This window comes from Meriones unguiculatus, chromosome 14, assembly GCF_030254825.1.
Source record: "Meriones unguiculatus strain TT.TT164.6M chromosome 14, Bangor_MerUng_6.1, whole genome shotgun sequence".
In the NCBI taxonomy this organism is placed as follows: Eukaryota; Metazoa; Chordata; class Mammalia; order Rodentia; family Muridae; genus Meriones; species Meriones unguiculatus.
The window spans coordinates 592,050-734,650 of record NC_083361.1 but is presented as its reverse complement, the minus strand read 5'-3'; the positions used below and the strand labels follow the sequence as shown (position 1 = coordinate 734,650).

The following is a 142,601-nucleotide window of genomic DNA, read 5'->3' as shown; positions in this document are numbered from 1 at the left end:
GGCAAGTGCTTTAAGTTCTAAAAAGCTGATTGTGTAATTACACATTTTGTGGAAGTTATGACAATGGGAATACCTTAACCAATTAAAACTGAAGATGCTTTCACATATGTCACTAGTAAAAAGAATTTTTTGCATATCATAATACAAAGCATATTACAAATATTTTGCACAATCCTGCAGGAAAAAGTTATAGACAGAGAAATCTAATTGCTTAACAAACAGAAAATGGTAACAAAGACTCCCAGAGATGGATTATGTAATGCCTTATTACCTTTAAAATTTTTAAGTGCTAATGATCAGCAACAACAGCAATTGAGAGACATTGGATTGTAGGGGGAAAAAAAACCTACTGAACTAGCTCAGCTATTTATATTAAGGATGTCCAACTTTCAGATTTGAAGACAGGAAATGTGTTGCGCTGGGGAAGAGGTTTTGTATTTGTTTCAACAGAAAAAAAAACCTGTAGATTGCATCCAAATTTATAAAAATCACATTTAACATTCAGGGGAGACCCCTGAAGATCTTAGCTGCAGACATGAGGAAAGAAATTAAGAAAACCAACAACAGTAACACCCTCTGCAAGGGTATAGCTCTGACACTACCTGAGACATGAAAATATCTCCAGCCAGAACATCAGCTATGCCTAGCCAATAAATCTTGTTGGCTAATAAATCCTCAGACTCATCATGACATCTTTTCTTATGGCATGGACTAATTTATTAGAGTTTGGTTATTGTGGTGGTTTGAATAGCTTTGGCCCCCAAAGACTCAAGTGTTTGAATGTTTGGCCCATGGGAATTGGCACAATTAGCAGGGGTGGCCAAGTTGGAAGAACTGTGTCACTGTGGGGATGGGCTTTAAGGCCTATGCTCAGCCTCCATCCTGTGTGGATGAGAGCCTTGTCCTGGCTGCCTGCACATGACAGCGGCCTTATGCTGCCTTTGGGATCAAGATGCAGAACTCTCAACTCCTACAGTGCCATGTCTCCCTACAGGCTGCCACACTTCCTGTCATGATAATAATATACTAAATCTCTGGAGCTGTGAGCCAGCTCCAATTAAATATTTTCTTTATAAGAATTGCCTTAGTCGTGGTGTGTCTTCACAGCAATAAAAATCAAAATAAGATAGTTGTACAGCCCAAAGTAACCTATGAAGATAGATGCCTTTCACCTGCTCACATAAAGAGCAGAGAATCATATTTAGCTGATCTGTGTACATTGCATATTCCATACCCTTATTTATACAGAAGTATATATTACCTTTGAATGTATATTTATATGTTTACAGAAGAAAAGGACCGATCACTAGTGAGGTTGGAACAGCACAGACAGGATTTGTTTTGGAGGATGCTAACAAAGATGTTGAGACATATTTATTCCAGCATCCTACTTGATCCAACCTCAGACTGCCTGCCTTAATAGCTGTTTTATCAAAACTTGCTTTCAGGACAGCTTTGAAAAAAGCTGCTGACACTGAGAGACCAAAAGATTAAAAATCAGCAGATATTACTAATATTTAAGGCCTGAACTAGGTGGGTGAGGTCCAGCAATGCCCTGAGGGGAAGAACCAGCCTTACTGCATTCTCTCCCCACTCACTAGAGATACAGTTGCTAGGAAACTGGCCCAACCCCCTAGGGAGGGACACCAGATCATTGATGGTTTGGGGTCCTTCCTATAGCCAATCAATTCATATTGTAGCATTTTGACCAATAGATGCTTGCCAGGCAGGAATCGCCCCTGCCGAGGGCATGCTGGGAGGGACTAGAATGTTTAAATCACCCAACTAACGTGAGCACAGGGCTCTTGGTTCTCACTGCTTCGGCGGTGGGGCGGGGGGGGGTGAGCCCAAGCTGCAGCTTGTAATGATTTATAATAAAAAGATCCGCATGTGGTTTGCAACAGACTCAGCTCCTGGTGATGGTCTTTTGGGGTATCGCGATTCGAGCACAATACCAGATGACCCCAATTGTTCAAGCCTGTTATGGCATAGTTTGGCACTTTGTATTCAGATGTCAATTGTTTGCTCTCCAAGATTCTTACTGTTCTATGAGCAATCCCTCACATATTCCAAAATGACATTATATAACTTTCCCTCCAAATTCTCCCTGATTGGGCAAATAAAGTTGTCTTCATACCTGGGCAGGTCAGATGTGTGGTAGGTGGAGCTAAGGTTCCTGGGCTTGGAGGACAGAGGGTCATGGGAGGAAAGAGGAGGAAGGAGAAGGAAAGTCGACATGAGTCATGGATAGAAGCGTGTGGCCAGGAGGAGCCTACTCTGAGGTTAGGCTGGAGAGAAGCACCCCAGACAGAAAGCACATGCAGGTGTTTATGGGATTATGGACGGGAAGTAGCCCAGACAGGAATGAGCAGAGCAGATGACATGGGATGTGGGAATGGATGATAAATGGTAGTTTAGGAGGTTGGTTTCTGCCCAGTTCCAGTGTGTAGGCATACTAAAAATCTATCAGGTGTCTAGGTCTTTTATTGATATGATACTGGTTGAATAATAACTGCTGCAGTAATTCTATGATTAATAGTAAGCATTAATAGCCATTTTTTTTTTCTACAGCATAATGGTATCCAACTTAACAGTAACTAAAACCCAAGTTTAAAGCATAAAAACTCCTGGGTCAAAAGCAGTCCCCTAGGCATCTCGTTAAGAGAGACTCTTGGGCATGTCCACAGGCAAAAAGGCAGCCTGCTGTGGGCAGTTCCAGGACAAATGACTGAGCAGAGCCAGGGCAGGAGTGCAGCAGTCGCTGCCTCTAGTTGGGCTGGTCCAGGATCTGCCCAGGAAACACAGGCCACTTTTCAAACATTAGCTGCTGGGAGGGGAAGCATGATTCCTTAGCAATGATGGTTTTTCTCCCCATACCATGTACAGTTTGGAACATACACATGCTAGCTTGGCACAGGTGCTTTCACCAAGTCATTTCACAGATGTGGTGGCTACTAACCTCAGGCTCTCACAGAACAGCAATACCCATGGAGGGATGGTAAAACAGCGGATAAACACAGAGCCAGTGGTAACAATTAATTCTTGCTCAGCTCACACAAGGTTTCCTGGAAGAAAAAACTTCACAGAGACAACAGCCTAGTTTGTGTCCATGAGCAGGAGGGAGCATAGGGAGCTCAGACTGCCGCAAAAATAAGTAATTGATTGACTGATGCTCTGAGCAACCTATAGATCTCCTTGGTGTGGAGCTTCCATGGGTACTGAAAGGTACTATAATTCGCACACACACACAAACAACAACAACAACAACAACAAAAAACTAGTACAAAATAATTATCTAATGCCCAGAGCTACCTACAACTTCCTTAGGTGTGAGGCTCTCATGTGAACTGATAAGAACTCTAACTAGTGCAACATAAATGTTTAATTAAAATAATGTAATTAATTAAATACTTGCCTTTGATACCAATGCTTGGGAAAAAAAAAAGACAACAGGTAGGTTCCTTATGACCTCAAGGCCAGCCTAATACATAAAAGAAGTCCAAAGCAGCCCAGGCCACATGTGGAAATCTTATCTCAATGAAATTAATAAGTGTATTTCTGTAAAACAGTAAGTTTAAATTCCATACAATCTTGTCTTAACTTGTCAACATGAAAATGTTTATATATTCAATAATGATATTGTTCATCCTCTTTGAGGGAAGTCATTCTATACTTGCAATGACTGAAAGGGAAAGCCAATGCTATATTATTTTGGGAGGGAAGCCTTACATTTGGGTCAACAAGAAAGAAATAAAAGCTTTGTATTCTATCCTAACTGATGGAGGTCAGATTTGACAGAGGAAGACCTCCTAGACATCTTGGCTGCAGAGAGAAGGAAAGAAATCAAGAAGACCAAACAAGACAGGAAATGCAATTTGCTGATCCCTCATATGGAAACAGCTCTGAGACAAACTGAAACATGGTTCTCCAGCCAAAATTTCAGCTACGCATAGCCAATAAATTTTTTTGCTCTTCTACTTTGCTTGTTTCCGTTTTCAGCTTCAGAAGTTGTTTGGTTCATCTTTCTTGTCTCCCTTCCTTATAGCTTGTTTCTGGGTCATTTTTAGGTGTCCATAGGGGACCTATAAAATACTGTTGTAACCTTTGTTATTCCATCAGGACACCTGCTCTTTCGGTTGGCAGCTGGGATCTACCTTGGCTTTTGAGCCCCTTCCCTCTGCTCCTCTGTGAGCCTGGCCAACTCAGGTTGAAGAGCAGGCATTTGAAGGACACCCAATTGCTCCTGCCCTTACATTCTGCCTTCTTCCTAGAAAAGCAGGTGTTTTTTTGAGTCTGGCTATCTAAACACCAGCTGCTTCTTGTAGTTTCCAAGTGAGCTTGTGTGCTGAAGTTATTCCCATGTCCTCCTACACGCATGTGCTCTCAAACAATGTGACTTCCTGGAGCTGGACATTGGCTTCTGGGCCTGGGCTGTTCCCTCCAATCCCTGTACACCTGGTCTGTTCCCCTCAGCCTCCAAAGCTCCCTGTGACTTTGCATTACACTCTCGTACCTTAGCTCAGACCAAATCGGGTTTCATATCATCCGCAGGCTGGTTAAGACCAGGCAGGTCTGGTTTTCTCTGTTTCCTCCATTCTGGCAGGAGTCAGACTCCCTGAGTTTATCAGGCCACACCATACCTCGAGTAAAAAGCCTAGATGCTGAAAGGTGCTTTCTTCCTATTATCTGTCTGCACAGCTACACATGAGCACATCAAGGCAGGTAGGTGCTCGGAAGAGGCTGAAGGTGTCCTTGAACTTTTGACCCTTGGCTCACCCCAGACTTCCCACCATGTGGGAAGACAAATGTGCCTTGCTCTTGAGGGTGCACTCTCTTTGTTGTAGCTGTTGGATATTCATTTTTAATTCTGGTCTCTAGTTAACATTTCCAGAAAGAAATGAGGACTCAGACCTTTGATGTCTTCTTTCTTGCTGATACCACCTTCTATTCTCTATTCTTTCAGGAGCTCAGAGTCTAAACAAGATGGAGACTCTTAACAAAACAGAATTAAGGTGCCTTTCAGTGGTACAGCTTCTAAGCTGGCAAATGACAAGCTATGTCAACAAACTGGCCAGAACTCCAGAAGCTATAATAAACACACAAGGAAAGGGTTCTCACTTTCTGGAGTAATGCCACTCCTTAAGCCCCAGTGGTGGAGAACAGCCTCCCTGGGCTCTGAGGATGAAGGCTGTCTTAAAAGTCTCACAAGCGACCATTCCAGCCTTACTGAAAGTCGAGAATTTCTGTCTGAGAAGCTCAGAGTTCTTGGAAAAAAAACAAAAACATCACAGCAAGAGAGGCAACCATCAGAAACACTGTCCATAGACCTAGTGAAAAAGAAGCCATCTGTTGGCTCCAGGTCTTGACATTTTGAGTTACATTTTCCACCAAGATAACAATGTACTGCAATGTACTGTGGAACAAAACCCACAGCAGTGATGACTGTGGTAAAGTCATCCTTTCCATGTCACCCCTCACCCAGCATCATGTATACACAGAACGGAAGGCCTACCCGTGCAGCAAGGGCCAAGAAACCATATCGACAGCCCCATTCTGGAACTCCATCAGCAGGTCCTCCTATGAAAGAAGTCCCCTGTATGTTCACATGAGGACACCATGTATGACTCCACTGTCCCCATTCAACAGAGTGTTCATCCATGAAAAAAGAGTTACTGATGACGTGAGTATTGCCAGTGTTTCAGTCAGAGCTCAAGCCTTTAGACTACCAGAGTGTTCACACCAGGAAAAAGCCCTACACCTGCCCTGAGGGGGAAAGAACGGTAGCCAGCACTCACACTTGTATGGGTGAGGGAGGTTTGCTGTACTTTTAAGGGGTTGGTTATTAAAATAAAAAGTCAAAGGGTATATTATTGAATTTGCTTTTAGAATAAAGACCATTCATAAACCAAACATCTTACATTCGAATAGAGAGTTGCATCTTCATAAATATATAACACTACATTTTGCTACAACATGCTCAGGCATTGTGCCTATGCAGTTTTAAAAATGTGATGTTAAGTTCTAGCCCTTTTGAAAGCTGCTATTATGAACTGTTTAGGGTAATTGAGATATGCAAATTAGCAGTCAGACAAACTCATGGTCATGTTAGATACTAGTTTAGTTAATTAAAAGAATACGGTTCCTAGGTGAACAGATAATAAATAGCTAGAAACAAACAACTCAAATATAAATACAGATAGATGGTCCTCGAAAACCTCAGTGATCTAATGCAGCATTTAAGCATATTTGATTAAATTGAGGCTCTTTTGACGGTGAGGTAAGTCTGCTGCTGTCAGCTTCCCCATTTCTCTTCAAAGATGCCGAGGAGCCTCCATGTGGAGGTTGCTTCAAAAGCGGCACGCTAGCCACTGGGCAAGGAGCTTCCCCTTCTCAAACTACAGACAGAATGCTGTCCAAACTGGACAAACTGGACACAGGGATGCAGACTACTGAGCTTTGCCAGGACAAGGTGTGCAAGTCCTTCATAATTCCTACTTTATAAAAAATCTGTCATATACTGGGCCAGGTGGCTGAAGATGGATGTTCCAATGTTATAGAAAAATGTTGGGTCGCTGTCCAGGCCACCACCTGTCTCTGTGAACTCTATAGTTTTGGAAGCTGCTTTCTCTCAGTTCTTGAATACTCAGGTAATATTTCTTTAATCTCAAGTCTCTGATGGGGTTAAAGACTAGATAGTTATAGTCTCAAAATTAAGCTTAAGTTGCTTAGGATTTATGAAAATGTTTTAAAAGTTATTTTTAGGTCTAAGTAGATTTTTTTAGGTTGATAATTACAAGCTACGACAGAAAATGATTTAAGTACAGAACTCTAAACTCACTAAGATAGGATAGATATTAGAGCACTTTCTCCAAAGTTCCCAGGTACAATTGTACTCGACATGATGAATGTAATTCTTACCAGATAGTTTTAATATGTGTTCATAATTTATATGGATTATTGTTATAAAAATAGCCGTGTTACTGAACTAAATGGGGGAGATGTTGGAGAAGGGGCTTGTGCACTATGTATTCAGCATTACACAGTCCTAAAACTATAAATGTATGAGATGTGCAGGATGAAGCTAAACTGTAAACCAATTTTATCTATGTCAATTAAAAGAATGGCATAAAAAATTTTGAGGATATTGTAGCCAAGGATTTATTGGCCATCTATTGTTGAAGTTCTGACTGGAGAGGAGATATTTTTATGTCTCAGTCAGTTTCAGAGTTGTTCCCAAGTAAAGGGCTCATCAATTTATATTACCTGTTCTGTTTACTCTTCTTGATTTCTCTCTTCTCGTGTGTAGCCAAGATCGTCAGGTGGTCTTCCTCTGTCATTTCTGATTTTTGTTAGTTTTGATGGAACCCATAATTTCTCTTCTCCTATATGAACATATGAAAAACTTCTTCCCCAGCTTAACACATTCCCTGTTTTCCATTTTGGAATTAGGACCTTTATATGCTGCTCTAATTCTGCAGTCCTTTCTAAATTCCACTGTGTCTTAGTAGGTGTGCTACTTCTCTCATTTAAACATTTTAAAATTGATACATCATTATTTAATCTACTTTGGGGAGATATTATATGTTTCCCTTCTGTTTTATGACCATCTTTTTAAAATTACTGTTAGATATTTTCATAATTTTTTTTACTTGTAGGATTATAAATTATATCTGTAACAGTTTTCATGTCATAATGTCTAAAAATATTATTGAATTCCAATGGATATACATGCTGAAGTACCATCATTCCCAATTTGCAAGGGCATCTCCAAAACATTCACCATCTCTAACAAATGTGTAACCTTAGGATCATGCTCTCCAGAATTTAAGGCAAAAGCCCACTGGATTTCTGAATATGAATCTATGGCCTGGTGCATGTATTTCAGTTCTCCAAACTCTGTAAAATAAAGTACACCAGTCACTGTATGGCCTTGTTCCAAGACAACACTAAGCAGGATCAGCATTTCTACTTTAGCATATAGACCTTCATCCAGTAATTGAACCTTGACAATACACACACAATATCCAGTCTGTCCAAGCTGGCCTATAGCTGAACACTTTCTCTCCAGCATCTCAATGGGCTGCCATTTTGCAATATCTTTGAGCTTCTGTGGAATTTTCTCATCTGGAACCACCTCTTTTGGTGTTATTGTAAGTACCAGCGTGGATTGCTCTGAAGGCCTCTCTTTTGATTCAAAGATTCCCCCAACCTCTGTTCTATGGCCTTAATTTAGTATCTATTTTCTCAGTCTCTTCTTTCTCCAAGTCTGTCTTATCCTGATCTTTCCTGAAGAGGATACACAAAACTGAAATCATCAGTGAAAAAATTATGTGTATGCTAAGAGAAACAAACTTAAATGGTACCCAGAAGCACTGTGTCATCATGTCTTCCTCTATTTTCAACATAGAAAATTATCTCTTTTAATCTCAAAACCTTTTCCTACGGACTTTACTTTCTTAGACTCAGGTTCCCTTCTAGACATTACCAGTAGATGCTTGAGGCTTCTCTGTCTGTCTCTGGCTCCTGCTTCCAGGGAGAGGCATTTTTTTCTACCTCCCTTACTGGATCCTGACCACTTCTTCACTCTGGGAAGTTATTGGGTCCACAAATGTTTGCTCCTCAGACAGGCAAGAACCCCTTCTCAAAAGGATTTTACTTTCTACCTTGGTTACTAAAGCCTGGCTTTGAGAAGCTTCCTTGTTAAAGAGCCACTTTTTTTTCTCTACCTAAAGAAACTGCCTTGTCTGGGATTTGTATGTATCAATTTTTGTTTTTCTGCAGCTGGCTGGAGGCCTTACTGTTCAGATGGCCTCTGTCTAATCAAGAATCTGTGAGCTCCTAATTTAGAAACTGCCTTTGCTTGCTTTGTTTTTAAGGAACAGAACTAAAAAAATTGCTCTATAGTTTTACTTTCTATGTAAGTTCTTGCTATATTACTGTAAATTCGACCCCATGCTGGTGAGCCATTTGTTGTTGACAATTAATATCTAATATTGGTGTATCTTTTAGTTAAACAGTGGGTATTTCTTAACCAGCTGTATACCCAATCACCACACAGAGACTGTGATTTATTTAATTAACCTAGAGCACAATGCTGGGCAATAGTTACTCCATCCTAAACCTCTAAGCCCGCATAGTTTCCTACCATCCAGATTTTCCACATTATACTTGCTTTAAGTCATATCTTAGGTCTGGTTCATCTCTCCTCGTGGTTCCAAGTCCTCTCCTGCCAATTTCTACCCTCCAACTCTCCCATTCCCTTCCTTCTCTTCCCCTCCAGACCAGGATATCCTACCCTATTTTCTCCATTGCTCAACATTGGCTGGTTGTTTTATTGACAATACAGAGAACAAATGGTGGCATGTTTACACAAACTTGAGACAGCTGATGTACAGAATGAACATCATAATGCAATGTCCTGATTGAAACCAGACAGTGGGGGAGAGAAATCAGCATTTGAGTGAACAAGGGTAAATTGTATACATTCCACAAGAACATTATACCAACAGGAGAATGAGACTTTATTGGGTCAACTATAGTTAAGGAGGCAATGGCTGCAGGTTCACTAGTCTACAGCACAACAGGGCAGGGCCTCCTGCTCCCTGCCTATAGGGCTCCCTGGAAGGTGTCAGGTCCAAATCCATGGCCTGTACAAGGAATTTCCCACCTCAGGTCCTCTGGCAAAGGACTCAGAGAGGCACAGCTTCGCTCTCTGGAGTCTTCTCTCCATTGTGTCCATCTGTGAGAGCATCTTCAGGCACATGTTGGGAGAAGCTCTGAGTTTTCAGGGGCTCATGCAGGGCCCTTCCTCTCAAGAGCTCTTCCTGGGCTCCTTTGCCAATACTTTATTTTATTTTACTTTTTTTTTTGCCAATGTATTTCCCTTTTTGTTTCAGATGTCTGCACCATGCCAGAGGTAGAGCTTATTTTTACTGCTGGAGTGGTTTCTAAATGAGGTTTTATCTATTACTGATCTCACCGGGGCTGTTTTCGTTCTGATGGTTCTGTTTGTCTCACTGTGCAGCCTTTTGTCCACTTGTTATGTAGACAAGGCTGACTTACAATCACAGATCCACCTTATTAGGATACAGGCATTCCCAGTAGCCTGTCTTTTAGGGGCCTAGCAACCTTTGACGTCATTACCTGCCAGATAAAAAGGACCTGCCAGCCTCCCTAGCTCTCTCAGTTTCTCTCCCTCTGTGTCTCTCTGTGTTTTCTTCTCTGTCATGGGCGCCCTCCTCTTTTCCCACAATAAATCTCCTTCATACCAGATCTGCTGCGTGGCATCTTAATCATTATTATAACACATCTGCTTCTGCCTTATGAATGTTGGGATCAGAGACATGCGCCAACATGGCTGGTCCACTGGATTTGTTTTTATTTCAAGGGTGGAGCTCACAATTTAAGGAACGCATCCCTGAGCAGGGTGAAGGGCTCAGCAGTAGAGTCCTTACTTAGAATCCACCAGGGATGGGCTGGGGCTGTACCTCAGCAGAAAAGCATGTGTGAAACATTTTAAAGACCTTGGGTTTAATGCCAACATCATCTCTAGAAGAAAATCCTTGGAACTGGACAGAAGGCTCAGTGGCTAAGAGCTCTTGCTGCTCTGGCAGAGGGCCCAGGTTGGGTTCTCTGTGCCCTCACTGAGTGGCTCACAACAGCCTGTTAGTCCAGTTCCAGGACTTTATGCCTCTTCTGGACTCTGGAACCACTGCATGAAAAGTAAATCTTACCCCCTTGACTTCTACTGGCTTAGTAGGCAGGTTGGAATTTAAAGTCGGAGTTTTAGAAAGAGAATAACTCTCTGTAACTGTGGATGGAAAGTCAATATCTTTCAATAGAAATTACAGAGCTAAACAACACATATATAATTTTTTGAACACTAATTAAATTAGTATATATTGACGGCAGAAGAGAAAACGAATGAACTGACAGTCAGCATGATAGAAATTACTCAATTCAAACCACAGACAAACTATAGACTAAAAAAAATTTACCACGCCTTTAATCCCAGTACTCGGGAGGGAGAGGAAGATGGATGTTTGTGACCAGGGCAGCCTGGTCTGCAGAGTTCCAGGACAGCCAAGGCTACAGGGAGAAACTGTCTCGGAAAAACCTAAAATGGAAAGAACAAAGTATCCATTGTTGTCTTTCATAGCATTTCAAAAAAGGGGAACAAACCGAAAAGCAATCCAAGAGAGCGACCTCCTGAAAAGCGATTTCCCAGGACCTCACTCTAGTTAATAAACAGCTTGGAACTTAACTACGCTGGTGTTTAGGGAATGTAGTTCAGAAAAATCAACAGAAGCTCGGGCTTCAGCTGAGGCATTCTGGGAATTGTAGTTTCTGTATCTGAGGCCGCCAAGGTCGCTTCCGCTCAAGCAAGGATCTGCTTCCTGCCAGAGCTCCTGGTGAGGCGAGGTCCGGGGCGTCCCGGGCCCTTCGTGAGCGTTCGCGCGCCCGCTGTCTCCCCTCGGGGACCGAGGCCGCGGCCCGGGGAGGAGCGGGCGGCGGGGGCCGGGTCGTCTGTCGCTGCGCTCTGCCTGGGGCGGCGCTGCCCGGGTGCCCTGGACCCTCTCAGCTGCTGCCGGAGCCCCCGGGAGAGTCCAGCTTCCCACGGAGCCCGGCGGAGGAGCTGTGAGGACCGCGGGCCGGTGCGCCGAAGCCCCCAGTGGTGTGCAACTGCGATTTTAAATATGATTTTCCATGTGTCTGTGTATTTACTTCCTTCCTTAGAGAGGGAGCGTGCCACAGCTTGTGCGTGGAGGAGGTCAGAAGACAACCTGTGGGATTCGGGTCTCTCCTTCCACCGTGTGCTGTGCAGAGACTGGAACTCAGGCGGTCGGGCTGGGCGCAGTCACCTTTGCCCGCTGAGCCACCTCGATCAAGTGGTGGCTTCTTCATGAACGCGGGAAAAGAGACATTGTAGAGGCTCTTGCAGAGGAGCAAGGTTTACTAGTATTTAAACCTTGTAGAGAGAGGGGCGGGGGTTTCACTCCTCTGTATGGAAACAGTTGTATGTAAGATAAACATCACAGTTACCAGACCCTTCTGAGAGGGTGATCAGTCATGACACAGCGTTCCTTGGAGAGTTAGGAGCTTCTTAAAGATTGCTTTCCTGGGAAGCCCATCACCAAGGCAGCTTTGTGAAGGTAAGAGTGCCCACCACCCTTGAATCTGCTGGAAAAAAAGAGCATGTCCTTTCCTAACTATATGCCATGAGTGAGCTGAGGCATGGATGGCTTGGTAACCTGGATGCTTACTCTGCCAGTTAATAGGAAGTAGGTAGAAAGTCCAGGTCTGTGTGCACAGACTTGGAATGCCAGCACTTGGGGCTGATGGGAAAGCTGAGGAAGCCATGTGGTTGACCGTCCCAGCACAGCTCTCATGAAAGCCTTTCCTCCCCCAGCTTGCTTGCCAGAGCCCTGCCTTGTCTCAAAGAGAAGAAGAGAAAGAACCATGACCAAGTTACAGGTAAGTCGCCTTGCTTCCCCTCTCCCCCCAGTGCCAGGGAATGAAAACAGGACCCCTGCATGCTGGACAAGCACTGTGCAGCGCAGCCACACTGAACTGCATGAAAGCATGAGGGGGTGTGGCTGAGAAGAAAGGTTTGGTTGGAGGAGGGAAAAGAGGATAGTGGGGACATGTGCTCAGAGGACATTGCACATGTGAACGTGTAAAAAGGTAAATAAATTTTGATGTCAAGAAAGTGGGCTTTAGAGGTTACCCAGTAGTTAGGCGCACTGGCTCATTTGGGTACCCATTACCCACACCTGATAGCCTGTATCTCTAACTCCAGGGAATCCAGCACTCTATTCTGGCCTCACAGGGCGCTGCACACATATACACTCAGACACAGGGCATTTACAGTCATTATTTGAAACTTTATGTTCACTTAAAACTTCAAAGTGACATAATTTTCAGGTTTACCTAATTTTATTTTACAAGTAAAATGTTCTCCGTACTCATGTAGTTTATGAATTTTTTTATTTTAAAAATTTGGACTATCATTACTGTATGAGGAGGTTGGTTGTGAACATTCCAAGGCATGCATATAGACAGAGGACAGGTGTGCCAGAGCCCGCCAGCAGAGGCGAACGGTTCTTGAGTTGGGAGTGAAGATTAAAATTAATAAAATAACAGACAGGAGATTTTTTAAGAGGTTCCAGACTCAATCAGCCACAGCAGCCATAGCAGCAGCCTGACTTTTTTTTATTGCAGAGAGCTTTTAAGCCAGAGTAAAAATAGCTCAGAACAATGGGTTAAATTCACAAGGAGGTGAAGCAAGAGTTGTGATCTTCACAAGCTATCCTACCTGCTGTCACAAACAAAAGGAAATGGACTTGGAAATTCTTCCCTGACTTCAGTGAAGCCCTGTTAAAAGCAGTCTCTCCGCTGAGATTTAAATATCAAAGCAGCTGCCAGAGGCGCGGCTCCCGACATATTTGTTTTACATTTATTTTATTGTGTGTATATGGATGGTGTATTATTTACATATATATGTGGCACATTATATTTTATATGCAATATATAATGTATATATTGCTGCCTTCATGGAACACTATGTAGCCATGAATGGCATAATACAGACAATGATGATAGTGTTGCTGGACATATATTGGCTGCATAATGCATATTAAACATTGTCCTGTGTTTTCTGTGGTCTCGTTTAGTCCCTTCAGGGACATTGTGATGTAGATAACTGGTATACAGATAGAGACCCAAGCTCATCAGGCCAGAGCCTTGAAGTTAAACTGAGGTCCTTAAGGTTTGCAGAGCCTGTGCTTGCACTCATTATGCAGAACTCCACTACCATGTGTTTAGGTATGTTCCTGAGGACACAGAATCGTCTCGACCCACATGACTGTCAGCGTGGAACCTGGAGGGGGGTGTGGGAATGGGGTGGAACAGGAGACACTAAGAATGGAGACAAGACAGAATTCTGATCAAGTCTCAGTTTATTGTTCCTTAAGGCTAGAGCTTATAAAGAGTGAGAATGGGCAGTATTATGGGAGGAACTAGTCTCAGTGAAAATCGCAAAGCAGGATATTCTCAAGAATTCTAAAAGTGGGAGGACAGTTCTCAGGTAAGTGGGAGGCGAGTTCTCATGCCAAATACCTGCCAAATCTAAACAGTTGAACAAACTTCTACAAAGCTCAAAGCAGCACCTGCGGTCCAGGGATGGGAAATCATGGTACCATGCAAGGCACAATGTGCATCATAGATTCTAAGCAGGCAAGAGTCAAACAGCCATTCTATGGCTCCACACACAGAATGAGCCTCATGTCTGTGCCAGAAGGTTCCCAAAGGCCTTCATCTTATTTAGGATATTTTTTTTCTTTTTTCTACCTCCACCCCCAAGACATAGTTTTTCTGTGTAGTTTGGCTATCCTGGAACTCACTCTGTAGATCAGGCTAGCCTTCAACTCAGAGTGGCCTCAGCATCAGCTCTTGCTTGAGTTCTTGTCCTGCCTTTCTTCAATAATGAACAGGAATATGGAAATGTAAGCCAAATAAACCTTTTCCACCCCAACTTGCCTTTTGGTCATGGTGTTTCTTCCCAGCAATAGCAACTCTACCTAAGATAATAGGCACTGTGTAAACAGTTGCTCAGGTTGTAGTGACATTGCATATGTGGCATATGTCTGTTGTCACAGGAGGCCGTGACATTCAGGGATGTGGCCGTGGTCTTCAGTGAGGAGGAGATAGGTCTGCTGGATGCTGCCCAGAGGAAGCTGTACCATGATGTGATGATGGAGAACTTCAGGAACCTTCTGTCAGTGGGTAAGGATGGTGCCCTGTGTCCCTAGGCAGTGTCAGAAGTTCACATTCATTGTCTTGATTACACTCCACTGCTTTCATTTTAGGTGTAACAATGTCCTTTTCACTGCAGCAATGTCCATCTCCAAAAAGCCTTCTGTGTTCCTTGTAAGAGCATCCTTCTCCCAACCCACAGCCTAGTCCCACTTCTTTTTCCCACTGAAATTAACCATTCTCAGTGTGTCATGCAAGCCACCCAGCTGTGTCTTAGGACCATTAGATCTGTTTTCAGCTTCAGAAGTTGTTCATGTCACCATCATTGTTTCGCATCCTGATAGTTTATGCTCAGGTCATTTTCTTGTTTACTTGGGAGACCTGTCAAATAGTGTTGCAACCTTTCTTAATCCTTCAGGACATCTCCAGGTTTAGATTGGCAGGTGAGATCTACCTTGTTTTTTTGAGGACCTCCCCCCTGCTCTTGGACATTCTTTTTTGTTGTTGTTGTTGTTATTGTTGTCTCTTTAATGTTTCCAGAGAGAAATGGGGACGTGGTTCTTCAATGTCCACATCCTTGCTGATATCACCATCTATTCTCTATTCTTTCAGGAGGTCAGAGTCCAAACAAGATGGAGAATCTTGATGCAACAAGTTTAAAGTGCCTTTCACTGGGACAACCTCCATGCTGGCCAGTGATAAGCCATGATGTCAACAAACTTGCCAGAACTCCAGAACCTGTAATAAACACTCAAGAAAACGATTCTCACTTCCTGGAGCAATGCTACTTCTCCTGCCATTGGAGAGTACAAGAGCCCCCCTGGGCCTCCTAGGATGATGGCTGTTTTCAGGGTCTCACAAATGACCATACTAGCATTACTGAAAATCAGAAATTTCTGTCTGGGAGAGCTCAGAGTTCTTGGAGTAAAACATATCTTAAGAAGATGCAGAACCATTGGAAACACTATCCACAGACTCTGGTGAAGAACAATCCATGGCTGTTGGCTCTGGGTGTTGACCTTCTGAGTTGCATTTCCCACAGTGATAACAATATACTGCATCAAAGAAACAGAACCCACTGCAGCGATGACTGTGATAAAGTCATCTGTCCCATGTCAACCCTCCCCCAGCATGGTGTTTACACAGAACGGAAAACCTACCATTGCAGCAAGGGCCGAGAAGTCACCATTGATAGCCCTCGTTTAGAACTCCATCAACAGTTCTTGTTGGGAAAGAAGTTTTCTGCACCTGGTACACTCGAGGACACTAGGCATAGCTCCAGTGTCCCCATTCAACAAAATGTTCATCGAGGAAAAAAGCACTTCCAGTGTCTAGAGTGTGGCAAGGATTTCAGTAAAAGCACGAACCTTCAGATTCACCAGAGAGTGCACATGGGGAAGAAGCCCTACCGGTGCAACAGCTGTGGGAAAGGCTTCAGCCGCAGCTCAGCTCTCAACATCCACCGCCGAGTGCACACAGGAGAGAAACCTTACAAGTGTGAGGTGTGTGGGAAGGGCTTTACACAGTGGTCACACCTCCCATTCCACAAGAAAATTCACACAGGAGAGAAGCCCTACCAGTGCGACAGCTGTGGGAAAGGGTTCAGGAGCAGTTTGGATCTCAGGATCCACTGCCGAGTGCACACAGGAGAGAAACCTTACAAGTGTGAGGAGTGTGGGAAGGGCTTCGCACAGTGGGCACACCTCCAGATCCACAGCAGAATACATACAGGTGAGAAGCCATTTAAGTGTGGAGATTGTGGCAAATGCTTCAATTATAGCTCGAGCCTTAACAAGCACCAGAGATCCCATCTTGAGAAGAAATGAGTGCAATGTATGTGGGAAGGGCTTCTGCTCAAATTCCAGCCTTCGATGCCATCAGCGGGTCCACGTAGGAGAGAAGCCATATAAATGTGAAGTGTGCGGGAAAGGTTTCAGTTCAGGTTCACACTTCCGAAGCCATAAGCGCGACCATACAAGAGAGGAACCATTTCGCTGCAGTGTGTGTGGGAACACCTTCAGTTGGAGAACAACTTTTAAAGCCCACCAGAGAGTTCACATGGGAGAAAAACCATGCAGGTGTGATGTGTGTGGGACACACTTCACCTCAAGCTTGAGCCTTCAGAGTCACCTGAGTGTCCACATGGGAAAGAAACCCTATGAATGTGAGGAGTGTGGAAAGGGCTTCATGCAGTGGGCATACCTACAAATCCACAAGAGAATTCACACAGGAGGGAAGCCATATAAGTGTGGAGACTGTGGCAGATGCTTCAATCATAGCTCAAACCTTAACAGGCACCTGAGAGTCCACCCTGGGAAGAAACAATATGAGTGCAATGAATGTGGGAAGGGCTTTCGCTCAAATTTCAGCTTTCAAAGACATCAGCGGGTCCACAAAGGAGAGAAGCCATATAAATGTGAAGAGTGTGGGAAGAGTTTCAGTTCGGGCTCACAATTCCGAAGCCACCAGCCAGTCCATACAGGAGAGAAACCATTTTGCTGCAGTGTGTGTGGGAAGGCCTTCAGTTGGAGATCAACGTTTAAAGCCCACCAGAGAGTTCACACCAGAGAAAAACCATGCAGGTGTGATGTGTGTGGGAAGCACTTCATCTCAAGCTTGAGCTTCCAGAGTCACCTGAGTGTCCACACGGGAGAGAAACCCTATGAATGCGAGGATTGTGGGAAGGGCTTCAGTCATGCCTCGCACCTCCAGGCCCACCAGAGGGTACACACGGGAGAGAAGCCCTACAAATGTGACACATGTGGGAAAGCCTTCAGACAGAGGTCCTATCTCCAAATCCATCAGATAATTCACACTGGGGAGAAGCCTTTCAAGTGTGAGGAGTGTGGGGAGGAATTCAGATGAAACACTACACTTATTGCTCACAGGAGGGTCCACACAGGACAGAAACCCTTCACATGTCAGCAGTGTGGAAAGGGTTTCAGTCGGGTCTCATACTTACACAAGCACCAGAGGGTCCATACTGGGGAGTAGCCCTAAATTTGCAAAATCTGCTCTAAGGACTTCATCGGTCACATTGTGTCTACGGCCAGAGGGTCCACACTGCAGGATTCTCTAGGTTTGTTCTGCTCTCAGCTGGGCTCCATGCTGCTGATTGTTGAAAGCTCCCCCTAAAACCACAGAATTCGGAAGCCTTTGCAGGGGACTGTATTTTGGTTTTTGCCCTGATTTCATTCTACTACGCTCATTATGCAAAGGGAATATAGTATTTTATAATGGATCTTCTTAGCATACAAAGTAAAAATTTAAAACATATCTAGAAAAAGTTTCTGATTTAATTCTAAAAGGAAGAAATGTCAGGTCTCAGGAACAGACCCAACAGAAATTGTAGTGCTTCATACTAATGCTGAGATTATATCATCTTGGTTAATCAATGTGTTGAGGCTTGCTCATTGTAGCATAGCTGAAGCCATTTCATATTCAGTATCGATTTTTGTTCATAAGGTGAAATTAAGTTGAATTTTAACTTCTTTGAAGTAGTTATTCATAGCTGATGCTACCAAACCCTGCCATAGAGTCAAGTTAACCTATTTTACTATGACTCAGTGGTGTCATCACTCATGCTCTGTTATCTCCACACTTGGCTACACTCTTTATTTGGTTACACTGTATGCTGGCTCTACCCTTGTATTCTGGAATACCTTAACCACCACCTCACTTATGTCACTTGGGACCAGCTTAAAGATTAGTTGATAATACTTTGTCTAGTTGGCCAAAATGTATTGCAATGTATCATTGCCCTCCTCTTTTGCACTTGGTTTTCCTGTAAATACACTTCCCTAAGAACAGTTCAGTGTCACATTTTAGCTCCCGAGTCCACAGTCTTGTGTGTGTTCAGTAAACCATATCTGACCAAAACCAGAGTCTGAGTGGTTTGTGCAGCTATTCTGGGGCTATTACAAATGAAGATTGGCAAAGAGCTTATAGCAACTAATCTGGGAGAAATTAACAAGAAATACCCTAAAACCAGGCCACTTCATTTTATAAAAAGAATTAATTGGATTCTCCCTACTATAGTAAAAAGAACAATTCTTGAACTGCTTACATTTTATACTGATGCAAGTAATTTGGGAATGTCTGGTTATATGTTAGAAAAAAATAAAAGTAATTCAAAGCCTATATGCCTCAGTTCAAAACTGAGTTGTATGCCACTCATATTACTATATTTTCCTGAATCTCTTAATATAGTTACTGACTCAATATGCAGAATGAGTTGTATGTAGAAATTGCTAAACTTATGCAGGATGGTTCAAAGTTAACTTCATTGTTTTTTCAACTACAAGTGGTCAGAGATAAAAATCATCCATTGCAATAATACCTATCAGATCTTGTACAGGTGTACCAGGCCTTCTAGCACAAGGTAATGATGAAATTGATGAGCTATTGATAGGAAATGTGCTAGAACCTTCAGAAATTCATAAGAAATGCCGTATTAACAGAAAAGATTTAAAAAGCAATTTTTCTGTCATGTGGAAACAAGCCAAGGAATTTATAAGAAAATATGCTACTGGTTCTTTATGTAACCAAACTCCATTACCTGCAGGGAATAACCCAAAACGTACCCAAACAAATGAAATTTGGCAAATGGATGGTTTCATTTTGGAGAGTTTAGAAAACTAAATATGTGCACCATACCATAGACACATATTCAGGATTTCAATGGGCAAGTGCTTTAAGTTTTAAAAATCTGATTCTGTAATTAAAAACTTCTTGGAAGTCATTGCAATTATGGGAATACATGTGCAGATTAAAACTGACAATGTTCTAGCATATGTCTCTAGTAAAAAGCAATTTTTTGCATATCATAATGTAAAGCATATTACAGGTATACCACACAATCCTGCAGTACAAGCAGTTGTAGAGAGATCTAATCATACTTTAAAAGGTATGCTTAACCAACAGTGTTGGTATAATGTCCTTGTGGAATGTATACAGTTTACCCTTGCTCATTCAAATGCTGATTTCTCTACCCCACTATCTGGTTTCAATCTGGATATTGCATTGTGATGCTAATTCTAAGCATCACCTGTCTCAAGTTTGTATAAACATGCGACCAGTTGATCTCTGTATTGTCAATAAAACAGCCAGCCAGTGCTGAGCAATGGAGATAATAGGGTGGGACATTCTGGTCTGGAGAGGAGGAGAAAGAAGTGAGTGGGAGGGAGTCAGGGAGGAGAGATCTGAGAGGAGAGGACTTGAAAGCACTTGGAGAGATGAACTGGACCTAACATGACTAAAAAGCAAGTATAATGTGGGAGATAAGAATGGGATTAAGCTTTGCAGGCCTGGAGGTTTAGGATGGAGTAATTATTGCCCATTATTGTGCTCTAGGTTAAATAAATTGTAGTCTCTGTGTGGTAATGTGGATATGCAGCTTGTTTAGGAATAACTGCTGTTTAACTAAAAGATAAATCAATAATAAATATTAATAATCAGCAACACAACTGAAAGGTATCAAAGACTCAGAGATAGATTACATAATGCTTTATTAACTTTAAATTTTTTAAATGCTAATAATAAAAAAAAACAATACCTACTGAGAGACATTATGTAGCACTAGTCTTTAAACTATTTGAGTTTCCTTAAAGCTTTTCCCTCCCTTCCTACCTACATAGGAGAGAGAAGATTAGTAGAGAGAGGGGCCACAGACTCCTTTACTTCTCCCAGCTGTTTCAGGTCAAGGGTTCTTTTAGGGCTATATCAATCTCCGTCAACAGCAAACACAGTCAACACTGCATGCAATACTTCTTACTGGGCTCTCAAATTTATATTTCCCAGAGTCCTATACCATGCTCCTCTCTAGGTCAGATGAGGTACGAGAAAGACCGTTAGTGGCTGGCAAAATCCATATCCTGCATGAGACAATTAACAGCTGTGGAAAAACTAAAGCTCAAACTAAAATCCCACACTTGGGATTAAAACAAAAACATTTACATAACATAACAGTTTACAAAGAACCCAAAAATTCCATTACGTATCCTTTTTGTTTAAAAAAAAAATTTTCCCCTTTAACATTAACAAACTATACAATAAGTATAATTATGAGAATTATCAGGTAAAAATTACATTTGCAATGTCCAGGCCATTCGTATTTGGAATCCTTAAAAGTACTTGATTATCTATCCTATCCTGGTGAGTCCAAAATTCTGTAGCTAAATCACTTTCTTATCACATCTTGTATCTATCAACCTAAAAACATCTATCTAGACCTTAAAATATCTTTTTAGACCTAAAACTTTGTCTTAGTTCCTAACAACTAAGCTAATTGTAGTAGGATTATGACTATCTAGTCTTCAACCCCATCAGAGATCTTAGAAGAAAATAATATTATCTAAGTGTTAGTTTACCCTTCTTGTGGAATGTATACAATTTACCCTTGTTCATTCAAATGCTAATTTCTCTACCCCACTACTAGGTTTCAATCCAGACATTGCATTGTGATGTTTATTCTAAACACCTGTTTCCAGTTTCTGAAAACAGGCCACTGTGTTCTCTCTGTTGCCAATAAAAACAACCAGCCAATGCTGAGCAATGGAGAGGATGGGGGGTACATCTTGGTCCTAAGGGGAGGAAAAAGATGGAGTGGGAGGAGAGATCGAAGAAGAGAAGACCTGTAGACATCAGAAGAAAAGAAATGGATCTGAGATATCACTAAAAAGCAAGTATAATGTGGGAAATCTGGATGGAAGGAAGTTATGCAGGCTTGGAAGTGTAAGATGGAGTAATTATTGCTCAGCATTGTACTCTAGGTTAATTAAATTAATCCTAGTCTCTGTGTGGTGATTTGGGTATACAGCTGGTTTAGGAATAATGGTTGTTTAACTAAAAGATAAATCAATATTAAATATTAATAATCATCAGCACCTGCTGGAGTCCACTGGCAGAGTTGAACAGTTCTTGAGTGGGGAGTAAGAATTGAAAGAAAATTTAATAAACTAACACACATGGGATCTGTTCGAGAGGGTAGCCAGTAGAACTGCCACACGGTTTATTCCAATAATCCCTTTTTATAGAGCAAAGAACCTTGATACAATGAAGGGGTTCATGCAGAAGTCAAATTTGCTTACTTCAACCACCTGTCCGTGTGATCTACACACAAACAAAAGAAAATGAACTTCGAAAAAACTTCCTGCCTACTCCTGTCTCCAGGTGAAGGCCAGGTTGAAAACATGTTTTTGACAAACAAGCAGCTCTCAACAGGTCTCCTATATATATATATTTTTTTTAATTGACCACAACTTCAGAGCTATGGAGCAGAAGATTGTGCCTGTCTTAGGTTGTCTCTCTTAAAAGCTACATTCTTACCCATCATTGGTACACGGATTCCTTCATTCATGCCCTGTCTTAGGTTGAATATTCTTCAGAGAGTTGTTACAGCCAACCTCCCCTGGGATAGATACTGGAGTTTAATCTTATGCAGATCAGCTTTAACATTAATAAGCCAAGTTCTATAACACTCTATAAAAGTGACTTAAAAGATGACCCCTTATCAGAATACAAAGCCTGAGAAACATTTACAGGGAACATAATAAAAGGCTGTTGAACAACCAGAACCTGTTGTTCATTTGAAAGCTTAGAAATAACAGTTTGTTAGCTTACACTGATGGTAAGAAACATTAAAGTTTGAATCTTGTATAACATTTCCAAACAACAAGGCATGGCAAGCTTCCAAATATAGGTCTGTTGTGTTATGCCGGGATCACAGGACCCTCAGAGACCACCAGGAGCTGACTCGATGCAAGAGCAAGAGCGTTTTATTACGAGAGTGATCAAACTCGGGATCCAAGTCTCACACAGCAGTAGAGAAGTGGGACCCTGAGCCCTGAGTGAGCAGGGTTTTTAAAGGGAAAGACTGCAAGCAGGGGATTTCCATGACATAAAACAGAGGGCCACATGCCTTGCAACTACAGGACTGGGTAAAAGTCAGAGGGTGAGGTGACCTTCTCTGAGGAACATAATCACAAATGCTATTCTTCTAAACTGTATCTGGAACATTGGAAAGAATTTTCCCAGCCGATTCCCACTGGTTGCTTCCAGGGGAGATTGTCTCTATTTCTTACTAAGTATTTATTCTGTGATATTTCCTGGAGGCCATTTCTAGGAGAGTTAACTTTGTTTCCTGCCAAGTGTACATTCTGTGATATTTCCTGGTACCTGAGTTCAGCTCCCAGTCAAGATGGCTCATTTCAAAATGGAGTTATACCCAGACTAACTTATACTCTTCAGTTGAAAACTAGAATCAGACCAAATCTCATAGTCAGTCCTCTTTTTCATTCTTCCTGATTTTGCTGAGAATTGTCCTGATTACCAGATCAATCAAGTCCAGTCACATTGCATAAAAGGTTTCTCTGCTGTGGAGAGCTGCTTGTTTGTCAAGCTGCTTTGTTATGTTTTCACCCTGGCCTTCACCTTGAGACAGAGAAAAGAGGAAGTTTTGCCAAGTTCCTTAGAACTTGTTCCAAGTTCCTTAAAGCTTGTCTGTGTCACCTTGGACCATATCTGCTATAGGGAAGTAGTTTTAGAAAAGTTTGGTTTTCTTTTTGTATTGATGTGACTTGTTTCTGCTTGGCCTATAAAAAATGAATTCTGGAATAATCCCATGCTGCAGTCATTACTGACAGCCCTCTCAAGTTGATCCCTTGTGTATTGTAATTTTTTTTTAATTATTTGAATCCTCACTCCCCACTCAGGTACTATTCAACTGTGCTGGCGGGCTCTGGCACTCTGCATAACATCTTCTCCCAGAAGCCAAATGAAACAAAGGTGGGCCAGGAGCATAAGCCCAATACAGGTCTCCATTCACCATCAGGACTGAATTTCAGCAGCAGGAACATCCTCCTTCTGGGGAACATCTCCTAGAAATCATACCAGCCTTTCTGGGATCTACCTGGCTCCTTCTGCATCCTGCAGAAAAACATAAACAGGGTTGGGGCCCTGCCATATTCCAGTAGTTGGACCTTTCCATTTTACTTGGGCATAATTATCTTTGGTATCTAGTCTTCAACCCCATCAGAGGCCTTAGAAGAAAATAATATTACCTAAGTGTTGGTTTAATGTCCTTGTGAAATGTATACAATTTACCCTTGTTCATTCAAATGTTAATTTCTCTACCCCACTATTGGGTTTCAATCCACACAGGATCAAGACACAATGGATCAGTCACAGAATGGCCTTGTATATTCACATCAAAAAATTTAAAATAAAGAGAGCATGATTAAGATAATTCTGTGGTGTTTGGGGATATAACTCGCCCTTTTTTATTTTTTACAATTGGTTCTTAAGAGATCCATGAACACACGCCACAATTCCTTGACCTTGAAGATTATATGGAATACCTGTTTTATGACTTATATTCATTTGTGTACATAAACGCTGGAAAGCTTGACTAATATATGCAGTACCATTATCAGTCTTTATAGTGGAAGGAATACTAATTGTAGCAAAACACTTTAAGCAATGACTTATAGTGTGTTTGGAGGTTTTTGATAAGGGAGTTGCCATGATAAATCCAACATACATTTTGTCTTATTTGAGATAGTTTGCCAATTCCTATAAACTGTGTATAAACCTTCTGAAGTGGCCGTTCTTGTTTCCAAGACTTTGGGCAAATTATACTGACATCAACTCCCGTATCACACCAAACCTATTTCAACACCATTCATTTATACCATTAATTTGCGTCTTTGATAATTAACCATTGTTTGCCGGAACACATGTTTTTCAGTACTTCCAAATGTTCCTGTTCTTTCTTCTAGAGTGGCTTTGCCATTAATGTAAGAAAATAGTATCAGCTGAGCAGTTCTGTCCCTGTATTAATTTGAATGTCCTTATTTACATATGCCATGATTTTAATTTCTTCCTTGTAATCTCCATCTACAGTACCTGGATACACAATAAATTCATGAGAAGTTAACACATTTCTTCCCAAGATCATCTCTATTGTCCCTGAAGGCAAAGGACTCTAAACACCAGTGGATATAGTTTGTAACATTTAACTTTCGTGGATAGTGTAAGAGACATATTTGTAGTGAGATCCAAAGCTCTGCTGCCTTTAGTAGTGTAGGTGAGATCAGTAATATGTAGTCTTGATAGTCCCGACTGTTTGTTACCTCCTGGCTGACCAGAAGAGTATGGCTCATATTTTTCTCTGCAGGGCCTCGAGCTGACATGTCTGTCCGTTTGTTTAACAGTGGCAAGAGGCTACCTTCTAAATTCCATTTAGATATATACTTGTCACTCCAATGCTTTCCCTTTGTACAATGCCTACATACTCCAGGGGATCTGGGCAATCCATTGTGGGTAGAAGCTGCTTATTCACGGGTAAGAGTGAACTTACCATATTTCACTGAGTTAGCATTCCCACAATTTTGAGCTTTGAAGCCTTTTAGCTTACAATTTCTTTGGAAATGCCAAATTCACCACAATTAAAGCAAGGACCATTTTGATTTCTGAGACTCCTACCTATGATATTGGCATGATGCTCCTGAGAGCCAAAATCAGTTGTATCTGTTATCTGTTCATCTATTGGGGTTGCTTATGCTTTCAGTGGTCTAAGTGCTCTCTTACATTCTGTATTTGCATTCTCATACACCATAATCTCTGTCAATGCCTGCCTGGTCTCAGGATCTGGTATGGTTCTATTTAGAGCTGAATCCAATCTCTGTAAGAAGTTGGTGATGGCTTCTCCAGGGCCTTGAATTACCTTAGTAAATGAGGCGGTTGTTTTACCAGGCTCCTTAACCATACCTCAAACTCTTAAGGTTGCAGCATGACATTGTTCAATTACTGCATGGTCAGATGTATTTGTTATAGTAAGTCAGCATGATGTCCTTCACCAAGCAGTTGATCTTAAACATTTATTCCCCTTGTTGTATTTTGTTGTTTTATTTTTATAGCTTTGTTCCTCCACCATGGTAGCCATTGTAACTGTTGACCAGCTCCTAGCACAGCTGACACCAGCTGTTTCCAGTCTTGGGGAATAAGTCTATTTAGGGTAGTGCAGTTCCTTAACATTTGTGCATTCCATAACATACAATAGACTCTTCAAAATGCTTTATATCCAGCATTTCTACTGGACACCACGTCATCTCATTGTAAGCTTCATCACCATCATTTGTAGGCCTATGTTGCAAAAAGACTGGAAAAGCTGATGGTGCCTACATAGCCTCAGGTAATTCCTCTAGCTCTTTTGGCTTCCTGCTCTTTCCAGACCCCTGCTGTATACAGGTGCTCTGAACACCTGAGGCATGGAGCAGGACAGGGTGGCGAGAGCAGGAAAACTCCCATTTTTAATTACCACCATGTCTGAACACTCGTTTTCTCCCTTTATCAGTGAGTGGCTTTGCTTCCCAAGTGCTTTAACTTCTACCCATAAACTTTCCTGCTTTACTGCCAAATCTGCAATCCTTTCCAAAATAATAAAATAGATTGACATTTCTGGTTTTCATATCTCATCAGTCATTCTTCCAATCTTTTTAAAACTTAGTACAGGAAGAAGACAAAGCAAAAACAAAAATTTTCCTCTAGGAGCAACTAGAGAGAGAATGCAGAGGCAGCCACCATTATAAACCCTTTGTTGACATCTTGAAACAGTACATTCATTCATTCATAACCTGCCATCTCCTGTAGGGCATTAGAAACCAAATTCCCATTATTTCTAAGCCACACCTGGATGCCACTTTTTAGCCATTTTTAATCTTACCAACCACATTGAGCACCATCTATAGCACTCATTTTTAAACTCTGTTTGGGGTATTTATACCTCTACCTCCCTTCCACCAGCCCCCAACCCTAGGGAGAAGAGAGAAGGTTAATGGGGAGAGGGGGCACAGACCCCTTTACTTCCATTAGCTGTCTAGGGTCAAGGGGTTCTTTTAGGGCTCTATACCAATCTCTGTCAAGAGCAAAGGCAGCCAGTAGTCTCTAAGCCACTGCATCCTGAAGCATTTCTCTCCAAACCACCCTCCATCTCTCTGGTCTCTCCAAACTGCTATATGCCACACAGTGACACCAAATGCCTCATCTTCTCTTTCTGGGCTCTCAAATTTATATCCCCAGAGTCCTAGACCACGCCCCTCTCCATGCTTCCTGAGGCACGAGGTAGGCTGTTGCCAGCTGGCAAAAGCCACATCCTGCATGAGACAATTATCAGCTGTGGGCAAACTAAAGCTCAAACTGAAATCTCATACTTGGTATTAAAACAAAAACATATTTACATAACATAACTGAGTTTACAAAGAAACCAAAACTTTCATTACTTTTTTTATGGGAAAAAAAAACCCTGTTGAACTAAATCAGCCTGTTATACTAAGAACGTCCTAACTTCAAAATGGAAGACAGAAAACATGTTACATTGGGGGGGGGGTCATATTTTTATCAACAGGAGAAAATAGACTGGATTCCATCCAAATTTATGAACTCAGCTTGTACCAGGAGAGAGCTCCTGAACATCTTGGCTGCTGACATGAAGAAAGAAATCCAGAGGGCGAACAATAGCAACACGTATTGCTGATCTCTCTGCAAGGGAACAGCTCTGGGATTGGTTTAGACATGAAACTGTCTGCATCTAGAATTTCAGCTATGTATAGCCAATAAATATTGTTGGGTACTAAATCCACACTCTCCGTGCCATCCTTTCATATGGTATAGATGAACATTTATTACAGTTTGCTTACTGTAGTGGTTTGAATAAGTTTGGCCCACATAGACTCGTGTGTCTGAATACTTGGCCATATGGAGTGGCACTATTAGGAAATGTAGCTTTGTTAGAGTGTGACCTACTTGTAGGAAGTGTGTCACTATTGAGGTGGACTTGAGATCTCCTCCTATTCCCAGGCACTTTCTGGTGCGAATAAGCCTCCTCTTGGTTGCCTGAAGATGACAGTGCCCTTCCCTTGCCCAAAGATCAAGATGTAGTCTTAGCTCTTTCTCCGGCACCATGTTTGCCTGCATGCTGCTATGCCTTCTGCAGTGTTGATGACGGACCGAATCTCTGAAACTGTAAGCCAGTACCAATTAAATGTTTATAAGAGTTGCCTTGGTCATGACGTCTCTTCACAGAAAAAAAACAAAAACAATAACAACTAAGAAAGAAGTTGGTACCAGGGACTGGGGTATTGCTGTGATAGGCCTGACCATGTTTTGTTTGTGTGTTTGTTTTGAGAAATGTGGATGTAGGGACTTTGAAAAGCAGAGGAATGCTTTAAATGGGGCCTAATGCAACATACTAGTAAAAGGATGGAAGACAGTGGTGCTGAGGCTGATTTGAATTGTGGGGGTCTGGCTCAAAAGATTTCAGACAAGCACAAAAAGGAGCCACATGCCTTGCCAAAATATTACAAGAACTATCTCTAGACCACATACTAAAATTCTCCTCTGAAATCTTTTGAGCCAGCACCATGCCTGCCTTCAGGCTGCCATACTTCCTGCCCTATGATAACAGACTGAACCTCTGAAACTGTAAGCCAGCCCCAATAGAATGTTTTTGTTATAAAAGTTGCCTTGATCATGGTTGTTGGGATCTGTAAGCAGGCGTCTCTACAGTCAGCCCCAAGGGACCTGACAAACTGGGTATCAGGCATCTGTGAAGCCACCTATGAACCACATGGAACCACCTGCACATGCTCTGGGTCCCCTTATAAAAGAACTCGAAGCTCCACCTTTCTCTCTCTCTTTCTCTCCTGCCTCGTCCAGAGATGCTCTCTGTGATCCCTTCCCCATTTCCCTCCCCTTCTCTTCCCTCTTCCCTTTCCCATTTCCTCCCCTTCCCCTTCCCCTAATAAACCTCCCACATGGAACTGGTCACGTGGCGTGATTTGTGAACCTGCTGTGTAACTCTCATCCTGCATGATTTCTAATGATTTCTAACAATGGTGCATTCAGCCAGGAATAGGTTCACTCCAGTGAGCATACTGCATGGGGAGTGATGGCACCCCACTGGGGCTGCTGGAGACCTATTTTGTTCCAAATCTTCCCATGACCCCCACTTTCCAGCAACCAGATCACTACAGTGACATCCAACACTGGCTAAATTGGTGAGTTCCCCTATTGGTCAGCATAAACGTTTCTCTGGGTAAGGGAAGATTGACCGTTGAGAGTGGCACCTTCCCTCTACCTTTTGGGACCCCTTCAATCACAGTCTTTACTGGCCATGGTTGACCCCCTTTGCTGCACCTCCATCTCCATTAGGGCCCCACTTTCCCTTGGGAGAGTCTCCCACTCACACACAGTCTATTCTCCCCCTCTCTCTCCTGTGGGAAGTCCTAGCACTAGGTGGACTGTCGTGCTCTCGAGCCATGCTCTTGGGCATCTGGGCCCCGGTTTCTGGCCAAAAGCTGATGAGCTATTGGATCAGGTAGAACCTCTCATTTGAGTCACACCTTGCCTCTGGGACGCCTCTGCAAGGTCACTGACTTCTCTGCCTCCCAGTGGGAACTGCCCAGACGTTCGTCCCTCCAGCGTCCCCACTGGGATGTCTTCTGGAGAATTTTAAAACATTACACATGGAGCCTGAATTAAAGGCTTCTAAACTCATACTCCTCTGTAATAAGACTTGGCCTACTTATTCTTTAGGTAAGGGTTCAAATTGGCCGATAATGGCACATTAAATCCCAGTATTTTACAGGATCTTCTTAAGTACTGCCAGCTCTCTGGTAAATGGAAGGAAGTACCCTATGTTCCAGCTTTCTCTCTTCTCCACTCTAAACCTCCTCTCTGCTCTTCCTGTCCTCCTACCCAACTTCTATAAAGTCTCAACCCCAGGAGTTCTCTACCTTTGACCCTGCAGATGAACCTCCACCCCACCACTCTCAACCTCCAGCTTCTCCGGAATCCCGACAACCTCTGGTGCCTTCTCCCTCCTCTCCTACCCTAGCCTCTTCCTCTTCAGCTTCTCCAGAATCCTTACAACCTCTGGTGTCTTCCCCCTCCTCTTCTACCCTCTCTTCTTCTCCTTCGGCCTTTCCAAAATCCTCACCCTCTTCCCTAGCAATAGACTAATAACCTATTACCTGAGGGACGCAGGTGAGTTTGGGAACAGGCTAAAACACATGCAGATGAGGTACACCAAACAAATGCTTCACACCCAGTTGGGGCTGAGGTGATACCCGACCAGGATCCACAACGGAAATTATAGTGCTCTGCAAGGCATTTTAACCAGAGATCAGTTCATGACCTGCCTCCTGGCTGGTCTCCACAAGGCCAGTTAATTATAAAAAGCTCCAGGAGGTCATTCAGGACAGAAAGGAAAACCCGTCCCAATTCCTAGAGCACCTTACAAAGGCCCTTTTACAATACACTAAGCTAGACCCTGAAAGTACAGAGGGCAGACAACTCCTAATGACCTATTTTTTTTATCCCAAAGTTGCCCCAACATCAGGGATAAGCTTAAATCTTTGGAGAAGGGACCTCTGACTCCCCAGGCAGAAGTCTTAGCACTGGCCTTTAAGGTGTACCATGGGAGAGATGAAAAAGCCCACGAGCAAAAATACCAAAGCTGGCTGAGGCCATCCAACTAGCCTCAGCCACTACCCAGGCTCCCTTGCCTTCTAAGGCACGAGGACCACTGGACTACTGCCATCACTAACAGGGAGCCATGGGTAATCATCATGGTATCAAGGAGGGCCATCTCCTTGTGGACACCAGAGCCACTTACTCAGTCCTAACGGAGTACTGGGGACCAACCCCTCCTTGTAGTTCCTCTATTGTCAGGGTAGGGGGACAGCCTCGCCAGCCTTGCCAGACTCCACCACTTAATTGTGTTTTCAGGGGTGTTCCCTTGACTCATTCCTTTTTAGTAATGCCAACCTGTCCAGTTCCCTTAGTCCCTTAGCCAAAGTGAGAGCCTCATTCTCCTTTACTCCACCCACTCCCCTGACCCCAAGCTCACCAGCGTCCTCTCTCCTCCTCCTCCTAGCTACCCTACCTACCATTTGTGACACATTGGTTCCTTCACCAGCCTCTCAAGTGGACCCCCAAGTCTAGGATGTCCAAAATCCCTCTGTTGCTAGGCACCATTCCCCTGTGGTCATTCAGGTACAGGGTCCCACCTGGTATAACACCCAATCCCTGGGGATGGGAGAGGTAGAGAAGGTGATTAAACACTCCTCTAAGTGTGGAGAGCTGCCTGTTTATCTAGCTGCTTTGTTATTTATAGAAAAACATGTTTTCACCCTGAGACAGAAAAGAGAAAGTTCCTTAAAACTTGTTTGTGTGACTTGTTTTTGCTTTGCCTATAAAAATAAGTCATGAAATAAGCCCATGCTGGGGTCCAGCAGTATCATGTCAGGACAGAAAGGATTTTGATGGGAGTTTTTATGTTGTCTGAAAAGCAAGAGAGAGCAAGATACCGGGATATTAAAGAATAGCTCGTCTAAAGTAAGGACGTCTGGTTAAACCAGAAGAATGGAGCTGGAAAGCTAACCTGAAGGTACATAGAAAGCTATGGAAGGTCAGTGTGTGTGGAAAGCCAGAGGCATATGAAGTGTATGTGCTTTGGTTCTTTATACCTGCTACAGGGAAGCAGTTTTAGAAAACAAGTTTGGCAGTTCCAGGAACAACTTTCTTGTATTAATGTGACTTGCTTTAATTATTTCAATCCTCACTCCCCACCCAGGAACTATTTGACTCTGCTGGCGGGCTATGGCATCTAAGGTCATTGCCTCTCTGATACCCTCCTCCTAAATAATACAAACCTGTCATTTCATCTCCTACTTTAGACCCTGACTTCGGCCTACAAGCTCCTTAATGTGACCCAACTGGGCCATTTTAAAGCTTCCTGGCTGTGTGTACCACCTGGGACCAACTCAGAAGTACTGCTGACAGCTTCTGCAGTGACTCTGTCAAGTAACCTCACTTCACCACTTACTAACTGCCCTGACTCTGATGTTGCCACAACCCCCTACCTTTTTCATATCACCCTCTTTGTCGTGGCAAGTGGGACACACTCTGTAGGAATGCTAAGTTCCTTAGAATGTAATGAAACTGTAATCCTTGATACCTCATCCCAATGCCCTACTGCTAATAATTCTCGATTCTTTGTGGCACTCAGGTCTACCATCGTCTGCCTGCTCATTGGTCAGGATTTGCACTCTGGTACTCCTCTTCCCTGAGCTGGGGGTGATAAACAAAAAGGAGCCCCTACCAATCCCAGTTGTGGACTCAAAATTTAAGCCCAGCGGGATAAAAGGACAATTCAAATCCTGCCCCTGCTGGCTGTTGCAGCTCTTGGGACAGGGACAGCGGGACTAGCCACTTCCCTAACTTTGTGTCATCAGCTTTCTTCTCAGTTCATCCAGGACCTTCAGCAAGTGGCTCAGACAATACTAACCCTCCAAGGACAGACTGACTCACTGGCAGTAGTAGCACTTCAAAACCAGTGTGGACTGGATCTCCTCACAGCTAAAGAAGATGGTCTTTGCATCTTCTTCCAGGAGGAATGCTGTTTCTATGTTCACCAGTCGGGTATAGTAAAAGACAAAATCCAACAACTCCAGACAGATTTACAAAAACAAAGAGAACAGCTTAAGGCCTATAGCTTTTGGGCCTTTGAGAGTCCCATATGGAAATAGATTCTGCCCCTTGTCACACCTCTCCTGCTCATCTTTCTGCTTTTGCTTTTTGCACCCTGCTTAATTAACTTCCTCTCTACATTCTTCCAACAACAAATGCAAAAAATCTTTAACCAAACCATTAATCAGTTACTCCTACAGGATTATTAACCTCTGCCCACAGAACCAGATGACAATGACCCTGATGGTGGGGATCAGCTGTACCCGAGAATGACAATGCCCCTAATCAGCAGGAAGTAGTTTGAAGAGCAAAAGTCATCCTATGCCTCTCCCCACCATCACCCCTTCCTATCTCCTCACTTTTTAATAAAACAAAAAGGGAGGAATGTTGGGATCCATAAGCAGGCATCTCTACGGCCAGCCCCAAGGGACCTGACAAACCGGATATCAGGCATCTGTGAAGCCACCTATGGAGCACCTGGAACCACCTGCACATGCTCTGGGTCCCCTTATAAGAGAACTCGAAGCTCCTCCTCTGTCTTTCCTGCTTCATCCAGAGACGGTCTCTACGACTCCTTCCCTTTCCCTGATAAACGTTCCATGTGGAACCAGTCACGTGGCTTGATTTGTGAACTCATCGTGTAACTCTCATCCCACACAATTTCTAACAATGGTGTGTCTTCAGAGCAAAAAAAACTGAGACTAAGACAGTTGTACTGTCCAAGCTAAAGTATAACTTGTTTCCCGGACAGCCTCAAAGAACACTTCTGACCCCAGGTGACCTCAATTGGTCCAGCCTCTCAGACTGTACCAGTCAAGACTTCATTTAAGCCTGCACTTTCACAGCTGTCCTGTTCACCTGTTCCTGCTCTCCATAGAATGGACAGCAAATACTATAGCCTGCTTTCTTAAGACTGAACACTATCCCAATGTTTTTGCCCCCCCACAAAAGGGGAAAAATGCCCCAAGACAGCAGGAGGGAATTTTAAGAGAATGATGCTCCATGTCCTGTGGGGGTCGATGGTTTTGGTCATTTGTTGAGTAATAATCCTTGTTAATAGGGGTTTGTTTGGTTATATGCTATTAATGCTCTTGATCAGGGAGCAAACATGGTATAGGATATTAGACTCAGGGATTTCTCTATTTTTCTTTCCTCTATCTTTCTTATCTAATACTAAGGGAGAAAAGAAAGGAGAAGGGTTAAAAATTAAAAAGGGGAATATAGGAATACTATAGAAATAATAGAATTAAGGGTAGATTATTGAATCTGCTCTTAAACTAAAAAGTTACTCCTAGCCAAAATCTTACATTGGTATAGATCTTTGTGTATTGATAGAAAATTAAGGTTATATTTTGTTATAACAAACTATGTATACATGTTTCAACTCTTATTTAAGGTATCAAATCAATGCAATTAATTTAAAAATACAATGTGAAGTTCTAAACCTTGAAAGCTGCTCTTACAAACTGTTTAGCATAATTAAGAAAGGCAAGCTAACAGTGAAACTCACAGTGCTCTTAGATACTAGCCTAGTTAATTACAGAAAGGTGTTTTCAAAGTTGAACAGATAGTAAATACTATAAACAATGGATATATTTCATACTAAAATATACTATGAATATATATATTCAGGTATAGATAGATAGTTGGTCTTCAAAACCCTCAGAGAGCCACAGAATATGACATTTAAATATCTGTTATTAATAAGGGGCTTTTTTGGCAGTGACATGTCAGTTCCTGGCAGCACTCCCATTCTACTTCAAAGAATATTTTGAGCATCAAAAAACCTCCATGTGGAGTTTGCTTCAAAGGAGGAAAAGCTTCAAGACAAGAAACTATCTTGCTTCTACTGCAGACAAAATGCTGTCCAAACTGGACACAGGGAATTTGCCTCCTGAGCAAATTCCATGACAAGATAGGCAAGTCCTTCATAACTTCTGCTTCAGAAATTACCTGTCATGGGCCGGGCCAGAAGGCTGAAGATGGATGCTCCAATGTCATAGAGAAATTTGTGGTAGCTGTTCAGGCAGCCGCTGTCTCTGTCATTTCTATAGTTTTGGAAGCTGCTTTCTCTGCACTTTCTGTACACTCAGGCAATACTCATTCCTTCTCAAGTCTCTGATGAGGTTGAAGGCTAGATAGTTATTGTCTTACAAGCTTAAGTTGTTTAGGATTTATGAAAATGTTTTTAAAAGACATTTTTAGGTCTGGGTAGATATTTTTAGGTTTATAAATGCAGCTATAATAGAAAATGATTTAAATACAGAACTCTGAACTCACCAAGAGAGGATAGAGTACTCTCTCTAAAGTTGTCAAATACAAATGGACTGAACATTATGAATGTAATTCTTACCTGATAGTTTTCATAGTTGTTTCATAATTGTCCTTATTATAAAAAGATTATTGTTATAAGAAAAAAGGAAGAGCTTTTATTAGACTAAAGGGAGGAGATGGTGAATAGGGTCTTGTACACTATATATTTAGATGATGGTTTCTGTACCCCAAGATCCGGTTACAGTCCAGACACAGGCACTATCATGAATGCTAAACTATCTTCTGTATCAAGGTGGTGTAAATAATTCTCCCCATTATCCCTGATTGGTTAATAAAAAGCTGAACAGCCAATGACTGTGCAGAGGAGATAGGAAGATTGGACTTCCAATCTGAGTCAGGAGTCTAAGAACAAGGAGGAGGAAGTGGGCCACGAGGCACGTGAAGAAGGTTGTCAAGAGGTCGGGCATGATGAGCAGTCTCCAAGAGAATCATCCGTGAGGACAGACAGCTACAGCAGAGTGAGCCAGGCAAAACTAAATGCAAGTAACTTAGAGCGTGCAGCTGGAAAGTAACTGAGCCAGCATGATCTCAGAATCAATTATTTGAGAGATAGCTAGGTTAGAAAAAACTGCCACTTTTAAACTTCATCCTCCTAACAGGCCTCTGTTTGGGAGATCAATTGTTTGGTTGGTTTGATTTTTTGAGACAGGGTTTCTCTGTGTAGCCCTGGATGACCTGGAACTAGCTCTATTGACCAGGCTGGCTTCAGACTCAGAGATCCACCTGCCTGTGCCTCTCCAGTGCCGGAAATAAAGGAGTACACCACCACTGCTCAGCTGGGAGAGCAATTCTTAACAAATGTTTGAAATCACAGATGAGAGGAAAGTTGCTGTATAAATGTATGGTCACCATGTACAAAGGACGCCGGGCTGTCTCCCCTGGGATATGACCTGGCAGAGAAATCTCACCATCCATCCAGGTCTATGGTCACCATGTACAAAGGACGCCGGGCTGTCTCCCCTGGGATATGACCTGGCAGAGAAATCTCACCATCCATCCAGGTCTATGCAGAGAGGCAGCAGAAGGGCTTTAACCAAAGTGGGTGATGGGCAGAGTTGGTGTTGACTGAAGTGTCACCCCCTCATAGGAAGCGCGCCTCTGTGTCTGCAGGGCAGAGCTGCAGGCAGTTCAGGGTCCATCCATCCCTGGAGCAATTGGGGAAGGGCCCTTTAAGTAAGACTCCGATTTGGAAAAGCTTGTCGGTCCCCAGCCCTGCACTGATATTGATTCAGGGTCCACAGTAATCCAGGAAGGGGCCTTCAGTCAGCTTCCTGGAGGCACGGGGCTTCCCACTCACATCTGTAGTGTGTGCCTGCCCTACTAGCCCAGTTGCTTTGCACAGCATAGCAACTCTGTAAAGAGTGATTTTAATATTTGTACTTAATAGACTGAAACAATGTTTTTTAATCCTGTATATATCAGCCTAATAAAGTGAACCGAAACATACACATGTTGGAGCCTGCTGTTTGAGACAAGACTGCATCCATCTTTGTTCTCAGCTTTCATTTTGTTTCTAAGGTGAAATTAAGTTCAAAATTTTAAGCTTTTCAACTCTGCTTCCTGGAAAGGGTTATTCATAGCTGGCCTTATGATTCCATAGCGCCATAACTGCTACTTGGTCATCTGTTCACTTGGCTACACTCTGGTTGCCTCCTTCTTATCGACACACGTGGCTACACTTTGATGTGCTCCAGAGGACCCTGAGCCCTGCCTCACTTACCTCACTTACGACCAATAAGCTTAAAGGTTAGGTGTGTCTAGTTAGCCAAACTAGACACATGTGTTATTGCTCTGTAAGGTAAGCCAAAATGTGTTCCTGTGCTCCGTGTTTTATATTCTGGGAAAAAGGCCAGACTTCACCTGCTGGTTTAGCTTTAACTCATTTCAAGAATTTTCAGAAAAATAAGGCAGCTGAACTGATAAACTGGCTCTGCCCTTGGAGCCTAGCAGAAACTGGCACCAGTCCCGGGGCTGATCTGCGCATGCTCTCAAAGGGGCAGCGGCTGCTTCTCAGTTTCTCCGGTAAGGAGATGGCTGGTCCTGCTGCAAAGCCTCTGTGGCCATGAGAATTGGATTCAGCAGATAGCAAGGTGTCCCTCCCTTGAAATTACAGCTAAAAAAAAGTAAGAAAAGTTTTGTCTGCTTTAAATATATAAATGTATATACCCACTACATGTTTGTTTCTGACTGTTCTTAAAAATATAAATTTAGTCAGTGTCCAAGTGGGTTCCATAGTAGTGGGAAGAGGGACTGCCTCTGATATAAACTGATTGGCCTGCTCTTTGCTCACCTCCCCCTGAGGGGGGAGCAGCCTTACCAGGCCACAGATGATGACAATGCAGCCACTTCTGATGAGATCTGATAGACTAAGATCAGAAGGAAGGAGAGGGGGACCTCCCCTATCAGTGGACTTGGGGAGGGGCATGCGTGAAGAAGGGGGAAGGAAGTTGGGACTAGGAGGGGAGGAGGGAGGGGCTTATGGGGGGATACAAAGTGAATAAAGTGTAATTAATAAAAAAAGAAAATAAATTTAGAATGTTTAGTATTTTGGTTATAGATTATTGACTTATAATTTTTTGGATATTGTTTAAAAACACGCATCTGTAACAAAAAGTTAATTTATACTTGTAACTTAGGCTTGGAGCCATTCTAAACAACAAATAGCACGAGCCAACTAAAGAAACAGGTCTCTAAAGTTACTCCTGAGTTGAGACAGGGTCTCAGAAGTTCTGACACCTGCCACTCTCCCGTCCTGACTATGATCTCGTACCCTAACTGGATAAGCTGAAGACAACAGCTCCAGGGTGGGGAGGTGGGCCTCTCCACCTAAAACCAAGCTTATGACTGTGCAAATGAAATGCACATATTGATATTTAAAATGCATGATTAAGAGAAACTTTTGATGTTATGTTTTTCTTACTGAAGCCACTGGTGTTGGCAACATTTGGTTTTCTATTTTAACTCTGAAGGAGTAAAAATATTTCTGAATTTAATGCTCAAATCTCGGCAAAAAGAAAAAACTATCTGTTGGTGCAAACTGTTGAGCAAACGTGCTTTTACTCTCCTGTCTCATAGTTGGGCACCAAGTGTATACCCTCAGTAGCTTAAAGAAACGTCACTATTTTGAGACAAAGTTTGAGGCTGTGCTTGATTAATGAGGCACTAACTGAGGCACCTTTATGTGTTCATATACAAGAGCTTTTCTTGCTGCCAGCCAAACTTTATAACATCAAAGTAATGCACTTAATGTCGATTTTAGAAATCATTTACACTGTTAAAATTTGATTTTGTCTAATGAAAATTATGGTTATGTTCTGTGACTTCAAAAGGTACTTTGTTTTGATATTGCAAAAGCAGCTTTAAAATATTTAAATGTATGAGACTATGGAACATTTTAAAGTTTATCAGGTATTTTATTATAATGTCTTTACTAAACTAAAAATTTCCTATCTTATGATACGATAAGACATGACCTTGAACAGTCTGACATAGAACCTGAAACAGTTTTTCAACCCTTTATGAGGAGACAAAAGACCTTTCTGCAGAGATAGCCTCGGGTTGCCAGCAAATCATATGGTTAATTTATTATTGACGGTACTACCACCACAACAGATATATGTAGATTAAAAAGTTACAATATTTAAAAGGTAATCACTAGCGGAGACAGATTTAAGGGTGTGTGTGTGTTTGGCCTCCTTGTTTTCACTAGCATTCTTAGGAGAGCTGTCTCTTAACACATCAACTGGGCCATACAGGGAGCTCCTGTGTGCCCTGATGAGGTGCCATGTGGGGATCAGGAAGTTCCCGGTCTCTGTGTTAGGGGATCATGGTGCTGAAAGAGCTTCAGTTCAGCAATTGTCATTTTGCTATGGACGGTTAGAAATGATTGGGACACGAAGGTTGAGTGCTTATTGCTGCATTCTTTAAAATATCCATGACTGTGTTTATGGGCATAATTGATTGCCAGCGTGGGCTTTATTTGTCCTCCTATATATATTTTTTTCAAAATTAAACAAAAGTAAATAACTAAATTATCACAGACTGTTGAGTAAAACTAGGAGATGCAAGCTGATGGTCAGCCATATCAGACAGTCAGGTGCCTGATGGTTAATGAAGAGGCAGAAACAATTATTTTTAAACAACTAAAAATATTAACGCTACATGTCAGAATGCCACCTGTCCCTCTCAATAGAAATTAATGGCAACATTAAAGATTGCATCTGCTTCTGTGCTGATATTGGGTCTTCATATACTCAGGCTGCACCTGAGAGGGGAGAATTAAAAAGAGAACAGGGACTTGGGGTCTTTGAAAGAATCTTCCTTTAAGGGTGAAGCTTATGCAATCTCGGGGAAAGCTGTGACTACAAAATTGCTGATCCTTGCCATTTTTATCTCTGTTAAATGCGTCTGTTACCGATGAAATATATTGGGCCTCTGTGCCTGATCTTCTGCTTCACGTTGTTAACTGAAAATAGAATAATATCCCTGTTTATATCAACACATTTTAGGACTTGGATGCCGCTGGTTATGGTTATATTAGGCAAAGATGGTTACCTACCAATGGCTATTGATGTTCAGGCCATGTTTGATAAAATAGTAACCATTTAACATTCAAAGATAGATGAATCATCCTTCATCATTGCTTAAAACCTGACAAAAATAATTTTCATTATTATTTTTCTGTTTGTAATTGGGACTTCTAAACTGTGGTTCATAGAAATGCCTCTGAGAGGCATTGTTATTGGCTGTACTGTCAGCATAACAGCCTTGAGAATAATTTGCTACTCTATGTATGCTTTAAAGATTGACTTGTATCCACTAAAAAAATTACTGCAATGAATCATGGAATTGGCCTGATCTAGCTGCTTTGCAAAATATATGTCATAGGTTTTTTTTTTTTTTTTTCAGGTTAAAATCAATGGCTTCTGGGACACAGAGAACCTTTCAGTTCCTGAGAACCCAAGGCACTCCCTCAGGCATTAGAGTAATCTGGCTGCTTTAAAACCTTCTACCCCTACTTGGTTAAGATTCATTTCTCATCAGCCAAATCAGGTAACCTTGGCCCATTGTAAGTAAGTGCTGGCACCTACACTTAGCACTAAGGAGTCTTGTTACATTGTGAATGAAATAATGCAAAAATGTGTAATTTATACATTTTTAAAAGATTAATATTGTTCACCAGATAAGTCAGGTTCTTTAATGTGTTCAGAAATATATTTATAATAAAATCATTCTAAGACCTGATATGGTAAATGTCAAGACTGAGCTTTATCCAGCTTCTTGCTTTATGTTTTCATGGTTAGCCTGGAATGGGTAACTAATAGGTGAATGGTCCTCTGACACTTCAGAGAGCTGCTGAGTATAGCATCTAAATGTTTAATGAAAGAGCTTACTATGACAGAGACCCCAGCTCCTAATGGTGACCCTAAGGTCTCCAAGAAGATATTCAATGAAAAAGGACTGCACTTGAATTGTGGTGTAATAACCAGTGGGCAAGACTGCCCCATTGCCTCACCTACTGCTAAGGCCTGGCTTACATTAAGGACAAAAAGGACACCTGGAGTTACGTGTCCCACATTGCCTATGACAAGGTGAGGTCAGTCTTTCCCATGTTCCCCTTCCAGAAAAGGGCTCTCAGATTTGCTGGGCCTGGCAGCCAAATAGCGATATTGCCCTGGACCTGTGCTCCCAATAAAGCTCCCAATCAACACTATAGGAGCCTAATGGAATGGCCGTCTGGGTAATGGATAAACCTCTGCCATTTTAACTGATACATAGGATATTTAGATTATATTTCCTGCTATAATTTATCCTTCTCAGATCTCTGGTGCATTTGAGGACTAGACTAATAAAAGAGTAACTCTTTATTTATTGTTCCTCTGTCTGAAAGAAACTCACTATACCACACCTGGAAATCAACCACCTGTATCTCATAACAAATAATTAAAATTTTTAAATGTTTAAGGAAAGACCAAAGGATATAAAAAATCCAATGATGATAAGTGATTTAAAATACTATGGTATTGTATTGTTCTAATATTTAACATTAATCAGATTTAAAATTGTTTCCTGAGTCAGTTTGTCTCCTTTTGTAAACTTAAAAAGATTATTATAAGCTTCAGAAAATAACTTGGACCCACTTGCTACAAGTCAGGTGGACTCCAGATAAGTATACCCACCTGTTTCTGAAAATGAGAGTTTCCCTTGGTCTTGGGATTCTTCACCTTCCCCAATTACTAGAAAAAATTGATTCCACCTTTAATCTATATTAGTCTCAGCAGATTTTCACCTGGCTGACAGACCCCATTCAGGGATCACCTGCGGACTGCAAGCAGCTAAGCTCTGAGCTTCCTGAAAACTGATGTAAACCCATCCGGGTGATGTGATTCCTCCATGTCTTTCAACTGGATCAACTGATCAGATGCTTCTTTGCCCCATTGTCCAGCCATTGACTGGCATTCCAGCCTTCCCGGACCCCTGATGATAAGATCCTAATGTCAGCCAGAAGCAATTACAGAAGAGAACAACGTCATCCATTTTCTCGCCTAATAGGCTGAAAATCCCTGGCATAAGGGACAAGTGGGTTTCTGTACTGCAGCAGAGGTACTACCCTCATCACGAATCTGATGAGGCCCCTTAACCCGGTTCCCCCTGGTTATGCATTATGCCCTTTGCATGATTATATATGATACCCTATTAACACTGAGGTGATAAAGTTGTCTAATTCCCTAGGGATGAAAAAGACTAACCTGGAAACTCATAAAGGCACATGGTTTGCACGCACCACAGGTCTCTCCCTGTCTCTCTGTGAGCCATTTCACAAACAAACAAAAGCCCGAGCTATGCGCACTTGTTCACATTGTACACAGCTCACCTACCATGAAGGACCGGCAGGCAGAGCTCACGTGGGCCTCTATTCCTGCTCAGTGTTAACTGGGGTGGCACAGCAGGTTCAGCAGCCACAGGGACCACTGCTCTGCTCACAAGGCAGACAAGCCTTCACCAACTAGGTGAACAAGTCGATAAAGATTTGGCTCAGTTATATTCAGCCACCTCACTCCTGGGATAACAAATGGACTCCCTGGCTGAAATGGTCTTGAAAAACTGATGGGCATTAGACTTACTGTTCCTCAAGAAAGGAGGATTATGTACGGCCCTAGAAGAACAATGTTGCTTTTATGCTAATCATTCTGGAATAATTAAAAACTTTGACTAAAGTCAAACCTGACATGAATAGAGATCAAGAAAGACAGCAAGGTATAAACTGGTTTGAAAAATTATTCAATTGTCCCCTTGGTTAATGTCCCTAATTACTGCCAACATCTGTGTATACTGCTGTTAGCCCTGACCTGCTGGCCATGCATTTCCAATGCCCTTATGTCCTTCACCCACAGGAGAATCTCAACAATTAGGCTATGGTCTTAAAGACTCAATGTAACTCCCTGGATGTAAAGGATGAATCAGTGTCAACGATTTGACACTAGGCCCAAACTCAAAAGGGGGGAAATGTTGGAGCCTGCTGTTTGAGACAAGGCTGCATCCATCTTTGTACTCAGCTTCCATTTTGTTTCTAAGGCAAAATTAAGTTCAACATTTTAAGCTTTTCAACTCTGCTTCCTGGAAAGGGTTATTCATAGCTGGCCTTATGATTCCATAGCGCCATAACTGCTACTTGGTCATCTGTTCACTTGGCTACACTCTGGTTGCCTCCTTCTTATCTAAACAGGTGGCTACACTTTGATGTGCTCCAGAGGACCCTGAGCCCTGGCTCACTTACCTCACTTAGGACCAATCAGCTTAAAGGGTTGCTGATAATACTTCGTCTAGTTAGCCAAACATGTAATATTGCTCTGTAAGGTAAGCCAAAATGTGTTCCTGGCCTCTCCATGTCTTTCGCATTTGGTTCTTTCTATAAAAACTACTGTAAGAACGTGTAGATGTCACAGTTATTTTCCCGATTGCTTGCTGTGGCCCTGATCGATCAGCTTGCAATAGGTATTCCAATAAACCATACATATCTGAGACCAGAAATCTGGGTAGTTTGTGTGGCTATTCTTATATTAGAACAATGCAATTGGAATTTTATGCTCTGAATTCCTTGGGGACAGGGTTTTTACTGTAACCAATACTGCAAATGTTTGTACAAAGTATTTGCTGGTGACAAAAAGGTTCTTAGTAAACTTGATTGTTAATTAGTTGCTTCTCCTCCTTTTCCTCTAGTCTAAGATCAGATTGTCCTCTGTAAGTTTCTGCCCTGGATTTTACAACAACTTGTGCTGCTCCAACAGATTCTCCAACGTTGTATGTCAGATAATGATCAGAGGTTTTAGTTAGAGCTCCAGAGTTCTGGAGCTGAAGTCCTGTGTCATCCGATAATGGGGGTTGTGCAAGAATGATATGGTGGGGGAAGGCTGGAGATGCTGGCATCCACATGGCAGCTCACGTCTGTAATGACAGTTCCAGGGGATCTGATGCCCTCTTCTGACCTCGGGGCCCAACACACACACACACACACAGTGTCTCTACATACAATCATTCAAGCACATAAATAAACCTCAGGACAAATGTTTAAGGTTAGGGAGCAGGACCGCCCACGGTGACAGCCTGTGCTCCCTCATGAAGCAGTGCCCTCCTGACAGTCTCTGCTCCAAGTCCTGCCTCATATATCTCAGTGCTGACTTAATTTGCTTCCTGTTGCTGTGACAAACGCTATTTCCATGAAGCTCCGTGACTCTTCCATGTCACAGTCCATCCCTGAGTGAAGTCAGGTCAGGAATCTGGAGGCAGGAACTCAAGCAGAGGCCATGGAGAGATGCTGCTTACTGGCCTGCTCCCATGTCTTCCTTAGCCTACTTTCTAATAGTGCCCAGGATCCATGCCCAGGGCTGCTACCAACCACAGGGAGCTAGGACTTCACACATCAGTCTTTAATCGAGAAAATGTCCCACAGACTTGCCTATAGGTTAATAAGACTTGCCTATAGGTTGATAAGATGGAAGCATTCTCTAGTGAGGTTTTCTCTCCCCTCATGACACCATGGCAGGAAGATTGCAGGAGCCTCAGGTTTTGTCTCCCGACCCCTATTGCAGCTTGGAAAGGAGAGGCAGGAAGATCCGAAGTGGAAGGTCATCTTCAGCTAAGAAGCAAGTTTGAGGCCAGTCATGGCTGCATAAGATTGGATTTTAAAAGGGGGAGGAGGAAGAAAAAAAAAGGAGGGAGGGAGGGAGAGAGAGAGAGAGAGAGAGAGAGAGAGAGAGAGAGAAGCCAAGTGCGGACATTTAGACTTGAAACCCCAGTGACAGGGAAGCTAAAGCAGGAGGGTGTAGGGTCTGCCTCAGAAAACAACAGGAGAATGAGACTTTATTGGGTCAACTATAGTTAAGGAGGCAATGGCTGCAGGTTCACTAGTCTACAGCACAACAGGGCAGGGCCTCCTGCTCCCTGCCTATAGGGCTCCCTGGAAGGTGTCAGGTCCAAATCCATGGCCTGTACAAGGAATTTCCCACCTCAGGTCCTCTGGCAAAGGACTCAGAGAGGCACAGCTTCGCTCTCTGGAGTCTTCTCTCCATTGTGTCCATCTGTGAGAGCATCTTCAGGCACATGTTGGGAGAAGCTCTGAGTTTTCAGGGGCTCATGCAGGGCCCTTCCTTTCAAGAGTTCTTCCTGGGATCTTTTGCTAATACATTTTTAATTTATTCTTTATTATTTTCCAATGTATTTTCTTTTTTGTTTTTTTAATAATAATTTTTATTTTTTATATTAATCACAGGTTATTTACTTTGTATCCCAGCCATAGCCCCATTCCTCATTCCCTCCCAATCCCACCATCATTCCCTCATCTCCTCCCTGCCCCTTTCCAAGTCCACTGATAGGGGAGGTCCTCCTCCCCTTCCATCTGACCCTAGCTTATCAGGTCTCTTCAGGACTGGCTGCAATGTCCTCTTCTGTGGCCTAGCAAGGCTGCTCCTCCCTCGGGGGGGGGGGTGTCAAAGAGCCCACCATTGAGTTCATGTCAGAAATAGTTCCTGTGTAAGACCTGGGGTCTCACAGCTCAGGAGTTCAATCGCGCCCTTCCCAGAAACTCCCCCAGACCAAGACTCATTGCAAAAGCAAGAGGTTTATTAACCATTGTACAACAGGGTCACCCCTGCTGGTCAGCAAAGAGTGGCACCGGGAGACAAAGGCCTTTAGGTTTTTAAAAGAAAAATTGAGGGAAATTTGAAGTTGCAGTTTTGGCAACTTAGGATTGGATGAGGAAGCTATAAAGTAAGATAATTGGTTAGTCTTAGGTGCTCAAGCTTGGCTAGTCCTGCCAAGTGTGGATGCAGCTGCAATTTAAGGTGGGGGTGGTTAGCTCATCCTTGAAGATTAGGGGCTACAGACTTTTGGCTGGAGATCAAAAGCTACTCAGAAGAAGTCTAGATTCGTTGCTAAGAAACGCTATCTCAAGGACAAGGGTCTGGTCCTTCTTTTGCTGAGTGAAGGTCATTGCTTGCTTGCCCTTTTTTTATATCTGTCCTCACATTCCTTCACTCTCTGGAAAGTACTAAGAGGCTTTAGCTTAACCTGGACCTAAAACTCAAAACTATAGGCTTTAGAAGACATATAGGTTACAAAGTTAGACTAATCCTTTCACCTGTTCCCCTTACTAGAGAACGCACTGGATACTGAACTACCATGGGCTATATCCGAGCAGGGGTTCTAGGTTATTTCCATACATGGTCCTTGGTTGGAGAAACAGTTCCAATGTATTTTCAAAGCCCCTTCCTGTTTCAGATGTCTGCCCCATGTCAGAAGTACAGAGCTCATTTCACTGCAGGAGTCGTTTCTGGATGAGGTTTGTCTATTTCTGATTTCACTGGGGCTGTTTTCTTTTTGTTTGTTGAAACCGGATCTCACTGTGCAGCCTTCTGTCCTAGAACTTGCTATGTAGACAAGGCTGATTGAAAATCACAGATCCACCTGCCTCTGCCTCCTCACTGCTGGCATCAAAGGCATGCGCCATCATGGCTGGAGCACTGGATTTATCTTCATTTCATAGATGAAATGACAGCCTACAAGCGTTGGAACCCATCCTTGATAACAGCAAAGGGCTCGATGGTAGAGTCCTGTTTTAGAATCCACCAGTGATGGGCTGGGGGCGTGCCCCAACAGTAGAGTCTGTCTGTAAAATTTAAAGGCCCTGGGTTCAATGCCAGCATCATCTCAATAAGAAGATTCTTGGGACTGGAGAGAGAATCAGCGGCTAAGAGCTCCTGATGCTCTTGCAGAGGACCCAGGACGGGTTCCCAGTGCCCACACTGAGAGGCTCACAACCGCCTGTTAGTTCAGTTCCAGGATCTAACCCCCTTTTCTGGCCTCTGAAGACGCTGCACGAAAAGTAAATCTAAAAGGTAAAAATAAATTCTTCCTCGATTGTAACTTAAGCCCTGAGATTTAGGAACAGAATAACTCTCCGTGGCTTTGCATAGGAAGTCAGTATATTTTGATGGAAATTGCAAAGTTAAACATTAAAATATTCAAAATATTAAGTGTGCTCAATAATATACTGGCGATGCATGAATTGACAGACAGCACGATAGAAATTACTCAGTACAAACCACAGAAAAGGATAGACTGAAAAACGCCTTTAATATCAGCACTCAGGAGGCAGAGGCAGGTGGATGTCAAATCCTGTTCTACAGAGAGAGTTCCAGGGCTACACGTCGAAACTGTATGAGAAAAACCCAAAACAACAACAAAGTATCCATGGTTGTCTTTCATGGCATTCAGAAATGAACAAACGAAAAAGCAGCCCAGGAGAGCGAGCTCCCCAAATCCGACCTTTACTGACGTCACATCGAGCACCAGAGCCAGGCGCTTCCGCTGAGGCATTCTGGGAATTGTAGGTCTGGCCCAGGGGTGGCCATGGTCGCTTCCGCTCCCGCGATGCGGGGCTCCCAGCTGTGTTTTTCGCAAAGTGAGATCCGGGGCGTCCCGGGCCCTTCGTGAGCGCTCGCGCGCCCGCTGTCTCCCCTCGGGGACCGAGGCCGCGGCCCGGGGAGGAGCGGGCGGCGGGGGCCGGGTCGTCTGTCGCTGGGCTCTGCCTGGGGCGGCGCTGCCCGGGTGCCCTGGACCCTCTCAGCTGCTGCCGGAGCCCCCGGGAGAGTCCAGCTTCCCACGGAGCCCGGCGGAGGAGCTGTGAGGACCGCGGGCCGGTGCGCCGAAGCCCCCAGTGGTGTGCAACTGCGATTTTAAATATGATTTTCCATGTGTCTGTGTATTTACTTCCTTCCTTAGAGAGGGAGCGTGCCACAGCTTGTGCGTGGAGGAGGTCAGAAGACAACCTTCCACCATGTGCTGTGCAGAGACTGGAACTCAGGCGGTCGGGCTGGGCGCAGTCACCTTTGCCCGCTGAGCCTTCCAGCAGGGCCAGACTCCCCTTTCCTTAGAGAGGGTTTGAGGGTTTATTGGTCACTATCTTCATGCACGCAGGAAAAGAGACTTTGTGGAGGCTCTTGCACATGAGCAACGTTGAGTAGTATTTAAACCTTTTGGAGTAAAATTCAGATGTGGGGATGTCACTCTATGTACGGAAGCAATTACAGTAAGGTAGACATCAGAGTTACTAGACCTTTCTGAGAGTGGTGGTCAGTCAAGACACAGCGTTCATCGGAGAGTCCAGAGATCCTTAAAATTTGCTTTACTGGGAAGCCCATCACAGGCAGCTTTGTGAAGGTGACAGGACTCCACAACCCGGAAGTTGCTGGAAATAGAGAATATGGCTTTCCTAACCATCTGCCATGGGTGAGCTGAGGCATGGATGACTTGGTAACCTGGATGCTTACTCTGCCAGTTAATAGGAAGTAGGTAGAAAATCCAGGTCTGTGTGCACAGACTTGGAATGCCAGCACTTGGGGCTGATGGGAAAGCTGAGGAAGCCATGTGGTCGACTGTCCCAGCATAGCTCTCATGAAAGCCTTTCCTCCCCCAGCTTGCTTGCCAGAGCCCTGCCTTGTCTCAAAGAGAAGAAGAGAAAGAACCATGACCAAGTTACAGGTAAGTCGCCTTGCTTCCCCTTTCCCCTCAGTGCCAGCACTGTGCAACAGAACCTCTGGGAACTACAGGAAAGGATTATGGGATGTTGCTGAAAAGAAAAGTTTGTTAGGAGGAGGGGTGGCGAGGATAGTGTGGGACATGTGAGCGTGTAAAAAGATAAATACGTTATGAGCCTGGAGTAGAGAGACAGCTCAGTATTGAACTACTGGCTCCATTTGGTTCCTGGCAGGCACACCGAGAGCTTACACTTGTCTGTAACTCCAACACGGGGATCTAGCGCCCTCTTCTGGCCTCACAGTATGCCTGTGCGCACAAGTACACAGGGCATGCATAGTCATTAGTAAAAAGGTTATGTTCACTTACATTTTTAAAATGACATTTTCCAGTTTACCCAATTTTGTTTTACAAATAACTGTGAGTTCTCCATACTCATGTGGTTTGTGAATTTTATTTATTTTAAAATTTTGGATTATTATTATTGTGTGAGGGGTTTGGCATGCATGAAGATGTCAGAGGACTGAGTTGGGAGTTGGGCTATCTTCTTCACTGTGCTGAAACAGGGTCTCCAGTGTGGCCATGAAAGGCATAATACAGACAATGATGAAAGTGTTGGACATATATTGGCACTTAATCCATATCAAACAGTGTCCTAGCTGCTTTCTGTGCTTTCATTTAATCCCTTCAGGGACATCGTGAGGTAGGTACTATCACACAGATGGGGAAACTGAGGCCCTGAGAAGTTAGTTACCCAAGCTTATCAGCCCAGAGTCTTGAAGTGTGAACTGAGGTCCTTAAGGTTGGGAGAGCCTATGCTCGCACCTATGACACAGAATGTAAATACTATTGGCTGAGGTGTGTTCTGGAGAATACAGAATGAGCTTCATGTCTGTTCCAGAAGGTTCCCAAAGCTCTTTGTCTTATTTAGGATTTCTTTTTTCTTTCTCCCACCTCTACCCCCAAGTGTAGCACTGTCTACCCTGATACATGCTGTGTAAACCAGGCTGGCCTCAAACTCAGAGACCCTCCTGCCTCTGCCTCCAGAATGCTGGGATGAAAGCTGTGTACTGCCAAGGCCTGCGTTAGTTAGGGTTTCATTTGATGCAACAAAACACCATGACCAAAAAGCAAGTTGGGGAGGAAAGAGTTTATCTGGCTTGTACTTCCATACTGCCGCTCTCCTCTGAAGGACGTCAGGGCAGAGATCAAACAGGCAGGGACCTGGAGGCAGACGCTGCTTTTTGGCTTGCTCATCATGGCTTGCTTAGCCTGTTTTCTTACAGAATCCAGGATCACCAGCCCAGGATGGCAACGCCCACAACAGGCTGGGCCCTGCCCAACCATCACTAAATAATGATGATGATGATGATGATGATGATGATGATGATGATGATGCCTTACAGCTGGATCTTATGGAGGCCTTTTCTTCTTTTATTGGTTTTTTCAGATGAGGTTTCTCCATCTAGCCCTGGCTGTCCTGAAACCCTTTCAGTACACCAGGATGGCCTCTAACTGACAGAGATCTGCCTGCTCTGTCTCTTGAGCACTGTGATTAAAGGCTTGCTCCACCATCTTCCAGCTTTTCTTAATTGGCTTCCTCCCTTTAGATAACTGTAGCTTGTGTCAAGTTGACATAAAAGCGGCCAGTAGAGCCTGTTAGATTGACAGGACTAAGGACATAATGAGTGATTCAGACTTAAGCGCCATCTGCCAGATACTTCTGGACACATAAGCATTTCACAAATTGGAAATTTTCTAGATTTGGGAATTTTTGCATAGACTATACTAATAACATATTCTGAATCTGAAATCAATCACATTCCGTAATGCAAAACATTTTAAATGATGTCATCCCTCATGAAATTTTGGATTTGGGAATGAAGGCACATCTGAGCTGTACTTCCCAGTAGGAGCCGGGCATTGCCAGCTGTTTCGAGCACAAAGTCAGCACAGTGCTCCCACCATGGGTTGGGGCCCTCTCACTCTGACATCCATTTGACAGCGATGGACCTAGTGATCCAGCTACAGCTCCTTGCGCAGTGTTTTCTTGGTTTTGGCCCCTACGCCCTCCTTGGCCATCAAAAGGGTGAATCGTGTCTGCTTTGTGCTGTGTGTCAACTTGACAGAAGCTAGAGTCATCAGAGGAAGGAGCCTCGGATGAGAAAATGCCTCCATAAGGTCCAGCTGAGAGGCATTTTCTCAATTGGTGGTTAGTGGGGGAGGGCCCAGCCACGGCGGATGGTGCTGTCCCTGGGCTGGTGGTCCTTGTTGTATGAAAAAGCAGGCTGAGCAAGCTAGAAAGCAGCACCCTCTGTCGCCTCAGCATCAGCTCCTGCCTCCAGGCTCCAGCCCTGCTTAAGGTCCTTTCCTGACTTCCTTCCCTAATGAACTAGACTATGGAAGTGTAAGCCAAATAAACCCTTTCCTTCCCAACTTGCCTTTTAGTCATGGTATTTCATCCCAGCAATATCAACCCTACCTAAGACAATAAGCACTGTGTAAACAGTTGCTCAGGTCCTCCTGGCATTAGGTAAGAAACTGAGGTGGCCTGTGTTTTCTGTCACAGGAGACCATGACGTTCAGGGACGTAGCCGTGGTCTTCAGTGAGGAGGAGCTGGAGCTGCTGGATGCTGCCCAGAGGAAGCTGTACCATGATGTGATGATGGAGAACTTCAGGAACCTTCTGTCAGTGGGTAAGGATGGTGCCCTGTGTCCCTAGGCAGTGTCAGAAGTTCACATTCATTGTCTTGATTACACTCCACTGCTTTCATTTTAGGTGTAACAATGTCCTTTTCACTGCAGCAATGTCCATCTCCAAAAAGCCTTCTGTGTTCCTTGTAAGAGCATCCTTCTCCCAACCCACAGCCTAGTCCCACTTCTTTTTCCCACTGAAATTAACCATTCTCAGTGTGTCATGCAAGCCACCCAGCTGTGTCTTAGATCTGTTTTCAGCTTCAGAAGTTGTTCATGTCACCATCATTGTTTCGCATCCTGATAGTTTGTGCTCAGGTCATTTTCTTGTTTACTTGGGAGACCTGTCAGATAGTGTTGCAACCTTTCTTAATCCTTCAGGACATCTCCAGGTTTAGATTGGCAGGTGAGATCTACCTTGTTTTTTTGAGGACCTTTCCCCTGCTCCTTTGTGAGCCTGGCAATTTTAGGTTGGAGAGTAGTGTTTGAAAGAAATCCACTCACTCCTGCCCTTGAATTCTGACTTTTTCCTGGAGAAGCTTTTAACTAGTGAGCAGGCATGCCATCTAAATGCTTTAGCTCTCTTCTCATAGTTTCCATGTGTGTGCTCACAAACACAGTGGCTTCCTCGAGCTGGACATCGGCTTCTGGGTCTTCACTCTTCCATGTAAACCCTGTACGCCTGGTCTCTTTCTTCAGGCTTCAGAAGTCCCTGTGCCTTCCAGTTACACTCTTTCACCTTGGCTTTGAATCAGGGGAACCAGATTCCTCTTCCTGTCACCTGCAGACAGGTTAGGACCAGGCAGGTCTGGTTTTCTCTGCTCCTCCAGCCCCAGGGAGGAGTCAGACCCACGTGTACTTCATCCACACCATCCCTCCAGTGAAATGCCCAGATGCTGGAATGTGCTTCTTTGCCTTTATCCATCTGCTACACACCAGCACAGCAAGGCAGGTAGTTAGCAGAGGCTGAAGTTGACCTTTAGACTTTCCTTTGGGCTCACCCCAGATTTCTCACCATGGTCAAATGTGTCTTGCTCTTGAGTGCACACTCCCTTTGTTGTAGATCTTTGTTCCTGAGAGCTCTTGGGTGTTCATCTTTGATGCTGGTCTCTAATGCTTCCAGAGAGAAATGAGGATGTAGACCTTAGGTGTCCCCATCCTTGCTGACATCACCGTCTAGCCTCTATTCTTTCAGGAGGCCAAAGTCCAAACAGGATGGAGACTCTTCACATAACAGGATTAAGGTGCTTTTCACTGGGACAACCTCCAGGCTGTCAAATGACGAGCCATGATGTCAACAAATGGGTCAGTGCTCCAGAAGCTGTAAACACTCAAGGAAAGGGTTCTCACTTCCTGGAGCAATGCTGCTTCTCCTGCCATTGGGGACTACAAGAGCCTCCCGAGGGTTTCGAGGACAATGGCTGTCTTGAGGGTCTTACAAGCAACCATACCAGCAGGACTGAAAATCAAGAATTTCTGTGTGGGAAAGCTCGGAGTTCTTGGAGGGAAACACATCTTAGCCAGAGACAGAACCATCAGAAACAACGTCCACAGACTCTGGTGAAAAACAAGCCACAGCGGTTGGCTTTGGGTGTTGACCTTCTGAGTTGCATTTCCCACCATGATAACAATACACTGCATCAAAGAGACAAAGCCCACAGGAGTGGTGACTATAGTAAAGTCATCTGTCCCAAGTCACTCCTCACCCAGCACAGTGTTTACACAGAAGGGAAGACCTACCAGTGCAGCGAGGGCCAAGAAGTCATCATTGACAGCCCCGGTTTAGAACTCCATCAGCAGGTCCTGTTGGGAAAGGAGTCCCCTGAACCTAGGACACAGGAGGACATCAGGCATAGCTTCAGTGTCCCCATTCAACAAAGTGCTCTTCCAGGAAAAAAGCGCTACTGGTGTCATGAGTGTGGCAAGGATTTTAGGAAGAGGGCAAACCTTCAGAATCACCAGAGAGTGCACACAGGTGAGAAGCCCTACCGGTGTGACAGCTGTGGGAAAGGCTTCCGCCGCAGCTCAGATCTCAACGTCCACTGCCGAGTGCACACAGGAGAGAAACCTTACAAGTGTGAGGTGTGTGGGAAGGGCTTCACGCAGTGGGCACACCTTAAGATCCACAAGAGAATTCACACAGGAGAGAAGCCTTATAAGTGTGGAGACTGTGGCAAATGCTTCAGTTACAGCTCAAACCTTCACAGGCACCAGAGAGCCCACCCTGAGAAGAAACCATATAAGTGTGATGAATGTGGGAAGAGCTTCTGCTCAAATTCTAGTCTTCAAAGCCATCAGCAGGTCCACATAGGGGAGAAGCCATATAAATGTGAAGAGTGTGGGAAGAGTTTCAGTTCAGGCTCACAATTCCGAAGCCACCAGCCAGTCCATACAGGAGAGAAACCATTTTGCTGCAGTGTGTGTGGGAAGGCCTTCAGTTGGAGATCAACGTTTAAAGCCCACCAGAGAGTTCACACCAGAGAAAAACCATGCAGGTGTGATGTGTGTGGGAAGCACTTCATCTCAAGCTTGAGCTTCCAGAGTCACCTGAGTGTCCACACGGGAGAGAAACCCTATGAATGCGAGGATTGTGGGAAGGGCTTCAGTCATGCCTCGCACCTCCAGGCCCACCAGAGGGTACACACGGGAGAGAAGCCCTACAAATGTGACACATGTGGGAAAGCCTTTAGCCAGAGGTCCTATCTCCAAATCCATCAGATAATTCACACTGGGGAGAAGCCTTTCAAGTGTGAGGAGTGTGGGGAGGAATTCAGATGGAGCCAGGCTCTTAGTGCTCACCAGAGGGTCCACACAGGACAGAAACCCTTCATGTGTCAGCAGTGTGGAAAGGGCTTCAGTCGGGTCTCATACTTACACAAGCACCAGAGGGTCCACACAGAAGAGAAACCCTACACGTGTCAGCAGTGTGGGAAAGGCTTTCGTCATGCCTCATCCTTCCACAAGCACCAGAGGCTCCACACCAGGGAGAGGCCCTAAATCTGCAGCATCTGCTGTTAGGGCTTCAGTCATAGATCACATCTCATCTACCAGCAGAGGGCCCACACTGTGGGTTTGTTCTGCTGTCAGGTGGGCCCCATGCTGCTGATTGTTAAAAGCTCCCCAAACCCAGAGGCTTGGAGAGACGTATCAGGGGACTGGATTTTGTTATTTTGCCCTTAACTCATTCTCCTACTTGGCTCATTTTGCAAAGGGAATATAGTATTTAGAATGGGTCTCCTTAGCACACAAACAATGTCAAAAATTAAAGACTTATGTATACATGGTTTCTGGTCTAATTATAAAAGAATGAATTATCAGTTGTCAGGAACAGACCCAACAGAAATCTCAGTGCCTCATACTAGTGCTGAGATTATGTCATAATAGGTAATCAATGAAGACTGGCAGAGAGTTTGTAGGATCTATGTGGGAGAAATTAACAACAAATATCCTAAAACCAAGTGACTTGAGTTTATAAAAAGGACCAATTGGATTCTCCCTCATATAGTAAACAGAACACCAATTCCTCAAGTGCTTACATTTTTACTGACATAAGTAGGGAATGTCTGGTTATAAGTTAGAAAAGGTAATTCAAAACTTAAATGCTTCAGTTCAAAAACCAGAGTTGTCTGCCATTCTTACTAGATTTTCCTGAATCTCTTAATAGACTTACTGACTCCAATATGTAGAAAGAGTTGCTTTGCATCTAAAAACTGCTGAACTCATTCATGATTTAAATTAACTGCAGTTTCTTCAACTACAGCAAGTGATCAGAAATAGAAATCATCCATGATACATATATCTGATCCCATACGGGTTTTTCAGGCCCTCTAGCATGAGGTAATGATGAAATTGATCCGCTTTTGATAGGATATGTGCGGAAGCTTCAGAATTTAATAAGAAACACAATGTTAACAGCAAAAATTTAAAAAGATTTTTCTGTCACGTGGAAGCAAGCCAAGGAATGTATACAAAAATGTCCTACTTGTTCTTTGTATAACCAAACTCCATTACCCGAGGGAGTAACCCAACACATCTCCAAAGAAATGAAATTTGGCAATTGGATGCGTTTGATTTTGCAGAGTCCAGAAAATTAAATATGTGCACCATACCATAGACACAGGATTTCAATGGGCAACTGCTTTAAGTTCTCTAAAGTTGATTCTGTAACCACACGTTTATTGGAAGTCATAGCAATTATGGGTATACCTGCACAGATTAAAACTGGCAGTGCTCCAGCATGTCTCTAAAAAATGAAGCATTTTTTTGCGTGTCATATGTAAAGCATAGTACAGGTATACCACACAATCCTGCAGTACAAGCATTGTAGAGAGATCTAATTGTACTTTAAGAGAGATGCTTAACCAACAAAAAGGGGTAAAAGGTCCCAGCAATGGGTTTCATAATACTTTATTAACTTTAAAATTTTTAAATGCTAATGGTCAAAAGCCAGCAGTTGAGTGACAGTGAATTATTTAAAGAAACAAAACTGCTGAACTAAATCAGCCTTTTTATATTAAGGGTGTTCTAACTTCACTGGGGGAGAGGGTTTACATATGTTTCAACAGGAGAGAAAAAAAACACAATGGATTCCATCTAAATTTATAAAACTCAGATTTGTCAGGGAGAGACCTGAAGATTTTGACTGTTGACACGATGAAGGAAATCAAGAGGACCAACAAGAACAGATCCCTCTGTAAGGAACAGCTCTGAGACTGGCTTAGACATAAAAATTTCTCCAGCCAGAACTTCAGTTCTGCATAGACAATAAACCTTGTTGGCTCCTAAATCCTCAGCACTCATGCCATCTTTCCATATGGCATAGATGAAAATTCATTACAGTTTGGTTATTGTGGTGGTTTGAATGGGTTTGGCCCATGGGGTAGGTCTCACTATGGGGCACTGAGGTCTCCTCTGCTCAGACTGCCCAGTGTGGATGAGAGCCTCCTATGGCCTGTCTGTGGATGACAGTGCCCTTCTGCTGCCTGCATGATAGAAAATGGTTCAAGTACAGAGCTCTGAACTCACCAAGATACAATAGATAGTAGAGTACTTATTCCAAAGTTGCTAAATGCAAATGAACTGGACGTTATGAATGCAATCCTGACCTGACAGGTTTCATAGTTGTTTCATCATTTTCCTTCTTGTACACAGTTTATTGCTATAGGAAAAAGACCCTTTTATTGGGTGTTGGGGAGGGTCTTGTGCACTGTGTATTCAGATGCTAATTTCTGTGCCCAGAGATTGAGTTACTCCAGGCACGGGCATCATCGTGAATATTGAACATCTCCTGTGTCAATGTGGTATAAAGAATGCCCCCCAATTACCTCTTATTGGTTAATAAAAAGCTGAACAGCCAAAGACTGGACAGAGGAGATAGGAAGGCTGGGCTTGTGATCTGAGCCAGGGTTCAGAGGGAGAAGGAAGAAGGCACCATAAAGCAGGTGCAGTAGAACAAAGTGGTCACCATGAGGTCGGGCAGGAGGAGGAGTTACCAATACAGTTCTCCATGAGGACAGAGAGGAGAGCAAGCCACAGTGAGACTATATTCAAGTAACTCAGAGTGTGTGGCTGGGACACAGCTAAGATAGAGGGTTAGGAACTCTGGTCATTTATTGTGCTGGTCTCCATCTCAGTTATTTTGGAGACAGCTTACTTAGTGGAAAAAAATTCCATTTTAAAATTTTATCCTATAGATGAGCTTCTGTTTTGGAGCTCAACTGTGTTTTTTATTACTGGTTTGTTTTGGTTTTTGGTTTTTTGAGACAGGGATTCTCTCTGTAAACCTGGCTTTCCTGAAACTTACTCTGTAGACCATGCTGGCCTTTAACTCACAGAGATTCACCTCCATCTGCCTCCTGAAATGCTGGAATTAAAGTGTGTGCCACCATTGCCTGGCTCGGAGATCAATTCTTTACAAATGTCAGAAATCACAGATGAGAGGAAAATTGTTCTATAAATGTATGGTCACCACATACAAGTGTTGCAAGTTGTTACCCTCAGGATATGACGTGGTAGGGAGATCTCAGCATCTATCCAGGTCTATATAGAGAGGCCACAGGAAGGACTTTAATCAAAGTGCATGGTTGGCAGGATCAGTGTTGACTGAAGCCTCACTTCCTCATAGGAAATGTCCCTCTGTATCTGCTGTGCAGAGATGTGTGATGCTCAGGTCCCAGCCATTCTTGGAGCAAGTAGTAAAGGGCTCTGTAAATAAGACTCATATTTGAAAGCACTCACCAGTCCTCAGCTGTAGAAGAATATCTTGTGTATTTATGGAAGTATTAGCTGTGAATAAAAAGCTTATGGTCTATAGCTGAGGCTGGAAATTGGAGGTGGGACAACTGGTAGGCAGAAAGGATTCTGGGATAGTGCCAGGCCCCAGAGAATTACCCAGAAAGATGGGAGCAGAACAGATACATGGTACCTGAGCAGAGGTAACCAAACACAGGGCAGAAGTTAGAATGGATAAATAGGATTTAAATTATGAGCTAGTAAGAGATGAGATGAGCTATATGGCCTAGATTTTTTAGAAATACATTTTGAGTATTGTGAGTCATTATTCTAGGGGTATAGGCCCAGAAGGTAAAACTACTACAACATCCAGCTATGCATTCATATTGATTCGTATTATTAATCCTGTAAGAGCCCTTAGCTTCCTGGAGGCATGAGGCTTCCCACATCTGTAATGCTGGTGGTCTGCATAGCATAGCAACTCTGCCCTGGATGATTTTTAGTATTTGTACTTAATGAACTAAAACAATGCTCTTTTTTTAAAAAATTCTTACTTATAAGCCTAATAAGGTGAAATAAAACACATGCAGTTGGATCTGGGGCCCTGATTCATTGGGGTTTTACTGTAACCAATACTGCAAATGTTTGTACAAAGTATTTCCTGGTGACAAAAAGGCTCCTAGTAAACTTGAGTTGTTAACTTGTTGCTCCTCCTTTCCCTCTAGTCTTAGGTCAGATTGTCCTTCCTGACCCAGGAGTCTCTCTGAGGATCTGCCCTGGATTGTAGACTGATTTGTGCTGCTCTCACAGAATTTCTAGGGCTGTATCTCAGATAAAGAACAGAGTTATTTCTTAGAGCTCTGGGGCTCTGAAGGTCAGGGGTCAAGGAGGGTCTTACTGTGGCATCTGATAGCAGAGGGTGGGCACAATGATGCAGGGCAGGCTGGAGACCTTGTTGTCTACATGGTGGCCCATGGCATGTGTAAACAGTTCCAGGGTATTCGATGCCCTCTTCTGACCTCCAAGGGCAACACACACACACACACTCTCCCCATATGACCTTAGTTTGTGACAAGTTGACAAACTCATTAGGACAAGTACACATTTTAAACTCGGTGAGCAGATTGCAGGAGCCTCAGGTTTTGTCTCTAACTCCCACAGCAACTTGGGAAGGAGAGGCAGGAGGGCCAGAAGTTAAAGGTCATTCTCAGCTAAGAAGTGAGTTTGAGGCCAGCCTGGGTTACATAAGAGTCTATTTTTAAAAAAAAATAGAAAGAGGGTGTAAAAGGAGGAAGAAAGAAAAGAGAAGGAAAATGAGAAAAGTAAAGTGTTAGAGTTCACAACTGAAAGTAAGGAGAGGCTAACGCAGGAGGGGGTAGAATTACAGGCCAGAGCAGAGGTACTCTGCTTTTGTCTCAGAAAACAAAAGGAAAATGAGACTTTATTGGCTACATCCCAGTTAGGAGAGCTGTAGGGTTCAGGGTGGTGCAGAGCCACAAGTTTAGGAGCCTCCTTGACAGGGGTGGGGGTGGGGGGGTGTGCAAGGCTCAACAATAGAGTCCTTGCTTAGAACCCACCAGTGACAGGCTGGAGGCATGGCTCAGCAGTAGAGCGTGTGTCTGACATTTGAAAGGCTTTGGGTTCAATGCCAACATCATTTCAAAACAAATTTTTGGGACTGGAGAGGAGGCTCAGTGGTTAAGAGACCCAAGTTGGGTTCCCAGTGCCCACAGAGTGGCTCCCAAACGCTTGTAAATCCAGTTCCAGGATCTTACCTCCTTTTCTGGCCTCTGAAGGCGCTGCATAAAAAGTAAATCTTTATAAAGAAAAAAAGGCGCTCTTGATTTCTACTGTTAGGTAGTTTTAATTTATAGTGGAAGTTTTAGGAACAGAATGACCTTCTGTAGCTACAGGTGGGAGGTCAGTACCTATTTTTAAATTAATTTATTGATTCAATTTACATCCTGATTGTAGTCCTTTCCCTCCTCTCCTCCCGGTCTCACCTTCCCGCATACCCCTCTCTCTCCCTTGCCACCACCAACCCACCCCCAGCTCATCAAGTCTCATCAGGACTGAACGAGTCCTCTTCCCCTGTGGTCTGGGGAGGCAGCTCTGCCAGAAGGACATGATCAAAAAGCAGGTAACAGAGTCCATGTTGGATACAGCCCCTGCTCACCTCACTAGGAAACCCACATGAAGCCCGAGCTGCCCATTGGCTACATCTGTGTAGGGGACCTAGGTCCAGTCCACGCATGGTCCTTGTGCGCTTCAGTCTCTGCAAGCCTCTCTGGGCCCTGGTTAATTGGCTCTGTTGGTCTTCTTGTGGAGCTCCTGTCCCCTCCAGGCCCATCTATTCCTCCCCCCTCCACACACACACACACAGACTTTTCCACAAGACTCCCTACACTTCATACAATGTTTGGCTGTGAGTCTTAGCTTCTGTTTTAATCTGCTGCTGGGTGGAGCCTCTCAGAGAACAGCTATGCTAGGCTCATGTCTGTAAGCGTAGCAGAATATCATTAATAGTGTTAGTGGTTGGCTCTCTCCCATGGGATGGGTCTCAAGTTTGGCCAGGCACTGGTTGGACAGTCCCTCAACCTCTGCTCTATCTTTATCCCTGCACATATTGTAGGCAGGGTAAATGTTTGAAGCTTTTGTGGGTGGGTAGGTGTTCCCCTCCGTCCAGTAGGAGCCCTGTCTAGTTAGGGGTGTCCTCTTCAGTCTCCACGATTCCCGCTACTAGGAGTCTCAGCTAGAGTCACCCCATATCCTCCCAGAAGCCTACCCTCTCTTAGGCCTTCAGCTTGTGACAGAGATGCCCTCTGTCCTACCTCCATCCCCACTCTCCCCAGGTCTGATCACCATCATTTCTGAGCTCCCTCTCCTACCTTGTTCCCTTCATCTACTTCCACTGTCTAGTCCATTTTTTTCTTCTGATAGAGACTTAAATGTCCTCCCTTGGGTCCTTCTTGTTCCTTATTTTCTCTGGAACTGTGAATTCCAGTATGTTTATCCTGTACTATATAGCTAAAATCTCCTTACACATGAGTACATACTATGTATGTCTTTCTGGGTCTGGGTTACCCCACTCAGGATGATCTTTTCTTTTTCCATCCATTTGCATGGAAATTGCATGATTTCCTTGTTTCTAATAGCTGAGTAGTGTCCCATCGTGTAAATGTACCCTTTCCTTAGAGAGGGTTTGAGTGTTTGTCATTATCTTTATGCATATGGAAACAGAGACTGTGTGGAGGCTTTTGCAGATGAGCAACGTTGACTAGTATTTAAACCTTTTAGAGTGAGGTACAGAAGGGAAAAGTTGTACTCCTATGTATGGACACAATTATATGTAAGATCACCATCACAGTTACCCCAGACCCTTCTGAGAGTGGTGGTCAGTCATGACACAGCGTTCCTCAGAGAGTTGTGCGTGTCTAAAAAAAATTTTTTTTTTCTGGGAAGCCCGTTGCCACAGGCACCTTTGTGACGGTCATAGCGCCCCACACCCATGAAACAGCAGAAAATAGAGAATGTGGGCTTTCCTAACCATCTGCCATGGGTGAGCTGAGGCATGGATGACTTGGTAACCTGGAGGCTTACATCTGCCAGTTAATAGGAAGTAGGTAGAAAATCCAGGTCTGTGTGCACAGACTTGGAATGCCAGCACTTGGGACTGATGGGAAAGCTGAGGAAGCCATGTGGTTGACTGTCCCAGCACAGCTCTCATGAAAGCCTTTCCTCCCCCAGCTTGCTTGCCAGAGCCCTGCCTTGTCTCAAAGAGAAGAATAGAACCATGACCAAGTTACAGGTAAGTCGCCTTGCTTCCCCTCTCCCCCCAGTGCCAGGGAATGAAAACAGGACCCCTGCATGCTGGACAAGCACTGTGCAGCAGAGCCACACTGAACTGCATGAAAGCATGAGGGGATATGGCTGAGAAGAAAGGCTTGGTGGGAAGAGGGATAAGAGAGGAGAGTGAGGAACATGTTGCCAGAGTCCAGCTTTAACATGGACAAAGGAAAGACTCAGGAGATGTACACAGAGTTGACCGGATAAATTACTTTTCAGACTTTCTTTTCAACTTACAACTTAATTACTCACACTAGCAGAAAAACTTCTGGCTCTTTAACTCAGGAATGAACAACAGAGTCCCAACATGGACTCAGAGGCTCAGAGGCTCATTGCCTCTTCATGAGCCAGTGAGAGAGAAGGAAAATCATGCATTCCCACACATTCTGTAGTTATTAGTTCATACATACATACATACATACATACAAGCAAACAATCAGACATGCAGATATCTACAATTCATACACACATTCATGGAGTCCCCATCATACACGCACATCATAAATACATTCAAACAGATATTTACACACTTGTACATATATATTTATATAGACAGAAAATCAGACATTAATATATATAAACATACACAGACAGTCAGACAGACACATATTTGGTGGATAGAAGAAAACCTCACCACCAACAACTTTACTTCTTCCTGGGTTTTATACCCTCTATGTAAGAAAAATTGACCTCATTCAAGAATAAATGTAATTGTTACACAAAAAGGAAGTTATAGAAGGACTGTTGGTGTAAATCCTTTCATTAGAACAATATCTAACTAGATAATTTTGCTCATTTTAAGTTTAAAGCAGGAGTTTATCTATATGCTCGTTGTGAGTTCAAAGCAGTTTTATCTTTTTCTTAATTCATATGTACATTATGTGTTCAAAGGATAGTTTTTTATGTTAAGGTTTTTCTAAGAAACAGGTGTCTGTCTTGGCTTGTATAGCTAACCATTTATTCTGTTTCTATATTCATATGCTCTTTCTTTTCATGGTGTACACTTGAGCTTTATTCTTGGACTAAATCTAGAACGAATTTACTTGATTATTCATTTTTTTTTTCTATCTTGTTTTCCTTCTTGGTGTAAATTGAGCGCTTCTCAGAGCTTTTAGCTAATTTTCAGGAGGGTAGAAGTTATTTAAATCAATTCAGGTCTAATCTTCAGTAATTATAAAACCATAGAAAAAAGTGGACTGGAGGGAGGGGTCTACTGTCTCTGGGACTCTGTGGAGAGAGGCATCATGAGCATAGCTGGAGCCGGGCGTTGCCAGCTGCTTCCAGTACAAAGTCAGCACGTTACTCCCCAGCGGGTTGGCGCTCTCTCACTCTGACACCTGTGACTTCCCCTTTGACAGTGATGGTCCTGGTGCCCCAGCTACAGAAAAGACAGCCGGCATTTTCTTAACTAGTGATCAGTGTGGGAGGGCCCAGCTGTGTGGATGGTGCCAGCCCTAGCGTGATGGTCCTGGGTTTTATACTGAGCAAGCCAGGCAGCAGCACCCCTCTCTGGCCTCTGCATCAGCTCCTGCCTCCAGGTTACAGCCCTGCTTCAGATCCTGTTTTGACTGTCTTCCATAATGAAGAAAAATATGGAAGTTTAAGCCAAATAAACCCTCTCCTCCCCAACTTGCCTTTTGGTCAAGGTGTTTAGTTCCAGCAATAGACTCCCTGACTAAGACAATAGGCTCTGTGTAAACGGTTGCTCAGCTCCTAGTGGCATTGGGTATGAAACTGAGGTGGCCTGTGTTTGCTATCACAGGAGGCAGTGACATTCTTGGACGTGGCCGTGGTCTTCAGTGAGGAGGAGCTGGAGCTGCTGGATGCTGCCCAGAGGAAGCTGTACCATGATGTGATGCTGGAGAACTTCAGGAACCTTCTGTCAGTGGGTGAGGATGGCACCATTTGTCCCTTGGCAATCTCTTAAGTGCACATCCATTGTCTTAGTTACACTCCACTGCAAAGGACTAGGTTGGGTTCTCTGTGCTCACACTGAGTAGCTCACAACCGCCTGTTAGTCCAGTTTCAGAATCTTACCCCCTCTTCTGGCCTCTGAAGGCACTGCATGAGAAGTAAATCTTAAGAAAAAAGAAAAAAAAATCTTCCCTGACCACCACTGGCTTTAGTCAGGTTGTAATAAGTCTCCGTTTTAGGAAGAGAATACTCTCTGGAGCTGTGGATGGGAGGCCAATATCTTTTGATGGAAATGACACAGCTAAACATTAAACTATGCAAAAAAAAAATTTTAAACACTAAGTGGGCTCAACAATATACTGGCGATGGAAGAGGAATGAACTGGCAGACAGCATGATAGAAATTACTCAGTGCAAACCACAGAAAAGGATAGACTGAAACGGTACTTCCTAACCACAGGTGATGCCACACGCCTTTAATCCCAGCGCTCGGGAGGGAGAGAAAGGAGGACTGGAGTTCGAAGCCAGCCAGGTCTACAGGGCGAGTTCCCCACCGCCAGAGCTACAGAGAGAAACTCTCCGGAAAATCCAAATCAAAACCAAGAACGAAGTATCCATAGCTGTCTTTCATGGCATTCAGAAATGAATAAACCGAAAAGCAACCCAGGAGAGCGAGCTCCCCAACAGCGACGTCCACTAACCTCACTCTATAGTTAAAACAGTTGGAATGTATAAACCTCTTCAGCGTAGTAGTACCGGAAACGCAACTGAGCCAGGTGCATCCGCTGAGGCATTCTGGGAGTTGTAGTTCTGGTGCCACCGGCGGCCGAGGTCGCTTCCGCTCCCGGGAGGCGAGGCTCCCAGCTGAGCAAAAGGTGAGGTGAGATCCGGGGCGTCCCGGGCCCTTCGTGAGCGTTCGCGCGCCCGCTGTCTCCCCTCGGGGACCGAGGCTGCGGCCCGGGGAGGAGCGGGCGGCGGGGGCCGGGTCGTCTGTCGCTGGGCTCTGCCTGGGGCGGCGCTGCCCGGGTGCCCTGGACCCTCTCAGCTGCTGCCGGAGCCCCCGGGAGAGTCCAGCTTCCCACGGAGCCCGGCGGAGGAGCTGTGAGGACCGCGGGCCGGTGCGCCGAAGCCCCCAGTGGTGTGCAACTGCGATTTTAAATATGATTTTCCATGTGTCTGTGTATTTACTTCCTTCCTTAGAGAGGGAGCGTGCCACAGCTTGTGCGTGGAGGAGGCCAGAAGACAACCTGTGGGCTTCGGGTCTCTCCTTCCACCATGTGCTGTGCAGAGACTGGAACTCAGGCGGTCGGGCTGGGCGCAGTCACCTTTGCCCGCTGAGCCTTCCAGCAGGGCCAGACTCCCCTTTCCTTACAGAGGGTTTAGGGTTTATTGGTCACTATCTTCATGCACGCGGGAAAAGAGACTTTGTGGAGGCTCTTGCACATGAGCAACGTTGACTAGTATTTAAACCTTTTAGAGTGAGAGCTGGGGGGTTCACTCCTCTGTACGGAAACATTTATATAGAAGATATCCGTCAAAGTTACCAGACCTTTCTGAGGGTGGTGGTCAGTCATGACAGCGTTCATCAGCGAGTTCAGAGTTCCTTAAAATTTGTTTTCCTGGGAAGCCCATCACCACAGGCAGCTTTGTGAAGGGCAGAGCGCCCCACAACCCGGAAGTTGCTGGAAATAGAGAATACGGGCTTTCCTAACCATCTGCCATGAGTGAGCTGAGGCATGGATGACTTGGTAACCTGGATGCTTACTCTGCCAGTTAATAGGAAGTAGGTAGAAAATCCAGGTCTGTGTGCACAGACTTGGAATGCCAGCACTTGGGGCTGATGGGAAAGCTGTGGAAGCCATGTGGTTGACTGTCCCAGCATAGCTCTCATGAAAGCCTTTCCTCCCCCAGCTTGCTTGCCAGAGCCCTGCCTTGTCTCAAAGAGAAGAAGAGAACCATGACGAAGTTACAGGTAAGTAACCTTGCTTCTCCTCTCCCCTCAGTGCCAGGGAATGAAAACAGGACCCCTGCGTGCTGGACAAGCACTGTGCAGCGCAGCCAAATTGAACTGCATGAAAGCATGAGGGGATGTGACTGAGAAGAAAGGTTTGGTTGGAGGAGGGAAAAGAGGATAGTGGGGGACATGTGCTCAGAGGACATTGCACATGTGAACATGTAAACGTGTGAATTTATTTTGAAATAGAGAAAGTGAGCTAGAGAGAAAGTTTGGTTCCCAGCACTCACACATGATAGCTTAAAATTGCCTAAAATTCCAACTCCAGGGGATCCAGTACCCTTTTCTGGCCTCCCAGGGAACCTACACACACACACACACAAACACACACACACACACACACACACACACACACACACACACGCAAACACATGGCATACACATTAAAAAAAACCTTTTAAGTTCATTTACATTTTAAAAGTGCCATTTTCCACAGTTTGCTTAATTTTATTTTGCAAGTAAGGATGACTTCTCCATTGTCTGGTTTATGAAATTTTTCCATCTTAAAATTTTGTGTTATTATGTGAGATGGTTGGTTGTGATCATGCATGTCCTTTCTGTGTTCTCATTTAATCCTGTCAGGGACATTGTGATATAGGTACTCTTGCACAGATGAGGAAGCTGAGACAGTGTGTTGTCCAAGCTCATTAGGCAGAGCCTTGAAGTGTGAACCAAGGTCCTTAAGGTTTCCAGAGCCTGTGCTCACACCCATGACCTTGAACACCACTGCTGTTGGCCAAGGTGTGCTCTTTAGAACACAGAGAGTTGCATGTTTGTTCCAGAAGGTTGCCGAAGGCCTGTATTTTTGCTACTGTTTCTCCCCCCCCCACCCCCACCCCCCAGAGTTTCTCTGGGTAGCTATAGAAGTGCTGGAACTTACTTGGCCTTAAACTCAAGAGTTCCTCCTGCCTCAGCCTCCTGAGGGCTGGGATTAAAAGCATGCTGCTACTACTGCCTAGCTAGAAGGCATTTTCTTAATTGATGTTCCCTCCTTTTACATAGCTCTAGCTTGTGTCAGGTTGGCACAAAACCAGCCAGTACAGCCTGTTAGGCTAAGGACAGAGTTACTGATTCAGACTTGACTATCATCCACTAGATAATTCCGGACACACAAGCGTTTCACAAATGGGAGAATTTTTGGATTTGGGAATATTTGCATACACTTACTAATAAAGTATTCTGAATCTGAAACCCATAATATTTCACAACAGAAAACATTTTAACTGATGTCATCATTTGTGAAATGGGTTTCAGAGCCTTCAAGATTTGGGGATGAAGTTACACCCAAGCTGTACTGCCCAGGAGGAGCCAGGCATTGCCATCTGTTTCTGTACAAAGTCAGCACATTACTCCCTGTTATAATCTCTAAAGATGATGTGGTGGGGGGGGTGGCACCATGATGGGCCCATGATAAGGTGTACCTCCCTCAGAAATTAAGCCACACAACAGATCTGGTATAAGAGGTTTATTGTGGGAAGGGAGGAGTGAGGGCCTGGGGAAGGGGTAGGGACAGTGAGTGAGCTGGAGGGGTGGGAACAGAGGAGGGGGATAGAATAGGGAGAGAGAAGCTGGAACACACAAAGCTGGGGATGGAGGATGATCCTTTTGTCCACATAAACATGGAGTACCGAGTGATGGTAGCAGGTGATGACATAAGACTTTGCTAGGTCCTGCCTTCCAGCAGAATCACCTGTATGCTAATACTCCTGATGTGGGTTGGCCCTCTCTAACTCTTTGACTTCCCAATTGACAGCAATGAACCTAGTGACACAGCTATGGAAAATACACCAAGTTCCTTGTACCTGTGTTTTCTTTTTTTCCTCCCTGTCCTCTGTGTAGGCATGGAAAGGGTGAATAGGTGTAATGGCTGGCTGTCAACTTGACACAAGCTAGAGTCATCATCAAAGAGGACAGAACCTTAGTTGAGAAAATGCCTCCATAAGATCTGGCTGTAAGGCATTTTCCTAATTAATGATCAATGGGGGAGGGCCCAGCCCATTGTGGATGACACCATCCTTGGGCTGCTGGTCCTGGGTTCTATAAGAAAGGCTAAGCAAGCCAGTGAGCTTAGTTCCTCCATGGCCTCTGCATTAGCTCCTGCCTCCAGGCTCCAGCCCTGCTTGAGGTCCTGCCCTGACTTCCTTCCCTCATGAACTAGACTATGGAAGTGTAAGCCAGATAAACCCTTTCCTCCCAAACTTGCCTTTTGGTCATGTTATTTCATCCCAGCAATAGAAACCCTAAGACAATGGGCACTCTGTAAACAGTTGCTCAGGTCCTCCTGGCATTAGGTAAGAAACTGAGGTGGCCTGTGTTTGCTGTCACAGGAGACAGTGACGTTCAGGGACGTGGCCGTGTTCTTCAGTGAGGAGGAGCTGGAGCTGCTGGATGCTGCCCAGAGGAAGCTGTACCATGACGTGATGCTGGAGAACTTCAGGAACCTTCTGTCAGTGGGTGAGGATGGCACCCTGTTTTCCTTGGCAGTATCAGAAGCTCACATTGGGTGTCTTAGTTACACTCCTTTTAGATTAATTTAGTTTGTATTATATGTATATTGAGTGTTTTAGCTGCATATTTGTCTGTGTACCACATTCATTAGTGGTGCTTACAGAGGGAAGAAGAGGACATCAGATCCCATAGACTAAGGTAACAGATGGTTGTGAGCCACTGTGCAGGTAGAACAAACTTAACCTGGGTTCTCAGGAAGAGCAGCCACTGCTCTGAATAACTGAGCCATTTCTCCAGCCTCTATTTTATTTTTTTAATGTATTTTACAGTTAAATGTTTAAACATTTCTTTTTGAGTATGAGTATGTGTGTGTGTGTCTATGTCTTAGTCAACGCCATGACCATGGAAACAACTACAAAGGAAAACATTTAATTGAGGCCTGTTTACTATTTCTGTTTAGTCCATTGTCCTCATGGTGGGGAGCATAGCAGCATTCTGGCAGACATGGTAGCAGAGAGTTCTATGTCTGGATCTGCAGACAGCAAGAAGAGAGCAACACTGGGTTTCACTTGACTATTTGAAACTGCAAAGCCTACCCCCATTTATGTATCTCCTTCAATGGGGCCTCACTTCCTGATCCCTGTCAAGCCTTACTACTCCTTGTGGATCAAGCATTCAAACACATGAACCTAAGGGGCCCACTCTCATCCAAACCACCACATTCCACTCCCTGGGCTCCACAGGCTTGTAGCCAGATCAGAATGCAACATGCATTCAGTCAACCACAAAAGTCCTCACAGTCTATCACAATGTCAACCCTGTTTAAAAGTCCAAAGCTCAAAGCCTCATCTTAGATTCACACAATCTCTTAACTGTAACCCCCTGTAAAATCAAAATCAAAAAACAGATCACATAATTTAGCATACAGTGGTCCAGACTATGATTCTAAAAGGGAGGAAAGGAGCACAGTGAGGAAATACTGAACCAAAATCAGGAGTGCAAACTCCAAACTCTGCATCTCAAAGCGCTCTTCAGATCTCACTTCCTTTCAGCTTAGTGGGCTGTAACACACTTTTTTCTCCTGGGCGGGTTCCACTCTATTAGCAGCTTTTCTGGCCAGGTGTCCCATGCCTATGGCATCTCTAACCTCTTGAGGTCTCCCAACTTCCACAGCTTCACACAATGGCCTCTCTGGTCCTCCATGCAGGGACACCACTGCCACAGCCTGGCCTCAGTGGCTTTCCTTTAGCTGTGAGGAGTTTCCACAGCCTCTTGTGTCCTTGACTAGACAGGTACATGCAGCCACCAGATGTCCCAACACTGCTTCCACTCTTGTGTGGGGTGCTTCCTTCCCCCACAACCTTAGATTCCTATTGTGTGGCTCCCTACCTCAAACATTTGGCCTCCTATTTCACTCAGTAAAATAAATTTGTTTTCAGTTTTTTTATTCTGTGGCAAGGTCTTGCTTTGTAACCCAGGCTTGCCCAGAAATTTGTGATCCTCCAGCCTCAGCTTCCCAAGCCCTAGGGTGACAGTGTTGGTCCACTATGCCTCACATGTATCCCATCTTCCTAGGACCTCACACTTCAGCTCTGTCGTTATCTTTTTTTTTCCTACCTCTGTCTTTTTGTCTCAGCTGTTGTCACTTCTCTCTGGCCAGAATGTTCTTCCTTGGTGGACTGCCATGCTTTCTCTCTCTCTCTCTCTCTCTCTCTTTCTCTCTCTCTCAGAGAGAGACAGACAGACAGAGATCTTTCTCTCACTCCATCTGTGTCTCTGTTTCTGTGTGTCTCTCTCTGCATTCATCTGCTCAGGACTGCTCACAGGCCCTGCTTTGAGCCTCAGCTTTACATTCTGCACTTTGCTCAGCTGGTTTCTGAGCACCTCAAGACTTGTTACCATGGATTTAGTTTTACCTGTGGTAACATACACACAAATCCCCAGTGTTTGCACACTGTGAGCAATGGCTCCATGAAGCTGTGGCCCTCCATGTCACTCCATGAAGCAGTGACATCCATCCCTAGAAAGCCTTCCATGTTCCTTACAAGGGCATCCCTCTCCTTCCTAGAATCCTGTTCCTCTACCTCTTTCTCCTACTGACATTAGCCTTCCCCAGTGTGTCATCCAAGCCACCAAGCTGTGTCCCAGGATCACTGGATCCTCCACTTCACTTGTTTCTATTTTCAGGTTCAGAAGTTGTTCAGTTTACCTTCTTTGTTTCCTCTCCTTATAGTTTGTTCCCGTGTCATTTTCTGGTGTCCTTGCGGAACCTGCCTAATAGTATTGTAATCTTTGTTATTCCCTGTGGAGACTGCTACTTTAGGTTGGCAGCTGAGATCTACCTTGTTTTTGAGCCTCTTCCTCCTGCTCCTTTGTGAGCCCAAGGTTGGAGAACAAGTGTTTGAGGAATACCCACTCACTCCTTGCATTCTACCATTTCCCTCGAGAAGCCCTTCCCTATTCAGCAGTTGTGTTTTGAGAATTGCTATCTCTTCTTGAAGTTTCCTAGTGAGCTGTGGGCTGAAGTCATTCCAATCTCCTCCTACGTGAGTGTGCTCTCCAAAACAATAACTTCCTTGAGCTGGACGTTGGCTTCTGGGCCTTTGCTATTCCCTGCAATCCCTGTACACCTCCTCTCTTTTTCCTCAGGCTCCAAAGCTCCCTGTGCCTTCCTGTTACACTCTCACCTTGGCTTTGGGTCAGGTGAACCAGATGGGTCTTCATGTCACCTACAGGTTAGGACAGGGTAGGTCTGGTTTTCTCTGTTCTCTCCAGTTTCAGGGAGGAGTTGGATCCATGTGTACTTCAACCCACACCATCCCTCAAGTAAAAATGCCCAGATGCTGAAAAGTTTATCCTTCCCATTATCTGACTGCACAGCTACACACTGGTGCAGCAAGACAGGTACTCAGCAGAGGCTGAAGGTGACCTTGAGCTTCTCCTGGGCACCCAGATTTCTTAGCAAATAAAATGTGGCTTTCTGTTGAGTGCACACCCTCTTTAAGGTAGATCTTTGTTTCTCAGAGCTCTTGGACATTCATCTTTGACATTGATCTCTCGTTAATATTTCCAGAGAGAAATGAAGACTTGGACCTTCGTTCGATGTCCACATCCTTGCTGACATCACCATCTATTCTCTATTCTTTCAGGAGGGCAGACTCCAAACAAGGCGGAGACTCTTCATGCAACAGAATTAAGTTGCCTTTCAGTGGAGCAGCCTCCATACCTGCAAATGACAAGCCATGATTTCAGAAAACTTGCCAGAACTCCAGAAACTATGATAAACACTCAAGGAAAGGGTTCTCACTTCCTGGAACAATGCCACTCCTCCTGCCATGGGGGAGCAGAAGAGCCTCTCAGGACCTCTGAGGACAAAGGTTGTTTCGAGATTCTCATAAGAGACCTTTCCAGCAATATTGAAAACCATGAATTTCTGTTCTGGAGAGCTCAGAGTTTTTGGAATAAAACACATCTCATCCAGAGACAGAACCATCAGAAACACTGTCCACAGACTCTGGTGAATAAAAAGCCATGGCTGTTGGATTCAGGTGTTGACATTCTGAGTTGCATTTCCCAACATGATAACATTATATTGCATAAAAGAAACAGAGTCCACAGCAGTGGTGACTGTGGTAAAGTCATTTTTACCATGTCACCTGTCATACAGCATTGTAGTTACACAGAATGCAGGAGCAACCAGGGCAGCAAGGGCCAGGAAGCCGTCACTGACAGCTCCAGGCTGGAACTCCATCAGCAGGTCCCCTTAGGCAAGGAGTCCCCTGAACCTAGGACACAGGAGGACACCAGGCATAGCTCCAGTGTCCCCATTCAACAAAGTGCTCATCCAGGAAAAAAGCGCTACTGGTGTCACGAGTGTGGCAAGGGTTTCAGTCAGAGCTCAAATCTTCAGACTCACCAGAGAGTACACACAGGAGAGAAGCCCTATACCTGCCCACAGTGCGGGAAAAGCTTTAATCAGAGCTCACACCTGTATGCTCACCTGCCCATCCACACAGGAGAGAAACCCTACCGTTGTGACAGCTGTGGGAAAGGCTTCAGCCGCAGCACAGATCTCAACATTCACTGCCGAGTTCACACTGGAGAAAAACCTTACAAGTGTGAGGTGTGTGGGAAGGGCTTCACACAGCGGTCACATCTCCAGGCCCATGAGAGAATCCACACAGGAGAGAAGCCATATATGTGTGGAGACTGTGGCAAACGTTTCAGCTGTAGCTCGAACCTTCACACCCACCAGAGAGTCCACACTGAGGAGAAACCTTACAGGTGTGATGAGTGTGGAAAGCGCTTTAGCTTGAGCTTCAATCTTCAAAGCCATCAGCGTGTCCACACAGGAGAGAAGCCATATAAATGTGAAGAGTGTGGGAAGGGCTTCAGTTCAGCCTCAAGCTTCCAAAGTCACCAGCGGGTCCATACAGGAGAGAAGCCATTTTGCTGCAATGTATGTGGAAAGGGCTTCAGTCAGAGCTCATATTTTCAAGCTCACCAGAGAGTTCACACTGGGGAAAAACCCTACAGATGTAATATGTGTGGGAAGCGCTTTAACTGGAGCTTGAACCTTCACAACCATCAGAGAGTCCACACAGGAGAGAAACCCTATAAGTGTGAGGTGTGTGGGAAAAGTTTCAGTCAAGCCTCAAATCTTCAGGCCCATCAGAGCATCCACACCGGCGAGAAGCCATTCAAGTGCAATGTGTGCCAGAAACGGTTCAGTCAGGCCTCGCACCTCCAGGCCCACCAGAGGGTACACACGGGGGAGAAGCCCTTCAAATGTGACACATGTGGGAAAGCCTTCAGCCAGAGGTCCAATCTCCAAGTCCATCAGATAATTCACACTGGGGAGAAGCCCTTCAAGTGTGAGGAGTGTGGGAAGGAATTCAGCTGGAGTGCGGGGCTTAGTGCTCACCAGAGGGTCCACACAGGAGAGAAACCCTACACATGTCAGCAGTGTGGGAAAGGCTTTAGTCAGGCCTCACACTTCCACACGCACCAGAGGGTCCACACTGGGGAGAGACCCTACATCTGCAGCATCTGCTCTAAGGGCTTTAGTCAGAGATCACATCTTGTCTACCACCAGAGGGTCCACACTGCAGGGAATCTCTAAGTTCATTCTGCCATCAAGTGGGCTTTATCCTTCTCATTGTTAAAAGTTCCCCCAAAGCCCAGAGGATTTGGGAGACTTCCTGGGGAGATGTGCTTCTGTTGGGAAGATCTTTTTGATTTTTCAAGACAGAGTTTCTCTGTGTGGGCAAGGCTGGCCTCAAACTCACAGAGATACAACTGCCTCTGCCTCCCAAAATGCTGGGATTAATGATGTGCACCACCACAGCCTGGCTCAGAGATCAATTCTTTACAAATGCCAGAAATAAAAAATGAGAGGAAAATTGTTCTATAAATACATGGTCACCATGTACAAGAGATGCAAGGCTGCCATTTTGGGGATATGACATGGCAGGGAGATCTCAGCATCCATCCAGGTCTATGTAGAGAGGCCATGGGAAGGGCTTTAACCAAAGTAGGTGATTGGCAGAACTGGTGTTGACTGAAGTGTCACTTCCTCATAGGAAGCAACCCTCTGTATCTGCTGTGCAGAGCTGCTTGTGGCTCAGGGCCCAGCCATTCCTGGACCAAGTGCATAAGGGTCCTATAAGTAAGATTCATATTTGAAAACGCTTAACAGTCCCCAAACCTGCATTCATATTGATTCGTCTTCCTCCGTAATCCTGCAAAGGCCTTCATTCCTCACTTCCTTGAGGCACAAGGCTTCTGCCCAACTAGCCTGGAACTTTGCATAGCGTAGTAACTCTGTACTGAATAATTTTTAGTATTTGTGCTTGATAGACTAATCCTGTGTTTATCAGCCTAGTATGGTGAACTGGAACATATGGGATTGGAATTCTGGACCCTGATGTCATTGGGGACAGATTTTTTTTTTGTAACCAATACTACAAATGTTTTTACAAAGTATTTCCTGGTGGCAAAAAGGCTCCTAGTAAACTTGAGTTGTTAACTTGTTGCTCCTCCTTTCCCTCTAGTCTTAGGTCAGATTGTCCTTCCTGACCCAGGAGTGTCTCTGAGTTTCTGCCCTGGATTGTAGACTGGTTTGTGCTGCTCTCGCAGATTCTCCAGGGCTGTATCTCAGATCAAGAACAGAGTTATTTCTTACAGCTCCAGGACACTGAAGGTCAGGGGTCAAGCATGGTCTTACTGTGTCTTCTGAAAGCAGGGTGGGCACAATGATGCAGGGAGGGCTAGAGATTCTGGCATCTACATGGTGGCTCACAACTTCTGTAACAACAGTTCCAGAGGATCTGATGCCCTCTTCTGACCTCAGGGCAACACTCACACAAACGGTGCATACACACACAAACATATCATTCACATAAGTAAATCTAAAACCTTACAGATACAGGGAGAATGCAGGACCTCCCATGCTAACAGCCTGTGCTCCCTTGTGAGGTGCTGCCCTCCTAGCTATCTCTGCTCCAAGTCCTGCCTCATATCTCAGTGCTGACCTAATTGCTTCCTAGTGCAGGGACAAACAGTCTCCACACAGCACCTTGGCTTTTCTGTGTCACAGTCCATCCCTGAGGGAAGTCAGGTTAGGAACCTGGAGGCAGGGACTCGAGTGGAAGCCATGGACAAGTGGTACTTACTGGCCTGCTCCCCATGTCTTGCTTAGCTTTCTCTCTGATAGTGCCCAGGACCATTGCCCAAGGCTGGCATCAACCACAGTGAGCTGGGCTTTCACACAACAATCTTTTATCAAGAAAATGTGCCACAGACTTGTCTTCAGGTTAATCTGAGGGAGGCATTCTCTGTTAAGGTTTCCTGTTCCCACACGACTGTAGTTTCTGTTGACTAAGTAGTACAGTGTTATGAAATATAAATGCATCAAGTGGGTACCATGGCACACTCATGCCAAGGTGTGCCCCTGAGAAATTACACCATGCAACAAATCTGATATAAAGGGGGTTTATCAAGGAAAGAAAGAGGAGTGAGGGGCTGGGAAAGGGTAGAGGCAAGAGAGCCATGAGGGGCACAGAGAGTGAGAGAGAATGCCGGGAATTTATAGAGAGATGTTATGATAGGCGGTCCTTTCATTGGCCTGCGCATACCTGTTGCACCTGGTGTGGCATAAGCAATCACTAGGTCCCTGAAGGTAGAATCGCCTGCAGGCTAATAACATACATTCAAACCACAGCAAGCAGATTGCAAAAGCCTTGGTTTTTATTTCCTAACCCCTCTTGCAATTTGAGAAGGAGAGGTAGGAGGATCCAAAGTTGAAGGTCATCCTCAGCCAAACAAGCACATGTGAAGCTGGCCTGGGCTACATAAGATCCTATTTAAAAAAGGAGGAAGAAGTCGAGAATGTACAAGTAAACTTTGTTTCCCTGATGTAATTGTTGTCTCAGAGACTTACCATCTCCATCTGCTAACCTAGGCATAGTCCTGAAACCTTCTAGCCTTTATACAATCTAATCTAGGCCCAGAATGTTTTCAGCCTCTGATACTGCTGAATAAACTCACTCTTTCTAGCTCTTTCTGAGCTCTGGCTGGCTGGTTCAATTCATCTGGTCTGGCTAAAACTCCTTTCCAAGCTGACTGATTCAGTTTGGAATCAGTTTCTTCCCTCAGTTTCTGACTGAATTGCTCTGCTTGTCCTCAAACTAACTAGCTATCTGTTCTAATCTTCTGGCTCACTTTCATTCTCTGCCTCATTCTCTCTTCACGTGTATCTTGTTTTCTCTTCAACATCTCTCTGTAAAACTGTCTCCTCTCTCCTTGAGGACTTCCCAGAAAACTTCCCAAATCTGATGGCTTCTAAGTTTGTCCACAACTGGAATGATCTGTCTGTGGGCTCATGCTGCAATGTTGTGATAAAGAAAGAAAATCCCAAATGTTTGATCAATAAAGATTCTGGAGCCAGAAGCTGGAGTAAATCCTGTTAGCTCAGCAAGGCAGAGAAAGCACCCAGCTGACCTTCCTATTCAACTGATGCCCCAGAAGGAAAAAGCCCTTTCTCCACACTATCTTAAATACCCTCAACTCAGTGTTCCTTCTTTTTGTATTCTCTTATGTCAACTGGTTGCTTGCTCCACCTCTTGACCCATGGTTGACTTTGTTTAGCTCTTCTTTAAAGAGAGCTCCTATGTTATAGGTTTGTGCTAGGGCTGAGCCACACCACAACTACTTGTTTACAGTAAATGAAGCTGTTGGGTTAAAAGTCTGTGCTAGAACTGAGACACACAAGAAACAGGTTTTTCCAGTTCACAGTCTCAGAGTTCACAGTGTGAACAGATATCCTGCAGCAGCAGAAGAGGAGGAGGAAAAAGAGAAAAACCAAATGTAGGGGGTCATACTTGAAACCCCAGTGCTGGGGAATCTAAGGCAGGAGGGTGTCGAATTACAGGCCAAGGCAGAGGGACTAGAAAACAAAAGGAGAATGTGACTTTCGTGGCTCCAAACTAGTAAGGGAGGCAACGGCTGCAGGTTAAATGGTTTACAGCATAACCAGGGCAATGCCTCCTGCTCTCTGCCTGTAGGGCACCGGGAAGTTGTTAGGTCCAAATCCGTGGTCTGCACAAGGAATTTACCAACCTCAAGTTCCTCAGGCAAAGGACTTATAGAACAACAGCTTCATTTTCTTGATTCTTCTCTGGATTTCATCAATATTTATGAGCATCTTCACACACCTGTCGGGAAAAGCTCTGATATTTCAGTGGCTCACCTGGGGCCAGCTTCGAAGAGTTCATCCCAGGCTCTTTTGTCGGTATGTTTTTATTTTACTATTTGTTAATTTTGGCCAAAGTATTTTCAAAACCCCATCCTCTTTCAGATGTTTGCACCATATCAGAGGTACAGAGCTCATTTTACCACAGGAGTGGTTTCTAAATGAGGTTTATCTATCTCTCATTTCAATGGGGCTGTTTCTGTTCTGTTTGTTGAATCCAGGTCTCACTGCAGCCTTCTGTCCTGGAACTTACGTAGACAAGGCTTACTTAAAGTCACAGATCCACCTGCCTCTGCTCCCTGAAGGCTGAGGTCAAGGGCATACACCATCATGTTTGGGGCACTGGATTTATTTTAATTTCATGGACAGAGCTCACACGTTTTGGAATACACATTTGAGCAGGGTGCAAAGCTCAACAGTAGAGTTCTTGCTTAGAATCCACCAGTGATGGGCTGAAGGTGTGGCTCAGCAGTAGAGCATTCCTCTAACATTTTCTAGCCCTTGGGACTGGAGAGAAGGCTCAGTGGCTAAGAGCTCCTGATGCTCTTGCAAAGGACCAGGTTGGGTTTCCTGTGCCCACACTGAGTGGCTCGCAACTACCTGCTAGTCCAGTTCCAGGATCTTGCACTCTTTCTAGACTCTGAAGATACTGCATGAAAAATGAATCTTAAATTGTGTGTGTGAATCTTAAATTTTTAAAAGTCTTTCTTAATTTCTACTGGTGTTAGGCAGCTTGTAATTTACAGTCTGAGTTTTAGGAACAAAATAACTGTAGCTATGGATGTGAGGTCAGTATCTTTTGATGGAAATTGTAGAGCTACACATTATAGTATCCAAAAGAAGTTGTTAAACATTAATTAAGTAGGTTCAACAATATATTGATGGAAAAAAAAAACAACCAACGAACCAGCAGACAACATAATATAAATTACTCAATCCAAACTACAGACAAAGTATAGACAGAGGCAGGTGGATGGATCACTGTGAGTCTGAGGCCAGCCTGGTCTACAGAGTGAGTCCGGGACAGCTCATGTAGTAGGGTGGATGTTTCTGCTCCTCGCCCCAAGCTTCTGGAACGATGACTATGACTCAAAATATTTTTACAAATACCTATGCCATATAGCTAAGTCCTTCTCTGACTAGTAGCTCATAACTTAAAATAACTCATTTATGCTAATCTACATTCTGCCACGTTTGGTCGCCTCTGCTCAGGTACCATGTGTCTGTCCTCACATCTTCCCTGATGAATCCCCAGTACCTGGCTCTATCCCAGAATCTTTTCTGCCTGGTGGATGTCCCACCTTCTATTCTACCGTTTCCTATAGGCCAGAGGTTTTTTTAGTTGACAGGCAATGCATTCATACAATACTCAAGATATTCTCTCTACAATCTCAGGGATAAAAAGTGCTTTTTAAGTCTGACATGGTGGTGAACACACAATTAGGTGGTTTAGGCAGGAAGATCATGAATTTGAGGCCAGCCTGAGCTTCAAAGTGAGACTGTGTCTCAACAAGTACAAAACTTATGCTGAACATAGCTGAAAAATGTATCAGAGAACTATACTATAGGTCAATAGAAATAACCCAAACTAAGCCAGGCATGGAGGTACATGCCTTCGATCCCAGCACTTGAAAGATGGAAGCAGAAGGATTAGGAATTCAGAGCAGGGGAAAGAGCCAAGTTCCCAGGAACTAAAATCTTAGCTCAGTTGAGGTCCAGGCCTTAGTCCCACACCTGCCTTGCCAGTTCCGCTCCTGACAGGACTGGGTTTCTTTCATCCTTTCATGGGGGCCTCTGAAAAAGCCTTGGGTCCATCTGGCCCTGAAAAATATGTCTGTGCATTGGGAACATGAGATCCCGTGACACCAGAAGAAGGCACTGGATCTCCTGGGACTGGAGTATCTGACAGTTGTGAGACACCATATAGCTCCTGAGAACTGAACCCTGGTCCTCTGAAAGAGCAGCTCTGAACTGTTGAGCCATCTTTCTAGCCCTGAGAGAGCTTTGTATACAATATACAATTACTTTGTATAGTAATTTTAGTATTTGTTAAAATTTATTATTCCCTCCTCTCTCTCTCTCTCTCTCTCTCTCTCTCTCTCTCTCTCTCTCTCTGTGTGTGTGTGTGTGTGTGTGTGTGTGTGTGTGTGATCAGTCATGGCCATCCTCACATATCAAGTCTGAGGCAAGCCTAGGCTACACAGGTCCCTGATAGCCCTACATTGCAGTCTTCTCTAATTGTCATTGTAGTGATTGATCTGCTGTCTCCTAGCAAAGGGTTGTCCTCATTTCTCCAGAAAAGACTACATGGCTCAGGGACAGCAGCAGAAGCAGAAGGAGTGTTTTTGCCTGGAATTGGGTGCACCTGCTTTGCCAGAGTAGTACAATGGAACACTAAATGGATCTGGGCAAGAGTTAAGCAGGCTGCAATTCTCTCTCTCTCTCTCTCTCTCTCTCTCTCTCTCTCTCTCTCTCTCTCCTCTTTCTCTGAGACAGGGTTTCTCTGTGTAGCCCTGGTTTATTTGAAGTGGACGTTTCTTGTTTCTTTGAAGACTCAGTTGAGTCATGGGATATTTTGCTGTGAGCTCTCTCATGTAAGGGGCATGACTTGGGCCAACTGAGAACATCTGTGGGTGGACTCTGAGGAGAGGAGATATATAGAGGCCCATGGACAGTGAGACGTCGCTTTTCGGATCAACATTGCTGCACTGATCTTCATGCTTTGACACTTGACTTCCCAGAGAGAAATGTTACAGAGACTTCTCAGGGCAATCCAACTGAGTCTTGCAGCTTTTGCTGACTTGTCCAGATCTTCTGAATCTTGCTGATTCATGTTTCTGCTTGGTGTTGGCCTTTGGACTGGACTGCTGGTATCTGGACAATGAAGAGTGGACTCACCCCAAAGAACTACTTCTGAAAAGGTCTACAACCCCCTTTACCTAATACCTTCTTTCTCCCCTACCTCTGGTCAGTGGGTGGAGGGAGGTAGATGTGTTTAAGAACCCTAAATCAAGTAGGTTTGGTGAAAAATCTAAGTCTGCACTCTCTTCTAGAGCAAGTTGGTCTCAATCTCAGTGATCTGCCTGTCCCTGACTCGAGTGCTGGAATGAAGGCTTGCACTACCACCACCTGGTTTGGATTATTCTCTTGCAATCACTGCTATGAGGGTATGGTCCAACTTATTGTTGCTTTGAGCTTATGGTCAGAGTGTGAGTGCTGGAGGACTTTTTTCAAGTGTCCCTGCTATTTGTTAGCTTTTGGCCATCCAAATATGAATGTACCAAAGGAGGATTCTCTAACCATAGGTTTCGCTTTTCTTAGGGATGACCTGCTGTTGCTTGTACCAGAGGCAACCTGCTGTCTGTAGATCCAGCAGTGTCCCTCATTGCCTTTTTAGTCTGTTTTGACTGAAGATCAGGGAGGTCTTCTTAGCCATACCCCACTAAGACAGAGTTCTTACTTTGGTTCGGGGGTGGGAAACACATAATTCTGCACATAAATCTCTTGAGCAACCAGACAACCAGAGTTTGCATGAAGGGATCCAGGTAAGAGAATCTAGAAAACTATAGAAAGGCCAGTGCCTGAGCCAGGCAGGACCAAGCCTCCCCTTTTCTTATTGTTGCATTTGTACACACTGACAAACACTGCAATTAGTCCAAGTAGCTCTGAATTTTCTGTTACTCAGCACTCAGAGCACCCTGATTGATAAAACAACCATGAGCTTGCATAACCCTCCCTTGGGAGTGGTGGTTGACAAAGAAATGCATGAGGGAACAGAGAGATGCCTCAGCAGTTACAAGCACTTGCTGATCTTCCAGAGAACCAGAGTTTACTTTCTAGCACAACTGCCTGTAACTCCAGTTCTGTGGGATCCAACATCCTCTTCTGCCCTCCACAGGCACTGCATCCACATAAACACACACAGCGACTTAACAGTAAACCATATAGAAAAGTGTTTTAGGAATTCAGGATCTGTCTGCTTAGGACAAGACAAAGGGTTGCTAACCAAACTGCTGTTATTTCAGGTGAAAAGATGAAAATACTGCTTGAGGTCCTAAATTTCAAATGATACTCATTCATTTGCACTGATAGCAAGATCTCCCCTAATCTGTTTTAAAATAAACTTAAGAGTTTCAAATGTTTGTATCTTATTTTTACTTATAAAGAAAAAGCACTGAGTGACTACAAATGAGTTATGAAAGACCATAGATTCATTTATTTATGAGTGTTTTGCCTGCATGTATGTCCGGGCGTCATGAAGGTGTCAGCTAGCTACCATGTGGTCCTCTTCAGAAGCAGCCAGATCTCGTCACCTCGTCACCGCTGAGCCATCTCTCCAGTCAGGCTCTTGCAGCCTTAGCAGTGGCCAGCCTCTCTCATCGTTTGTGTTCTTGTGGATATGGACATGGCACTTTTGTAATCCCTGCTGACATCCATGCTGGGAGGCTCTTGGTCCTCTGCAGCAGCTTCTTGAAGTTTTGGTGAAGTGTCGGTAGAACTCTCTCCTAAGCTCTATGCTGGGTCGTTTCCCAGCCACCATCAGCTTTCATGTTGGCTACAAACACTATGTGTTCACTAACACAGCATTTTACAGGCCTTCGTTTCTGCATAGGTTTTCACACGGATAATCATTCCTGTACCCTTCACTCCTGTGGAACTTATCACTGCTATGGACTCTTTGATGGATCAGAAGGCCTGAGCTCCAACGGAAACCCTTACCACACACATCACATGTGTAAGGTTTCTCTCCTGTGTGCACTCTCTGATGAGCTTGAAGATTTGACCTCTGACTGAAGCCCTTCCCACACACCTCACACTTGTATGGCTTCTCCCCAGTGTGGACTCTGTGGTGGGCTTGGAGACTGGAGTACCCTGAGAAGCCCTTACCACACTGCTCACATTTGTAGGGTCTTCCTTCTGCGTGGATCCTCTGGTGTGCCTGGAGGCGGGAGTGGTTGCTGAATCCCTTTGTGCACACCTCACATTTGTACGGTTTTCCCTCTGAGTGGCTCCTCCGGTGTGTGTCAAGGCGTGTACTCTGACTGAAGCCTTTCCCACATATCTCACATTTATATGGTTTCACTCTCGTGTGGACTCTCTGGTGGCCTTGCAGGTATGCTCTCTGACTGAAGCCCTTCCCACACACCTCACATATATGTGGTCTCTCTCCAGAGTGAACACTCTGATGGCTCTGAAGGTACGTTTTCTGACTGAAGCTCTTGCCACACTCATCACATTGGTAAGGCTTCTCTCCTGTGTGGACTCTCTCGTGGGCCAGGAGAGTTGAAGCCTTACTGAAGCCTTTGCCACACTCTCCGCATTTATAGGGCTTCTCTCCAGTGTGAACTCGCTGGTGTATTTGAAGATTAAAGCTCCAGCTAAACCCCTTCCCACACTCCTCACACTTGTAGGGTTTCTCTCCAGTGTGAACTCTCTGGTGGCCTTGAAGGTGTGAACTCCGGCTGAAGCTCTTCCCACACTCCTCACACTTGTAGGGTTTCTCTCTAGTGTGAACTCTCTGGTGGCCTTGCAGGTAGGCACTCCGACTAAAGCCCTTCCCACACTCCTCACACTTGTAGGGTTTCTCTCCAGTGTGAATTCTCTGGTGGCCTTGCAGGTAGGTGCTCCGGCTGAAGCTCTTCCCACACTCCTCACACTTGTAGGGTTTCTCTCCTGTGTGGACTCTCTGATGAACGGTAAGAACCGATCTGTGACTGAAACCTTTCCCACAGGCATTGCACTTGTGAGGCTTCTGTTTCTGATGATCTTTGGGGTTGGAACTCCAGTTAAAGCCATTGCCACCCTCTTCATGAAAAGACTTTTCTCGAATGTGAAGTTTCTTACGGCCTTGAATGCACAAACTTTGACTGAAGCTGGTACAGCATGTATATGGTAGATCTCTGGGGTACACCGCTGAGAAGTCCTGAAAATGTGGGGGCAAAGTGAGGTGGTTACCATACTCAGAGTTACAGATAGTCTGTTCCACATGAACTCTGAGAGGAATGTTAAGATTTGAGCAATGTGTGAACTCTTTTCTACACTCCACACCTGGATAAAGTTTCTCTTCAGTGTTGGTTTTCTGATGAACTTGAAGACATAAACTCTGACTAAAAACATAGATGTTCTCATATTTATTGGGTTCTTCCCTCATCTGAGCCCTAAAATTACTGTTAGGATGGAAACAACAACCAACGGCTTTCTCTAAGATGCTGCACTTCCAGGTGTTGCCTGGGTGGGCACATCCACAAGTGTTAAGAGGGAAGCCATGATGGATGGTCTCACTGGACTTGCACGGCATTTGCTCTGTACACACTCTTGGAAGGTACTGCAGAGGTGGGCTCTCAGCAGCACCTTTAGCTCCTGTGTCATCACCTGGGTGAATGTGAAGAGCCAACCTGTCATCACAGCCCTTTCCACATGGACCACATGTACACAGCTTCCTTCTTGAGCAGAACTGCCGATGTGTGTGAGAGCTGTGGTCATTGCTGCCGCCACGGTCGCAGGCTTTTCTATACTTGGTACATGGACAGGGCTCTGGCCCTAATTCAGTCAAGTCCTGCTTAAGCAACGATGCCTTCGTGGTCTCTCCTCTGTAGTCATGGAAACTATAGTTTTTTCCCTTTCCATGTAACCCTTCCTTGTCACTGTTGTAGAAGAACCAACTGACGCTGTCACACCTACTGAAATGATTTCTCATGGGCATTTGCTGACCTTTCCACTGGCAATTACACAGCCTGCTGAGATATGATTCCCCCCAAGGCTGCTGGGCTCTCACAGAAGGAAGCTCTTGATTTTTCATGGAAGCAGAGTTTTCATGTACAGAAGGCAGCATGCAGTTGCCATCTTGAAAAATCTGAACGGGCATTCCTGCCCACACCAGGCAGGGAGAACCTCCTTGGCTCTGAGACTCAGTGTCCCTCCCTTGACAACTTTTCACGAACTCTTGGCCCTTGGTGAACATGCCTGCACCTCGTGACCAGGTCTGCCAGGAGGAGAGCTCCCTCGAACAAAGGGAGTTTAATTCCACATCTTCAGAATTCTCCACAGCACCGTTGCTTCCTATGAGGAGGAAGACAATCCAGAGAAACACACAGTGAACACCTTACTGAGAGACTTTGCATTTCACAGTCGGCTCACAGAAGGAAACTGGCATGTCACGATGTTTCTGTGGGTACTTACAAAACACCTGATACACAGGTTTGCAGAAGCCACAAAGCTGAGGCTCTTTGGGTATCTTTTTTTTTTTCTCTCTCTCTCTCTCTCTCTCTCTGGGTATCTTAAGGTCAGGGTTTTCTAGTAATATCTGGGTATCAAATATAGCCCCATTCAGAGGGTCTAGTGAGCTCTCAGCATATCAACATGGCTTTACCAGGGGTTGTTGTTGGGTGATTCAGTGGAGAAAAAAAAGTGGAATATTCCCAAAGTAGTAAAGTGTCTCCTCTCTCTCTCTCTCTCTCTCTCTCTCTCTCTCTCTCTCTCTCTCTCTGTGTGTGTGTGTGTGTGTGTGTGTAGGTCAGGAGACAACTCAACAGTATTAGTGTACTCCTTCCTTCCTAGAACACATGGGTTCTAGGGAAGCAACCACCTCAGGTCCTCAGGCTTGGTGACAAGCACCTTTACTCCCGGAACACCCCACAGGCCCTGCTTAAGCAATTTAAAATCTATTATACTATTTTTGAAATGGGGAACAGTGGAGAGTTAAGGAGAGAACTGACATCCCTTGCTCCATGCTCTGGAAAATGCTCCCGCCCGCTGTCCCTGCCACACCATTCTTACCTGGGAGCCCACCTCCCGGGGCCTCTGCCTCCACCATCCAGAGTATCTCTTCCTTCTCCAGCTGGGCTATCAGACCTGGTTTGAAGGGTTGATGTGCTATGTAAAAAAAGGAAAGCAAAGGTTTGACAATGTCTGCTTTGTCAAAACTAGATAAAAAGAGCTGAGTACTGAGGTATCTGTCTGCTGCACCAGCATATGGGAGGTAGAAGCAAGCAGATCAGAGGTTCAAGGATACCCTCACCTATACAATAAGTTTGAGAACAGTCCAGCCTAAAGTATGAGACCCTGACTCAAAGAAACAAAAACAAACAAAAAATAAAAAGGAAGGAAGGAAAGAACCAGAGCTGGAGCAATCAAAGCACTACCTGCCCTTCCAAGGGCTCGGACTGATTCCCAGCACCCACGTGGCAGTTCACACCTACCTGTAAGCCCAGGTCTAGGTAGTATGATGCCTTTTCCTGGCCTCTTCAGGCACTTGCACTCACATGGTACACATGCAAGGCATGAACATGCAAGTGTGTACACACATTTTAAAAATAACTCCCAAAGACTTGGATTAATAGTTACTACTATGTGCCCTATAAAACTAAACAAGCTGGAGTAACACAATAAGTGGGTTTCAATGTAAAGCAGTGCTAAAGGGACCAGTGTCTCCACTGTCCTAGTTTGTTCTGTTGCTGTAATAAACAGCACGAGTACTTGGGGAGGAACGAGCTTATTTCACCTTACAGTTTATAGTCCATCATGTCAGGAAGTCAAGGCAGAAACCTGGAGGCAAGAGCTGATGCAGAGCCATAGAGGGTGCTGCTTACTGGCTTGTTTCTTATGGCTTGTTCAGCTCTTTTATACAACTCAAGAGCACCTGCCTAGGGGTAGTACTGCCCACAGGAGGCTAGGTCCTTTCATAGCAACAATTAATCAAGACAACGCCACATCGACTTGCCTATGAGCCAGCCCAGCATTTTCTCAAGAGAGGTTCCTCTTCCTAGACAATGCTAGCTTGTGTCACCTGAGCAACAAGCAAACACCAAACAGGAGTCCCATACACAGCTCAAAAGACAAATGTTTGCCTGGAAGGAGCCGTGAAAACCCTCCTGTGCTTCCAGCTGGACAGCCAAGCACAGAGAATAACTCCAGGCATCCCAGAACCCTGACAGCTGACCCAAGTCCGTCCTCAGTGAAGCCCGATCCCCATCCTCACCCACAGAGAGCAGCATCTGGAAATTCTCCAGCATCACATCTCGGTACAGCTTCCTCTGGGCAGTGTCCAGCAGCCCCAGCTCCTCCTCACTGAAGACCACGGCCACGTCCCTGAACATCACGGCCTCCTGTGACAGCAAACACATGCCAGCTGTGCTGCAGAAGATGTGCTACTAAGGTGTGAAGCTCTGTGGGACTCAGAGGCTCTCCGTTTGAATTCTCTACCTTCGCCTGCCTTCCACTTGGCTGGATCCACCCACCATAAGAGCCAAGTGAAAAGAAATCCAAGTGAGCGTGCACACGTGTGTGTCCGTACGTGTGTGTGTGGTGCATATGTGCAGATGCACATGTGTGGGTGGTATATGCACGTGGATGCACACGCGTCTTTGAGTGTACATGTGAATATGTCCACACCTGTGCACGAGCATACGGAGGCCAAAGGATGGCACTGGTGTCTCTATTTCTCTGCATCTTAAAAAAATCGTGACTTTATTATTTTGTGCATACATGTGGGTGCATCCCACAGCACGCATGTGACATGGAATGCATGTGAAGGTATTCTGGTACGTGGTTCTGGCCGTCAACCTTGCAGAAGGCACGGAGCAAGACAGTCTCTCTAGCTCACCTGCTAGCTTCCAGCTGGTTCTCCTGTGCCCTCACCATAGGAATGGTGGCTGGCACTACAGGTGGGCACCACCACATCTGCCTTTTCGCACATGTCACCAGCATTGTGTGGCAAGCATTTTTATCTGCAGAGCCATCTCCCTGACCCTTCCACCTTGCTTCTGAAGAATCTGGAGCTCACCAGTTACATCAACTTAGTAACACACATTCTCTCTCCATATATTTACTATTTCTCTTTTTAGGTTATTTTAAATTTTATTTTTGTCTGTGTCAGGGAGCTCATGCGTGCCATGGTGCACGCGTGGAGGTCCAAGGACAACTGTAGGGGCTGATTCTCTCCTGTGGGGTGGTCATCAGCCCTGGCAGCAAGCTCCCATGCCTGCTGAGCCATCTCCCTGGCCCTTGCTCACTGTTACTATTTCTTCTTCTGTAATACTCACTGGGCAGACATGTTTTCACTTCTTTTTACGTTGTAAACATTTTGCATATTGCTTTGACATTTCTCTTCTATAGAGAAATCTGAATGTTTATACTGAAGACCTGTTCAAAACTGCACCAGCTCCACTGGGGTTTCTGAGCATCTTGCCCTTGGCTATGAATGGAGAGCTCGTCCCTGCTCCACTCTGCCCTGCTCTCCTGCCCTACTCTACCTTTCCCTCTGCCTTTCCAACTAAATACCAAGGCCACTTCTCTTGACCTAGAAGGCAAAGGCCTCAGAGCGTCCTGAATACTCATCATCTTGTGAACAGGGTTAAGTCAGCCTCATGGCGCATTGTGAAGGAGTCTTCAAATACTCTGTCCTTATGGCCTGTGAAACAAGCTGTGGATGGAGAGTGGCTGTGTCCTGCAGTGCTGAGGACTTTTACATTTACTTAACTCAAAGCACAAATGGTAAACACACACACACACACGCACACACACACACACACACACACACACACACACGAGTGTCAGAGACTGCAATGAAAGAACCTAGGGGCTCAACAGTTAAGAGCACTGTCTATTCTTGTAGAGGACCCAGGATTGCTTCCCAGCACCCCCATGGTAGCTCAGAACCATCTGTAACTCCAGTTCCAGGAAATCTGATACCCTCTTCTGGCCTCCATGGGAACCAGCAGGACACTCGTATTGTACATGCAGGCAAGACACTCGTATACATAAAGTACAATATATAAATCCTAAAATAAAGTAAAATAAAAAGAAGACAATGGGGGCTGGAGAGATTGCTCAGTGGTTAAGGACACTGTCTACTCTTTCAAAGGACTTGGATTCAAATCCCAGCACCCACATGGCTGCTCACAATTGTCTGTAACTCCGGTTCCAAGAGATCTGACACCTTCGTATTAATGCACACAAAATAAAATTTAAATAAATTATTAAAAAAGAAGACAATGACGTATCTCAGCTGTCACTTAAGGGACACAGATGCATGGATACATATGTGTGCATGCATATATATGTGTATGTATATGTATGTATTCAGACACTTATACTGTTTCAAGTCTCTAAAAGGTTACGTACAAGTAGTAGGTCTCTCAGACTGCTTTTCATTATTTCATTTTCATTATTGTGTGATGCTAGCCATGGACCTCGGGGTTTTGCCAAATGCCAGGTGAGTGCTTTGCCCTGAGCTACATGGCCAACCCCACAACTGTTTTTTGAGTCAAGTGTCTCCATTGGCAGCAACCTCAAACTGTGAGATGCCTCAGAAATGTGCACCTTTGTGGGTAAGGAATAATGTAATGCAAAAGGCTGGGTTGTTGCAGTCCACCGACACGGCAGAAGATGTAAGTGCACACTACTGTAAGTGGGAATACACCCAATTCTGCGCTGAATCACACCAAATGTAGCCAGAGATGTGGCTGCAAGTGGCCCTAAGGGGCACTGTAAGCAAAATAACGATGTGTGTAGTCTTTAAATTTCCACTCTCTTTTCACACTGTTTATTTACAGAATAAAGATGATGGGTGAATCTTCACAGCACCTGGACATATAAGGCAGAGGATGAGGCTAGCCCAGGCTACACAGTAAGTAAGAAAGAGAGAGAGAGAGAGAAAGAAAGGAAGAATAGAAAAGAAAAAAGAGTAGCCCCCACCCCAGGCCACAGACACAAAAGGGAGTGCCTAAAACTGAACAGAAAGGAGCCATGAAGGCGGCTCAGCAGGCAAAGGTGTTTGCCCTAAATCTGGCTACCTGTGTTCAATCCCAGGACTCACATGGTGGAAGCCAGGGACTGGGCTCCTGAAAGCTACCCCAACTCTGGCAGGCACACTGTGGTACAAGTGCTCACCCCCATAAATAAACAAATATATTTTAAAACAAATAAATACAGAAGACTTTTGTTTACAAGCCTAACCCGTTCATGGCCCAGAAGCTGCTGTCATTCCTTACCCTGAGCTGAGAGGGGATAGCGTGCTCACTCAGACGTGAGGGAGTATAATAGCAAAAATGAAAATCAACTCACCTGCATTCTGGTCATTTTCTCCTCCTTTGTTTCTAGGAAATGATGGAGACCTGGGAAGGCAGGACAAGGTGACAGACACCCTGAGAGAGGGAAAATATAACTTTGTCCAGGTGCAATCAAATGGCCCTCTCCACCAGACACAGTCATGTGCACATCTGCACATCGGCCACCCCCTTGATGTCCCACCCTAGGTTACAGGCAGGAACAGCCTTCAGCTGCTCTTGCTCCATTCTGGACATCTCCAGGAGTGCTCACTCCCATCCAGGAAATGTGGTGAAGGAGAGTGGTAAAATGTTCTGGCTCCAAGTAGCGTCAAGAGACAACCTCCCTGTGTACAGAACCTGGTGCTCGGCTGTGATGGCTCAGCAGGCAAGGGTGCCCACTGCGAAGCCTGAATTTAAGCCCCAGGACCCACACAGAGGAAGAGCTGGATCCTGCAGACTGTCCCGATTGCTTATGTACACACACACACACACACACACACACACACACACACACGTGTAATTTTTTTAAAGGAGCTTGCTACGTTTGTGTGCTTGCTGAGTAACTCTAGCTAAGTTCATTAACCCCTGGCACTTCAATTCTGACATCTGCAAAGAACTGCTGCAGTGCTGACACTCAACGTTAATGGCTGTCAGAACTCTGTGCTCCACGAGCGGACAGCTCCTATAATGAACCAAACCTCACTACATCCCCATGACTGACTGAAAGTGGATTCTACTCAGCATGGCAGAACTTCCCCTGCATGGAAGAGCCCCTGCTTAGAATCCCCCAGTGAGGAGCTGGGGTGTGGCTCAGGGGTAGAGCCCCTGCTTAGAATCCCCCAGTGAGGGGCTGGGGTGTGGCTCAGGGGTAGAGCCCCTGCCTAGAATCCCCCAGTGAGGGGCTGGGTGTGGCTCAGGGGTAGAGCCCCTGCCTAGAATCTCCCAGTAAGGGGTTGGGATGTGGCTCAATGGTAGAGCCCATGCTTAGCATCCCCCAGAGAGGGGCTGTGCATAATAAACATCAAACACGTTAGCGATTGCTAAATCCATTGTGGCCACTGAACGTGTAACAGCCTTCATTTGTCTCTGAGTAGTGTATTTATTTAGGTTAATAATTACAAATACAAACACTTCACCTTTTAGACATTCTAACATGGCTTCACTCTTTAACATCCCACCCAAACTCCCTAGAGATAGGGCCAGAGTGGTGTTGAAATTGTTTCTTTCACATCTATTTTCAAAGAAGTTGAATATATTCTGAGTTGAACATGACAAAAAAGAGATGCTAATTCCTCTCTGCTTATCCCTGCCCAAGGCAAGGCATGTGATGGGAATTCTAAGTGGTTCCTAGCCCCTAAAGTGTGCAGCGTGGGTGGGAGACAGACCTGAGATCAGCACCAGAGATACCAGCAAACTCCACCCTGCACAAACCATCAACCTGAAGAGAAAGCCAAGTTGGCAGTTTCTTGATGGAATGTTCTTGAAATGTGAATGAGGCTTAGAGGGTTAATAGCATTATTCTGGCCTTACTATTTCCATATACTTGCTGCACTGTTCACTGGGGGAAGAGCTGAGGTCTCTCTAGTCTGTTGTCTTCCACTGGATGTTTCATGATTACGCATTTAGGACTGCCATGTCTGGCTTGCACACTGACCCATGCTACAGTGTCCCTTGCCACTGGTCTCTTTGTCTGATATTAACAAAACCACTCTGTGCTCTGCTTTCAGGTTGGTTCCTTTCTTCATTCATCTACAGTGACAAAACACCTGACAGAAGGGATGCTTGAGCAGAGAGCTGCGTCTGGGCTCTGCATTGTGGATAGGCGTCAGGAGGCCATGGCGGGGCACATGTGTAGATACCTCGTAGAGTGAACTGGATGTGGTGTGCAGGCTGGAAACAGAGGTTATCATAACCCCAAGGTCCATCCATATGGATCAGCTTCCACCAGCCAGGTCCTTATAGCCCAAAGGTTCCACAACCTCATAGAGCAGTGCCACCAGCCAATGACCAAATGCTGAAACATATGAGCCAGTGCAGGACACTACTGACTCAAACCATAACATTTAATCTTCTAAACTTTTAACTTGACTCTTCCCTTGTACCTAAAATGAGGCTCTTTCAGACAGTATATACATGACTCTTGCTTTTAATTGAGGATAAATATTCAATATATGTAAATTATATGTATACAGTATATGATATTATTTTGTATATATTGTTTTGTTAAATTATATGTATACAATATAGGATATATTATATATATATATATATATATATATATATATATTGTTTTGTTTTGAGACAAGGTTTGTCTGTCTTAGAAATCACCACGTAGGCCAAAATGATTTGGCACTCACAAAGATCTTCCTGCCTGTTCCAAGTGCTGGAATAAAAGGTGTGTACAACATGGCCGATCTGTACTCTTTTTAACCAATGTATCTATTAGTGTGGTGGTTGGCTTTAATTATCAACTAGAATCACCTGGAAACATAATCTCAATAATGAATCACCTACCTTAGCATGTGGGCATTATCTACGAAGAACTGTCTTAACTAATTGATGTGAAAAGACCCAGCCAACTGTAGCAGGCACCATTCCCTGGACAAGGGATTCTGAACTTGGCCAAGAGTGAGGACACTAAGCTGAGCATAAGCAGGCATACGTGCATGCATGCGTACATTTCTGTCTGCTCCTGACTCTGGATGTAATGTGACCAGCTGCTTCAAGTTTTTGCCTTCACTTCCCCACAGTGATGGACTATAATCTGGAACTGTAGGCTGAAATGACTATTTCTCCTCTAGGCTGCTTTTTATTATTATTATAAGTATTATTTTTATTCTTATGTATTATCATAGCAACAAATGTAACAGTTGCATCCTATAACTTCTGGTGTGGCTGGATTTCAGCCCACCATTGTATTCTTGTTCCTATTTGTCCTCCCTGATTTCATTTCTTTTACTCCCTGTCTGCTTTCATTTGAGCTATTTTTTATTTATTTATTTTTACTATTTTATTTATTTTATCTATTAGCTTCTAGCTCTAGCTCCAGAATTTCTGTTTGCCTTTAGCGGTTGATCTTGGATTGCAACAAACACATTCAATTTTTCACAATGTATTAAAATTAAAAAAGAAAATTGTTTTTTTGAGACAGAGTTTCTCTGTGGAGCCCTGGCTGTCCTAGAACTTGCTCTGTAGACCAGGCTGGCCTTAAACTCACAAATCTACCTGTCTCTACCTCCCCAGTGCTGGGATTAAAGATGTGTGCCACTACTGCATTGCTATATTTACTTATTATGTGGCTACATGCATAGTATGGATGGTGTGTGGAAGTCAGAGGACAATTGTGGGAGTTGGTTCTCTCCTGTCACCAGGTGGGTCCTGAAGACTGAACTCAGCTCATCAAGCTGGCCAATAGGTGCCTCTTCTGCTGAGCCATCTCAATGACCCCACAGCATGTTTAATACCACCATTTTAATACTACTTGTGAAATGCAGAAGCCTTTGTTTGGGGTGCATGTGTGCTGCTATAGACAGTAACACATCTAAGAAAAATACACATTTTATGTTTTTTTCTCTCACACAGGGCTTGGTATTGAACCTGGATCCTTGCACATGTAATTTTTTTTGAATTATTATTGTCTTAAACATAAGGGTTGAGAACTTCAATACTGCACTTTGTAGTTTGATTTTCATTTACTATTACTTCTTGTCTATCTGCACCATAGGCAAGCAGTGTCCTCAGAGGCCAGTGGATCCCTGGGAACTGGAGTTACAGGTGGTCATGAGCCACCTGTGGGTTCTGGGACCTGAACCCAGAGCCTATGCGAGAGCAGTAAACACTGTTAATTGCTGAACCATCTCTCCATTCTCAATTCTATTCTTTTTTAACATTTACTTATTTGTGGGTGGGTGGGTATGTCCACGCTACAGCAACTATCTTCTTCCACCATTACAGTCCTAGGGATCCACCTAAGACGTCAGGCTTGGTGGCAAATGCCTGTATTTGCTGATCCATCTCACTACGCCTAGTTCATGAATGATGGTAGAAATAACTGTACAGTGTGTCAGATTAATAAGTAAACTATAAAGAAGAAATATAATTACCTATGAGCACAGGGTATAATAATAATAATTTTATATTTTTTGGGAGTTTAAGTGAATTTTTATCTAAGTTTTAAAAAACAGATCTCATTTTTCCTTAAACAGATGTAAGAGAAATAAGTAAATTATGATTCCATATCCAATAAAGCTCTTATGAGATCTGAATTTATTAATCTGTATAAAAGTCTTACAGCATTTAGTAGCAAATGTTTATATAATATCCTTATTGCTTATACCCAAGTATTTCTCCATCTCTTCCAGAATTTACACACACACACACACAAATACTATGGTAGCTTCATGACCAGACCTGCCAATGAGTAAAGAAAACCTCTCCCCTGAGAAGAGAGGGTTTTGAGAGAAGAAAGGATGCAAGTTCTACCCGTGTGTGTTAGTTACTGTTCTGTTGCTATGATAAACACCATGACTAAGGCGTCTTGTGGGAAGAAAGTGTTTATTTTGGCTTTCGGTTCCAGGGGCTTCCATAATGATAGGGCAGCAGGTGGCAGGCATGGCAACAGGAGCAGAAAGCTGAGCGCTCCCATCTTGAACCAAAAGCACAAAGCAGAGACAGCAAACTGCAGAAAGGTGAAACCTTAAGTCCTCTGAAACCTGACCACGCCTCCATGACGTACTTCCTCCAGGAAAGCCGGAGCACCGCCTAAACCTCCGCGAACAGCACCCCACCCCCGTGGATCAATTATCCAAAGGCTAGAGACCACGGGGTCATTTCTCCTTCAAACTACTGCACCGCGTTCTCTGCTGCCGTTCAAATAAACGATTAAGAAGGCAAGATGCTGGGAGGAAACAGTACCAGACTTCAGAACCCCCGCCCTCCACAAGGCACAGCGGACTTTGCAAACAACAGCTGGGAACGATTATCTCAACAAACCGAAAACAAGTCATTAAGGATTTTTGGTAGAGGTGTCAGGGTGGGGCCAGGGAACCTACAGCAGGAGCTCTGGGACAATCCGTGGGTCTCTGCAGCTTCCAGGGACCGGGGTGCTTCTCTGAAATTTGGAAAGCACTGACAGCAAATGTCCCAGCTCCTAGCACGCGCCAGCTGTCTTGCAGGAAACTCAAGATCGCTTCTGGGAAGTTATCAAAGCAGAGGAAAAGATGGAAGAGTCTGAACTCCACGGCTGGGAGATCGCATCGCTGACTGTGGCTACAGAGACAGCTGGGGTGCACAGCGCCCAGGAGACCCTCCTCCTGACTGACAAGCCCTAGCCAGGCCTGAGGCAGTGTGTGCAACGGCGGCGCGCGCAAGCAGGCTTACTTCCTTCCCCAGGATCCGCGCCAGGTGGCTAAAGCCTAGGACAACCTGAAAGGAATCCGGCAGATGCGGGAGGGGTCAGCAGAGGAGACGGCTCACCTTTCTGAGAGTAACAGGCCACGGCCTCGCACACCTAGGGCGGAAGTGGCTCTTCCCACAGACGCCTCCTGGACTACATTTCCCAGGATTCCCAAGGGCAGAGGCGAGGCCACAGTCTTGTGAATAGGAAGTTATCCTTGCACCCCGGGGATTTTCGGACTACAATTCCCAAAATTCCCAACCGGAATAGAGTGGCCCTCTAAGCGTCCTGCGGCGGAAGTTATCCCATTATCCCGAGGATGTGCGAGTCCTGGACTACATTGCCCAGAATTCACAGCTTCATCCTCGGCTTCCGGGAGCAGACGTGCCTTGGAGTGAGGAAACTAAATTGGATCTCACAGCTTGGAGGTCCAGAAGAGCGTGCTTCGCGTTCCCGAAGACAAAGATCTGCCAACCGCGAAGCTTTCCTTGCTTTCTGCGGAAGAGTGTGTGTTAAAAGGCGCGTTTCTAGAGAACGTCAGGGACTGGGCGGCCTTTCTGGGCTACAGTTCCCGCCAGTGGGTTTTCCATGGTCCTGAGTTTCGGATTCTCAGCTTAATTCTACTGACTGATATTACTACTTCGGCTCCCCAACCTTCAGCCCTTTGCAATCTTGGAAAGAAAAAAATTTCAAACATGACACTCAGGCGAACTCAGCAGAGCTACTGCCTACCACCCACACAGTCCAAGAAGTTACCCTATAAAAATCATGGAGGAACTTGGAATACACAAAAGAAGGGAAAGAAAATGAAGTCATGCAAAGGAACCGAACTAATCATTTTAAATACTTTTTTAACGTGTATGTGTGTGCTTGAGTGTATGTATGTGTACCATTCGAGTATAGTGCCCAAGGAAGCCAAAAAAAGAATGTCAGTTCCCCCGGAACTTTGGCTTACAACAGTGTGAGTTTCCTGATGTGGTTGCTGGAACCTAAACTCAGGTTCTCTGCAAAAGTAGTATGTGTGTTTAACAGCAGGCCATCTCATCAGCCCCCTAGGTTTGTATTTTTAAAAAAGATGTATGTGTATGAATGTATGTATGTGGAGGACAGGGGCAACCTGCATGAGTCAGTGCTCTCTTCCACCATGTGGATCACAGTGATCAAAATCAGATGGCTAGGAATGAAAGCAAGCATCCTTAGCTACTGAGCCATCTCACAAGCCCCATAATAAAGCTATTGAGCAAATGATAAAAATTACTCAACTGATCTGTTTAATTAGTAATTATTTTTACAGTAAAATTCTTGGGACCAATAAACCACTAGCCACTAACTGGCAAGACTGGATCACTCATATAGTCAAGGCCAAGTAGCCTAAAAGAGAAGCACATGGGCAGACCTCCAGTCACTCAAATGCCAGCTTCAGGGTATGTTATGGGTACTAACACACCCATGATGCAAAGATATACCTGTGAGCAAGACACTTATACACGGAATACATACATCATTAAATAAAAATAATCCAGGTATGGTCACGCATGCCTTTAACCCTAGCACTTGAGGCAGGGGAAGGTGGATCTCTGAGTCAACAGAGTGTGTTCCCCAGGGCAGCCAAGGAAATACAAACCCAGTAAATTGCCCTCGTAACTCCAATGTGTGTAGAACACCATGTGAACTCCTCCACAATAAATAAATGAGGGAAAACCACCTCAAAAGATAGCTACAAAGTTTGACTGAAAAATTCTTTCCTAGATTTTTTAAATTTTGTATGAGTGCTTTGCTTGCATATAAGTGTGTGCATCACATGTGTATCTGGTGCCCAGAACAGGGTGCTATATCCCCCAGAACTGCAGTTATGATGGTTGTGAGACAACGTGGGTGCTGAGCAGTGCATCCAGCAAGAACAGCAAATACTCTTTCCACCGGGCCACCTCCCCCAAGCACCATGCACACTCCAAAAACTATGAGAGATACCCGAGGACACCTTACCACGGGAGGGGAGAGTAACACCTTTGGGAGTGTTCCATGACACAGTTTTAGGAGCATACGCACCCTCTGAACAGCCCACAGAACCTCAGCCCTCAAACACTTCCTCTTGTAAATTCTTCTTGCTAACAATATTTTCACTTTCAGCGCTCTATAGAGCCTAAAATCTGAGGAATGATTCACTCAGGCTGAGTTTAGTGGAAATCCCTGAGCCCACAGAGCACATAGGTGGCCTTTCTTTAAATGTTCAAACAAATGGGAAAACTTTTTTTGCTTCTGATAAATTTTTATTCCTTGAACCATTTGTTATAGCACAACATGCATCTCCAAATGATAACAACATAAACAAAAGTATCAAATAAATAGATCCATTACACTTTCAACTTCGAGCTGTACACATTTTATCAAGGAAGTTCTGGAGATTATACTCTCATCACGTATTTCATTTCATAGTGGTCATTTACCTTAGTTGTGAAAAAAATCTTCACTTGTAACAGAAGTATAAAATATGACAAACTGCCATCAGGAAAATTATGCGGGTTAACATGGTCAAATTTTGCTTTTCGATATAAGTTCTAAAAGGCCATTCTCTTGAGTCACCACAGCACATCAGCCAGTCAGCATTTCATTTAGCCTTTTTGGAAAGGCCATCAGTTTCAGATCTAGGTTCTCTGAGATTCAGATCTGACTGCTTTCTTTCTTCAAGGAAATCACCAACACTACACTATTTTTGCAGGAGTACACATAAGGAATTAGTTTTTCTTTTGAGACAGTCTTGCCATGTAGCCCAACCTGGTCTTGAACTCAGAACCCTCTTGATTCAGCCTCACTAGTGATAGGCGTTTAGTCCATGCTGGCCCACATTGGACTCTGCTTGTGAATTTTCTTAAACAGGAAGCTCATGGCCAGCATCCACAGCAGTACTGTGCGGAGCTATGAGGGCAACAGAGACAATTCCTTGGCTCAGGTGAGCTTAGAGGACTAGGGGCCTGAAAACTCAGTGGCTGCCTGTCAATCTGAGGCAGTGTACCCTATGTTGTCTCTGGATTGCAAGGAATGACTAGTGAGGATAGTAGAAGAGCAAGCAAAGCTTTGAGATATAAAGGCAGCTCCTGTAAAGAGAAGTAGGGTAGTCAAACGTGAGTTTACCATTTGCCTACGACCGGAGCCTGACTGGTCAAGCCTGCATGAAAGAGAAACTGAATGGCTCATCTACCTGAAGTGTATAGGCATGAAGACTCTAGGTGGAGATATGAGGTGAGAGGACATGGCCCGGCTACCTAGTAACATGAAGGAAAAGAGCTAGAAAGTAGGAGAGCAGAACTGGTGGCCAATGATTACCTTTTCAGTCAAGATATTGCTGAGCACGCACCTCCTGAGCTTAACTTAGTCAGCTTTACAACAGAGAGGCTGGGCTCTCAAGGACCAGGCCAGAACTCACAAACAAGAGGGGATCTGAACTAAGTGTGCAGTATATGATCTAAACTCAGTTTTTCTGGGTCTAGGTTGTGCCTTCTGTGATCAGCTTAGGGATGATGCCTGCACAGAGCCATCCAAGAAAGAATCTCTGCCAGTTTGTAAGGTTTTTCTTCTCCAGGGGCTTCTGATCCTTATCTGTCACACTAAAGCCTTACTCTTTTCTACCTGCGACACAGGGATAATGAAAGGGTCTGTGTGAATTCTTCTCACTCTTACTTCCCACCAAATGCATTCCCTCAGATACAACTTTAGAAAGGACTCGACTGACAGGAATAAACTCAGACTCTCAACTAAGTCAGGACTTACAGGACTCCTCGCTATGAGTAGCCTGGTGCCTACTGCGTTTAGAGCTGCTAATAAACGCCTTCCCACATTGGCTGCATTTGTAGGGTTTTTCCCCAGTATGAGTTCGCTGGTGGACAATAAGCCGGGCGCTCAGACTGAACCTTTTTCCACACTGATTACACTCATAGGGCTTCTCGCCAGTGTGCGTTCTTTGGTGCTGAGTAAAGCAGGAGCTCTGCCGGAAGGTCTTTCCACACTGGCCACACTCATAGGGCTTTTCTCCAGTGTGGGTCCTCTGATGAACAACAAGCACGTAACTCTGACTAAAAGATTTCCCACACTGCTTACACTGATACGGCTTCTCTCCAGTATGAATTCTCTGATGCATAACAAGATGTGAACTGCGATTGAATGACTTCCCGCACTCATTACACTCATACGGTTTCTCTCCTGTGTGTGTTCTCTGATGCGACACCAGCTGAGAGCTCCAGCTGAATGATTTCCCACAGTAATTACACTCAAAAGGCTTTTCTCCTGTGTGAGTTCTCTGATGTGCAACAAGCTTATAGCTTTGACTAAAGGACTTCCCACAGTGATTGCATTCATACGGTTTTTCTCCAGAATGAATTTTCTGATGTGCAATAAGCTTATAACTCTGGATAAATGATTTCCCACACTGAGTGCATTCGTATGGCTTCTCTCCTGTATGAGTTCTCTGATGTGCAATAAGTTTGTAGCTCTGCCTGAAGGACTTCCCACACTGGCCGCATTCATAAGGCCGCTCGCCAGTATGAGTTCGTTGATGCACCACAAGAACATACCTTTGGGTAAAAGACTTCCCACACAGATTGCATCTGTATGGTTTCTCTCCAGTATGAATTCTCTGATGAGAAACAACATGTGAGCTGCGGGTGAAGAACTTTCCACACAGGTTGCATTTGTATGGCTTTTCCCCTGTATGAGTTCTTTGGTGTGCAATGAGATGCGAACTCCAGCTGAAGGACTTGCCACAATACTTACATTCAAAACGTTTCTCTTCAGAATAGTTTCTCATATTTTGAGGCAGAGATGGATTTGGGGCAGTTTTAATACATTTATACTGGCTCTCTTTAACAAGAACCCTCTGTTCTTCACTGAGGACTATGTTATGGTTCAAAACTTGCCCACGCCCTTTAAAGCCAAAGGTTTTACCTTCTAAAGGACCTTTTTTATGCAGATTTAGGGGTATACCATGGCCAATAGGTTGAATACAACCTTTAAATTCATTGGGTTTATCTCCTTTTGGGGTTCTTGTACACTGAGTGAGATGAATGCTCTGAGGGACTTTTCCACATTTGTCATTTTCAGGGAGATCTGTGTTATCACTACTCTTCTGATACCTGTTTGTAACAGTATCACCATGTAACTTTCTAATATGTGATACCTGTTTATGAAAATGGTTTCTGAGTGGTATCATGGGAAAAGAAACCCGGCTGGTACTCAGGCAACTCCTGTCAAGTTCATCACCCCTGTACACCGTCTCAGGAGGACCAGCTCTCCCTTGAGTAAAGGCCACTTCCTCCTGTTTATCCTGCTGTTTGTCCAACTGCTCCTCATAATCATGGAGCTCTTCACATGAAGATAGCCAAGGATCATCTCTTGCCAACCCCTCTATTTTCACTCCATGCGAGGGTTCTTCATCAGACACTGTCTGCTTTGAGGTTGTTTCGATTCCATGTACAGGTGGCAAGTCTGGAAGACCATATAATAAGACATCTGTATTAGTCACTTTTATCACCATTGTGACCAAATGCCCAACGGTAACAAGCTTTCATAAGGAAAACTTAATGAAGACTGACTTTGGCCTAAGGTTCAGTCTGTAATTACTTAGCCTTAGGTGCTTGTGCAGAACACTATGTCAAGAGGAGTGTGTGGAGGGGGTTCAATCTTTGGTAGCTAGGAATCAAAGAATGACAGAGAAACCAGAGTGCAGGTATAACCTGCTAAGGTACACAAAGAAAATGACACCTTTCTTCACACCAGACCCTGCATCCTGGTCTCTAGAACCTTCTAAAATAGTGTCACCTGCAACACTCACCACATGAACCTGTGGGGTACACTTCATAACCAAACCACAGCCATATCCCAAATAGTCTAGCCCCTAAAAAATTAATAGCTAGAATAGTGGGGTAAAGCCTACAACAAACTGTACAAATGTTTTGACTTATGTACCTATAACATGGATTGAGAAATGTCAGTAAGTTCAGAAGTGCCACAGTCCTGGCCAGGTGGCAGTGGCAGACACTTTTAATCCCAGGAGAGGCAAGAGTATCTCTGAGTTTGAGGCCAGCCTGGTCTATAGAGCAAGTTTCACAACAGCCAAGGCTACACAGAGAAACCCTGTCTCAGAGAACAAAACCAAAAACAAATAAGCAAAAAAAAAAAGTGTCACAGACAAACAGTATAACAAAGTCCTCAACTTGAACTTTTTGCATCTTAACTTTTATATGAATAAGCGAGACTTTAAATGCCATGGACTTCCATATTTCAAAATAAAATCACCTATAAGGGGTTAGAGAGATGGTTCAGCAGTTAAGAGCACTTGCTGATCTTGCAGAGGACACAGATTCACAGCTGCCTGTAACTCCGATTCCAGGTAACACGACATTCTCTTTTGCCTGGTGGCATCTGCATGTTTACAGTACCCATACTCAGGCCTACACATATATCCATGAAGTAAAAATAATAAATCTTTATGCAGAACCTACAGAAGTTCAAACAAATTTAAAATCAATAGGAATAAAACAGAAGGTATGAAAAAAAAAGCCCTAAAAGAAATAAAATAACCTTTCAATTCTTGTTGGTGCTACACAACTGTTCACTGAAATGCAAGTGGCTATATTTCTAGACATTTTTGGAGGCATGAAAATGACTAGCACAGCACAGTATATTTGTGAACCCAGGAACTGGGCTATCACATTACTCCAGTTCTCCAAACACTTGAGAGGCTATGGACTCTGGATTCCTGTGACTCAACAGAGATCAGAGGTTTGTACAGACCCTGAGCCTGAGTGTTAGGTCACTGCCTAAAGGGCCCACGTAGGTAAAGCAGTCACGCATACAGTCCATAAGACAGGAAAAGCAGCGACTACCAATGGGGTTTGCAAACAGACTTTGTGCACATATAACGCCTGCATGTGTGGTCCCTCAGCTGGCGTAACTGAGCTACCTACTCCTCTCGGTAAGACACCACTGCACCAGGAGAATGAGAGCAGGGGTGACTTCCAGAGCACCTTGATGTGTAATCACAGTAATGAAACAATGAAAACACAGTGACGGGTGCTGTGCAGGGAGGGAGCTGGTTGCATTCTATCAAAACGAAGATGCGGGGAGAGTCACTACACCCCCGAGTTCAGTCACCAAATCCTCCTGCCCCAGCTACACCTGTCTTGGAAGAGGTTGCTAGAGTAGAGTGGGAAGTCTTCAGCAGAGCCTGGGTTTCTGTAAGTTTTCTCCATACTAGGTGTGTATTGAAGACCTAGTTGCAGTTCAGTCACCCCTGTTCCTGTAGTAATCCAGTAAAGTTAACTGTTTATCAGCTGGACCTGGTTGCAATTGTCTGTTGGAGCACCACTGAGGTGAATAGACATTTTTTTTTCTGTATATCTTCCTGGGAAAAGTCACATAAAAACTGAACAAATGCATTAGTAAATTCTTTATATTCTTTGTCTTGCTTTAATTAGGGAACTGTGTGGTTTAAAAAGCTGGTAGAGAGGGCTGGAGAGATGGCTCAGAGGTTAAGAACACTGGTTGTTCTTTGAAGGGTCCTGAGTTCAATGCCCCAGCAACGACATGGTGGCTCAAAACCATCTGCGGTGAAATCTGGTTCCTCTTCTGGTGTGCAGGCAGAACATTGGATTTAAAAAAAAAAAAAAAAAAAAAAAGCTGGTAGAGAGACTGGACTTTGGATAGCCACACTGGAGAAAGAAGAAAATCACTGAGTATGGTCCCAGGCTTTGGCCTTTAGGATCTAAGAAGACTGAACATGCTCAAACCCAATAAAATATATTTTATATAAATTTGCATTCTCAGGGTGGGGCCACCTGAATTAAAAAGTCTACAAGGCTGAAGCACTGATTGCAAGAACATACGAATGTGCAGTGTTCTCCAATTCAGGTTTCAAAATGACTCCTGCTCTGCCGGTGCTCCCAAATCTCCAGGCACTCCACTGTACCCTCTCCCCAACACACTGTCCCCAGGCCTTCAGCGCAACCAGGCATCAGAGTGTTTCCAAGTTTCTCCAGCCCTGGGGGACCCCAGCCTTCTCAGTCTCCAGGAATCCTCTAACCCGTCAAGGAAACAGGAGCAGAGGGGCACCAAGAATACCAGGGAGGGTACCGTGAGCTAGAGAACACCTGTGAGTGTCCACGGGCTGCAGAAAGGGTTAACATGCAGGAGTGTCAGCGAGGTCTGAGAACAGCACGTAAGTTCTCTGGGCAGCATCTCCAGGAACACTGAAAGACTCCTGGGATGTATGGCCAGGGAGCCAGTGCTGCAGGTTGACCTTTGACCTTCACCTGCATACCACGGTGTGTTTCTGAGCATACACACACAAAAACAAATGTGAAACAAACAAACAAACAAACAAAAAACTGACCAACTTTTGTTTCTGTTTTTCAAGACACGGTTTTTCTGTGCATAGCCGTGGCTGTTCTGGAACTCGCTTTGTAGACCAGGCTGGCTCCACCTGCCTCTGCCTCCCTAGTGCTGGGAATAAAGGCATGTGCCACTATACCTGGCTCTAACCCACAACTTGTTAATTGGAAAAAAAGGATCAGGAGACAGCCCTTGTTTAAAGAGGATATAAGTACTCACCCCACAGGTCCCTGTGGCCCCCCAGGATCACAGTTCTCTCTGGGGTTTTCTGGGCACTGTTCCAAGTGCTCTGCTCCTGCTCAGTGAGGTCCACAGTCACAATCTTGAAGTCTCTGCTTTCCTAGAATAGCACAGTCTTGCTTAGCTGAGCACTGCCTGCTTTTACTTTTCCATGCCTGCTTTTACTTTTCCATGCTCGTGGAGAGAACTCTCACCACAGGGCAGTTACCCTTAAACCTACTACATGCAAAGCACCCTAACCAAGCTCAAACGCACTGCCAGGTCCTCCAAGAGGAACGCCAAACAAGTAGTATGTGAATTCTCTTCATCATCTTTACTTATTTATTTCAGGATAGGGACTGGACCCAGACCCTCACACATGCCAGGCAAGCACTCTACCACGAAGCCAGCCTTTTCAAAAGCTATTTAAGGGCTACTGAAGAGATGGCTCAACTGTCAAGAGCACCTGTTGCTGGTGCAGAGGACAAGGGTTTTCCCAGCACTCACTTGGTGTCTCACAAATACCTGTAACTCTAGTTCCAGAGAATCTGATATCCTCTTCTGACCTCAACAGATAAAAGAGGCACACATGTGGTGTACATTATATACACAAATACTCATATACATGAAATACTACAAAGAAATCTTTTATACTATTTATGTGAGCGGCTGTTGTGCCTCCATGTATTTATGTGTATGTATACATATTTATGTATTTATATGTAGGCAGTGCCTGCAGAAGCTGGAAAAGGGCATCAGATCCCCTGGTACTGATCTTACTGACCCTTGTGAGCTGCCATGCTAGGAACTGAACCTGGTTCTCCAGAAGAGCAGCCAGTGCTCTTAATCACTGGGCCATCCTCCAGCCCCTAGATTTCTATAATTTATTAGCATTATGGGTCTGTGTGATAGAGGGGCAGGAGCCTGCACGTGCCACAGAGGTATGCTGAGGTCAAGGGAACAGGCTCAGGTACTGGCTCTGGCCTTCTCTCCTACTGAAGAAGAGCTTTCTTGTTTCTGCCATGCTGCATGCTCCAGGCTAGGTGACTTGGCAGGTTCCTGGCAAATCTCCTGGCAAGACGGATATTTGGGCTGGTGAGGTGGATCAGAGGAAAAAGGCACTTGCCACTGAGTCTGACAACTTTGGGGTTCACAGGGGAGAAGGACAGAACTGACTCCAAGAAGTTGTCCTCTAACCTGCAAAAACGTGCTGTGGCCAGTTTGTGCACACACACACACACATACACACACACACACGCAAACACAAGTCTTTTTGCCTCATAACCCTGTGCTCCACTAAGCTGTATCTACTGCTACTCTCTGAGATCTGGATTCTATCTTGTGACTTCAGCATTGGCTAAGTCTAGCTGTCAGGTAAATCTGGCCCAATGCCTGATTTTCTAAGTGTGCATTTATTATAATTTAGTACTCCCAACGGCTTATGTATTTTAGGTGACTTATTTCTATATAGCATCAGAGTAACTAGCAAGGAGACTGTATGATCCATAAACCCAAAATGCTTACTCTCTGGCCACTGATATAAAAACAAAACAAAACAAAACATAAAAACATTACTGTTCTGTTTGGTTTTGGAGAATACGGAGGAAATCCCTAAGTGGAATTCACCAGTGCAAAATTCAGAAGAAACTTCTTTGATGTAGATGAGAAGAGGGAAGGAAGGGGATATATCTCTGTTGAGCAGTAGAGCCACCAGCGAGTGACTAAGGGCCTGAGGGGTGTAGCAAAGTGGTAGAGCGCCTGCCTAGAATCCCCCAGTGAGGGGCTGGGGTGTGGCTCAGTGGCAGAGCACTTATCTTGTACACAAGCATCCTGTATGTACTCCCTGGAACCACTAGTTATAACAAACAATAAATAAGGATGTAACCAATGAATCATGGATTGACTACTTTCAGCAGGGAAGAGGCTCTAAAAGCCTAGTGGATTTTGATACATAAACAAGTTCTGATGATAACTCTCTTGTCGCCAAAAACTGTAAATACCAAGCCATGGGATAGCTTTACCACCAAAAGCTCTGTAAACTGAGCAGACATTTGGACGAGGTGTTTGGAAGCTATGGCTCATGAGTAGGAGACGTGAGCTGAATTACAGGAAACTGCATGCACAAGCTGCCATATGTGCATTTTTCTTAGGCCCATCAATTTCACCAGAATCTCAAAGGATTTTTAAGGATTAGACCAAAACAGAATTCATAATGCAAGCTATTAACTGCCAGCTGGGCTGAACAATGATCTTGAAGGGTCTTTAAATCTCTTATTCCTGCTTCCTTATAATAACTATTCACCCCTCTTGTCTAATATACGTTCAACTATCAAGTAAAAGCCAGCAAGTTGGCTTAGCAAGTAAATGTTTGCTGCCAGCTGGACATGATGACTAATGCCTTTAATTCCAGCACTCAGTAAGCAGTAAGTTTATTAAAAAAAAAAAAAAAAAAAAGATACTTGCTGCTAAGCTTGACACCCTGAATTTGTTCCCAGAATCCCACATGGTGAAATTTGAAAACCGGCTCTTATAAATTAGTCTGAGGTGCATTTGCATACATACATACACCTATCTTAACAAAAGTCAAAAATAAATAAATAAAAAAAAATAAAAACAACAACCGAGAAAATCAAATAAATATTATTAGATTAAGCCTGGCAAGATAAAACACATCGGCAGTCCCAGCCCTTGGAAGGCAGAGACAGGAGGATTTCTACAAGCTGGAGACCGGAGAAGGTGGCACAACAATTTGTCTCTTAAATATTAATTGTCTTGGTGGCTGGAGACACGGCTCAGCGGATAAAATACTTGCTGCACAAACATTAAGATCAAACTTTAGACCCCGAGAACCTATGTGCAAGTAGTGCAGATGTGACAGCCGCGTGGAGCCCTAGGAGCATGGAGGCAGGGACAGCATCTCCTCAGCCTCCTACCCAAGCTAGACCAGCCAACCAGTGGGCTTTGGGCTGAACTGAGTGAGACCCTGCCTGTCAAGGAAATGAGGCAGAGCATAACTAAGGAAGACACCCTCCATCTTCCTCAGGCTTCCTCCTGCTGGTAAGCCGCTTCCGCAGCTTTTTCCCCAAGAGCACTGTGTGATCTGATTCCTGCATTGATACCACTGGTCCAATTGTTGAAACAGGTTAGTGAATTAGAGTTGGTATGTTTAATTTAAATATCTGCCTTGATCATACTCTGCCTTACTCCCAACACGGTCATTTGTAGGACCTGAAGCTCAGTTTTGGCTGGGGTGGTGGGCCAGCAAGTTTTTGTGATCCACCTGTCTCTGCCCTGCAACCTTTACACTGGTGCTGGACACTGGAATTTGGGTCTTGAGTATGCATAGCAAGTGCTTGTACCTACAAAACCATCCTCCCAGTCCCTAGCCTTCTCCACTCTTGTCAAGTATCTTTACACTGCAGGTCCCAGCCTCTCTCACTGACCATTTGCAGAGAATGGTTGTAAGAGTTCCCAGAGTGAGGGGCTGTAGAGATGGCTCAGAGGTTAAGAGCATTGGCTGCTTTTCCAGAGGTCCTGAGTTCAATTCCCAGCAACCACGTGGTGGCGCACAACCATCTATAAGGAAGTCTGGTGCCCTCTTCTGGCAAGCACAACATTGCATATAAAATAAATAAATAAATAAATCTTTAAAAAAAAAAAAAAAAAAGAGTTCCCAGAGTGCCCTTGACTTCATTCTGTACTGACCCTTCTCTGCGTAGAGTCAATTTACTCAGAGACTCACCAGGGCTCCTGGTAGGAAAACTGCTCTGCAGGTCATCTCCTCCTTTTCCCCACTATCTCCTTCTTACAGCCACTTGTAAGACAAGCTGAGCCTTTTCCCATCTGTGGTACTGGGGATTGAACCACAAGCCCTGTGCACGCTCACAAACATCACCAAGAGCTCTACTAGGCCAGGCCTCAAATCTCTCTAAAAGCTCAACTCCTCAACCTGCAGTGTTCTTGAGGCTCTCCACTTTGCACCTTTCACATAACCATGTTTCTTAGAAAAGCTGTTCACTCTTGCGTGTGGAGGACTGTGCATGTGTGTGAATCCTGGTTGACACTTCCTCAATTGTTTTCCATCTTATTTTTTTTGAGGAAGGATCTCTCACTGGAACTGAAGCTCACCAATTTTGCTATTCTGGCTGACTAGCAAGACTCAGGGCCCTTCTTGTCTCCATCCCCAAGGGCTAGGATGACAAGCATGCAATGATCAGTTTTTCAGAAATGGGGCCTCCCACTTAAGCCCTTGTGAATGTACAACAGGCTTTACCCACTTTGCCCCAGCCCACCACTCTTATTTCCACCCCCTCTCTCTAATCCCACCATAGCTCCCTTCGGTTTGCTGGCACAACCGTGCACATTTCTTGGGTGAAGAATGGGCTTGCCCAACTTACTTGGGGCACGACGTCCAGTGACCCAGCATCTTCTCCTTCCACTTCGATGATCATCTCTTGGGGTAGAACAAAATTCTGAGAAACCAAACACATGAGACAAAGGAGAGGGCAAAGAACTTGAAGGTGACGTAGGTGTGGAAAAAAGAAGAAAAGTTGAGACAGTCAAAATGTTAGAAAAAAGTTCTTCAGCCATGAATCTAGGTGAAGAGTCATCACTAAGAACCTTCCATATTTAAGATTTTTAGACCTTTATCTGTAGGAATTATTTTTCTTGCCACAATATCTAGAAGGCATTTAAAATTATTATTAAATTGTTTTAATTGTAAGTGGCTTAAGAATTAAGAGACTAATTTCTCCTAAATGGATTGGTGGAGACTCTAGAGATTTTAGTGATCAACCAGAATATAGACCCTGCCTCAAAAAAAAATAAGATGGAGAACAACTAAAGAAGAGTCAACCCAGGATTCACACACATGCGCAGTTCTGCTTATCATGGTAACGTTAATAAGCAAAAGATTGTCATTTGAGAATAACTCACACAATGAGGTCTTAGACACTGTTTAAAAGCATCTCAAAATGAGTTACCGAAAGGATTTAATATGACTTTTGTCTAATTTTAGCTAAGGTATTTAAATTCGGTAACATATTTTATTTCAAATGAAATACTGGGCCTTTGTATTCCCCTGAGTATCGGGAAGCACAAAAACCCACCCTTTCTGAGCTAGACATGGTGGTGCACCTTAATCAGAGCACTTAGGAAGTGGAGACAGGAGCTAAGTAGTTGAAGGAAGGTCACCCTCAGCTATACAGTGAGCTCCGGGCTAGGCCTCAACACATAAGACCCTGCCTTAAAATAGGGTGACGGGTAGGGTTACTGTCAGGAGCATAGGTGACAGGCACTGTTACCATCAGGAGCATGGGTGATGGGCAGGGTTAGCGTCAGGAGCGTGGGTGATGGGCAGGGTTAGCGTCAGGAGCGTGGGTGATGGGCAGGGTTAGCGTCAGGAGCGTGGGTGACGGGCAGGGTTAGCGTCAGGAGCGTGGGTGATGGGCAGGGTTACTGTCAGGAGCGTGGGTGATGGGCAGGGTTACCGTCAAAAGCGTGGGTGACAGGTCACTGACAGAAGCAGCTGCATGCCCAGAGTGCTGGCACAGCTTGCAGGCAGCTCAACAGGCCCAAGGGTTCTCCTCTGCAGCAAGCCTCCCAGAGTCTCCATGCAACCAATGGTTTTTGCTTCCGCTCACTCCAGGGAACAAGTTCGCCTGGCTGCAAGTTTCCAGTTTATTAGATCTGTGACATTTTATTTACTGATCCCCACTCCCCAGAGGGAACACTTTAATCTGGGAGAAGCTGCTCTACAACATTCCTAGGTTCAGAGAAAAAGCATCTCTCAAATAGTATGTGAAGAGCAACAAGAGTACCACCTGTACCTTCTTATGGCCTCTGCACAGGCACATGCACTGGCAGACACACGGGTATACATGCAAACACGTGCTGGTTACTCTTCCTAAAAGCTACTGCCCGTTAGGGATCAAACCCCTTAAAGTACTGCAGAGGGGATTCTGAGGCTCAGGCTGTGGGGCCACGCAGGGAAGAGCTGAGGCTACTGCAGGAGGGCTGGCTGGACTCACCTCCACACAGGCCTGCAGGGACTCCAGGGACTGCTCATCTTGCTGCTCCATGGTCTCCTCCAGTGGGTGGTGCCGAGCTGCACAAACAAAAGACGCTCAGAGCACTGCCACCCTCCAGCCCATCCTGCCTGTCCCCCATTAGCTTCTGGAAGTTAATGCCCCAAGAATTATCCAAGAATCCCTGTGCTCTTCCTCCACCTCATGTTCAAACATCGCCTTCTGCCCAGTACCAAAACGTGCAGCTCCAATCTGACCTTCACTGGGTCCTGGGAGCCTCACAAACACCCAGCACACAAAGAACCCCTTAATATTACATACTTTACTGGCCTGAGCATGCCACAAGCCAGCACCTCTTCCTATGGCCAGAAAACACTGACCAAATAGATGAAGCTCAGGACCCAGCCCTAGCCTTCCTGGGAACTGATCTTACAAAGAACACTGCCTTTCATCAGCAAACATCCCAGAGCTCAGGCTTCCTATCCAAACAGCTAGGGACAGGACAGACTCCTCCCTCCACCATCCAACCAGGATCTGGCTGAGATACTTACCCAAACCCTCAGGGTCTGAATTTGTAGCTCAAACCAATTCCTCCATCTGTCTGGAGGGCTTTCAGACCAAAAGCTGCAATAGTCTACCCAAGACTGGGGACTTCTGGCAGGCACAGCGCATACTGGCCTCTGCCAAGCCCAGAACCTGTACTCCTGCAGCTCAGAGGTCTTTGTGCCAACTGGATGTCACCATCTTGGAAAGCAGGGCAGCAGTTGACCAAGCCCACCCTAGGCACTCAAGCCCACCCTAACCCCTTGCTGGCTTATGTGGTGCTGAGGACGGAACCCAGGGTCTGAGCATGCTCATAAGCATCTACCCAACTGAGCCACACCCCAGCCCCCAGCTTTCTCACTCCAGCACTAATAAATAGCCCTACCTCCTTCCCTCCACCCACACCAGCAGGCCCTGGCTTGAGTCTCAACCTGGCAAATTGCTGCTGTAATACCTTCCTGGGTACCTGAATCCCAGGGAGACCCTGTCTTACTCCACACTTGAGCATCAAATGGTTGTGAGTACAGCAAAATCCACATAGACCCAGCACTATATCTAAAGTACATTTCTAGCTGGGCCCTGTGGAACATGGCTTTCACCCCAGCAGGTTCCCACCCCAGGATCTTCTGGACTGGGCACTCTGCCAGTCTGGGGCTCGTTTTTTGTCTTGGTTGTGGATCCTTAGTTTTTGAGACAGGGTCTCATGTAGTCTAGGCTGGCCTCACACTCACCTTTCTCCTGCCTTTACCTCCCAAGTGCTGTGTTTACAGACCTGGTTTATGAAGTGCTAGAGGTGAAACCGTGGGCTTCATCCATGCACTTAACCAACTGAATTACACCCCCAGCTCCAGTTGGAGTTCTTATAGGAGTCTGTATCCCCTGGTGCCTTAAGTCACAGCTGCCACAAAGGTCCCAAGGTCTCCCATGCAGAGCTGCAGTTAAAATATATTACCTAAATCTGAGCATATAGGTCCAGAACCAGTCCTGGGACCTCAGCACTTGACTAAGGGTTCTCACGCCTGGGCTGGAGCTGCTTCCCTGTCTTCTATACCACCATCTTAAAAATCTAGGCAGTCTCTTGTTTCAAGGCAGAATAGCCCAAAACAAAGGTACCAACTCTTTAAAGATGCTTGTAGCATCTACCTCCTGCATAGAGCTGGGGAGTCCTTTGAGTTGTAGATTCCTTACCTCCTAGCTGTGAACTGAACTTGAACACTTCAGAACCCTACATTAGTCTACATGGGTGCTGGGATTCAGGTCAAGATCCTCTAACCCTGGCACGCACAGGGGCCTTCTGCTGAGAATCTTCTGCTAGACCCTGGCACCCTCGATCTGGTAAAGGACTGTCTAAAGGATTATAATCTGAAGCAAAGCTGCCTCTCCTGAGGCAAGAACTGGGAGCACCAGCCTGCTCTGTGTGTACCCACTTTCTCCAAACCAAAATGCTCCTGTCTACAGGGAGAAGGGGGCTCTTAAGACTCGGAACTAAACAAAACACAAAAATCTCATAAGCTGAGACTTTAAGATGCATACACACACACACACACACACACACACACACACACACACACACCCTTCCACAAGCTTATACAAGCACCGGCTGGGGAGGGGGACCCTGCCCAGATGAGCTGCCTTCCAGTCTGCAGGCATCTCCAGAGATGCAGCTTTCCTGAGTCATCATCCCCCGTGGGCTTTTCAGTGACGTAGCTGAGTCATCCATGCTCCTATGTGTGGGTGCTCCTTCACCCATACTTCTGTAAGGAACAAAAATAAACCCACCAGCTAAACTGGGGTGTGACCATTTCTTTGGTTGGTTGTCATCATGTCTGATCTAGGAACAGAAGCCACATGTATCTCCAACAAACAGGACACTCCCAGCTTTGCAAGGAAAGTGTCTGCCCAGGGTAGAACTGCCTTTCCAGAATGCTGGCTGGTGCTTCCAACACAAACACCTGATCAAGAGTACAGAGACAGTGACACAGCTCCCCTCTGGGAAGAAGAATCTGGGCACTGGAAGGCTCTCCACGAAATAGGGATGGGAGAAGAGGGCCTCTCAGTGCTTTAGATCGCAGACCCGAAACTGCTCAGGTCACATCCCCAATGCACCGTGGTATCTCCCTACCCTCTGAGCTGATTCTGCAGATAGCCCTAAGGCCACCAGATTCTGTTATTTAGGAGCTACAGGTGACACACCCTATAATGGATTCAGTAGACTAAACGGGCCCACTCTCCCCACATCAGGGTCACATTTCATGCCCAGGAAACAGGAGAGACTCTGCTCCCCGTGACAGGAATAAAGAAGCAACCTGATGACAAGCAGGGACAACTCATCAACTATGTGGTCTCGAAGCTCCCTCCTTCCTCCAAACCAGTAAGGGGCCCCGACTGTATCGCATGACCTGAACTCTGCTCACCTCAGAGGCCCCGCCATGCTGACTTTCCAGGGCGATAACACCTCTTCTAAAAATCTTTTGTCCAAAAGGTGAAGTGCCTTAGTGCACCCCTTGAGCTTTTCAATTATCTCCCCCATCACTATGCCTGTGTTCTGTCTTCCATCTTCATGGACATCCTCGGTCCCAAACAAGTCCCGCCACGCACCCAATCGGCGCATGCGCGCACGGCACACCCAGCTGCTCAGCCTTCACAGACCTCCGCGACCCAGGACGCCAGGACCGAGGCACAGGAACCGCGACTCACCGACGGCGCCGCGTCCAGTTTCCCGCCCAGATCCTGCGCATGCGCACACCGAGGACTGTGCGCGTCCCGCGGCTCTCACTCACCCGGGCGTCCGCGAGCCCCCGGCGTGGGCCGGGTCGGGCCTGAGCCGCGCACGACTCAGCGTCAGCACGAAATTGGGCTCACCGCCTCCGGCCCCAACCCTGAAGCACATCCGACATGATTCGAGTCCACTCGAGTCAGTATCCGCCAGGTCGCTCCGTGTAGACTGAGCCCGGTCAGGAAGCTGGGCCAGAGCAGACGGCCGCGCACACATACACACACACACATACGTGCACACACACACAAACACATACAAATGGCTGCTCTGCCGGCTAAACCCGGAAGTGGGTGGTACCCACTGGAAGGAACTACAATTCCCAGAAATCGCAGCGCCAAGGGGCGGGTTCTCGAACGCGAGGGACTGGAGTACGGCTGCGCGGTCCGTCCCAATGTTTGAGAAGCCAACAGGCAATCCAGGGCGGGGCAGGGACCTGCGTAGGGTGTGGCCAAGGGGAAAGTCCTCCGCTAAGGCGAGGGTGAAGCTGGCTTGGAGGCTGCCCAATCTAGGAGACCTGATGTCCCCATTTTATAATTCAAAGAGCCCTTACCGAGCCTGCGGAATGGCTCAGCAGATGAAGGCGCTTTGCTGCCAAGCGTGACGACACAAGTTGGATTCCCGGAACCAAATAAATATATAAATACGAATTTTTTTCTTCCCTCACTGTAGAACTCTGGCTGGCCTGGAACTCACAGAGAACCATTTGCCTTTGCTTCGCAAATGTTGGCGTTTGAGGCATGAGCTACCACACCCATTTTGTAAATGTAATCTTTTTAAAATCTGATTTTTTTTTATTTAATAGTTATCAGTGTATGGTGTCAAAGAAACCCGGGACAAATGGCTCACTGAGGGTCCTATTAATACATCCAAGTGCATGTTCGCCAGCACCCCACCTACCGGAAACCTCTCCATCCCAGGGGCTGGGCTTCCTTCCCTTCCCCCGCGCTTCTCTTTTCTACATAAATTCATCCATTTTGGTTAAGAGATTTCTTTTTTCCCACACACTCAACTGCTTTCTCCATCCTGACTCCAGTCTTTGCTCCCTGTAACGAGCATAGTAAAACAACACCTTTTAGCCATGTAAAATAGCTTAGTTAGGCTCCCTCGCTACTATACCCAAGGCTGCACCAGAACTCAGCGACGTCTCTACTCAAGATAACCAGACACAGTCCTAGAACTCCATGACGCCCATTGGACAGCGCCTAAGTGAAGACCAAGAGCAGTGCTCGCTGCTCTGCACGTCTGGAGAGACACCATCTGGGTCTGCCTGCGGCTGGAGAGTCTCCCTCAGGATCCACACCATCCAATCAGAGACTACCTTAGAGACAGGACCTGACCATCAGCTAAGATGCATGAGTAAGCTAGGGGAGAAAGGCTTTGGACCATAGCTTAGGAATTTAGAGTGTGAAGCTGTGTGATGACCCTCAACATAGTAAAATATAACTTTTGCTATACTATGTGTATTTACCTTCTTGATCAAGACACTGCCTCCCTCTTCTCGTCCTCTCACTCTGCCATCCTTGCTCTCTACTCATCTCTTGGTTCAACCTGGACCCCTCCAGCTGCCTCTGGCTATTTTCTTCATCATAGTTCAAACATACCTAAGAGCGGAGTTAATTTTGCAATCCTTTCTCTTTTCCTTCCTGACTCAGAGAAAAATCTTGCTTAAAGCCTTGCTGTCCTACTACAAATGGGTCTGGCCACAGTACAGCTATATCAATGGCCAGATTAATACAATAGATTTTTTTTCTTTTCTTCTGGACATGGTCTCTCTGTGTAGCTCTGGCTGTCCTGGAACTCACTCGGTAGACCAGACTGATGATAAACTCACAGAGATTCACCTGCCTCTGCCTCCTAAGTGCTGGGATTAAAGACAAGCACCACCACTGCCTGGCAGGACACGCTAGATTTTTAAATTCTTTTATATGGTGACAGCTTCTGCCACGGAACAAACAAATCTTCCCCAAATCTTTTATACCTAAATTTGCTCTGCTCTGTACTTCCAAAAGTACCAGTTTCTCTACTTGCTACTCAAACAAAACAAAACACTTTCATCTCTATGATTTCTCTGCTTTCAAAAAAAAAAAAAATCCCTTAAGACTATGCTGTAAACTATCTCAGAATTTGTAAGTGCATTGGGTATAGTTAAAAATCCATAACAACATTTAGCTTAAAACTGTTAGATTCCTACCTGCTGCAGGGTGTGGCTGGCAAATCCTGCCTTCTATCCCAAATTCTAGCCCAGGAGCAGGCTTCCCCTCTCCCAGGGGCCCTTCACTACATAATCCAGACATTTTGTTTCCTCTGCCCGGTTCTCTCCCTTCTCTTTCTTTCTCATCTTTCTCTCTTCTCTCTCTCTTTTGTGTTTCTCCTCTCTCTCTCTTCAAAGGCTTCTCCCTTCTCTCTCCCTCTCCCCCGCCATTTCCAATAAACCTGAATTTATATAATAAAACTTCATCTTGCCATTAGCTCATTCTGTTGTTTTATTGCTATGAAAAACTTATAACAAAAGGCTTATATGGTTAAAATCTGTACATGGTTAATCTAAATTTGGTATAACATACTATTTATGTGATTCAACTCTTGTTTAGGGTAGACTGTTTATGTAACTTGGAGTCAACTCTTGTTTAAAAAATAGATCTACTCTTGTTTAAAAAATAGAAAAACAGATGTTTAAAATATCAGTCATATGATTTGCCTCCATCTTAGCTGCCTTCAGTTCAAGATGTAGAACTCTTGGTTCCATCTCTACCACCATGCCTGCTTGGATGCTGCCATGCTTCTTCCCACCATGATGATAGTGGACTAAACCTCCGAAATTCTAGATCACCTCCAATTTAATGTTTTCCCTTGTAAGAGTTGCCTTGGTAATGGGGTCTCTTCACAGCAATAAACCCTAACTAAGACAATGCCTCCATCAGATTGGCCTGTGGGAAAGCCTGTAGTACATTTTCTTGCTTTGTGATTGTTGTGGGAGTGCCCAGATCACTGTAGGTACCAGCCTTGGACTGGTAGACCTGAGTGGTTTAAGAAAACAAGCCATGATAAGGAAGCCAGTAAACAGTGGATCTCTGAGTTTGGGCCAGCCTGGTCTACAAAGTGAGCTCCAGGACAACCCGGGGTACACAGAGAAGCCCTGTCCTAAAAAATTAAAAAAAAAAAAAGTTCAATTTGTGAAAGTCCATGGCTGACTGGAGAACTTGCCAAACTGAACTCACCAAACTGAACACAGCAGATGGCTTGAGCCCAATTCTTCCCTGGGAAACCAAACATAGACCTACTGAAGCTTGCTTGGACATGGCGACTTGTATCTGTGACCCTAGTGCTGTGAAGGTTAAGGCAGGAGGACTGCTGTAAGTTCTAGGATAACCTGACATACCTAGAGAGTAGCAAGATATTCCGGCTGCAGAGTGAGACCCTGTAGCAATGAAGCAAGATCAAAGAAATGGAAAAGTGGAGTGAGTGAGAAGAGAAAGAATCAGAAGGGGGAAAGATGTGGCAGGGAGTGAGTGAGCAGCAGCGTGCTCACAACACACACACACAAAGTGGGGTGGAAAATAAGTGTCTGGGATAAAATGAAATGGAAAAACAGAAGCTGGAAGCTAGCTGTGGTGGCACACATGGGCTACCTAGCACTGGGTAGGCTGAGGCAGGAGGATTGTGAGCTTAAGGCCAGCATGAACTACACAGAGAGACCTAGAAAGAAGAGGAGCAAGAAGGAGAGGGAGAAGAAAAAGAAATTCAATGGAAACAGGACAAAGTAAATGGGTGAACACAAAGGTTTGAAACTAAATGAGATAAAAAAGGAAATTAAATGGAATTGAAAAGACTATGTAGGGGAGAGGTCTGCGCTCATGCACATGTGTGTGAAAGCATGTGTGTACTTATGTAGGTGTCTGTGCCTGTCTGTGCATGTGTGTGGAAGCTAAAGTCCACCTCAGGGGTTGTCCCTCACGACTGTCCGCTTTGAGTGTGTTGTTTGGCTTGGCGTTTACTGCTGGTTGGTTTGGTTGGGTTCGGTTGTGAGCCGTGTCTTCCTGGCTTGGAGCTTGTGATCAGGCCAGGCTCCACGGCCAGCAAGCCAGGGTCCACCTGACTTGGCTTCTCCAGCACTGGGCTTACAGCACTACTCAGCCCTGTGTCAGGATTAGGGCTCGAACCTGGGTCTGCATGGCAAGCACTTTACCAACTGAGTCATCTTCTCCATCCCTAGAATGGGGAAGGTTCTTTGAAGAAAAACTCTGTGGAGCATTTGTCCTCCAGACCCTTCAGCAGAGGGCAAAAGGTGCAGATTCCTACCTGCCCGAAGACAGCGTGACACCAGAGCATACAGCATTACCTCACAATTCCACTCCGAGTTTTTGTCTAGTACTGGTGGGACCAATGGCTGCTTTGGGATTTGGGACAGTGGCTTTCTGGGGCCTCAGGGAGCTGCAGAAGGTGGTTCCTTCTGCAAGTACACGAAGGAGTCACGTGAGACCCACAGTCAACCTGCACCCCTCAAAGGCCTAGAGAAGCCTGGTGGTGGTGGCACATGACCTTGATCTCAGCAGTCAGCATGTGGGTCAGGTCGATCTCTGTGAGTTGGAGTTCCAGGACAATAAGAACTCCTGAGGAGACAGACCCTGTGTTGGGGGTGAGGGAGATACACCCTGCTCACAGTTCTTCGAAGAACCCCAAGTGGAAGAACAGCACAGAACTCACAACTCACTGCTGCTCTACAGCAGTCTCTATCTCTCTCTCTCTCCCTCTTTTCCCTCCCTCCCTCCCTCCTTTTTCTTCTCTCTCTCCCCCCAGACTCTCCTGCTAGGTTACCACCTCCCAACTTCCTCCACTTCCTGGCCAGTGACACCGCACTGCAATCCTATCCCGGGGCTGGAAGAAGAACACAGCTGCTAGGGTCCTTGAACCAGACATGAATCCCTGTGAAGCTTTGGGCCAAGACCTCCCCATGCCTGGAACTGCAATGCAGTGAAAAAGGTTTACACTGAATCACCCCTCAGCCTCGATTTTCATAAAATCCTCTGGTCACATTTCCCCCACAGTTTCTTTAACTAGATACATCAGGTCAACATACCTCATAGAACTGCTCTGGGGAGAGAGGTGGTGGCATCTGGGGGAAAATGAGTTGTGAAGGAGTCAGAGAGGCTGGGGTGTGGCTCAGTAGTAGAGCCCCTGCCTAGAATCCCCCAGTGAGGGACTGGGGGGTGGCTTAGGAACAGAAACTAGTCTAGCATGCTTAAGGCTGGGTTCAATCACTAGCAATATACACGTATATACGTATAAATGTATAGAAAGGGAGAAGTAGGAGAAATGGAGAGAGAGAGAAAAACTGGTAGCCAGATGTGGTGGTGCACACCTGTGATCCCAGCACTCGGGAGGCAGAGGCAGGAGGATCTCTGTGAGTTCAAGGTCAGCCTGGTCTACAAAGTGAGTCCAGGACATCCAAGGCTACACAAATAAACCCTGTCTTGAAAAACCAGAGAGAGAGAAAGAGAGACCAGCTATAGCAGTCTCCTGTCCTAAGAGGTAGAAACATCTTGTTGGACTGGGGAAGTACCAGACAAAAGTATGAAAGCAATGATGGTATTCAGAGAGCTCACCCACCTTTTTGCTTCCAGCCTCTCCCTGGGGCTTCAGCATGTTGTCAAACACAGGTTTCAGCTTTTCTAGAGAGAGCAAACCACAGTAGAGAGCAAAAGTTCGGGTGACATATAAGGAGAAGGTGCTGTTTCCCCAGGACCTTTCCTCTTCCCAAGACTCTCTTCCCCATCATATTTCAGGTGACACTAATAAGACCATTTAGTGAGATGGGGGAGGAAGGAAGTCTTGGTCCTCATCTTGGCTGTGCCCAGGAGCTGTGCATGGCTTGCCAAGACCTCACTCTTTATCCTTCATTAAACTGTTTCTCCTCTGTAAAAAGGAGCTGATACCTAGGTGTGTAGTTACTGGCCTGTAATCCTAGCTACTCTGGAGACAGAGGCAGGAGGATTACAGTTTAGATCCTTTCTGGGCTACCTCACCAAGTTCGAGGCTCCGTGGGCAACTTGAAAGATGTGCTTCAAGTTGAGAAGTGAATGTTTTTAAAAGGAAAGGGTAAATGTGCATGCTGGTACGGACCTTTAATTCTGGCACCCACCTAGGAGGCAGAGGCAGGCGGATCTCTGTGAGTTCAAGAAAGAAAGAGAGAAGAAAAAGCAAAATTGCATGTGCACACACATTCTTAAAAACTGAAAATCAAATGGGCTCAGAGCATGTCTAGAATTTACTAGGCTAGGTATAGGACTAAGTGCTAGAGTCCTTGATTACCATACACAGGCCCTGGGGTCCACCTCCAGTATAATAAGAGAGAGAAGGAGGGAAGAGGGGAAAAGATAGACAGAGGGGAAAGAGAGGGAGGGAGAGAGCGAGAGGAAGACATCAAGGGACAGAGCTCCCCTGGGACCTGAGAGTGACCTGGAGACTAAGCCAGAAGGAGAGTCCACCCAACCCCTCACTGCTAGAGAGCAGACTGTGGAGTCACTTACCAGCTCTGGACCCTGGGGGCTCTGCAGCACAGAGGTAAGTGATGTGGTCTTGGGGGTCATATCATTGGCTGATCTCTTGCGGGTCCTGAAATGCCAAATCCCTCACCATCTCCCAGGTGGTTCTTGCCTGTTTCCACGGGTGCTGTCTTATCCCCACCCTTCCCCCTCACCCAGCTGTTCTTGGGCAATGATCCCAAACATCCTGAATTCCCAGGGTGTACAGACAGCAGCCACGCCGCCCTGCCCCTGCTGGCCCTCCCAGGTCCTTCGCTTCTTACCATTTGTCCTTTGTGCTGTAAAGGAAATGGCCCAGTCCTATCACCAAAGCAATGGCAACCAGGATCCCGATGACAATGCCAGGAAACATAGAGGATGACTGGGGACCTTGGCCAAGAGAGAAAAATTAAGACTTAACCTTGGCAACCCTCTTCCCTATCCCCAGCCCTGTTCCAGAGTTTCTGGCTCTATCTTCACTAACAGTTTAAGTAACTTGTTTTCCACCTACTGGGACTCAGCAATTGACAGTGTGTGTGGCATCCTCCCCAGAGTACATTGGCTTGTGTTCGAATCTGGCTACTGTGTAACTTTGGGCACACTAGTGAACCTCTCTGCGCATTAGTCATATTTTCAGTAACACAGGAAAAAGAGTGCCTACTCTGTAAGGTTGCTGGAAAGATTAAACATGTAAGCATCTGTGTTAATAATGTATGTTCAATATAGCTGCCAAGTGCCTGGGCCTTTGAGAGTAGCCAGTACATAAATCTGTGTCTGACGGAACGGGTTATGTGGCTGGATCAGGGCACGGAGCAAGGAAACGGACTGGCCACAGGAGCCTGGCTCACCCTCAGGTGAAGCCCCTCAGCAATCCGGGGCAGATGAATTCACTCCAGAACCGAAGTTTCTCACTGACAATGAGGAAGTGGTACCCAGTACACAGGATGTTGTGAGGCCGAGATGGAGACTACAGCTGGTCATGCCTGATGTGGAGCAGATGGTTGGTAAATGGCCTGATGTTTGCCCGTCCATCTGTCTAAGCCTTTCGCAGATGGACGAGGGCCCAGGATTTGAGGAAGTGGCCTGGTTTGTGTAGTATCAGGATAGATCTTCCTGGGATCCCTGCCTGCCTGCCTGTCCATCTGTCTCCATGTGTGAGGTGTGAGAGAGAGAGAGGGAGACACAGAGAGAGAGAGATTTCAAACACCTTGCAGCTGGTTCACACCCCAGCTCCTCACTGAAGGATTCTAGGCAGGCACTCTACAGCCTAGAAATATCTTTAAACTTGGGGGCCTTTGCCTCCCAGGTAACTGGGATTATGAGATTGTACTAACTAAAAAAGAATAGTTTTATTACGTTAAAAAGTGTATGTGCATGCATGTGCGCGCACATGTGTCTCTGTGTGTATGTTTGTGTTCACGTGAGTTAAGGGGTGGTCAGAGGCCAGCAGCCCTGACTCTCCACAGAGCTCGAGTCGCAGGCAGTTGTGAACCACCTGCTGTGGGTGCTGGGAACCAAGTCCACCAGAAAAGCCAGAGTTCTCAACTTCTGAGCCATGCCTCCAGCCCGTCGACAAGTAACTAACAACGAACTCTATAGATCTTTGAGGAGATCAAATGGGATCACACAGGAAACTACTAGAATATTCGACATTACGTGAGAGAGACATGACAAGATATGGTGATGATGGTTATGGTAGGGAAGATGATGGCGGAAAGTGCTGTCTGGGAGGCACTCAGCACTGACAGCTCATTTACATTCTCATGAGCATCAGTCAGGCTCACTAACTTGCTTCTCTAAAGCTCAGTTTTTCCAGTTATCAAATGGTCTTCACAGGAGCAGACACTTGTTCTGAACATTGAATGGGGTTTGGAAATCCGTGTGAGGTCTTTGGCTTAAGGACATCCAAGAACAGTGCTGTGGGGTGCTTAGCATGTTTCAAACACCAGCGACAGGGTTCTTACTTTAGGTCTCAGCCTCTCCTGTATGGTAGAAACAGTAACAAGCTCATCCAAAACTGACTGACACCGGGTACCAAGAAGTATTTGGTCAGCAGTAGAACACTTGTTTAGAATCCCCCAGCGCATACACACACACACACACACACACACACGCCACCTCCAGCCACCCAACCACCCAGAAAAATCTGTCTGAAGGAAGCAGGGTCCTCACCTGAGAAGAGGATTCATGTCCACGGGGCCGTGAAAGCCAGCAGGCCGCATGAGTCCTGGCACCTGGCCTCAGTGTGCCAGGCCATCCATCTCTTGGCTGGCACACACAGCCTGGTGCACTGTGTGGACAGCAGCCAGAGAGCCAGGCCAGGCGTGCTGGGGGCAGGGAAGGAAGGGACTTTGTCCCTGCTTCTGCCCTCCATCCCACACAGACGAGAGTTCCTGGAGCCTCAAGGACCAGGAACCAAGACTGTTATGGCTCACAGCTAATAGAAACACTCGAAGCCAGTTACGCTGCGCTTAGCAAAGCTAGGCCGGTTGCCAAGCTGGCTGTGAGCTGTCACAACATGCTAATTAAATGAGCAAGCATGCATGCATGTGGGGTAGATTCTGGCCCTAAGAGAGGGCTGGGCGTCAGGAGCTGAGAGAACCCCAGAGGGCGAGGAAGGGGAGCCCCCTGAGGATACAGGAAAGAGCATCAGAGGGTCTTTAGGGCAAAGGGGTAGAAAACATGGCAGCATGGTGGCACATACCTCTTCTACCAGCGTTTGGGGGGCAAGGAGGTTCAGGAGTTTGAGGCCAGCATGGGTCATAGAGTGAGGTGGTTTGTTTGCTTTTTGCTTTGGTGCAGAAATAAAAACTTGGGGCTGTAGAGATGGCTCAGTGGTTACGAGCCCTGGCTGCTCTTTCAGAGGACCCCGGTTCAATTCCTATCTCCTTCATGTCTGTAACTCCAGTTCCAGGGGATCTGTCACTCTCTTCTGGCCTCTGCAGGCACTGCACATGTGCAGTGCACAGGCATACAAGCAGGTGGAAGACCCATGTACATAAAATAAACACTCTAAACACCGGAAGCACACGGGGAGCTGGAGAAATGACTCCACTGATGAAGGGCTTGCGACGTGAGGACATGAATTTAGGTCCCCTGAGCACATGTAAAGCCAGACGTGCATGGCAGCTCACCTGTGCAATCCCAGCGATCCTACAGTAAGGGGAGAGACTCCCTGGAACTCAAAGGCCAGGTGGTGGTGTACAGAGCAGCGAACGAGGACAGACCTCGTTTCCAGTGAGGTAGAAAGCAAGGATTGACACTTGAGGCCTTCAAACACAGCGTGGCACCTGACTCACATGTCTGTACACACTCACATTAATACGCGCTCACACAACTAAAATAATAATAATAATATTGTTGCTGTTGTTAATCGTGTTTATACAGAGGTTAAGGATTTAGCTCAGTGGCAGAGTCCTCGCCTGCTGTGACATGTTCCCTACAGGTCTCTGTGTTTGGACACTTAGTTCCCAGATGGTGGCACTGTTTGGGGAGGTCCTGGGACCTTTTGGCCATGGGGCACAGCTAGCGACGTAGAACCATAGATTCTTGTGTTCTAAGCAAGCTCAGCTCGTTGGCCCACGAAATGGCAGGAAGCAGTTCTGCAAGCTTTCGCCATCACACCCTGTGCTACACATTCCCTCCATGATGGCTACATCACATGGACCAGATAAACTTCTCCCAAATAAACTTCTCTCCCATCGAGCTGCCTTAAAAAATCCAGAGGCTCTCATGTAGCCCACACTGACCTCAAGTTCACTGTGTAGCGGAGGGCGGTGTGGGACTCCCTGTCCTGATGCCACCCCACAGGTGTTGGGAGCACAGGCATCTGTCAGCCTGTGGTCGATGCAGGCTGGGGACAGAACCCACACAGAGCCACCAGTGGAGCTGCATCCCTAGTTCTTCTTTGTTTGGTTGGTTTTGGTTTGGTTTTCAGGACAGAGTTTCTCTGTATATCCCTGGGTGTCCTGGAACTTGCTCTGTAGACCAGGCTGGCCTCCAAGTCAGATCTGCCTGCCTCTGCCTCCCCAGTGCTGGGACTAAAGGCGTGCACCACCACAGCTCTTCACAAAGTTGCTTCTTAGCCAGGGTTTGGCCACAGTGAGGAGAAAAAGTGTTCCCTAGATCCCTTTTGTTGCTGTGACAAATGTCATGACAAAAATAAATAAATAAATTAGGGGAGAAAATGATTTATTTAGCTTACACTTCCAAGTCATAGTTCATTTGTTGAGTAAAATTAAGGCAGAAACCATGAAGGAATACTCTTTCTTCTTCTTCTTCTTCTTCTTCTTCTTCTTCTTCTTCTTCTTCTTCTTCTTCTTCTTCTTCTTCTTCTTTCCTTTCTTTCTTTTCTTTCTTTCCTTCCTTCCTTCTTCTCTTCCTTCCTTCTTTCTTTCTTTCTTTCTTTCTTTCTTTCTTTCTTTCTTTCTTTCTTTCTTTCTTTCTTTCTTTCTTTTGGCTGGCTCTCTGGCCTTCTCATAGGGTCATGTTTAGCTAGTTTTTTGTTTGTTTGTTTGTTTTGTTTTTTTAATTCAGCCTAGGAACCCTCTTCCTGGGGATGGGGCTGCCGATAGTGGCTGGCCCTCCTGCATCAGCTACCACTCAAGATAGTCACGCACTGTCCTAATCAAGACTCTGTTGTGTCATATAGACCAAGACCAAAAGTAACTTGGGAAGGAAAGCGTTTCTTTGGTTCACATAACCCTTGAGGAAAACCAAGGCAGGAACGGAAGCAGAGGCCATGGAGGAGTGCTGCTTACTGGCTTGCTCCTCATGGAATCCTGTGGTGTTTGAATAGGAATGGCCCCCATAGATTCATGTGTTTGAAAGCTTGGCCCATAGGGAGTAACACTATTATGAGATTCAGCCTTGTTGGAGCAGTTGTAGCCGTGTTAGAGGAAGTTTGTCACTGTGCAGGCAGAGTTCAGGTCTCAGATGCTCAAGCTAGGCCAAGTGTGTCTCTGTATCTTCCTTCTGCCTTTCTCCATCCAGATGTGGAACTCCCAGCTACCTTATCAGCACCACGTCTGCCTGCATGCCACCATACTTCCCACTGTAACAACAATGAATACTACAAATTAAATGCTTTCCTTTATAAGACTTGCCAGGGCCCTAGCAATGAAACCCTAAGACAGTTGCTCAGCCTGCTTCCTTAAGCCATTGCTCAGGGTTGACACTGCCCATAGCTGCCTGGGTCCCCCCCACATCCATCATAGGCCAATCTGGTGGAGGCATTGTATTGTTGGTTGTTTTCTTTCACAAAGACACAAAGCTAGAGCCATCTGGGAAGTGGGAATGTCTATTGAGAAAATGCCGGCACCTGATTGGCCTGTGGTGCATTCTCTTGATTGATGTTGATGTAGGAGGATCCAGCTTTCTATGGAAGGGGCCACTCCTGTTCTTGTGTTCCTGGGTTCTATAGGAAAGAAGGCTGAGAAAGTCATGAGGAGCAAAATGGGGACAGAACCGTGAGGGTAGAGAAGGACACAGAGAGAGGGAGGGAAGCAGAGAGAAAGACTTAGAGAGCTGGGGAGGCAGGCAGCACCCTTTTATCTGGCACACACCTATCATGTACCTGGTAGTGGCAGCAGGTAATGACATAAGAGGTTGCTAGGACCCTGAAAGGCAGCTGGTGGGACCGCCTGTGAACTAACAGTCATGGCTTTTATTACCCAAAAGAAACCCTAAAAAAATACAGGCATTTTCTTAGTTGAGGTTTCTCTTCCCAGACAGCCCTAGGTTCTCTTGAGTTGACACAACACATCAACTGATGTATTGAGGAGGCACAATAAAGACACTGCCAACACGACCACTCCAAACCTTAGGGGGAAGGTTTTTGTTGTGAATAAGAGAGAGAAAATATCAAGAGGCATCTGAAAGAGTCCAGGGCAGAGAGAAAGAGAACAGCAACGTGGAAGTGTAAGCTGAATAAACTCTTTTCTCCCCAACTTGCTTTTGGGTCATAGTGTTTCATCACAGCAATAGAAAGCCTAGCTAGGGCAGAGAGAGGCTTCCTTGTCAGGTGGCTGGAGCCTAGCATTTGTAAGGCCATCTGGCTTGCCAGAAAGGATGGAATTATAAGGAGGGGCGGAGGGAGGGAGACTGTTTACTGAAGAACCAGTTTCTTTGTTTCTGCAATGCCAAGTCCTGTATCTGACCTTTGAATAACTCCACCAATCTGGACCGCCCCAGCCACACCGCCTTGCTCCCTGCTCCTCCTCAAAACTTTCCCATGGTTCCAATATCACTGAGAGGAAAAGCTGGAGTTTCTGCAGTAGCTCCCCAAGAACTCCCCCTGCCCCATGATCCAGTCCCATAACTCTCTGCTCTCACCTCCCTCACCCTCCGCTCCAGCCACACTGGCCTCCTCCAGGGTCTGTGAGCACTCAGCACCCTGCCCGGGGCCTCTTTATTATCACTGCCCGAAACCCTGTTCCGAAGGTTTGATAGTTAATATTTATTATCCATTTGACAAGCTCTAAATCACCTGGAAGGCCCAGCCTCAGGGCAGGTGTGTAAGTTTTAGTAACAACAGACAAGATAGAATTTCTTATTTTGTTAATGTTGCTAGTGTATTATTGGATGGATGTACAGTCTGACCAGGCAATTGTCCATTAAGTGTATCTGATAATTTGCTTTAGTTTTAACCTTGAAAACATACCTAGAAGGCCAAAGCTTATTCTTGTAAATGAATTAAATTTTTGCTTAGCATAACCACAAACTTAGTTCTGAGCACATTAAAAAAAACCTGATCATTTATAAGGTGATTGACCTTTAATTTGCATGTCTTAATTATCTTTTAACAGTTTACAAGTCAGTAGCTTTTATAATATTAGGATTTTACAGTTTTAGACAAGTTAATTTTTGTTAACCTGAGCATACCTTTAAAACCTTAGGAATTTATCATCATACAAAAAATCCATTCTAATACAAAATAATAAGCAAAGGGTTCATTAAGACTAAGAAGTTGTATAGTCACTGCCTTTTGCCAATAACAGCCGCAGCTGTCCCTGGCTTTCCTCCTAGGCCAGAGTTTTCTAGAGACAGAGATGCCAGCGGTTCAGAATTACTGTCATGTTTCAATAACATTGGAATTATTTACTTATTATTACAATTTTTAAAGCAAGAAAACTGAGCTGAAGGACTACACTAAGCCCCTTTTGTCTCATTTCTGTCTCCTCTCCATTTCTATATCCCAACCAATCCTGTCCCGTCTGTTCCAACTTTCTGTTAACTAGACTCCATTCTCAAGCACCTCACTCTGAGTGTTTTCTTCTACTTATCCTTCCTACACTCACAGTCCTTCTGTGACATTCTTTTTCTCCCAGGTCAGGTCGCTTTCCTTCTCAGTGTGACTCTATCCTGCACACGCTGATTTATGATGTCAATTAACGTCGAGCCCCAGCTTCCATAAGGATTCCCCATTTGGGTGAGGAGGTGCAAGCTGGGGTTTTTGTGACTGTAAGACTCTGATTCTTCTTAGACTATGCAATAATACCATCCAAACTTAAATAAACAGCAGAGTCAATTAAAATATTTAGTGGCTGCCGGGCAGTGGTGGGGCACGCCAATCCCAGAGGCAGAGGCAGGCGGATCTCTGTGACTGAGGCCAGCCTGGTCTACAGAGTGAGTTCCAGGACAGCCAGGGCTACACAGAGAAACCCTGTCTCCAAAAACCAGAAAAAAACAGTGGCTGAGAAACATCTCATAAAAGCGGATTGATCACTTTTGAGCTGTACAACCTGAATGTGGAATTTGTTTGTAAACACGCTTTTGTCCTTTCCAAAAGTCATCTAAAAGCAATCACAATCGCTACAAGACTTTAAGAGGTAACTTTTGGCAATACCCAAGGAGTAGTTTTATAAAGTCTTAAAAAGAGTCTCTCTCTCTCTCTCTCTCTCTTCCCAAGTAACAAAGACCTGCCAATTATTAACAGTGTGGAACAAATAATTTACTTGCATTTTATTCAGTGGTAAAATAATTTTTGTAGTGACGAGTTTAAGTTAGCCTGGGTACAGTTAGCCTGAGTATAACTCCATTTTGAAATGAGGAGCCATCTTGACTGGGAGCTGAATTCAGGTACCAGGAAATATCACAGAATGTACACTTGGCAGAGAACAAAGTTAACTCTCCTAGCAACAGCCTCCAGGAAATATCACAGAATAAATGCTTCATAGAAAATAGAGACCAACTCCCTGGCAATAATCAATGAGAATCGGGTGGGAAAATTCTCCCCAATGTTTCAGATATAGTTTAGAAGAGTAGCCATTGTGATCATATGTCTTAGGCAATTGTGCCTCAGAGAGGCATATGCCTTAGGCAATTGTGTCTCAGAGAAGGTCACCTTGTCCCTCTAACTTTTACCCAATCCTGTAATGTCAAGGCATGAACCCCCCCTGCTTGCTGTCATGGAAACCCCCTGCCCACAGTCTTTCCCTTTAAAAATCCTGCTCACTCAGGGCTCGAGGTCCCACTGTTCTACTGCTGCGTCAGTGAAACTTGGGTCCCGAGTTCAATTGCTCTCGTAATAAAGCTCTCTTGCTATTGCATCGAGTTGTCTCCTGGTGGTCTCTGAGGGTCTCGTGAACCTGGCATTACAGTAGGCCCTTTATCAGTAAGAGATTATTTCTATGCACTACTGCCTTAGCAGGCACATTATTTAATAAGCTAACAACCTGTTCTGTTTCAGGTGTTACATTTTTGTAGATTTAATGAAGAGTTTTCAGAAAGCAGCTTAACGAGCAGAGCCAAACCTCATATCCTGGAACTCAGGAAATGCACTGGTCGGGCCCTTAGCAGAAAAGGACAGCCACAGATATGCAAAAACAAACAAAAAACAAAACCCCAGTCTCAAAAAACCAAACAAACCAAAATAAAACAAAATCTTCATACATGAAGACAAAATAAAGTGGAAACTGTGGGCAGTTCAAATTATCCATGAATCCCTCTTTAGTCTCCTGTAAATGAAACCTGCTTGCTTTTGTCTGTGTGGAAGCATGCATACATGCCACTGTAGAAAGCACTCAGTAGGGGCTAGAGAGATGGCTCAGTGGTCAAGACCACTCACTCTTCTTCCAGAGGACCTGAGTTCCAATCCCAGCACCCATACGGTGGTTCATGAACATCAGTAACTCCAGTTCCAGGAAACCTGAACTAGAGCCCAACTGGAGCCTGCATGCACATGGCACACAGGAATACATGCAGACAAAACACCCACACAAATACAATAAATGGGTAAAAATATTAATGTTTTTAAAATAAGGAGGTATTGGATAGAGAATGGGGAAAGGATATATGATGTAATATATATGTGTTTATGTATAAATGTTTATACTATATTATTGTTATATATTATGTTATATTATATATTTATATTATATTATGTTATGTTGTTATGTTATTACATGTTTTTTCAAGACAAGGTTTCTCTGTGTAGCCTTGGCTGTCCTGGACTCATTTTGTAGACCTTGTTGGTCTCTAATTCACAGATGTCCTCTTGCCTCTGCCTCTGCCTCCTCGAGTGCTGGGATCACAGGCGTACGCCACCACGTCCAGCTGTAATAATATTTTTAAACCAACGAAATGCTCCTTGGGCGTGAAACACAGGAGCGAGATGCAGTTCCAGGATCCGACAGTAGGTGGCGCAGGTCCCTTACTGACAGACTGCCTTTGAAATCGTGGTCCAGCCTCCAGCGGGAACCAGCTGCCCATACCGCATCGCCTGCTTCCTCTTTTGGTCTCTATGGAGCCCAGGTTGGCCTGTAACTCACTATATAGCCCAGGCTAGTACTGCTGCGCAGGGGTAAAGCTCTGATGTCAAATCTGCAGCACCCACGTGTCAAAATGCTGTGTGTGCCTCCCAAGTCCTGGTGAGCATGAGCGCTCCCAGCTAAAACAGATGCTTTTTAATCCAATTATTGTTTTTGTGCATGTGCGTGTGTGGGGACAGTATGAGTGTCTACGTATGTGACTGTATGTGTGTGTGAGTATGCGTGTATATGTATGTGTGAATGTGAGTATGTGTGTGTGAAGGGGGAGGGGAAGGGTATGAGAGACCAAAGAATTAAAAATCAGTTTTTTGGGTTATTGAATTAAAGTTTAAAGCACAAGCCTGAACAAAGGCCAGCCAGGTGGAGACATGTCCAGCCACCTGCGGGGAGAAGCCAGCCTTACTGCACTCCTTTCCTGCCCACTAGAGATACAAGTGCTAGAAAACCAAAACCGGCCCAGATCACCCCTCTGCCCTAGAGCTCCCAAACAAGGGAAGCCAGACCATTAAGGGTTTGGGGGCCTCCCTGCAGCCAATCAGATCAGTCTTAAGGAATATTCCAGAATTAGAGATTATGACGTTCTTGTTTACAGGAAGTAATTTAGAGTAGATAACTAAAAGAGAAACTCATATGTTTGTCAGCCCTCGAGCTTGTCAGAGATCTGATGAATACGGCATTTTAACATGTGTAAGCTTATTGTCACATAGAGTCCCAAAATCCTGGCAGTAGCTCCCCAAAGTCTCTGAGAAGATTTGGGAACAGTGTGACTCTGGATTATGGTATGCTAACCACTGGGAAAGACTGCCCCAACTGCCCACTGCCAGGGCCCAGCCTAAACTGTGGACAAAGCTGTGGACACTTGGAGAGTCATTGTTTCGCGTTGCTGAAGGCGAGGTGAGGTCAATCTCTCGTGTTCTTCTTCCCACAGAAGCAGTCTCTCATCTCCTGGGCCTGATCGCTGGACTGCCTCTGCTCATGGTGCCATGAAACCACAGGAGCCAGGGATGAGTGTTTTAGGACCATTTCTATTTTAAGTAGATCTTACATAGGCAAAATTTGCAGTTACCCATCCTAGGCTTAACCTTGAAAACATAAACAAAAGACTAGGTAAAGCTCAACCTTGTAACCAACTGTAGTCATTAGCATAACTTTAAATATATTTCTGAACTAAAATCAAAGCAAAACTTTAAATCAGATGCAGTTCATAGAGGGGCTGGCAAATCTTGCTGATCCTACCACATTGCATTAAAACTGAACAGCAAAACACTTAAAGCACAAAAGTTGCACTTAGCACTAAACAGGGAACTGAACACGGCTGGCAGTCCTCAACAAAGATGGCAGCAAAACCATAGTTTCACCCTCTTTATCCCTGACCCAACATGGCAGCTAGTCATGTGCTGTTACAAGCCAAGGCCAGCAATTCAAAACATAGCCATTAGGTGTCGCTGGTGGTGTTGCTGCCTCCCATGGTATAGCACTGTGGAGCATTTAGTTTCCCGTAACCAAAAGTTCTAAGGTTGTAATCAACAAGTTTTAGAACCAACTGCATAACAGAACAATATAGAGCAATTTTACACTGTACTTGAACAATTCTGGCCATACCAAACCTATCAGCCAGAAAGAAATAGCATTAATCCATTCACTCAGGAACTGGCAGACAGACATATATGTCATATAATGGTTAACAATGACTTGAATACAACCCTGTATAACCCTGGGCTAACATGGAGCTGCAGTCTTCAGCCCCCTTTAAAGAGCATAAGGAAACATTTTGCATTGAAGAAGCACCAGCCTTTTAAATGAAGAACAATATGTTTTACAGTTCTTTCTCAAATCATATTTGCAGGTATGAAAAACCAAAGCAAATACAGTTCATATGCCCTCTGGCTGTCTATACATACTCTGACCTTCTATGACAGTCTATACTCCTTCAGGTTAGGCTTTTCCACCTCCGTTCTTCTGGTTTAGCCAGTCATTCGTGCCTTAGACAGCTCTCCTTTCCTTTTCTTTGTTATCCCAGCTTTCTCTCTTGCTTTTCAGACAGCATAAAAACTTCCATCAAAATCCTTCTCATTGTTTCTTTACTAAGTCATTCTATGGGTTTTTGCCATCCTGACATGGTACACTATAAAAACTGCAATTTTCTTAATTGGCTCAAACAGTATGGCTTGGTTTCATTTGGTAAAATTAATAAAACAAATACCAAGGTCTTTTTATCTTCAATCCCAAAGGATTGAGAAACTGTTCCAAGTTTTTGGTTAGACTTCCCAACGTAATTATTTTAAAATTCCTGATAAACTTTGAAATGTTTCATAGCCTTAAACACATTTTTAGAAGAAATCTGTTTTTAGGAGTGAAGTCACAAAGCATAAACATAATTTTAGATAGAAGTCAAAACCAAATTTTACCAGTGCAAATAATCCAATCTCTAAAATCAATACCAATATAAAATGAGACTTGTCTCCTTAGTCTAAAAGGAAATAAGATGATAAACAAAATTCATAACAACTAAGAGGTTCTGTAAATTTTTTCTTCTGCCCTACCCATACCACCAAGACATGCAGAGCATATTAATTAACCACTTAAGATCATTCAGAAACAAACATGGGATGGCCATACATACATTCAAACAGACAGTCAAAACTTACTCATCCAGCTGTAATTTCAAGCACTTTGCCCATCAGCCTGGGCAAGCTCATGTACCCCACCCAGCCTGTAGCATTGGCAGCAAGGGTCAGGCAAAGCCACCATGGTGCACACAATTGCTTCCTAACATATTGTGGCGTGTGCATGTGTCTCCCGAATCACACGTGCTAATAAAGTAATCCTAACAGGAGAGTTTCAGCCATCATCGAGTGTGGTTTCGGGGATAAACTACCTGCCAGTCAGACCTACATGCTTTGAGACAATGACAGTTACCCCCCAGACCGGCTGGGAGGACCTGCTGGTCCTCCTTTCATGGAGGAGGGGATGCACCCAGGGGGATGGGGAGGGAGATGTTACAAAAGGAGACAACAGCAAAGCTCAGAAAGGTTCAGGGCTTCCCCAGGTCACACAACTGGGAGATGATAATGACGCTTTGAAGAGCAAAGGTCTGGATGACAGAGAAGGCAGTGACAGTTGCCTCCAAGACCTGCAGGTTCTCATTTTCTCTTCTAACAAACAAACTGCCTCCTCCTTCAGGTGAAAAGTTCTGAGCCAGGTGTTTGTAGCGCAGGCCTGGGAAGCCAGCCTGTTAAGGCAGGAGGATCACAATTTGGATCCAGTTTGCGCCCTGTAATGAGACCTGATCTCAAAAAGATACAACAACAGTTCAAGTTCTGTCCATTGTAAAACCCTGAGGTGGGCATGCTGGTTTACACCTGCAGTCCCAACACGTGGCAGGCAAAGGCAGGGGCACGTGGAAATCTGGAGGCCAGCCTCGTCTAGAGGACACATGCTAGGCCGGCTATGGCCACATAGTAAGACTGCATCTCAAACACCAGAAAAACATACATAAGAATAAACTTACTCCAAATTTGTACCAGGTTAAAGCTTTCCTGGTCTCCAGGTCACGGCTTGCTCTACAAGGGGAATGGAGACCCTCTGACCTCTCTTCTGGGTTCTCATCATTGCCTTCAGAGCTGCTGTCTGAGCCTTTCTGGGCATGAGCAGTGGGAAGAAGGGAAAAACAGGCCCCAAGTACTTGTACCTGACTGCTGTAGTTTTGGGGGACAGAGTGTGTATGCTCACGGAGCTTTCTGGCTGGGGCCTACCTGGAACATCAATGGGTGTTCAGTACCATCCCCCCAGCCCTGAGCCTTTCAGCCAAGATGAGAAGGAGCCCTTCCTTCTACTGGGCCTGATGCAAGATTGGCTCTCTAAACAGCCCTCTGTTGTTCATGTCTTTCCAAAAGCTGGCAGTGTGGGTGATTTCCCAAGGCCCCTCCTGCAAAGGCATACCTGCTCCCCACCTCTGCAATCTGGGGGGCCTCATACAAGCCCAAGGCCCCTCATCTCCCAAACTCTGGTGGATCCTTCCAAAAGTCTCCCACCAGACCCACACTCCAGCTCCATTTCAAGTCTTGACCAAAGAAGCCTCAGATGGCCACTTCAACCACCTCCCCAAAACCCAGGCCTCTTCGCTGAGCCCTGAGGGGCTGGAGGAATCCGTTGGAGTGCTGTGTCTTTTGTGTTAGGTCTTGGTAGGAAATAAGGATTTTGTGTTTGTTTGTCTGTTTGTTTGTTTGTTTGTTTTGAGACAGTTTCTCTGTGTAGCCTTGTCTTTCCTGGAACTCACTCTGTAGACCAGGCTGGCCTCAAACTTGGCAGAGATGCTGCTGCCTCTGCTTCCCAAGTGCTGGGATTAAAGGCGTGAGCCACCACTGAACAGTGGAAATATGGATTCTCGACATCCATTTTATTCTTGACCTTTCAAAAGGTTGGGGGTAGGGGCTGAAGAGACGGCTCAGTAGTTAAGAGCACTGGCTGCTCTTGCAAAAGATCTAGATTCAGTTCCCCATACACACTTGGAGGCTTCACATTCACATGTGAGCTGTGTGCTGCAGTGTGCAAGCAGAGGTCGTAGAACAACTATGCAGACTCAGTTCTCGTCTTCTGCCTTCCTGTGGGTTCCAGGGATCAGACTCCGGTCATCAGATGGTTAACAGCAGTGACTGCTCCTCAGAGGACCTGATGACAAAGTGGTGGTGGTACCTTGGCAGGCTGGGAGCAAGGTGTGAAGCTGAGAGCTCACACCACACAACAGATCTAGCGCAAGAGGGTTATGGGGGCAGTGAAAAGCCATCTGGCAGTGGGAACATGAGAAAGAGACAGAGAAAGAGAGACAGACAGACCAAGAGACCAGGATACAGAGTGAATGAACAACAAGGGAGAATGATTTCAGGTGGCCAATCCAGGGTAGCTGGAGCCTCTTAAAGGGAGTGCGGGTTTCTACCCAACCCATAGCAACAGTGGAAATTCACCCTGGCCACAAGGGTGATGATGTAAGCTGAGTCACTGAAAGGCAGGCTGGCGGAGCACCAAATTTACAGCAGTGACCTGGAATTGCCCGTTGTGTGTGAGAGGGCACAGCAAAGAAACTGCTGGCATAACTGCCCCATGATAGGTTGAGCTTTTTATTGTAGATATGAGAGAGCGGAGAGAAAAAGAAGTGGACCGAACATGACCAGGGCTAGGGAAAGAGGAGAGTGGGAAAGAGTGGAGACGGCAAACAAATGGCAGAGAATAGAGCGGAGAGAGGTCGGAGACTCCGAGAGTAAGCACAAGAAAGAGTTAGTGTAAGAGAAAGTAAGAGAATATGGGACGACAGAGTAAGTGCGGAAATCTCAGAGAACAGCAGGTTATACAGGGCAGGGCAGGGTCAGCAGCCTGGCCTGGGGCTTTGAAATGTGTTCTGAGATACCTGTGATGCTGAGGGGGCCTGGGGCCAGCGTGTACTTTAATACCAGAGGTACCTATATGTTCCTTCTGCCAGAGGTAAGGGAAGGCTCCTTGTGGCAGGTGGGAGCTGGTTTCACAAGTTCCTGACTAATTCTGGCTTTTAACACAAGAAATCCTACTACAGTCAGGTTGAGATCATTTCTAGATATTTGGACTGCCTGAGACCTAACATCTGTCAATCCAGATCTAGGGTATCTACCCTCTTCTGGCCTTGATGAGCACCAGCACACACACACACACACACGCACACACACACACACCACACACACACAGCTGAGTCAGGAGGTTTGTCACAAGTGAGTTCCAGCTCAGCTTGGATAGCCTAGGCTACACAGTGAGGCCCTATCTATAAAACAACAATTAACAACAAAATAGTCAATCCATTTTCGTTTGAGATGGGACCTCGTGTAGCCCAGGCTTGCTCCCAGTTTGACATGTGGTTGCCTTTGAACTCCTGATCCTCCTGTGTCTACACACCAAGAGCTGGTATTCCAGCTCTTCACACCACAGCAAGCCTCTCTATCATGCATTAATACTTTCTGTTGCTGTAGTAAAATACCCAGCAAGCAAGTTAGGAAACAAATGGGTTTGTGAGGGAGACAATCCATCCCAGGAGGGAAGAAATGTCAACCAGTCAGGGAATCATGGCCACGGGATCAGGAACCTGCTTGGTCACATTTTCAGTCACACACAAGAAGGGGAGGAAAAGGGGAGGAGGAAGAGGAGGCATGGCCAGGCTATGAACACTCAAGGACCACCCCTAGTAAAGCACTTCCTCCAGCAAGACTCTATGTCCTAGCTCAGTGGTTCTCAACCTTCCTAAAGCTAAGACCCTTTAACACAGCTCTGCATGCTGTGGTGACCACCAACTATAAAATTTTTATAGTTGCTATAATTTTTTCTTGCTACTTCATAACCGTAATTTCGCCACAGTAATGAATCATAATGTAAGTATCCAATATGCAGGTAACAGTCCATTGAAAACAGAAGTCAGGGCAGGACATGAGGCAGAGGCCTTGGAGGAACAATGCTTCCTAGATTGTTTTCCATGCTCACCCTGCTTTCTTAAGTAACTCAGGACCACCTTCTCACTGTTCCGAGTGAGCTGAGCTCTTCCATGTCAATCATTAATCAAGAAAATGATCCCATAGACTTGCCTATGGGCCAGTCTTATAGATGCATTTTCTAAATTGAGGTTCTTTCTTTCCTGCTTACTTTAGCTTGAATCAAGATGAGAAAAAAAAAAAAATGGTGATCAGAACGCTGGGTATGGTAACACGTACCTGTAATCTCAATACTTAGGATTCAGGGCTACACAGTATGTCTGAGGCCAACCTGGGATATACAAGATTCTGTCTCAAACACACACCCTATATTTTTAAAATGACATTTTATTTGACAAAATATTCTAGAGGCAAGGAAGCCTAAGAGCTATTACTGGTGAGGGGCCTATGCTTATCAGAACCTGATGGATGGTTTCATTTAGCAAGATAAGACAAGTGTGTTGGCTCAAGTCATCTTTCCTCTTTTTATAAACCCTTAATGCAGTCAGACGTGGTGGCTCTGGCCCATAGTCCCAGCTACTCAAGGAGAGACAGGAGCATCACCACTCTGAACAACTTACTGAGAATTTGTCTCAAAATAAAGAGCAGAGGCAAGGCTACAATAGAGCTCAGTGGTAGAGCCCCTGCCTAGAATCCCCCAGTGAGGGGATGAGGCCAGTGACATGACTCGGTGATACCACCAAACCTGATGAGTTGGGTTTAATCTCCAGAACCCACATGTCTGAAGGAGAAAATCAGTTCCTACACATTGTCCTCTGACATCTTAATGCATCCCCCAATACCCACAAAAGAAATAAAAGTTTTTTAAGAAATGTAATAAAGAAATCTTGAAAGAAAAAACTTGGTTATGTTGGTCATGGTGGCACACAACTTTAATCACAGCACTCAAGAGTCAGAGGCAGGCAGATCTCTTCAGATTTGAGGTCATCCTGGTCTCCATAGCAAGTGAGACTCAATATCAAAATAAATAAGCAAACAGAAAATCAATATCTCAATTATAATGAAAATAGTTTAAAATAACTGTGCCTAACATACTAACTACTCAGGAACCTAGCATTATTATTACAATTAGTTCTGTGACTACTGCCACTATGATGATGGGACACTGACCAGACCGTATAGAGCTGGTGAGCCCACAGGTCTGCACTACGTGAGTGCATGAATGACTGGGGGTGAATGAGTGTATGAGTGAATGGGTGTGTGTGAATGAATGAATGTGTTTGTGAATGAATGGATGTATGCATGCAGCTGTGGGGTCAGAAGAGATGCCAATGTCTCTGGGAGGTCACCTGGAGGCCTTGCTCTCAGTCCCCACACACAACCCCAGCCTGGTCCCACTGGTGACCTCCCCAGTGGCTTCTGAGGGTGTGATCTACAGTGACCTTAGCTACTCTGTGATCCTACAATGTGTGTGGATCATGAACCCAGAGCCTGTGCTAAGCTGGGCCTTGAATGAGAAGCCAACTGGGGAGAATGTGGGGAGCCGCTGGTCTGCCAGGCTGCTTTGTTATTTTGATCTCAGTGGAAAGACTGTTTTCTCTCTGGCCTTCACTGGAGTCAGTGATAAGCTGCCACGGCTGCCTCCTTTTGTTTGAGACAGCAGATGGGATGTCTTGTTAAGGTCACACCTGTGTGATCCTCACACAGACAAGTGATCGAGGTAAAGAAGTTTTGACTTCCCTGTGAATTCACACATTGTGCTGAGGTGCTTTTGCTCTGACTTGAAAAGAGATTGCTGGAATAAACCAGGTGACTAGTGTCTACTAGAGCCCTCTCGGAAAGATCCCAAGTGTGTTTGTTTACTAATTTTCTTTCAATCCTCACTCCTAACTCAAGAACTGTTCAACTCTGCCTGTGGGCTCTGGCAAGAGAAGCTCTTTATCTGGTGACTGTCCCCAAATCAGCTGGGCATGTACCTGCGCATAGCCAAGAACACAAAGGGCTGGTCTCTGAGCTGGTGACTGTCTCATTGGGACCCAAGTGTCCCCAGGATCTCTGTACCCACATGGCTCTATGGCTGGCTTCCCACAGCCACCCCAGGTCTGTATAGACAAATGTCACTCCATCTTTCCTTCCACACGGAGGGTGGTGGCTTATTAGCCTGTTTTTCCCCCTCTCTCTCATGTATATCTGCATGAACATTTGTATGTGTATCCTTGTGAAAGCCAGAGACTGAATGACATATGGGTCTCCTCAGTGGCTCCCCACCTTATTCACTGAGGCAAGTTTTCCTAGCTGAACCCAAAGCTCACTGATGTAACTAGTCTAGCTAGCCAGCTCACTCTAGGATCCCCGTCTCTGCCCTCGTCACCTCCCAGGCTCTAGAATCAGAAGCCCGACATTCATGTGTGAGTCCTGAGCGTCTAAACTCTGGTCCTCACACTGAGCAGTGAGCACTTTATCCATTCGGGCCACCTCCCCAGCCCTGAAGTAGCACATTTTGTACACGACACACTGGGTCTGGCGGTCCTGAGCCGATACTGCTCCCATACACAACCAAAGTCCACTCGGTGAACTGGTGTTATGAGGGTTACTTACAGAAGTGTGGGTAAGACAGCTGTACCACCAAGGCCCCACCACAGCCGGAGTGACAGCTCACAAGCTGGGAACCTGGAGCAAGCTGCACAGCCTGCAGGCACCTCGACATGGTGGGGAGTGTCCTTGCCGATGGCTCAGTTTCAGCACAGGGCTCTCCACAACCAAGTTCTCAGCCCAGAGGACATTGATTTGCCATGGAGGAACAGAAGGCAGGGAATAAGAGACAAGCCAGAAGACAAGGGAGAAGCGGAAGGGAACAAAGGAGAGGAAGGAGACAGATGTAGCCTGTAGGAAAATGGTGGTTTATAAAGATTTAAGGGTTAAGGGTGAGGTGTTTAATTTAATTGGGCATGTTAATTAGGTGAGCCCCTGGGGGCTTCTGATTGCTGGACTTCAGTGCTGTGACAGCTGGACCTTAGTGGTCAGCGTCAGAGGGAGGAAGTAGATGAATAAGGGAATAGACCTTGGTGGCTGGCTTTAGAAATGTAATCTAACAGTTTTCAGCAAGGCAGAGGGAATTGGGGAGAAGGGCAAGGCCTGCCAGAGCCACGCTTGCCATGCTCCAGCTAACTAGAGTCCTTCAAGTCTGCCTGAAGGTCATCTCCTCAGCGGCACTCATTGCACATGTACTCTGGCTACAGTATATAGCCAGTTCCAGGGACTGCTGTTGTGAGTTGTTTGCTTCCTGTCTCAAGAACCTTGTCTCTAGGGTAGAGGCTTTCATCTTCCCTCCTCCCGAGAACATCCTCTTGTTTCACTTTGCTCTTACATTCTGTCTTTAAAGTTTCCCAGCCGGGGCAGGTGGTGTACACCTTTAATGCAGCAGAGGCAGAGGCAGGAGGATCTCTGTGAGTTCAAGGCCAGGCTGGTTTTCAGAGTGCGTTCCAGGACATCCAGGGCTACACAGAGAAACTCTGTCTCAAAAAAATAAATAAAAACAAAATATTGAAGCTGTTTCCCTCCAAAATGGAAGACTATTATCTCCAGGGAAACTTTTACACAACAAAGCCAGAGGTTAACATTGGCACCTTTTGATTGTGCTCCATTAAAAAACATTTTAAAAATTACTCTTTGAAGACTTTCATACTATCCCCTCTGCCCTCCTTCAGTACCCCACGCGTCTCCCCCACTCTTTGCAGCCCACAGAGTTCAATTAGTGCACATATATCCAGTCCCCTGCTGGGGCACAGGCCACCCACCAGCGTACAACCCCAAATCCAACTTCACTTGTGTTAGGGACGGGAATGCGCTGAAAGAATGACCCCAGACTCAAGGGCGTTTTCTGAAGTCCAGCGTGCTGGGGCTGCCACCTAAACAACATGGCAGTGACCCCACGGGGAGCTGGAAGGTCCCTTCTAACGTCAGAAAGGGGAATTCCTACTGTGGCCACGTAACCTTGATCGGAACTAGCTGGTGCCCATGGAGACTGCGTGACCCTGGTCAGGACTCAGGTGCTTTTCAAACAGGTAGTTAAGCAACTTACACTCTCCCGGCCAGATGTCTTGGCTGTTTCTGATTGGTTGCCCTTTTTCTGTGATTTTTCCTGCAACTCTTAGGCCTGTTTTGTCTAGCAAGAAAATCAAGCCTGTCATGGAGTTGGTCAGGCTTATTGAGCCAGGCTCTCTCAGTTGGAGACAGGGTCTGTCTCTGAGCCTGGGTTCATGGACTCCACTAGACCAGCTGGCCAGTGGGTTTCAGGGATGTCTGTCTGTCTCTGTCCCCAGGTGGAGTTACAGGCAAGCACGCAGCTTTTTACAGGGGTTCTGGGGATCTGAACTTGGGTCTGCATGCTTGTATGAGAGGCACTTTACCTACTGAGCCATCTCCCTGGGCCCACAACACAAAACCTCTGAAGTGTGGATGGCACTCACTCAGATACCCAGGAAATGTTTACAGAGCAGCTACACTATGCCCACAGCTGGGGACACCCTGGTGACTAGGACCACTGTGTCCTGGGAGCTAATGGGAGATACCCACACACCACCCTACCCTCTCCCCTCCCCACCCACACCCTGATCCAGAGACCAGAGTAGACAGAACTTGGATGAGGGTGTCTTGGGAACTGTAAAGCATTATTCAGCTTGGCAGTCAGGGAGGGCTTCCCGGAGGAGGGGCAGCTGAGCTGGTTCTAACATATGTAAGGATTGTGTAGACCCCAACCCCCAACCCTAGCAAGAAAAAGACAGAAATGGAGAGGAGGGTGTGGGGAGACTAAGAGGAGGAGAGAGAGATGGGAGAACTAGGAAACAGGAGAACGAGAAGGGTGTGTGATCACAGTGTGCAGAGAAGCCCGAGTTATAAGCTGACCTGTTATTGAGGTGGAAGTTACAAGGGTAATAAATTGCCCCTGGGATTTAGCAGCTTGAAAGAACAGTCATTTGTCCTGGTTGCAATTTTATGGAGAAGGAGGAGGACCCCGTCTCAAAAATAAATAAATAAAATAATATTGTCTTTAATTTTTAAAGTCCCAGCACTGTCACCACTTCCCTGGCCTGCACTCCTTCTCTGCACCCTGCTTCCTCAGTATCGTCAAAAGCACGGCTGTGCCAGTGTTTGAGTGACAGCTCCATGCGTCCCTCCTGCCTGGTTAACTGAGTCTCCAGGACAGAGGCAGGATCTGGAGAATCTCCTTCGGACAAAGGGATGTGAAAGCAATGGAAGTTCTAAGGGAAGTGAGACACACACCCTCTTGCGGGGAACCCGGTAAGCAAGGTTTCCGGAAGTCCCCTTCCACCCCAAGTGGACATTCACATTAGGGATCTGAGAGTCACGCTCAGACCAGCGGAACCTGGGAAATCAATCTCCCAGCCTGGTGAGCGGTCACTCGTGCTGGGGTGACGCAGCTGTCTTTGCATCATTTCTGCTCCCACAAGTACCCCTCCCCCCCCTCCTGTAAGTACCCCTCCCCCCACTCCTGTAAGTACCCCTCCCCCACATACTCCTGTAAGCACCCTCCCCCACACATACTCCTGTAAGTACCCCTCCCCCCACACTCCTGTAAGCACCCCTCCCCCACACTCCTGTAAGTACCCCTCCCCCACAATACTCCTGTAAGCACCCCACTAAAACGCATCAGTTCACCGCGTTGGACTGTGGTGCTGCCCGCTTGTTGATTGGTCCTCGGTTCCTGACCCGGTGCCTAGATGCTCACATCTCCTCAGGAACGAGAAGGCGAGAGAATGAAGGCACTAGCATCTGCCAGGCCTGGCCTGCTGTGGCGCCTGTCCAGAGTCTCCTCAGTCTTAGCATCGTGTTTGTGCTAGGGGAGAGAGATGTATTTCTTTTCAACTATTTACTTTATCCTGAGTCAGGGTTTCTCTGTGTAGCCTTGGCTGTCCTGGGCTTTGTAGACCAAGCTGGCTTCAAACTCACAGAGATCTGCCTGCTCTCTACCTCCCTGAGTTCAACTACTTAAAAAAAAAAGTAGGGGTGTGTGTGTGTGTGTGTGTGTGTGTGTGTGTGTGCGTGAGGTTGGCCCCTTGCAGCTGTAGTTCCAGGCAGTTGTGAGCCGCCTGATAGGGTACTTGGACCCTCTGCGAGAGCAGCGCACACTCTCAACCCCTGAGCTGTCTCTCCAACCCTCAGATATTATTTTTAATAGGCCTGTAGTGACTAAGAGTACTTCCTGTTAGTATTTTGGAACAAAACCTGCTCCTGGGTTACCCAGCAACCTATGATGTCATCCTGTGTCGCCAGCCAGGTGGCCACACCTGGAAGGCGTGGTTACCTTGCCCCTTAAAGGGCCAACCCCAACACGTGGTCTCTCTTACACTCTTATTCTCTCTCTCTCTTACTCTCCTCTTTCTCTCTCTCTCTCCCTCTCTCTCTTGGGGCGCCCCCCTTTCCCTTTCTTTCTCTCTCCCCACCATGTCCTGTTTCCCCCACTCCCTCCATACCCTCCTAATAAACTTCCTGCATAGAATATCGGTTGACAAGCCTCATGCTTTTTAATAACATAACACTAGATTAAGAATTCTGGGAACTCAGCCAGGGGTTGTTACACAGAGAAACCCTATCTCAAAAAAACTAAAACAAACAAACAAACAAAAAACCAAAAACTGGGAACTCGTCTGTTTTCTAGGTGTGCTGGCATCAGGTATTGATGCTACTGTGAATGCCAAGGAGTGCTTGCATTGATTAGTGATGCCTGCGACTGTGAATGCCAAAAGGGAGCACTTGTACTGATTAGTGATGTCTGCTGGAAGTTTAAACTTGAAGGTGGAGGCTCTGTAATTCTGGGTCATGTCCTAATCCTCAGCAGGGTTATTCTTCTGTTACCTGAGTGTCGGTGTTCTGGGCTACGAAGGATGATGGAGAAAGAGGTACACTGCAGGAGGAATTCGGGCTTCTCTGCAGCAGGGGGATGGCTCTGATGCATGGAACTGAACTGAATGGCTAGCGGCTTCGCAGAAGCACTTTTTATTGATTGTTACACAAAAGCCAGGTCAGCAAGTCAACTCCCTCAATCCAAAACCTCTTATCAGATCTAGAGTTGTCTTAGGGAAGTAATACCTAAGCAAACACACTCCTTACACGGAGTCCAGGTTTGCCAGAAATGTCTTGTGACTGGGTCATGCTAAGGCTCTGAAATTCCCGAGAAAGAGCAACCCCACAGACTTCAGAAAACAATGACTGGTCACTTATAAGAGACCACCTGGAGACTGGGTGGCCATCACTCCAGAGTGAATGCCAGCTGCAATGGCTCTTCTGAAATTCTGCTACACCCAGGGGAGATCAGAACTCTGGCAGTTCAGGGCCCGCTTTCACAACCTGGATTCATCCCAGCATGACTCAGTGCACCTGTACTCCTTACCTGTGACTGAGGTGGGCGTGGTCTCTGTCCCCGCAGGGTCCTGGTCTCCTGGTTTTCTCAGCTCCTCCCCTATCTCCAAACTCCACCGCCCCTGTCCCTGTCAAAACCAAAGTTCTCCTCTCTCTTCATTATGAGAATTTTTTTCTCTAAATTTGAGTCTTTAAACATTTTTTTGTTTTTGTTTTGATTTTTGTTTTTCAAGACAGGGTTTCTCTGTGTCTCTGCCTCCCTGAGTACTAAAATCACAGGCGTGCGCCACCACACCCGGCTATTTATTTATTTATTTAAAATTATTTGTATGAATGTGTATGTGCACTTGGGTGCCTTGCCTGGGAAGGCCAGAAGAGGGCATCAGATAGTCGTGGAGTTCGAGTTACAGGCTCCTGTGAGCCAACTGACCTGGACGCTGGGAACCAAACCCAAGCAGAGCAGTAAGTGCTGTAAAGGGTCAGCTGTGTCTCCATGGCCTCCCTTTTTGATTCAGGTTCTCAGGTAGAACCAGCCAGCCTCGAACTTGCTGTGGAGCCAAGGGTGACCTTGAACTCCTGATCGTCTAGCCTGGGATGGGAGGAGCACATCACCTCTGATTTATGTGGCTTGGAGGGAGTGGGATGGGATGGGATGGATGGAGGCTGAATGGGGATTACAACACGGAGGAGGGAAGAACAGAGGGCTTCTTGCAGGCCAGGCAAGCATTCTACAACAGAGCCTCACCCTCAGGCTCTACTTGGAACTCTCTTTAGCTCTCTACTGCTCTCAAGCTGCAGTGGGTGGAACCTAGTCCGATAGGGTAAGCAACTGTTTGCCGCAATTTACCACAGGGCCTGCACCGCCTGCCACCCCAGCGCTGTTCCCTGGAGCGCTCTCCTCTGTTTGTCCTCAGGGCTCTGCTCCTGACTGTTAGCCTTATCTGCCCTATCCCTTCTCCAGGCCCTCCCCTTCCCACAGTAAAGCTTGTATCAGGTCTGTTGCGTGGTATAATTTCCCGGGCACGCCTTGGCATGGGCACATCATGGCACCCCTCACCACATTATACTTTGTAAACAGGACAGCTGGAAGCCCTCCTTAGTCATCAGGAGTGCAGTCCTTGAAGGGTGTGTTTCATTTCCTTCTCTGGACTTTCAAAAAAAAAAAAAAAACATTGTTACTGGGAGGGAACTGGAGAGCAGAGGTTGGAGCTGGCACCTTCAGGGAGGGTGGGCACTGGAGGCTGTTCACCCGGGTGGGAGCAGAAGAAGAAAAGCAGTGTGTCCCATTCTCCACAGTGCCAGGAGGAGGGACTGGGAAGTGATAGGCTGTGTTCATGTTAGAGAAAATGAGACTCAGCAAGCGACAAGAAGGTCCCTCCCCCATTGGGTGGATTCCCCCTCCCTTCCTTCCATTGTTCTATTTCTCTTGTAGAGTTGGCCGCCAAGAACTCCTAATCAAAAAAAAAAAAACAAAAAAAAAAACAAAAAACAAAAAACAAAAAAAAAACAAAGAACTCCTAATCCTGCTTGCACTTCCCAAATGCTGGGA

General features: G+C 45.3%; 4 protein-coding genes, 1 long non-coding RNA gene and 1 pseudogene across 18 annotated transcripts; 4 read left to right on the top strand and 2 right to left on the bottom strand.

The window, feature by feature from the left end:
- Positions 1-12,012: 12,012 nt before the first annotated feature.
- On the top strand, positions 12,013-18,633 carry LOC110563706 (zinc finger protein 235-like; annotated as a pseudogene).
- A 17,970-nt stretch (positions 18,634-36,603) lies between these two features.
- On the top strand, positions 36,604-42,684 carry LOC132647085 (uncharacterized). The gene is made up of 3 exons (XR_009585354.1): positions 36,604-36,740; positions 39,526-39,669; positions 40,890-42,684. It is a non-coding gene; the product is annotated as an uncharacterized LOC132647085 (long non-coding RNA).
- Positions 42,685-46,517: 3,833 nt separating this feature from the next.
- Positions 46,518-53,622, top strand: LOC110563709 (zinc finger protein 235-like). Of its 2 annotated transcripts, none has more exons than XM_060366347.1 (4): positions 46,518-46,834; positions 47,591-47,655; positions 50,219-50,345; positions 51,539-53,622. In XM_060366347.1, the coding sequence occupies exons 2-4, from the start codon at positions 47,641-47,643 to the stop codon at positions 53,338-53,340; spliced, it is 1,944 nt and encodes a 647-aa protein (XP_060222330.1). In that variant the 5' UTR covers positions 46,518-46,834; positions 47,591-47,640; the 3' UTR covers positions 53,341-53,622. The 2 variants fall into 2 exon arrangements, with proteins under 2 accessions (XP_060222330.1, XP_060222329.1); XM_060366346.1 differs by having other exon boundaries at positions 46,519-46,576.
- Positions 53,623-62,819: 9,197 nt separating this feature from the next.
- Positions 62,820-72,815, top strand: Znf235 (zinc finger protein 235). Of its 4 annotated transcripts, none has more exons than XM_060366341.1 (4): positions 62,820-63,208; positions 64,245-64,305; positions 66,675-66,801; positions 69,945-72,815. In XM_060366341.1, the coding sequence occupies exons 2-4, from the start codon at positions 64,291-64,293 to the stop codon at positions 71,915-71,917; spliced, it is 2,115 nt and encodes a 704-aa protein (XP_060222324.1). In that variant the 5' UTR covers positions 62,820-63,208; positions 64,245-64,290; the 3' UTR covers positions 71,918-72,815. The 4 variants fall into 4 exon arrangements, with proteins under 4 accessions (XP_060222324.1, XP_060222325.1, XP_060222322.1 ...); XM_060366342.1 differs by having other exon boundaries at positions 62,820-63,213; XM_060366339.1 differs by lacking the exon at positions 62,820-63,208 and adding an exon at positions 63,220-63,471.
- Positions 72,816-79,736: 6,921 nt separating this feature from the next.
- On the bottom strand, positions 79,737-93,220 carry Znf112 (zinc finger protein 112). 3 transcript variants are annotated; one of them, XM_060366335.1, is made up of 5 exons: positions 93,070-93,220; positions 87,611-87,690; positions 84,525-84,651; positions 83,324-83,419; positions 79,737-82,606 (listed from the first exon to the last, which is right to left on the bottom strand). In XM_060366335.1, exons 2-5 carry the CDS (start codon positions 87,623-87,625, stop codon positions 80,136-80,138), a joined length of 2,709 nt encoding a protein of 902 aa, XP_060222318.1. In that variant the 5' UTR covers positions 87,626-87,690; positions 93,070-93,220; the 3' UTR covers positions 79,737-80,135. The 3 variants fall into 3 exon arrangements, with proteins under 3 accessions (XP_060222318.1, XP_060222319.1, XP_021516551.2); XM_060366336.1 differs by having other exon boundaries at positions 87,611-87,660; XM_021660876.2 differs by lacking the exons at positions 87,611-87,690; positions 93,070-93,220 and having other exon boundaries at positions 84,525-86,454.
- Positions 93,221-95,237: 2,017 nt separating this feature from the next.
- On the bottom strand, positions 95,238-111,222 carry LOC132647086 (zinc finger protein 180-like). 8 transcript variants are annotated; one of them, XM_060366362.1, is made up of 6 exons: positions 110,940-111,222; positions 107,620-107,696; positions 107,080-107,254; positions 105,988-106,062; positions 101,591-101,711; positions 95,238-98,467 (listed from the first exon to the last, which is right to left on the bottom strand). In XM_060366362.1, exons 4-6 carry the CDS (start codon positions 106,039-106,041, stop codon positions 96,747-96,749), a joined length of 1,896 nt encoding a protein of 631 aa, XP_060222345.1. In that variant the 5' UTR covers positions 106,042-106,062; positions 107,080-107,254; positions 107,620-107,696; positions 110,940-111,222; the 3' UTR covers positions 95,238-96,746. The 8 variants fall into 8 exon arrangements, with proteins under 8 accessions (XP_060222345.1, XP_060222342.1, XP_060222339.1 ...); XM_060366359.1 differs by lacking the exons at positions 107,080-107,254; positions 110,940-111,222 and adding exons at positions 108,168-109,913; positions 110,574-110,850; XM_060366356.1 differs by lacking the exon at positions 107,080-107,254.
- Positions 111,223-142,601: the final 31,379 nt, after the last annotated feature.

Bases quoted from the DNA above. Each gene is read 5' to 3' on its own strand.
- Znf235 (XM_060366341.1), top strand. The intron at 66,802-69,944 runs GTGAGGATGGCA...CTATTCTTTCAG, and splicing joins CAGGAACCTTCTGTCAGTGG to GAGGGCAGACTCCAAACAAG.
- Znf112 (XM_021660876.2), bottom strand. From the start codon at position 84,669: ATGTGTTTGCTGTCACAGGAGGCCGTGATGTTCAGGGACGTGGCCGTG. The intron at 83,420-84,524 runs GTGAGGATGGGG...TTTTTTACATAG, and splicing joins CCAGATGCTGCTCTCTGTGG to CACATCAACCCTTCAAACCA. The intron at 82,607-83,323 runs GTAAGAATGGTG...TCCTCCTCATAG, and splicing joins CCCGGGAGGTGGGCTCCCAG to GAAGCAACGGTGCTGTGGAG.
- LOC132647086 (XM_060366356.1), bottom strand. From the start codon at position 107,670: ATGGAGCAGCAAGATGAGCAGTCCCTGGAGTCCCTGCAGGCCTGTGTG. The intron at 101,712-105,987 runs GTAAGTTGGGCA...GTGCTATTCTAG, and splicing joins CACTGGACGTCGTGCCCCAA to GAAAGCAGAGACTTCAAGAT. The intron at 98,468-101,590 runs GTGAGTACTTAT...ATGGTCTTCCAG, and splicing joins GGGCCACAGGGACCTGTGGG to ACTTGCCACCTGTACATGGA.
- LOC110563709 (XM_060366346.1), top strand. From the start codon at position 46,525: ATGGTCGCTTCCGCTCCCGCGATGCGGGGCTCCCAGCTGTGTTTTTCG. The intron at 47,656-50,218 runs GTAAGTCGCCTT...TTTCTGTCACAG, and splicing joins GAACCATGACCAAGTTACAG to GAGACCATGACGTTCAGGGA. The intron at 50,346-51,538 runs GTAAGGATGGTG...CTATTCTTTCAG, and splicing joins CAGGAACCTTCTGTCAGTGG to GAGGCCAAAGTCCAAACAGG.